This window comes from Dendrobates tinctorius, unplaced genomic scaffold (assembly GCF_039654945.1).
Source record: "Dendrobates tinctorius isolate UK_male_01 unplaced genomic scaffold, ASM3965494v1 ptg000038l, whole genome shotgun sequence".
Classification (NCBI taxonomy): Eukaryota; Metazoa; Chordata; class Amphibia; order Anura; family Dendrobatidae; genus Dendrobates; species Dendrobates tinctorius.
The window spans coordinates 21,953,190-22,097,368 of NW_027361706.1; the positions used below are offsets into that span (position 1 = coordinate 21,953,190).

The 144,179-nt window shown below is 45.7% G+C and overlaps 1 protein-coding gene across 1 annotated transcript; it reads right to left on the reverse strand.

The window, feature by feature from the left end:
• Positions 1–4,018: 4,018 nt before the first annotated feature.
• On the reverse strand, positions 4,019–43,208 carry LOC141088370 (platelet glycoprotein IX-like). Its single transcript, XM_073574392.1, has 3 exons — positions 43,101–43,208; positions 40,462–40,674; positions 4,019–5,374 (listed from the first exon to the last, which is right to left on the reverse strand). The coding sequence occupies exon 3, from the start codon at positions 5,371–5,373 to the stop codon at positions 4,738–4,740; it is 636 nt and encodes a 211-aa protein (XP_073430493.1). The 5' UTR covers position 5,374; positions 40,462–40,674; positions 43,101–43,208; the 3' UTR covers positions 4,019–4,737.
• Between the last annotated feature and the right edge of the window lie 100,971 nt (positions 43,209–144,179).

A 144,179-nucleotide genomic window follows, 5' to 3' on the forward strand; every position in this document is an offset into this window, starting at 1 on the left:
AGAGGGGGGTTGTCACAATTTCTGCTCACTATGTGGTAAGTGCGGCTCTGGACACTCCTCCACACCTCAGTGTATGTGTGAAGCGTGCATGCGCAAAGTAAGCAGTCAATTAATGTGACAGGTAGTGATTACAGCCACGATGACTGCATAGTGTTTGGTGATTGTATCTCTTCTTTACCCCCCTCCCCACTGACTGGAAGCTAGTTTTGTAGGATATACTGTTCCCCCTAGCATGGTGGTTTCACACTACACTACTTGAAAAACCCTTTTCAAATGAAGTAGTCCACCTTTTAAAATAAAAAAAAACAAAAAACATTTATTCACCTCCTGAAAGGGCTCTGTTTCATTGTTGTCAGCGTCAGGAATTTTCGTGGAATTCTTACGCCACGTGAACCCTGCAGCTAATCATTGTCCTCTATTGGTCTCCTGAGCTCTCTCATCTTCCACTTATCCAACATCGTTCTTAGAGAAGTAAGAATGCTGCAGCCAAATAGTGGCCTTTGATTGTCTGCAGCGCTCACATGCCACACAAACCCAGGCAGAGTCGGCAGTGACATGAGTGGAATGCTGGTAGCATGGGAGATGAGTATGGTTTTCTTTTAATCTAAAGGTGATACTATTTAATAATGGAGAATCCCTTTAAACCTAAACACAAAGTGGTCACCTTACTATCACATGGACTATTGAAACACAATTCCTCAAACACATAAATCTGCATAGCCTTACAAAATATAGTGCTAAAAAAGCCAACACTAATTAGGTTTTTGAGGAAGGAAGGAAATATAGGACATAGATAATATATTAATTAAACTTTACAAATTAGCAGAGTATATACTGTGTATTTGTACAGATATATAAAATATACAAGAACAATATAAAATAACAATATAATAATCTTATAAAGATTGGATTTGCAAGTTTTTTGCAAGGCCAGGTCTACTTTTTTTATTGTTGTAACACAACTTGACTGGTTTTCGCCCGGCTCTGCTCAATCTCCTACCTAGATAACTCACCGCTTCCCCTCTCTGACCACAACATTCTCTCCTTTACACTCACAAATCCTCACTCACCCCAGCACCCTCCTACCTACCATTCAGTCAGAAATCTACAAGCCATTAACCCTCATACACTTTCAGACTCCCTACACTCATCATTGTCCCCAATCTCTTCTTTGTCCTGTCCTGATCTGGCTGTACATCACTTCAATGACACTCTTAGAAGCACCCTTGACCAAGTAGCTCCCCTCACCCTCAGAACCTCCAAACACAGAGTGAAACAGCCCTGGCTCACATCGCAAACCCGATTTCTCCAGCGATGCTCTAGGTGTGCTGAACGCTTATGGAGGAAAACACGCACACCAGAAGACTTCATACACTTCAAATTTATGTTAAGGACATATAACTCTGCCCTTCACCTCGCCAAACAGACCTACTTCACCACCCTGATCTCCTCACTATCCAACAACCCCAAGAAACTTTTTGACACCTTTCACTCCCTCCTCAGGCCAAAAGCACAAGCCCCTATCACAGACATTTGCGCTGATGACCTTGCCTCCCACTTTATAGAGAAAATAGACAATATCCGTCAGGAAATCCGCTCCCAATCACCAAATTCAGTGACTCCCATCCCTCCCTGCATTTCCCCTGGCTCACTCTCCACATTCGATCCCATCACAGAAGAAGAAGTCTCCAGGCTCCTCTCCTCTTCTCGTTCGACTACATGCACAACCGACCCCATTCCCTCACATCTCCTCCAGTCTCTCTCCCCAGTCGTCACAACTCACCTAACTACAATCTTTAATCTCTCCCTCTCCTCTGGCATTTTCCCCTCCTCCTTCAAACACTCTATCATTACTCCATTACTAAAGAAACCCACCCTCGACCCATCCTGCACAAACAACTACAGACCAGTCTCCAATCTCCCCTTCATCTCTAAACTCTTGGAGCGCCTGATATACTCACGCCTTACCCGTTACCTCTCCACTCACTCCCTCCTAGACCCTTCACAGTCCGGTTTCCGCCCCCTACATTCGACAGAAACTACACTCATCAAAGTGACCAATGACCTTCTGACAGCAAAACGTAATGGTGACCACTCTCTGCTCATTCTTCTCGACCTTTCTGCAGCTTTCGACACTGTTGACCATCCTCTCCTACTCTCTAGGCTCCAGTCACTAGGCATTAAGGACACTGCTCTTTCCTGGTTCTCCTCCTATCTTTCCGACCGCTCCTTCAGTGTTCTGTTTTCTGGCTCCACTTCATCTCCTCTTCCTCTCACTGTTGGGGTACCTCAGGGCTCAGTCCTTGGCCCCCTTCTCTTCTCTCTCTATACGGCCCCAATTGGACAGACCATCAGCAGATTTGGCTTTCAGTACCATCTTTATGCTGATGACACACAACTGTACACATCATCCCCTGACCTTACCTCCGCTGTACTACAGAACGCCACTGACTGTCTGTCTGCAGTCTCCAACATCATGTCTGCTCTCTATCTGAAACTCAACCTCTCCAAAACTGAACTTCTTCTGCTCCCACCATCTACTAACCTCCCTAAATCTGACATTTCCCTCTCTGTGGGTGGCACCATAATAACACCCCGACAGCAGGCACGCTGTCTGGGTGTTATGTTCGACTCCGATCTCTCCTTCACCTCCCATATACAATCTCTTGCCCGCTCATGCCGCTTACACCTAAAGAACATCTCTAGAATCCGCCCTTTTCTCACCATGGAAACAACAAAAACTCTCACTGTCGCCCTGATCCACTCCCGCCTGGACTACTGTAATGCTCTATTAATTGGCCTCCCTCTCACTCGACTCTCCCCTCTCCAGTCTATCCTTAATGCAGCAGCCAGGGTTGTCCATCTGGCTAATCGTTACTCAGACGCGTCCGCTCTTCGCCAGTCGTTACACTGGCTGCCAATTCATTACAGGGTACAATTCAAAGTACTTGTTCTCACCCACAAAGCTCTCCACAGTGCGGCACCCCCTTACATCTCCTCCCTCATTTCTGTCTATCGGCCTAACCGACCGCTGCGCTCTGCAAATGACTTTCGACTAACCTCTGCCCTAATCCGTACCTCCCACTCCCGACTCCAAGACTTCTCCCGTGCTGCGCCAATCCTCTGGAATGCTCTACCCCAAGATATTAGGATCATCCACAATTTGCATAGTTTTAGGCGCTCGCTCAAAACACATTTGTTCAGAGCGGCCTATCACATTCAGTAATCAAAGTCATGTTATGTTTGTGTGTGTGTAGCCCATTCACTATCTCCATCTAACCCCCACCCCCTGAAGATGGCTGGACCGTCATTGTAAATACATCATTGTAAATACAAACCTATGCTTTGTATCTCCCCCACCTCATTGTAGATTGTAAGCTCCACAAGCAGGGTCGTCTTATTTCGCTTTAATTATTGTATTGTTAACGTTGTTACTTATGACTGTTGTGTTTGAAACTGTTCAACTGTAAAGCGCTGCGGAATATGTTGGCGTTATATAAATAAGGATTATTATTATTATTATTATTGAATGACATTTTCTTTTAGTAACTTGGCAAATAGTCTTAATTAAAAATCATTTTACGTTTACTGCTCTTGTACTGACCTATGTGACGATAAGTAAACCCTGTGTGAGCGCAGATATATATTATCGAGAATTAGTTGACAAATGAAAAGCGGTATGACTACGGAATCAGACTACAAATGCTTTGTAGTCTGTTGCCATGGAGAATCATCATTTTGAATAGAATCTTTAAACACAAACAGTAATAAATTGCTAATGAAGACTATTTGCAAGGAGGTTTGACTATTTATTACAAATCTATTGGACCAATAAAAGTGGATTGAAAGACTTACCTAGCCTTTAAGGTTCCTAAGTAGTGATGAGCAAGTATACTCGTTGCTCGGGTGTCCCCAGAATATTTTGGCATGCTTGAAGATTTAGTTTTCGTCATCTTATCTGAATGATTTGCGACTGCTAGACAGCTTGAATATATGTGTGGAATGCCTGTTTGTTAGGGAATTCCCACATGTATTCAGCCTGTCTACAAGTCGCAAATCCTGCAGATGAGACGACGAAAACGAAATCTCCGAGCACGCCAAAATACTCGAAGGACACCCGAGCATGCACGGGAAAACCCGAGCAACGAGTATACTTGCTCATCACTATTCTTAAGGTATCTTCTAGCATGGTTGTAAAACAATCACAACTGAGTAGTTAGTTATATATACCGTAGTTCGATCGATAGAAATGTCTGATAGATATAAGTGTCACCTATGAAGTGGGACCTACATTTATCATAAATTTATTCCATTTCCTGTAAATATGAGATGGGAATACTCCTTTAGTAGTTGTACTTGGCCGGCTTTAGCCTGGATGTTTCTATCCACAAACCCACGTACTAAGGGTCTCCATACACATTACACTAAAGTCGACCAAACACGCTGAGATCGGTGGATCGGCCAACAGTATGGGGGCCTTCAGCAAATTCCCTGAATGATCCTTATGTTCTCCAGGATTTAAGTTGATGTCAAAGGAGTCCAGGGGTGGCTCTCTCATAGAGAAAACAGGAGTACTTGGCCGAGCCAGCACTACTGTGTACGGGAGAATCGGGAGAGAACGCTGTCGGTGTAACGGTCATTCCTCTGACAGCTATCTAATGTGTATTTGTCAATTTATCTGTAATTCCAAGATTAGTAAATCATCAGATTCTATCCACATCACAGATATGCAAGGAGTTAATACGTTTTTACATTCGGAACAGACCTTCTCTTACGAAAACTCTCTTTAGAAGTCTTAGATGTCCTTAACTCAATGTCATTATCAGTTACTTTGATTTTAAACTTTATCATTTTGAAAGTTTTCAAGCATAAGATCATTAGAAAGAACAAGAGGGAGAGGAGAGCGTAAAGAAATGCATCATTAAATAGAAAGTCTGAACAGAGCCTTGTGTGCCTCGAGCAAGAAGTGATTTCGTTTTCTGTTAACTGGCTGACTGGTTTCCCATACAGCGGAGAGGGATGGACACATTTTATCTCGCTGACTTCGACCATGTTTCCATCAGAGAGCCACATAATTAAGTACCAGATCTTGCAGTCACAATGCAGCGGGTTGGAAGATAAATTCAACTTTTTTAAGTTTATTAAATTATCAAAAGCCCCAGCAGGGACTACTGTTAATAGGTTCTCCTGTAGGTATAACTCTTCTGTTTCCTTAGGTAGTGATGGAAATTTCTTCAAGTTCTGGGAGTTGCAGCTCACTCGTAATGTATTACCAGTCAAATTTATACATTTACATTGTACAGGGCAATCACTTCCATCAGCAACTGTCCGGAACCAGATTCCAAGAAGTATTAGGCTTGGACCAATCAGCATCCTGGAAATGATGATTAAAAGGTTATTCCAATAATCACATTATTTTTCAAGAAGCACATCAAATGCATATGTATTGTTAATATACTATAAATAATTTACTATATTAACCCCTTAACCCCTGGAGGTATTTTCGTTTTTGCGTTTTTTGCTCCCCTTCTTCCCAGAGCCATAACTTTTTTATTTTTCTGTCAATATGGCCATGTGAGGGCTTGTTTTCTTGCGGGACGAGTTGTACTTTTGAACGACACCATTGGTTTTACCATGTCATGTACTAGAAAACGGGAAGAAAATTCCAAGTGCCGTGAAATTGCAAAAAAAGTGCAATCCCACACTTGTTTTTTGTTGTTTTTTTTTATTACGCTCATTAAATGCTAAAACTGACCTGCCATTATGATTCTCCAGGTCATTACGAATTCATAGACACCAAACATGTCTAGGTTCTTTTTTCATCTAAGTGGTGAAAAAAATTCCAAACTTTGTTAAAAAAGAAAATTGCGCCGTTTTCCGATACCCGCAGCGTCTCCATTTTTCGCGATCTCGGGTCGGTTGAGGGTTTATTTTTTACGTGCTGGGCTGACATTTTTAATACCATTTTGATGTAGATACGATCTTTTGATTGCTGTTATTGCATTTTAATTCAATGTCACGGCGACCAAAAAAATGTAATCCTGGCGTTTTGACTTTTTTTTATCGCTACGCTGTTTAGCGATCAGGTTAATCCTTTTTTTATTGATAGATTGGGTGATTCTGAAATCGGCGACACCAATTATGTGTATGTTTGATTTTTTTTATTGTTTTATTTTGAATGGGGCGAAGGGGGAGTGATGTGAACTTTTATACATTTTTTATATTTTTAAACACATTTTTTGTTTACTTTTGGCATGCTTCAATAGTCTCCATGGGAGACTAGAATCTGCCATAATCCGATCGACTCTGCTACATACAGGCAATGATCAGTTCGCCTGTGTGTAATAGAATTACTCACTTGCTATGAGCAAGTCGTCAGTGACAACCATAGAGGTCTCCAGGAGACCAGCAAGCTGGCAGTGACAACCATAGAGGTCTCCAGGAGACCAGCAAGCTGGCAGTGACAACCATAGAGGTCTCCAGTAGACCTCCGGTTGTCATGCCAACCCACCGGTGACTCACGATCACGTGACATGGATCACCGGTGGTCGGATTTCCGGCGCGATTGCTGGAAGCGCTTGTTAAATGCCGCTGTCAGTGTTTGACGGCAACATTTAATGGGTTAATAGCTACGGGTGGATCGCGATTCCACCCATGGCTGTTCCGGGCATATGTCAGCTATTCATGTCTTGGGAAACGTGTGGGCTCACCGCCGGAGCCCACATCAAAAGGAGGGAGTCCGACATCGGCATATTATTACGCCTGATGTCGGAATGGGATTAAATAATAAAAAAAGGCTATACAAGTTTGTTAGTGACATAATAATACTGTCCTGGAAAATCGTGTTGCCAGGTCACTTTACTGACAATGAATGCTATAAAGAGGAAGCTCAAAAAACAATGGAGGAATTCTTTTTTAACTATTTTACCCTACTTGGCATGTTTTTTTCTGTTTGTTTTAGTACATTATGCGGTAAAATGAATTGTGTGATTCAAAACTACAACTCATTCCACAAAAAAACAGCCCTCATATGGCTATGTCAATGGAAAAATAAAAAACATGTATGGCTCTTGGAGGAAGGGAAGGAAGAAAATCTAAATGTAAAATCATAACTAGTTTTGGTCTAAATATGATATAATTGCATAATGCAATCAGAAGTCCATCCTAGTTCTGTGTCTCAAAAGCAGAGGAGCTGTATCGTAAGCACATATACCTCTATCACCTGAGGCTGAGGAGAAGGGCTGTGGCAGGAAAATAAACACATCTTCTCCTCGGCTGACTGCCTGCGCATGGAGGACTGAGGGTGCAGAAAAAGACTCCTTTATGTTCAATTAGCTGAGGAAAGGACTTATTTCTCATGATGTCACAGCCCTTCCCCTCGGCTCACGGACATATGTGCGCTTATGATACAATTCCTCTATCAGTTGAGACAGAAGTCTCAGGAGACGGTTTTCTTCAGACTGCAGCCTGTTCACATACCTCCCTGATTTGAGAAGAAAGGCAGTGAGACCAGAAGAAATAAATGTTCTCCTCAGCTGACTGAGCGCAAAAAAAAACTTTCTCTAACCTCAGTCCTCCTTGTGCAATCAGTCAGCTGAGAAGATTTATTTCTTCTCCTTTCACAGCCCTTCTCTTTGGCTCTTTGTGCTTTCAATACAGCTCCTCTGTCATTGAGATTTAGGTCACTGGAGCTGTGTTTTTTTCAGACTGCAGCCTGTCCTGACACATGACTAGGATGGGCTGCCGTTTGAATTATGTGACGGTGGACATTTTATTACATATAATGTTTACAACCACTATAAAGATTGCTATATTATTACCATTTTTCAACATCACCTAAAGTTCAGGAGCATTATTTAAAAGTACTATAAGTTTACCAGCACTATAAATAATGTTCCTGTGCTACAATTTGCTTGAAGATAGGTAACCCTGCTATTTACTTTTGATATATCCTTCCCAATGGAGAGTAAATTGATAAAAACATAATTATCAGCTGCAGGTCGTGTGGATTGTGACTGATCCTGTAATTAATAAGACATAAAGTTGAAGAGTTACTTTCTCCTTTAAAACTCCGGTGCATTTAACCTTCTCTGACTTACACATGTTTAGCTGTATATTAATTGCCTCCTGCTCTCATTGTAGTCCTCTTACTGAATCTATCAGAGAAATCCAATGACAATGCATTTTAATTGTCACATTTTTTGCTTGTACGTGGCTTTTTTCCAAAAGCCTGTTAAATTATAGGAAGTAAAGATGGAAGTAAAATTTATGAGGCGTGAAATTAAAAGCTTGGAATTTGATAAGGCAAATATAACATAATATATTTAGATTAGAGGTCGGTTTTCTTATTGCTTTTTTTTTCCGTATTGATATGAATATCATTGCAGTTAACGGTATACCAAAATTAAGCATTTAATAAGCAGGACCACATAAACGGTGCAAAAAATTCTTGTAGAGGTTGTCTGATGTGGACACTTTCTGTGAGAGGTACCCTCATTGTGGGAAAACCTGCCTCTGGGACTCCAGTGATCAGCTGTAATCTGTGGGGGAGCTTGTTAACATTTGTTTAAAGGGTTATTCTCAGGTTCTGTAATGGTTAAAATTACAAAGTTCTTGTAAAATCTAGCAATTTTTCATTTTACTCCTTATTCAAAATCCTCTCTGATCTCATTGCCTCGGTGACCGGCCACCTCTACAGTCTCTCAGCGGTGGGTGGTCTCCTAGGCAAGGAGTGCAATACTTACAAGTTCTTAGTTCTGGAACTAATAAGCACTACTCTGATGCTGCCCAGGATAACATGATAACACCAGTAGCTCCCGATTCGGTGAGCTTCAGTGCCAGTGCGCTCCTTGGATGCTACTTCTGTTGGCAGCATCAAAAAAGGCACAGTTCAAGCCAGTTACGCCATATTGCCCCTGGTCCCAGTTGTCAATCATTAGGGATAGCACAACCCTCCAGCAAACAGAAAGCAGAGACATTGGGGAATAGGCATGTGTTCCTCACAAGCAAATTGAAAGAATCCCTTATCACCCCTAAAGTGTAGCTACCAAAACATTAAAAAGGATCTACCACGCACAAAGATGACAATGTTTCTTGCAGAAAAAAAACGTAGTTCTCAGGAAAATACATAATATTCTAAAAATAAAAATATTTGATTAATGAATTATAATTTTGGCCCTTGTTAAACGGTATAAGGGCCCCATACTCTTAGCTATTTACTCAACATAGAACATTTCCTTATCTCACTTTAACACTCTCCCAATAATTATGACCCATAAAACGTATAAACTCAGTCCTTTCATAGACTCTAATGTTCGCAATACAACTTTATCATCAGCCAACAGCTGTCTGTCCCAACTTCTCTGTATATGTAAGGGGGTGAACAGGAATAGTGTCAGCAGACAGAAATATGCTCTGGAGCCGGAACTATCGGGGCCGTCACTGCTGTTGCAGGGGGGTGACTTGCCTGACATGCCTGACTTGACTGGGCGGGAAGAGCGCGAGCACCTGATTGAAGGGGGCGTGGGGGACTTAAAAGGAGCGGAGCGCGGGAAGCGGAGAGACTTGGTGGGAAGGCGACTGCAGAGCAGGACGAAGGTTGACTCCCTCTCCACAACTACCGCCACTGACGCCAGTTCAGACAATTGCCCCATCAAGTACTGTATCCAGTGCCTTCCCACGTACGAGACCCGTAACGGGTAGTGCAGCAGACTTGCCAACCTTTCCTGGACGCTGTGATTCTGTACAAGGCCTTGTCATACCTGCGGCCTGTACGACATCGTGCTCCCGGCGTGTCGTATCACGCTTCAACAAACCACAGCAGGAACTTTATCCCAAGTTCAATGACCCCAAGACCAACGAATCGGGATACTTAGGCACGGTCAGGAGACAGTCCATCTCGTTTTTACACCACAGAGCCAAAGACTTTGTTCATGGACTGCGACGCCGTCGAGAACTGTTCCAACCGTTCTCCAATAAGATCTTCAATCGACAAGTCCTTATCTTCACTTTTATTGTGTTTTATTGTATATTTCACTGCCTGTCTCATCACCTCCCTGCGTGGAAGGTTTCCTTGAACTCATATTCAATAATTGCTTTAGTAAACTTTGTTAACCCCTTCTGTGCCTCCTGCTGTTCACTGCTTCCGACAAACCTTTACATATACATGAATGGTCAGCTGTTTTCAAAGGGGAGAGAGGAGAAACCCAATGAGCCTCTAGCAGTGGCTTACCTCCTTGTCTGAATTAAAAGTGCCAGACCCTCCCTAAAATCTTCTGTTGGGGAACAATTGGGAGGCCCACATGCAGATTAAATGGGTGGCCGATCCTGCTAATAATGGCAGGTTCTTCCAGCTTTAATCTAATGTCATATATGGGGGCCTTAATAGTAGAGAACTGCTGACAAGTTGCACATATGGTATGTCCGCCAACCAGACATCACTGAGTTAATCATTGATACATATTGACATTTATTGATTTTCCTACAAATGGAAGTTGATTCTTCTAGTCCATTGTTACATAGGATACAAAAAAGCCCAAAAAACTCATCTTTAAGACAGCGATACCCACTTTACTTACCGCATAAGACCCCCAAATTACATTCTTGCCCCCAAATCACTTGAATATAAAACATAGGTTAATGCTTTACAAAGCATGTGAAATCAATTTGCTTTTCATTAAAGTGAAAAGCCCCAGATCAGGGCTCAAGAAATCCCAAGGTAGCCCGGGGCCGTGTTTGGAAAACACAGCTTTAATTATAATACCTAACTGCATGGAATCGTATTGATCGTGCTCTACCTGAGTATGAAGACACATGAATGGAAAATTTATTAGGCGTAACTTGTTTTGTGTCATTCCAAAATATATACTGTGGCCCTGTTTCATCAAGACTGCGATGTCCACGCTGGTCTCGCTGGTCTCGATAAGGAGAGGTGCTGGAGTCAGATGCACCTGATTATACAAGATGCTCAAACCTCCTAATAACTCAGGAGCATCTGACGAGTGGTGTTGTGCCTCCTGTGTGCCTCACCAAAAATCATACTTCATTCAGAGAGTGGATCGATATGAATTAGAGAAGTTGTGAATTCATGCCCTGTCCAACCACAGCTTCGCACAATTTGGCATAGCTAGGGCAAAACTGGAATGAAAATTACAAACGTTGCATAATTTTTGCCTAACGCCACGTTGTGCAAAAATTTGACGACTTTTCTAAAAAAATTACATCTGGCGCAATTCTTTGATGAATCGTGGGCTGCAATTTAGGTCCTTGTCAAGGTAAACTAGATTAGGACCTAAAATACGACTTGACCCATCATTGGAGATCAGAATATGTTTCTTAAATCAAATGCAACTCCAGGATCTTCATTGCTTTGTACAAAGAGTCACGGTACTTCCATTTTCTAATAAAGACTGTTACAATTCGGCATTGGTGGTTGATCTCTATCTCCAAAATAGGAGCAAAGGTAGAAAGGAAATGCCTTTTCAAATGTATATGGGCCTACAGCTTTAGAACAAACACTCATCAGCGTAAATAAAATTGGTCTTATGTTGTTCCTGAAAAGTAGAACGAGAGTCATGCGAGTTGTAATGCGAGTGCAATGCCATTTTTCTCACTTATAATCCGCATGACATCTGTATGTAATCCGAATGCAATGGATTTTTAACATGAGCTTTTACATACAGTAATACTCTGTCATTTCAAGCTAGTTTTCTAATTAACCCCTTAACGACCAGGGGTATTTTTGGTTTTGCATTTTCATTTTTCCCTCTCCTTCTTTCCAGAGCCAAAACTTTTTTATTTTTCCATCAATATGGCCATGTGAGGGTTTATTTTTTGCGGGACGAGTTTTACTTTTGAACGACACCATTGGTTTTACCATGTCGTGTACTACAAAACAGGAACAAAATTCCAAGTGCGGTGAAAGTGCAAAAAAAGTGCAGTCCCACACTTGTTTTTTGCTTGGCTTTTTTACTAGGTTCACTAAATGCTAAAACTGACCTGCCATTATGATTCTCCAGGTCATTACGAGTTCATAGACACCAAACATGTCTAGTTTCTTTTTTTTATCTAAATGGTGAAAAAAATTTCCAAAGTTTGTTAAAAAAAAAAAAAATTGCGCCATCTTCCGAGACCCGTAGCGTCTCCATTTTTCGTGATCTGGGGTTGGGTGAGAGCTTATTTTTTAGCTGACATATTTAATGATACTACTTTTGTGCACATATGTTCTTCTGGTCACCCGTTATTACATTTTAATGCAATGTCACGGCGACCAAAAAAACGCAATCCTGGCGTTTTGATTTTTTTTCTCGCTACGCCATTTAACGACCGGGTTAATCCTTTTTTTTATTGATAGATCGGGCGATTCTGAATGCAGCGATACCTAATATGTGTATATTTGATTTTTTTATTGTTTTATTTTGAATGGGGCGAAAGGGGGGTGATTTGAACTTTTATATATTTTTTATTTTTTTCATTTTTAAAAACTTTTTTCTACTTTTGGCATGCTTCAATAGCCTAGAAGTATGCCATACTTGATCGGCTCTGCTACATATAGGCGATGAGCTGATCACCATGTAGCTTAATTACTGCATTTCTATGAGCGCCGATCACCGGGTGGCGCTCATAGCAATCTGGCATCAACAAGGAGGCCACTGGTTGTTATGCCAACGCATCGCTGACCTCTGATCATGTGACGGGGGTCAGCGATGAGCGCATTTCTGGCCATGTGGCTGGGAGCACTGGTTAAATGCCAATGTCAGCATTTGACAGCGGCGTTTAACTAGTTAATAGGCACAGGTGGATCGTGATTCCACCTGGACCTATTGCGGGCACATGTCAGATGTTAAAAACAGCTGACATGTCCCGGCTTTGATGCGGGCTCACCGCCAGAGCCCTCATCAAACGGGAGAGACGGCCAATGACGGACTATTTCTGTCATTGGACGTTAAGGGGTTAAGGAAACAATCTTTTATATAGATAGATCGATAGAAATATCATCATTGCAATGCATGTCTAGGTTACTGTACATGTATCCAGCTAATAATTGGGGTTCCACTTAATTATCTTAACCAGCTGAGAGAAAGCAGACAGCTAGGAGTTGATGTTTATAGTCTGGGAAGGGGGTAATAAACTTGAAGCTTCCCATGCTGCTATTATCAGTCTGTGTAGCATTTACTGGTTATTAACAAGGGGTGATTCCCCCCCAAAATGGTGTGGGGGTCCTCCTATTTTTAATTACCAGCAAAGGCTAGGTAGACAGCGGTGGACTGATATTAATAGCCTAGTAAGGGGTCATGGATATTGGTCACCCTCCCAGACTAAGAACATCAGCCCTCAGCATCCCCAGAAATGGTGTGCATCCTTTAGATGCAATAATTCTGGCATTTAGTTTTGGCTCTTCCCATTTGCTCTGGTGTGGTAGCAAGTGGAGTAATAGTATTGGAGTTGATGTCGGCTTTGTAATGTCAAATGACTTCATTTCCAGGAGTTAGTAATGGAGAGGCATCTATATGACACTCCCATTACTAACACCATTGTCAAATGTATGCCTGCCTAGCCTTTGCTGGTTATTAAACATAGGGGACCCTGCTTCTTTTTTTGGCGGGGGGGGCACCATTTGATAATAACCAGTAAAGGCTATGCAGACATCTGTGAGCTGATATTAATAGCCTGGGAAGCTCCATGTTTATTATTCCCTTCCCAGGCTATAAACATCAGCCCCACCTGTCCACTTTCTCCTAGCTTGTTAAGATAATTAAGTTGGACCCCACAATTTTTTGTTAATTTATTTATTAGCTAAATACATGTAGAGTAAGCTCATACGCACTGCACTAATTATATATCTCAATGACATCTATCTATCTATTTTATCTATATACAGTGGGGCAAAAAAGTATTTAGTCAGTCAGCAATAGTGCAAGTTCCACCACTTAAAAAGATGAGAGGCGTCTGTAATTTACATCATAGGTAGACCTCAACTATGGGAGACAAACTGAGAAAAAAAAATCCAGAAAATCACATTGTCTGTTTTTTTTTCATTTTATTTGCATATTATGGTGGAAAATAAGTATTTGGTCAGAAACAAGCAATCAAGATTTCTGGCTCTCACAGACCTGTAACTTCTTCTTTAAGAGTCTCCTCTTTCCTCCACTCATTACCTGTAGTAATGGCACCTGTTTAAACTTGTTATCAGTATAAAAAGACACCTGTGCACACCCTCAAACAGTCTGACTCCAAACTCCACTATGGTGAAGACCAAAGAGCTGTCAAAGGACACCAGAAACAAAATTGTAGCCCTGCACCAGGCTGGGAAGACTGAATCTGCAATAGCCAACCAGCTTGGAGTGAAGAAATCAACTGTGGGAGCAATAATTAGAAAATGGAAGACATACAAGACCACTGATAATCTCCCTCGATCTGGTGCTCCATGCAAAATCCCACCCCGTGGGGTCAGAATGATCACAAGAACGGTGAGCAAAAATCCCAGAACCACGCGGGGGGACCTAGTGAATGAACTGCAGAGAGCTGGGACCAATGTAACAAGGCCTACCATAAGTAACACACTACGCCACCATGGACTCAGATCCTGCAGTGCCAGACGTGTCCCACTGCTTAAGCCTGTACATGTCCGGGCCCGTCTGAAGTTTGCTAGAGAGCATTTGGATGATCCAGAGGAGTTTTGGGAGAATGTCCTTTGGTCTGATGAAACCAAACTGGAACTGTTTGGTAGAAACACAACTTGTCGTGTTTGGAGGAAAAAGAATACTGAGTTGCATCCATCAAACACCATACCTACTGTAAAGCATGGTGGTGGAAACATCATGCTTTGGGGCTGTTTCTCTGCAAAGGGGCCAGGACGACTGATCCGGGTACATGAAAGAATGAATGGGGCCATGTATCGTGAGATTTTGAGTGCAAACCTCCTTCCATCAGCAAGGGCATTGAAGATGAAACGTGGCTGGGTCTTTCAACATGACAATGATCCAAAGCACACCGCCAGGGCAACGAAGGAGTGGCTTCGTAAGAAGCATTTCAAGGTCCTGGAGTGGCCTAGCCAGTCTCCAGATCTCAACCCTATAGAAAACCTTTGGAGGGAGTTGAAAGTCCGTGTTGCCAAGCGAAAAGCCAAAAACATCACTGCTCTAGAGGAGATCTGCATGGAGAAATGGGCCAACATACCAACAACAGTGTGTGGCAACCTTGTGAAGACTTACAGAAAACGTTTGACCTCTGTCATTGCCAATAAAGGATATATCACAAAGTATTGAGATGAAATTTTGTTTCTGACCAAATACTTATTTTCCACCATAATATGCAAATAAAATGAAAAAAAAACAGACAATGTGATTTTCTGTATTTTTTTTTCTCAGTTTGTCTCCCATAGTTGAGGTCTACCTATGATGTAAATTACAGACGCCTCTCATCTTTTTAAGTGGTGGAACTTGCACTATTGCTGACTGACTAAATACTTTTTTGCCCCACTGTATGTGGGCACTGTAGTTTGATCAGAGCTGAGAAAAAAATTTCCAGCTGAACACAGAATTATTGAGTAATATTAGTCAGATTGCACTCGTCTGAGCTCAGTGATTAGCTGCTGCACTGTGATGTGATGTCATCACTGCAGACAATAGCAGCAGTGGAGACTGAGCTGAAAATGAGGACAGATAGTTTGCAGCTGGGGACACAGGTTTCCTGAAACTTGAAAATTATTTCCATGATATCTAATATACTGTATACTGACTTAAACTGAACCTCAAGTTCAAGAAAACTTTTGATATGTCATAGTGTTTTGTCAAAGGTTTTGATCTGTATCGGTTCAGATGCTGAACGCCCTACACCTTTCGCTGCGTTGTCAAGTCTCACTCGTACGGGTCCAAATAAAAATTTGTAACTTGGCTTCACATAATGTCTTCATTTATCATACAAATTTATTCTTGGGGCTGAAAAACCCTTTGATATGTATATATCACGAGGCTCCAAGAACACTATAATACTACCTTAGGTGACTGATATAGCTGTTAAAAGTGCACAACAACCAACGTGGGAGTCTGTAGGGTTAATATCCTGGCTCTGCCCTACATAATATACCAGTCGTGGTCCTTGGGCAAGGCTACTAACACTATAGTGCCTACCTCAATAAACATGAGAGTGTCATGAACAAAGAGAGTCATGCAGGCTCGGACGTTGCGTGGATTAACAAGGTCCGCGTCAGATGTCGAGGAACCAAGACAATCTGATGATAAATGGGCTATTGGAACAAACCATTAATGGACAAGGCAAGAGAACCTTGATCTGATGAGAAGAGAGGATATATGAAGCGTATGAGGAAACTCTGGATGGATACAAGACCTGCATGTCCACTGACTGAGAAACATCTAGTCACCCAATGTTTCAATATCATAAAGAGAAAGCTATTATCACAGCTTGAGATGGATCAACTGCACACACGCAGATTCACCCCACATGAAGACCCGGAAGAACAACCCCCTGAAGATGCTGATCCAATCCTGCAACTAGATAGCACTGCAGCTGATCTGAAACAGAAGATCTTAGATAAACTAAAGGCCCCGTCACACTAAGCGATATCGCTAGCAATATCGCTGTAACGTCACTGGTTTTGTGACGCAGCAGCGATATTGCTAGCGATATCGCTATGTGTTATACTTACCTCCGACTGGCTCCTCCGCTGTCTGTCACTGATCGTGCGAGAACGGCCTGGGCCATTTCTCGTCATCAGCTTCCTGTTGGGCTTCCTGTGGCGCCGACGAGCGACACGTGGACGCGGGCGGGAGGACATCAGGATCGCCTCGTCTGACAGGTAAGTAACGACCCCCGACCGCTGCTATGTTGCTGGTGAGATCTGCCTGTGTGGCAGCTCACTAACGACCACTTAGCGATGCACCAGCGATCCATAACATTGTCGGGATCGCTGGTGCATCGCTAAGTGTGACAGTACCTTAAATACCATCAATACCAGAGGCCCAGCAAAGAAACACCACCAGACAGTATGCTAGAAGATGCCAATAGAGCACTTGCATCAATACCTACTACCACCATAACTCAAACTAATAAACTGAAATATGCTACTGCCTCAACAATTATGGAAATGCTTGGCTATACAACCAGCAAGAACAACAGGAGTATGTGCCCCCTTGAAAAAGAAGGCTGGGGACAAAAATCAAGGTGACACGAAGGGAAGTCAGCCAACTAACAGAAATACAGAAAGGTGTAAAGATCAAGAATAAGACCAAGCTGGACAAGTACAAAGACTTGACTCCAACTGAAGCCCTAGAGACTGCTAACCAAAGGCTTACAGCACTCGCTGCAAGACTAGGGAGATACATTAGAGAAGCTGAGGCCCAGAAGATAAATGCCCTGTTCTCCAAAGAACCACCCAAGTGTACTCCCAACTACAGAACGACAGCACAAAGACATCAACTCCACCAATAGCAGAGACTGAACAATACTGGAGGGACATATGGGAGAAGGAAAAAACACACATTAGTCCAATGTAGCTGCAAGATCTGAGAATGAAAAAAGCAACCACCTAGAGCAAGAACCAGTCAAAATTACAGAAGCAGGCATCCAACAGCGGGTCAAGAACATGAAGAGCTGGACAGCACCTGGCCAAGACATGATCCACACCTACTGGCTAAAGAAATTAACAGTGGTACATGAACGCATGGCAAAGCAGATGAACCAACTGCTAGAAGGCCACCACCCAGCTTGGCTAACACAAGGTAGAACAGTGCTGATCTTGAAGGATCCTCATAAAGGAGCAGTTCCATCCAACTACCGCCAAATAACCTGCCTTACAACATGAAAACTCCTGTCAGGCATCATAACCACCAAGCTACAGAACCATATGAACCAGTACATGAATCCAGCTCAGAAAGGCATCAGGACCAACACCAGAGGCTCTAAGCACCAGCTCCTAGTAGATAGAGCAGTCGATCAAGACTCAAGATCCAGACAGACCAATCTCAGCACAACCTGGTTTGACTACAGGAAAGCCTATGACTCAATGCCACACACATGGATCTGTGAATTCTTGGCTCTCTACAATGTCAACAGGAAATTAAGAACCTTCCTCAGAAACTCAATGGGGCTATGGAGAACAACATTGTAAGTCAACTCAAGACAACTAGCACAAGTGACCAATAAATGCGGCATATACCAAGGTGATGCACTGTTCCCATTGCTATTCTGCATAGGCTTGAACCCCCTAAGTCAGATAATTACAGTCTGGCTATGGATACAAGATCAAGAGTGGAAGCACCATCAGCCACCTCCTCTACATAGATGACATCAAGCTGTATGCGAAAAACGAACGAGACATCGATTCGTCCATCCACCTGACAAGGATTTACAGCGAAGACATCGGGATGTCCTTCAGACTGGACAGGACCGATGGAGTAGAATTACCAGCAGGGCACGTAGCAGATGTACAGACATGCTACAAATATGCCGAGTCAGGGGCGGGCTGGGTCGAGTGGCAGAGGGGCATATGCCCCCAGGGCCACTCCTCCAGCATCTGTGCAGGGCCAGACCTGCTGCTTCTTCTGCTGGGCCAGCACTGCGCCTTTAAATCTTGTTTGTGTGCTGGCCCCATCACAGCTAGCAGACACAGCCCTGTCTGCTGCAATGATACAATGTAGTGCGCCCTGCACAGCCATCTTCCTGCTGGAGACAGAGGACCTTCAAAGGAGCATGTGGGGCAGAGACAAGTCAGGGAAGGTAAAAACTCCTCTATATGCTGTTTCTGTAAATGTATTTGTCTGTACATATGAATTTTAAAAGATTTTTTGTATCTCAGTCTATAAATATGTATGTGACTGCGTGTGTATACAGTATATCTGTGTATGTGTCTGTGTTTATGTGTGTGTGTCTGCATGAGTGTGTGCGCTTGTCTATGTGTGTATGCATGTGAGCATGTCTGCAAGCATGTTTATGTGCATGTCTGCACGTGAGCGTGTCTATAAGTGTGTCTATGCATGTTGCCAGCGTGTCTGTGGGTGTGCGTATAAGCCTGTCTGCATGCATGCGTGTTTATAAGCATGTCTATAAGCTAGTCTTTAAGCGTGTCTGTGTGCATGTCTGTGCGTGTATATTAGGGGTGCCCATGGTCAGTATTGGCAGCACCCTGGACGCAGCACATGCCTGCTCTGTCCAAAGCGCTGCCGGTTTTTGTACGCGCTGTGATTCTGCATGTGTTCATTGAACCAAGCGGAATCACAACATCCTATCCATAGATGGTGCTATTTATCTTGTGGAGATGGAGCGTCTCTGCGAGATAAATAGACATGCTGCGGTCTAGAAAGACGCGCCGCATGTCCGGTTACAGAGGGACGCCGGAGGCATTCCTGCTCGCATAGTGGAGATGAGATTTCATAAAATCCCCTCCACTATGCTGTAACATCTGGACGCTGCGGATTGGACGCTGTGGCTGTATGCAGCATCCAATCCGCAGCAAATCCTTACAACATACGCTGCGTGCAAAAAAAACCCTGTTTGGGAGAGAACAGACAAATCGCGGCGCCCTAAGTGCGTAAACACAATATTGTAGTCTTTAAAGGGTGCACAATTTTATGTACTCACCTGATAGAAGACTAATATGGCTTTAGATTGTGTCTCCTCAAAAATCCTTCCTTCTGGGATCATTTTCAATAGACAGGGCTTGCAGCTTGCCTCGGGTAGATCCAAGTGAAAGAGCCAGGTTCAGGCTCACACAGCATGACCCGTAGAAGCGAGTAATTGCGAAACGGCCGTTGTCCGGCACCTCCCTCCCCTAGCATTCCTCCACGTCCTGCATGTCCACACATTTGATGGAAATTATGTGAAATAAAGACTCACAGTTTTTCAGCTACATTGGTGAGTGCTGCATATTTCTTCTTTTTTTGCTTCACATTGAAATATTCATGTTTTTTCATGCGAGCACCTCCATTTTTGACTGAATCATATGCCGCAATACTTCAGATAAAGAGCTCCGTCTGGTAATGTGGTGATTTGTGTGCCCTAGTATGCCATTCATCTGTTTGCTCTTTGCTGGGGTAAATCAAGAAAGGCACATCCAGCCCGTGAATGGCAGCGCTTCCCAGGACTCACATCCAAAGATGATATTTCATATTTTTTTATTTGATAGGTTAAAAAAGAGCTCTTTTTTAACCTTTTAAATAAAAAAATATGAAATATCATCTTTGGATGTGAGTCCTGGGAAGCGCTGCCATTCACGGGCTGGATGTGCCTTTCTTGAACATACGCTACGTGGAAACCTACCCTTAGTGTCTCCATGCGAGTCTCTATGCGTGTGTCTGTAAGCATGTCTGCTGTGTGAATATCTATCTGCGTGTCTATGTACTCATCTAAGTGAGTGTGTGCCAGCATCTCTGTGTGCGTGTCTGCATGCATGTGTATGAGCGTGTCTGCGAGCGTATCTATATGTGTGTTTGCTTACATGTCTGTGTGTATGTGTGCGTGTCTGCATGCATGTGTGTCGCGTCCGAAGACTTATTATATTTGATGAGACTATTAAGGGATATGGTGTGAGGAGACATTACTGTATGTGGGGAGAAAAGTGTGAGGAGGCACAGAACAGACTGGGTAGTGTGGAGGGGCTGTATAGAAAAGGGGTAGCATGGGGGGTCAGTATACTGAGGAGGGGGGCATGATGAGGGGGCACAGTATACAAGGGACACAGTGTAAGACGACAGTGTGAAGAGGGGTCCAGTATGGAAATGAGAGGGCAGTGGGGACCGCATGTACCATTAGATGGACAGAGAATAGCATCACATTTTTTGTGACGGGAATACAGTGAGAGGCAACATTTTATTTAGGGGCTCAGCATAAGGCTGGTTTCACACGTCCATTCATTTCCAGTACCAGAAAAAACGGTACTGGAGATATCCGTGTCCGTGTGTGTAATACGTGTGGAACATGTGTGGCAACCATGTGCCGCATCAGTACCACACGGACGACCGCCGGGGAAGAAGCGCTATATTAAGCGCTGTTCCCCAGCGGCAGTTGCTGAAGATGGCTCTCATCATTCTCCCCTGCTCTGCCGGCGATCAGAGCGAGCAGAGGAGAATGATGAGAGTTATAATAAAGTCCGAATGATGACAGTAGGTGGGGGCTTTTGGGACAATTACCCCCATCATCCGACACCTGCTGCCGCTAATAACAGTGACAGTAGGTGCGGATGATGAGGGTATTCCTCAGCCGCCGCCTGCGATCTTATGAAATAAATGAATGAAAAAGTTGACGTGGGTTCCCCTCTATTTTCTTGAACCAACCAGGCGCAAAACTCACAGCTGTGGGCCTCCACCCTCAGCTGTCGGCTTCAGCAAGGCTGGTTATCAAGAATACAGGGGTCCCCAGCATTTTTGACAACCAGCCTTACTAAAGCTCACAGCTGGGGGCTTGTATTCTAAGGCCGGTAAGGGGCCATGGATTTTGACCCCCGCTACCCCAAGCCTAAAAATAGCATTCCGCAACTGCCCAGAAAAGGGACATGTATGAGATGCACCAATTCTGGTGCTTTGCCCAGCTCAGTGCTTACAGTAGCGCTTACTGTAGTGCTTCTTCCCCAGTGCCGATGCATGTCACACAGAAGACATCAATGTGTGTTCTCAGTGTGCACGTGTGTGGGACGTTTTGCCACCCGTGCTGATGGTAAAAAACGGACATGTCAGCGTGTGGGGCAGTCAGACACACGGTCCGTGGAAAAACACTGAACATTTGAATGGATCTACATGTGTTAGTGTCTCCGGTACATGTGAAAACTGTCACCACACGTACCGGAGCCACTGACGTGTGAAAGAGGCATAAGGCAGATATTTTTTATTAAGGAGCATTATCATAATACTGTTATTTTTAAGGGCACACTGTCAGGATGTGCTGCAGGAGACCGGAGTAGAGGAAAGTCTGCAGAAACGAGATGCGAATGTGAGACGTCCTCATGGCTTCTGAACGAAATGGAGAAGAAAATAAAGAGAACAACTCTAATTAGAGAAGATGTCACTTGTAAGGTACCTGGATGTAAATGCTTATTTGTGATACTAATTCTCATCAGTGCTGTGCTTCCTGTATGGTCCACAGTCTGATAATGATTGGTAACAACAACTCCCAGTATCGCATTACCATTGTTAAGGACATACTAGGAGTTGTATGTTTATGCAGTACAAATGTACCGTATTTTTCGGACCATAAGACACACTTTTTTCCCCCAAAATTTTGGGGGAAAGTGGGGGGTGCGTCTTATGGTCGCAATGTTCCTACCTCCAAGGCTGGTGCGGGTGCCGCGGTGCTCTTTAGTGTGGTGGTGGCAGCGGGCTGTGCTCCGGTGCAGGGGTAGCGGCTCTCTGTGCTCCGGTGCAGGGGCGGCGGCTCCGCCGGCATTTTCTCCAAGCCCGGAGGCCCCCCGCACATCCCTTGCTGGCCGCCACCATGTTGTGGTGGCCTCTGGGAGCATGGACACCGGAAAGATGGCCGCCGGTCCGGGGACGGCGCATGCGCAGGTTCAGATCTCGTCCCGAGATCTCGGGGGACGAGGAAATGCCGGCGGAGCCGCCGCCCCTGCACCGGAGCACAGAGAGCCGCCACCCTCACCCCACAGAGCCCACCTGCCCCAGCCCAGCTGCCCCAGCACAGCCCTGCTGCCCCAGCCCAGCTGCCCCAGCACAGCACAGCTGCCCCAGCACAGCCCACCTGCCCCAGCCCCAGCACAGCTGCCCCAGCACAGCACAGCTAGCACAGCACAGCTGCCCCAGCCCAGCTGCCCCAGCACAGCCCACCTGCCCCAGCCCCAGCACAGCTGCCCCAGCACAGCACAGCTGCCCCAGCACAGCTGCCCCAGCCCAGCTGCCCCAGAACAGCCCACTTGCCCCTGCCCCAGCACAGCAAAGCTGCCCCAGCACAGCCCACCTGCCCCAGCACAGCCCTCCTGCCCCAGCACAGAGCCGCCACCGCACGAGCCTGGACCACTGAATGACCCCTGTGACCACTCCTCCACCTGTGCCGGATCCCTTTCCAGGTAAGCTGAATTCGGACTGTAAGACGGACCCCCATTTGACACATTATTATTTTTTTCCCCTATTTTCCGTCTGAAAATTGGGGTGCGTCCTATGGTCCGGTGCGTCTTATAGTCCGAAAAATACGGTATATAGGTCTGACCTGATATTACAATTGATGCACAATATACTGATGGTAGTTGAGGTATTGTATTCATGTATTGATTGATGTCTGCGTACTGTGTGTATATGCGTGTGCGCGCATGCCTGTGTGTGCAAATGTTTGCCTACTGTGTGTGCACATGTCTTTGTATGTTTTTGTGTATCCGGAATTTTTTGTATTTTTGTAAGATGAATGTATGTAATAGTGCATTGTGGTGTGTAAAAATACTAATGTTTCACATGTGTTAAGGAATTCCTTTTATATTTTCAAGTTTAGGAACAGACAAGTGAAATTATTCCCGTTGCGCATCTTGATATAGCTATGTCACCATAAGGATGTCATTGTGTGGAGCAGGTTCAGGAGCTGAGCCTGCTCCATACCAGGCAGATGTTGGAAGCACTACACAGCCGGCGTCTGCCTGTATCTGCAGTGATCAGAGCTCGCCTTGATTGCTGCTGTTTTAAGTATTTAAATGCTCTTGTCAATCACTGACGCGGCATTTAGATGCGATGGCTGATGCTTGTGTGGCGCCCCCCTGGAGCATGGTCACCACAGTGGCATTGCCTTCCTCCAGGGAGGGTGATGTCAAGCTTGGAAGCAATGAAGGGTCTCTCTAGCAGTTAACCATAACATGCAACACAGTTCCCACTCCAGGCCAGCAGAGGGATCTCTGAACCAGAATTGGGGGAGGAGTGCTTTCTGAGGGCCAGGAAGGGAAATGGGGAGTTAGTGTGAGGAGGGCAACGTGTGTAGACGTGGAGAGAGAAGCTGGAGGTTGAGCGGAGAATAGAGAGCTCACTCCTAGTGATAGCGCATGATCTGGAGCCTGGTCTCCAAGGTTGTATGGATACTGACGTTCCTGCAACAGAAACCAGAGGAATAGGAAGCTGTAAATGCTCTATTCCCACATAAGACTCGGAGGCACAACAGCAACAGGTGAGCCAAAAGAAGAGATAGAAGGCTAGAGCTGCCTGCCATACGAGGTAGATCTAAAAGGAAACAAGGAGGAACTTCAGTGTAACACAGTACTGCATGTCCCTCAAGAAAGTGCTAAGAAGGAGACTACACAACCCATCTGCACAGAGAGATTCCTGAGTTGCTTCCAGGCTAGCCAGCTCCTGTACCATCTGTAATCTGGACCCTGGACTGCATTTACCAAGCAAAGTAAAGGTAAAGAAACTGCACCCTGTTGTGTCCTTGCCTCCTTCCTGCAACATCTTCAGCACTGCTACATCCCGGTGCCTAACCCTGCACCCTCTTCCCCAACACCTATCTACACTGCCCTGGGACTACAGCCCTGCCTGTGGAGGGCTACAACATCATTGCTGCACCAAACCATCTGTCCCAGAGGATCTGTTTGCAGCGTCGGCTTAACACCATCCTTGCCAAACACCACAGGTGGCGTCACGAATCATCCACTCACAAACTTTATTCCCATCTCTCAACTCCCTTTTACATGGGCGCCCAGGGCCACCGACCGGGTCACCGCTGCTGTGACACCTCCCTCTGAGAGACCGGCCCGATACCGAGTACCCCACAGCCCTGGGAGGGCGACCCACATGCACTCACCAGCTCCCATCAGCCCACTGTGACACAGTTGCAGGATGCTGATGGGTGGCCATGTGTTGCTGCCATGTCGGTCATTCTATGAAGCCCAGCTTGAGGTTGGGCTCCTTGGAAGACATCACAAAGTGCAGGGATGTTATTACTCACTGTCACTTTGTGGTGAGCAGTGACCACAACTTCTCCTTGCACAGATGCTATGACAGGAAACGAGTGGCAGCAGGGAGAATAAAATTTAATTTTCTCCCTGTAGCTAATGCTTTTCCAGAAAGCGACTAACCAGGCTTAAACCACTCTTACCAGCAGATTGACCCCATATCGGCAGATAAATAGCGTTTTTCAAGATGACAAGGTACCCTTAAAGAGTACAGTTGTAGGATTTCACTCTGCCTCCTAACAGCACATTACACAATATTAAGCCACGTTCACACGTTCAGTATTTGGTCAGTATTTTACATCAATAATTGTAAGGAAAAACCAGGAGTGGAACAATCAGAGGAAAAGTATAATAGAAACACGTCACCACTTCTGTATTTATCACCCACTCCTGGTTTTGGCTTACAGATACTGAGGTAAAAAAATCACCAAATACTCAACATGTGCACATGGTCTGGGGATTCGGCTGTTTTCATGCTCTGAGCTCCTTACATTATGGGTACATATGCTAATTGCATAGAAACTATCACATGCCACCAGCTTTCTCTTCGGCTTCTCTCATTGTTTCAGTTGAGACACACAGAAGGGAAACAGGTTGGCGATTGAGCGCTAATTTGACAAGCGCAAAGGGTGTGAAAACAGCCGATTCCTAACAATTTCCTAAAACTAAATGAGAATATATTTTTTGAGGGATTTTTTTTTTAAGGTGATGGTCTAAAAGACCTCACTATATACTGTACGAAATTGTGTTATATCCCCATTTCTCTATAGTTAGCTTTGTTTTGCTCCTATACCTATGTAGTTAGAGCAGTTCTGGTACTATATCTCTGTTGTAAGCTTGGTTCTGTTCCTGTCTCTGTGCAGTAAGCTTGGCTGTTTCCGTACTTTATGTACTAATCAGTTTTGGTACCATATTTATGCAGTAAGCTTGGTTCTGTCTCGATACCTACAGTACGTAGCAAGTTTGGTTCTGTTGCTGTATCTATGAGGTAAGCGTGGTTCTGCTTCCATATTGACGTACTAAGCTCGGTTCTGTTCTCGTGTAGGAAGTTTGTTTTTGTTCACATATCTGTTTAGTAAACTTGATTCTTCTCCCTTTTCCTGTATTTATGTAGTAATTTTGGTTCTGACACCATATTTATGCAGTAAGCTTGGTTCTGTTCCTGTATCTATGTAGTAGGCGCCTTTCAGTTAACATTTCTATGTACCAGCCACCATTATATTTAAAGCCTTTTACCTCTGCTGATTTAATGCAAAGATAAGCAGGTTGAAAATTAGCCACCGACGCAACTCGAGGGCCACTGCTTTGTGATTGCCCCCCCAAGTCAAAATTTGCCAGCCAGCCCCTGTACTCGGAATCCCACAGGGATACGGTAACCATGATGAGGAGGAAAGGAAAGCAGCAACATCCAAATACCATCAAAGGGTAAGACAGGTTCTGAAGAGCCAGCTCAATGGGAAGAATAAAATCCGCGCCATCAATACATATGCCCTGCCAGTTATCAGATACCCTGCTGGCATGATTAATGTGCTGGCCAAAAGAAGAGATGGAAGCTGCAGATGTGAAGACATGAAAGCTCCTCACAATGCATGGAGGTCTCCACCATAAGTCTAGCACCCAAAGATTGTATACCAACAGAAAGGAGGGTAGTCGAGGCTTGATAAGCATCCAAGCCACCATCACGGATGAAACAAGGAGTATCGAGAAACACATCAGAAGAACAGGATCAAAAGATGAGATGCTGAGAGAAAGCCTAAGGCAGCAACAACAACAGATCTGGAAGGAAGAACTGGAACATGAAGCACCATGGCAAGACAAGCCGCTGCATGGCATGTACCATCGACAGATAATGGAGATGGATGACATAGAGAAATCCTACCAATGGATGGAGAAAGCTAGACTCTGAGACAGCACAGAGGTACTAATCATAGCTGTTCAAGAGCAAATGTGGCGCCCCCAGGTGTATGGTCGCCACAGTAGCATTACCTTCCTCCTAGGGAGTGTGATGTCATGTTTGGAAGCAATAAAGGGTCTCTCTGTCAGGTAAATTCAACACACAGCACGGTTCCCACTCCAGGCCAGCAGAGGGAGCTCTGAACCAAAGCTGGGGAGGAGCTGCTCTCTGGGGGCCAGGAAGGGGAAGTTAGTTAGTTTGTGTGAGGAGGGCAAAGTGTGTGGAAGAGAGGAGAAGAGCTGGAGGATTGAGCAGCGTTCAGGCTCACTTCTAGCGTAGCACATGGTCCGGATTCCGGTCTCCGAGGTTGTATGGGTACTGATGTTTCCTGCAGCAGAAACCGGAGGAATAGGAAGCTGTAAATGCTCTGTTCCCACATAAGACTTGGAGGCACAACAGAAACGCGTGAGCCAGAAGAAGGAGGCTATAGCTGTCTGCCATACGAGAGGGTTCTAAAAGAGAGCAAGCAAGTGGAGCTTCAGTGTAACTCAGTACTGCATGTACCTCAGATAAGCGCTAGAAAGGAGACTACACAACCCATCTGCATAGAGAGATTCTTAAGTTGCTTCCAGGCTGGCCAACTCCTGTTCCATCTGTAATCTGGATCCTGGACTGCACTTGCAAAGCAAAGTAAAGGTAAAGGAAACTGCACACCCTGTTGTGTCATTGTCTTCTTCCTGCAACCCCTTCAGCACTGCTACAGCTCTGTGCCTAACACTGCACCCTCTTCCTCAACACCTATTACTACTGCCCTGGGACTACAGCTCTACCTGTGGGGAGCTATTACATCTTGCTGCCTTATACCATCTGTCCCATTGGATCTGCCTGCAGCGTCAGCTTAACCCCTTCATTGCTGAGCACCACAGGTGGCGTCACGTATCATCCACTTATAAACTTTAATCAACCACGCTTAACCCCTTTTACATGGACGCCCAGGGCCACGGACCGGGTCACCGCTACTGTGACACTTCCCTCTGAGATACCGGCCCGGTACCGAGTACCCCACTGCCCTGGCGGGGGCGATCCACAAGCACCAAGTACCAGATCCATAAAAGCAGGAATCTACCACACAAGACAAGACCCGAGGTGCAGACTATGCAAAGAAGCCTCAGAAACCATCCAACACATAGTGTCAGGATGCAAAATGCAAGCAGGAACAGCATAAACTGAACGTCACAACCAAGTAGCGGGAATTGTATTCAGGAACATCTGCACAGCATATTGGCTAAGTCCTCCTAAGTCCAGGTTGGAAAACACAGAAAAAGTGGTGGAGAATGAAAGTGCTAAAATCCTGTGGGACTTCAAGATCCAGACGGATAAGCAGGTGTTGGCTAACCAACCAGACATTGTCATAGTAGACAAGGATCAGAAGACAGCAATGATGTAGTAGGGGCTGGCCGGGCTAGGGGGGTGGACCACTGCTTACCAGACGAGGCAAAGATGAGATGGAGACAGCTTCCACTTGTAACAGTTCCGGATTTATTTGTCCTCCTGACGACCACCAAACACGCACCGCAGCTTCTTTACACCACTGTATCGCCAGGCCCGGGTACCTATTCTTCAGCTCCAGTCGCAATAACGCACCTCGCGGATCTTTCACTGGGGGCTGTCCTAGACCAATCTACCCCCAGCGCTTCACCTGCCCGAGGTCATCTTCCAATCGGTACCCCCAGGGCCTCGTCTGTTCTGCGGTACGTCGAGTCAGGGTCTCCCCCCTGGCTGCCTCTTCTCCTTGCCTGTCCTGCAGTCCGTCGGGTCAGGGCCACCCCCCTGACTGTCTCTCCTTTCTCCGTCCCCCTGGCCGAGCTCTTCTCACTTTCTCCGTCTTCTTCTGAGCTCCTCCCGGGACTAGACTCTCCTGGAGCCCCGCCTTCTTCTATTTATCCCCTCTCTCACAGGGGAATTTCCCACCCGGACTCCTATCTCCCCGCCCCCCATGACTAAGTGGATTCCTAAGCCCTAAGCTGATGTTAAGTCCTGTACTACTCTCCACTGCCATCTTGTGGTCATTTCACGTTACTGCACTCCCTTTTCTGTCTTTCCCTGCTGTTACCTTTCTAACCTGTCAATCTCTGTCACTAGTGCACAAACCGTCCCCTCCTTCTGCCAGTCACGTCTGTCCGTCAAGTCACCTTCCCCACACTCTCCCACCCTTTGTTCATTGTCGTCCCGACAATCGCACTCCCTACCTATGTCGTTCTGAAGCTTGCCCACAGTCTGTTGTCGGACCGGTCGTTGGGCCACACCCGTCACGGGGACTGAACTAAACCAGGAGCACCATGCTCCAAGCAGCCTACTGCTACCCGCCAGCGCGCATGCCACGTGACAACTTCTTTCGGGTTGGCGAGGTCCACCCGGACTACTCTACGACGTGTACCTCCCACTGCTCTCCCCTTCCACTACCTTCAACCATTTCTTCCTTTTTGGGGTGTCCGTGGTGTCGGGGATCTGACTTGGGACCACTGTCTGGTTCGAAATCTCTCATCTCCTCGTCCTTCATTAAAAGAGTCATGGTCGGCGTCTTCGTCACAACTACCTCGTACCCGGAACCTGTTACATACATTTTTTGTTAAACACACTACTTATTAAATCAACTTTAACATACCGTATATATGATTACCACTATTCTAATAACAATAGGAGTTACTCAACCGGAGTAACCCCCTTTTCTCTCTCTTTTTTTCTCTTTTTTTTTCTTTAACTCCTTCGTTAAACACATTATTTTCAAACATAAAATGGAACTACTTCCCCTCCCTTTAACATTAGCACTTTTTCCCACATCCCCGCTGTATCAGGAGAAAGCAATAAACCTTTTCCTCAACTTTGGACGCATAACTGTCCTCTTTAGGCTTGCACAACGGTGCAACGAAATCCCAACAGTCCGGGCCATCTCCTGACGGCGGATGTTGCGCCAGTCCAGCAGGGGAACCCCACAGCCGTGAGGTTCCCGGGATGTCTCGACTGTTCCCGAGCCCTGAGTGTTCTTTTTGCCCAGGGCTCAGGGGCCATTTCCCTTCTGAGAGATGAGTCAAAAGGGATAGAAGGGGCCGAAAGTGGTTCCACGGCGCGCGTTCCGCGCCAGTTCTCTGCTTGGGAACCGGCAGCCCACCACCGGTGGTGGCGTGGACGCTCTCATTTCTGTCAACGTGGTGGCTTCGCTCCGTCCGGCCCACAGCTCCTACAGCTCCAACCGCAGGTGAGGGACCAGGGTCGTGGACCGATGAGAAGCGGAGCGGCGAAGCTGGGGCCTGCTAGCGTGACTAGCAGACGGCTCTGCAGAGGCGGCAGAGCCCGATGACCCGGCTGAAGCCGCAATCTGGAACAGGGCCAGAGCAGCCACGGCCCTTGATGGGCAGGCCGCAGCCACGGTATGGCGCGCGGCAGAGGCGGGCGCGGACATCGGTGAGCAAGCCGCAGCTGGAACCATGAGCGAGGCAGAAGCGGCCGCGGGTGCTGCCAGGAAGGCCGCAGCCGGCACCGCAAACGTACCAGCGGCGGCCGCAGAATAGGCCGCAGCCAAGACCGAGGATGGAAGAACAGCGGCTGTCAGCAAGGAGGCCGCGGCGACAAACGGCCCAGCCTTTGCGGCGGACTGGAGCACGGTCGTGGCAGCGGCAGGCCGAGACAGGTAGGCCCCTGCCGGGGGGTGAAGTGCGGCAGGGATGGCCGCTAGTCCGCTCCGCGCCGGCAACGCGGGATGGGGCGACGCCGGACGCGGCGGCTCGGGGTCATTGACGAGGGCGTTGGTCGGCCCTGCGGGGGTCGCAGAGTCTCCGGGAGCATGGAGTGGGGGAACGGGACTGCCTGCAGGGCCGCCGGCCAAGCCGGGGGAATGCTCACCTGCCCCGGGGCCGCAGCTCTTTCCAGGCCGTCCCATCGTTCTCCCAGGGATCGGTGTGGGGAGTCGCTGTTCTCTGCGGCTCCCGGTCCCGTCATTGGAGGTCCGCTGTTGTCCTTCATCCCGCCGTCCGGCAGGACCAGCCTCCAGGCCCGATAGCTCCGCAGAGGGGGTCGGTAACAGTTCCCCCAGCGGCAGGCCCGAGTAGTCCAATTCAGCGCCAACCTCCTCCTGCCCTGTGGTCACCAGCGCTGGAGAGGCACAGTGCCTTTTTCGGGTTTTCCTCTGGTGATCCCAAACGCAGCCCCAATTGATATTCCACGCGGGCTCCATCTTGCGAAGCTTCTTTCCCGGTCCGGATCCTCTGATGGCAGCGATGATCCGGAACAAAGTCTCCAATTTATAATCCACAGGTCAACGATTTGTAATCCACAGGTGTTTGTAATCCACAGGCAGTTGTAATCCACAGAGGAACAGTCCAAGTCCTTCTAGGTTTCTTCAAACGCAGGCCTGCCGCGGAAGGTGTCGTATTAGCGGCGGCGATCCTGCCGACTACGCCAAATGTAGTAGGGGCTGGCCGGGCTAGGGGGGTGGACCACTGCTTACCAGACGAGGCAAAGATAAGACGGAGACAGCTTCCACTTGTAACAGTTCCAGATTTATTTGTCCTCCTGACGACCACCAAACACGCACAGCAGCTTCTTTACACCATTGTATCGCCAGGCCCGGGTACCTATTCTTCAGCTCCAGTCGCAGTAACGCACCTCGTGGATCTTTCACTGGGGACTGTCCTAGACCAACCTACCCCCAGCGCTTCACCTGCCCGAGGTCGTCTTCCAATCGGTACCCCCGGGGCCTCGTCTGTTCTGCGGTACGTCGAGTCAGGGTCTCCCCCCTGGCTGCCTCTTCTCCTTGCCTGTCCTGCAGTCCGTCGGGTCAGGGCCACCCCCCTGACTGTCTCTCCTTTGTCCGTCCCCCTGGCTGAGCTCTTCTCACTTTCTTCGTCTTCTTCTGAGCTCCTCCCGGGACTAGACTCTCCTGGAGCCCCGCCTTCTTCTATTTATCCCCTCTCTCACAGGGGAATTTCCCACCCGGGCTCCTATCTCCCCGCCCCCCATGACTAAGCGGATTCCTAAGCCCTAAGCTGATGTTAAGTCCTGTACTACTCTCCACTGCCATCTTGTGGTCATTTCACGTTACTGCACTCCCTTTTCTGTCTTTCCCTGCTGTTACCTTTCTAACCTGTCAATCTCTGTCACTAGTGCACAAACCGTCCCCTCCTTCTGCCAGTCATGTCTGTCCGTCAAGTCACCTTCCCCACACTGATAATAGATGTGGCAGTGCCAAGTGAGAGCAACATCAGAAAGAAGGAATATGAGAAGCTGGAGAAATACCAGGGCCTCAAAGGAGAACTGGAGAAGATGTGGAAGGTGAAGGCAACAGTGATCATTCCAGTGGTGATAGGAGCACTTGGAGCAGTGACCCCAAAGTTGGAAGAATGGCTACAGCAGATCCCAGGAGCAACATCTGAGCTCACTGTCCAGAAAAGTGCTTTGCTGGGAACAACTAAGATCCTGCACAGAACCCGCAAATTCCCAGTGGGGGTGAGAAGGAAGTTTATTTATATATATATATATATATATATATATATACACACACAGTACAGACCAAAAGTTTGGACACACCTCATAAAAAGAGTTTTCTTTGTTTTCAAGACTATGAAAATTGTAGATTCACTCTGAAGGCATCAAAACTATGAATTAACACATGTGGAATTATATAATTAACAAAAAAAGTGTGAAACAACTGAAATTATGTTTTATATTCTAGGTTCTTCAAAGTAGCCACCTTTTGCTTTGATTAATGCTTTGGACACTCTTGGCATTCTCTTGATGAGCTTCAAGAGGTAGTCACCGGAAATGGTCTTCCAACAGTCTTGAAGGAGTTCCCAGAGATGCTTAGCACTTGTTGGCCCTTTTGCCTTCACTCTGCGGTCCAGCTCACCCCAAACCATCTCGATTGGGTTCAGGTCTGGTGACTGTGGAGGCCAGGTCATCTGGCGTTGCACCCTATCATTCTCCTTCTTGGTCAAATAGCCCTTACACAGCCTGGAGGTGTGCTTGGGGTCATTGTCCTGTTGAAAAATAAATGATGGTCCAACTAAACGCAAACCAGATGGAATAGCATGCCGCTGCAAGATGCTGTTGTAGCCATGCTGGTTCAGAATGCCTTCAATTTTTAATAAATCCCCAACAGTGTCACCAGCAAAGCACCCACACCATCACACCTCCTCCTCCATGCTTCACGGTGGGAACCAGGCATGTAGAGTCCACCCGTTCACCTTTTCTGCGTCGCACAAAAACACGGTGGTTGGAACCAAAGATCTCAAATTTGGACTCATCAGACCAAAGCACAGATTTCCACTGGTCTAATGTCCAGTCCTTGTGTTCTTTAGCCCAAACAAGTCTCTTCTGCTTGTTGCCTGTCCTTAGCAGTGGTTTCCTAGCAGCTATTTTACTATGAAGGCCTGCTGCACAAAGTCTCCTCTTAACAGTTGTTGTAGAGATGTGTCTGCTGCTAGAACTCTGTGTGGCATTGACCTGGTCTCTAATCTGAGCTGCTGTTAACCTGCGATTTCTGAGGCTGGTGACTCGAATGAACTTATCCTCCGCAGCAGAGGTGACTCTTGGACGTCCTTTCCTGGGGCGGTCCTCATGTGAGCCAGTTTCTTTGTAGCGCTTGATGGTTTTTGCCACTGCACTTGGGGACACTTTCAAAGTTTTTCCAATTTTTCGGACTGACTGACCTTCATTTCTTAAAGTAATGATGGCCACTTGTTTTTATTTACTTAGCTGATTTTTTCTTGCCATATATGACACAGTATTTTCAGTTGTTTCACACTTTTTGGTTAATTATATAATTCCACATATGTTAATTCATAGTTTTGATGCCTTCAGAGTGAATCTACAATTTTCATAGTCATGAAAATAAGGAAAATTCTTTGAATGAGAAGGTGTGTCCAAACTTTTGGTCTATACTGTGTGTGTGTGTGTGTATATATATATATATATACACACACACAATACCGTTCAAAAGTTTAGAGTCACTTAGAACTTTGCTTATTTTTTAAAGAAAACCACAGTTTTTTCCAATGAAGCTAACATTAAATGATTCAGAAATACACTCTATACATTGTTAATGTGGTAAATGACTATTCTAGCTACAAATGTCTGGTTTGTAATGCAATATCTTCATAGGACCCCCAGAGGAAGGCTTTTTTGGCAAAACGTGCGTTGGGGCTGACACCATCACCCACGGGTGGTAATACCTGCTTGCACCTGTCTTGTTTGCCTATGAACTAGCTGTATGTTGTTTATGTATTAACACCATGTTGTCATGGGGCTCTTGATATTATCATACATATAGCACCAACTAGATGTTAATGGTATGTGCAGCCTCCTTATAGCTTATTTGTGGGTAGTGGTGCCATTTTTGTGGTTTCTCACTTTTTAAGGTCTTGTCTTTTTTAATATTTTTCTATGTGTGTTTACCTAAATAAACTTTACATGTCTTTTTTTGTAAGTTTGGTTTCTGTGTACATTTACTTAACTATTATCTCTACCTCAGGCCAAACTTGTCATTGTTACTTCTTACTGTCACTTCTATATCCCCAGGTAAGAATCAGATTATTCTGGATCTAAAATCACCTAAATCTGACATCGGTATCATTCACCATTGGACCTGGACATACTCAAGTGAGTACCATCTGTCCAGGTATCAGCTTGCTACCTTTTCTATTGGTCAGTACAATCCTAAAAATTCTTACTACTTTATCCAGCAGTTTTTCCTATATCCGGATCACCAAACAGAGTGAAACATCCCTGACATCATGTATCACCTCTGACCTTGGGTTCCTTCTCACACCATTAAGTGAGTATCCGTGTAATCAGATTTTTTTTTTCTCAGTTAGCGCGGTGAATCCTTTTCAACTTTTGGGCTATTACTAGCACTTTTTTCCCATCCAGCTTGTCCTATTGCAAGACGATTGTGAACACCGCAGCAGGGTTTTTATACTTTCCTTCATTAAATAAGATATGATGGGTATATGGGCACGGGCCTATGGGATGATGGATATGTATCTCGTATCTCGTATATCGTATCTCGTATCTCGTATCGTATCGTATCTCGTTTGGTGGGCTGAAATTTTCACATACCCCCAGACCTGAGAACAGACAGGGTGGAGGTGTTGGTTTGCTCCTTTCATCACAATGTGCTTTCCAGGTCATCCCCCCCGGTTCCCTCACTTACATTTCCTTCCTTTGAAGTCCACGCCGTCAGACTCTTTAAGCCCTTCTCCTTACGAGTGGCGGTCGTTTATCGCCCTCCAGGCTCCTCCCGCCAGTTTCTAGACCACTTCACCACCTGGCTTACTCACTTTCTGTCCTGTGACATCCCCACCCTCATCATGGGAGACTTTAACATCCCCATCAATGATCCGCTCTCCCAGTCTGCCTCTCATCTTCTTTCTCTAACTTCTTCATTCGGCCTCTCACAGTTTACTAATTCTCCTACACATGAGGACGGGAATACTCTGGACCTGGTTTTCTCCCATCCCGGCTCGCTGCACGACTTTACTAATTCACCTCTCCCGCTCTCGGACCACAACCTTCTTTCCTTCTCTGTCAAGAATTGTCTCCTCACCCGGGACACCCCCACTTACCACACTTATCGGAATACACGTACCATTAATACCCAACAGCTTAGGGACAATCTCCACACATCTTTAGCCCCCATCTCCACCCTCTCCTGTCCAGACATAGCATTGTCACACTTCAATAATACACTGAAGAATGCCCTAGATGAAGCAGCACCTTCTATACGCAGAAAGACCCGACACAGACAAAGGCAGCCCTGGCACACAACGCAAACACGCTCTCTTCAGCGCTGCTCGAGGTGTGCAGAGCGGCAGTGGAGAAAATCTCTCTTAGCAGAAGACTTCATCCACTATAAGTTCATGCTCAAAACCTATAACTCTGCCCTTCATCTGGCCAAACAATCCTACTTCACCACCCTCATCACCTCACTATCCAACAACCCAAGACGACTTTTTGAAACCTTAAACTCCATCCTGAAACCTAAAGTACAGGCCCCCATCACCAACCTCAGCGGTGAGGATCTGGCCACTTATTTCCTAGAAAAAATCAACCACATCCATCAGGATATCTCAGCCCTATCTCCTCAGTGCCTGGATCCCCTTCCCTGCCGCACCTCAAGCTCACTAGACATCTTTGAGCCTGTTTCAGAAGAAGAAGTTTCCAAGCTCCTCGCTTCTGCTCGGCCTACAACCTGCAACAGTGACCCTATTCCTTCACAGCTCCTGCAGTCTCTCTCACCAGTGGTCACCACTCACCTGACTAAAATATTTAACCTCTCTCTTTCTTCAGGTATATTTCCCTCCTCATTTAAACATGCCATCATAACCCCTTTACTTAAAAAGCCATCCCTGGACCAGAACTGCACTGCTAACTACAGACCTGTCTCTAACCTTCCCTTCATCTCTAAACTCCTGGAACGCCTGGTCCACTCCCGTCTAATCGCTATCTCTCGGATAACTCTCTTCTCGACCCCTTACAATCTGGTTTCCGCTCTTTACACTCTACTGAAACTGCCCTCACTAAAGTCTCTAATGATTTAATAACAGCTAAATCGAAAGGTCATTGCTCCCTGCTGATTCTCCTGGATCTCTCTGCCGCATTTGACACTGTGGATCACCAGCTCCTCCTCACTATGCTCCGCTCTATAGGCCTCAAGGACACAGCCCTCTCCTGGTTCTCCTCCTACCTCTCTGAATGCTCCTTCACTGTATCTTTTTCCGGCTCCTCTTCCTCTCCTCGTCCTCTTACTATCGGGGTCCCGCAGGGCTCAGTCCTAGGCCCCCTCCTCTTCTCTTTATACACTGCCCCTATTGGACAAACAATCAGCAGATTTGGGTTCCAGTATCATCTCTATGCTGATGACACCCAATTATACACTTCTTCCCCTGACATCACCCCTACCCTAATTCAAAATACCAAGGATTGTCTGTCTGCTGTCTCTAGCATCATGTCCTCCCTCTATCTGAAACTAAATCTCTCTAAAACTGAACTTCTTGTGTTTCTCCCCTCTACTAACCTCACTCTACCTAACATCGAAATAACCCTGGAGGGTTCAACCATAACTCCCAAGCAGCATGCCCGCAGTCTTAGGGTCATATTCGACACTGAACTTTCCTTTACTCCGTACATCCGATCACTCAGTCGCTCTTGTCACCTGCATCTTAAAAACATCTCCAGAATCCGACCTTTTCTCACCTTTGAAACTGCTAAGACTCTTACTGTCGCTCTTATTCATTCTCGTCTGGACTACTGCAACTCTCTTCTGATCGGTCTCCCTCTTACCAAACTTTCTCCTCTCCAATCCATCTTGAATGCGGCAGCCAGGGTCATATTTCTGTCCAGCCGCTTCACCGATGCCTCCATCTTGTGCCAGTCATTACACTGGCTACCTATTCGCTACAGGGTCCAGTATAAACTCATCTCTCTCACCCACAAAGCACTCCACTGTTCTGCACCGCCTTATATCTCCTCTCTCATCTCTGTCTATCGCCCTACACGTGCCCTCCGTTCTACAAATGACCTAAGACTAACATCCCCCGTAATCCGAACCTCGCACCTCCGTCTCCAAGACTTCTCTCGTGCTGCTCCAGCTCTCTGGAATGCACTTCCCCAGACGATCAGACTGATACCTAGCCCTGACCTATTCAAGCGCGCTTTGAAAACCCATCTCTTCAAAGAAGCCTATCACATCAACTACTCAGCAAGCTAACTTTGCCCTGTTCCCTCCTTCCAAATATTATTCTGAATCTGCACCCTACTATTCATCTGTCTCCACACCCTTCATGTACATGATAACTGCACTTGATACTTGTCTATTGCACTTAAACACACGGGCTGATGACCGGATCATGCAGCTTTATATGAAAATCCCTATTATAATTGCCTGACCTGAATTAACAAGCATTTCTCACCTACTGTGTCCACCCATTTCCTTGTAGATTGTAAGCTTGCGAGCAGGGACCTCACTCCTAATGTCATTGTTTGAATTGTCTTAACTTGTATTGAATTTATTGTCTGTACATGTCCCCGCTTAATTGTAAAGTGCTGCGGAATATGTTGGCGCTATATAAATAAAAATTATTATTATTATTATTATTATTATTATTATGTATGATGGGTATATGGGCACGGGACTATGGAATGGAGGATAATTATAATTTGCTATAACTAACCACAGTTAGTTACTATGCCTGGGCAGCGCCGGGCTCTTCAGCTGTTATATATATATATATATATATATATATATATATATATATATATATATATATATATATATATATACAGTGGGGCAAAAAAGTATTTAGTCAGTCAGCAATAGTGCAAGTTCCACCACCTAAAAAGATGAGAGGCGTCTGTAATTTACATCATAGGTAGACCTCAACTATGGGAGACAAACTGAGAGAAAAAAATCCAGAAAATCACATTGTCTGTTTTTTTTTCATTTTATTTGCATATTATGGTGGAAAATAAGTATTTGGTCAGAAACAAGCAATCAAGATTTCTGGCTCTCACAGACCTGTAACTTCTTCTTTAAGAGTCTCCTCTTTCCTCCACTCATTACCTGTAGTAATGGCACCTGTTTAAACTTGTTATCAGTATAAAAAGACACCTGTGCACACCCTCAAACAGTCTGACTCCAAACTCCACTATGGTGAAGACCAAAGAGCTGTCAAAGGACACCAGAAACAAAATTGTAGCCCTGCACCAGGCTGGGAAGACTGAATCTGCAATAGCCAACCAGCTTGGAGTGAAGAAATCAACTGTGGGAGCAATAATTAGAAAATGGAAGACATACAAGACCACTGATAATCTCCCTCGATCTGGTGCTCCACGCAAAATCCCACCCCGTGGGGTCAGAATGATCACAAGAACGGTGAGCAAAAATCCCAGAACCACGCGGGGGGACCTAGTGAATGAACTGCAGAGAGCTGGGACCAATGTAACAAGGCCTACCATAAGTAACACACTACGCCACCATGGACTCAGATCCTGCAGTGCCAGACGTGTCCCACTGCTTAAGCCTGTACATGTCCGGGCCCGTCTGAAGTTTGCTAGAGAGCATTTGGATGATCCAGAGGAGTTTTGGGAGAATGTCCTATGGTCTGATGAAACCAAACTGGAACTGTTTGGTAGAAACACAACTTGTCGTGTTTGGAGGAAAAAGAATACTGAGTTGCATCCATCAAACACCATACCTACTGTAAAGCATGGTGGTGGAAACATCATGCTTTGGGGCTGTTTCCCTGCAAAGGGGCCAGGACGACTGATCCGGGTACATGAAAGAATGAATGGGGCCGTGTATCGTGAGATTTTGAGTGCAAACCTCCTTCCATCAGCAAGGGCATTGAAGATGAAACGTGGCTGGGTCTTTCAACATGACAATGATCCAAAGCACACCGCCAGGGCAACGAAGGAGTGGCTTCGTAAGAAGCATTTCAAGGTCCTGGAGTGGCCTAGCCAGTCTCCAGATCTCAACCCTATAGAAAACCTTTGGAGGGAGTTGAAAGTCCGTGTTGCCAAGCGAAAAGCCAAAAACATCACTGCTCTAGAGGAGATCTGCATGGAGGAATGGGCCAACATACCAACAACAGTGTGTGGCAACCTTGTGAAGACTTACAGAAAACGTTTGACCTCTGTCATTGCCAACAAAGGATATATCACAAAGTATTGAGATGAAATTTTGTTTCTGACCAATTACTTATTTTCCACCATAATATGCAAATAAAATGAAAAAAAAACAGACAATGTGATTTTCTGGATTTTTTTTTCTCAGTTTGTCTCCCATAGTTGAGGTCTACCTATGATGTAAATTACAGACGCCTCTCATCTTTTTAAGTGGTGGAACTTGCACTATTGCTGACTGACTAAATACTTTTTTGCCCCACTGTATATATATATATATGCAGCACGGTGGCTCAGTGGTTAGCACTGTTTCTTTGTAGTACTGTGGACCTGGGTTCAAACACCAGCAAAGACAATATCTGCAAGAAGTTTGTATGATCTCCTCATGTTTGCTTGGGTGTCCTCCGGCTTGTGATCCCCAGTGGCGACAGTGATGATGATGTCTGTAAAGTGCTGTGGTATTAAGGGCATCATATAAGCGAGTAAGGCCGGGGTCACACTTGCGAGAAACGTCATACGAGTCTCGCTTCTCAATACCTGGCACTCGAACCAGAGTGTGCGGCTGCACGTATTTCTGTGCAGCTGAGCGCTCTGGTCCCGAGTGACGTCGGCAATGCCGGGTATCGAGACGTGAGACTCGTGTGAGTTTCTCACAAGTGTGACCCCGGCCTAAAACAAATATCGCCTAAAATTCTGACCCTAGTGAACACACTGCTGCTCCTTTAATTGCTGCCTCGCTAGGCTGATGTGTACTAGAGGTTGACGTATGTATAGGAATTAATTAGAAAATAAGGTTTTGCCTAATATTTAGGTTTTTTAGCAATACTTCCGTCTTCAATTACCAAAGAAGAATGAATGCTCAAAGCCCTTTAGGTGTAGAATTACATTAGTGAGACACTTGACATTTTCACGTTTACAATTTGACAAATTAATTTTTTCAAAATCGAAAATTACTTCTTTCTGCAAATACCTAAACGTTCTACTTATAGAAAATCCATAACATCACCTTTAGTCACTGCTTGATCCCAAATAGCGCCATGTCTATACGTCTTCATATTCCCCAACAACGGAGGCGGATGAGTGTGGTTATCCAGTTCTCCTCCCAATGTCAGAGTTGCACACGATGACTGAGAGATAATATTCCAGAGGAGATTCGGCATTAGTGGAGAGAGGCAGCTTTGCATTCATGATGTGTGAGACATCGCTGACGTGGCATGTCCTGTTGTCAGGGATAGATAAGAGGCAGTGGTCAGGGCGAGAGAAAACTCATCAACAAACTAGTGTTCAGGATTGATAAGGAGTGAGCCAGAAAGTATTCACACGGCCAGGAGTGAGGGTTTAAAATGAAATTATTTCTCAAGAATACATCTCAATGCCATTACCAATAGTAAAAACATAATGCATTGCGGAAAGTCCATCTGCAGCGCCATCTTTACTCTCTAACCGTTGACAGTTTTCTACAAAAGAACGGCACTATATTTAACTGTTCATATAATAAAATATTAAAAGCAACCTGTCACCAGTTTCATACCTTATAAACCCTGCCCATCACCTTTTAAAGTATGTAACAAGAGTTCCTGTAGCCCCTTTTTACCCTCACACCTTCGACAAATTCTTTGATTAATGACCCATGCTGCATGTAAATTGCATGATCCATTCCGATGGATGTCTCTAGATTGCAACCAGTGCCGCCCTAGTCCCTTCATATGCTGCCTATTCCACCATGATGGAAGAGGATGAGGTCTCCTGCATCATTCACCCAATGATGTAGATGTCATCCACTTCCATCAAGTCAGGAGAAATAAGTTTGAAAGGACTGGGGCTGCGTGGAGCACAATCTGGATTTGCCCATCAGACCAGACTGCTCAACGAGTAACAGAGATGAGCAATTTGGTTCCCCAGAGTTCCGGCTGGTCTTCCATTGAAGCTGATCTTTATTTTTACCCCCAACATACTTGGTTTGGCATCTTGGTCCCTTTGGCGGTTACTAGACAACAATGTTGTGATGCATGTCATGACGTTCCATTAGGCCAGCAAGAATCAAATTGGTTATCACTAGTGAGTAAAATATCGCACATGGGACTGTGCTATGCTGACACAGCTAAGGCTCCATTTTCATCTGCATCATGACTTCTGCTCATAATGGAAGCCATATCCCACATTCATCGTACAATAGTGCCCGACTGACTGTAATTACTTAGCGATCTCCCATGGTTCTGCAATATCAGAAAAAAGGAAACTGAAGAATGCTCCTTGCTTGGCTACAAGGCTGCATCCACATGTTATTTTTTCAATGTCCAACCTTAAATCTCCTAACTCTAGCGAGCAGCCTGATAGGAATATACGACGATGTAAGTTGGGGTCAGGCGATTGGCGGTCGGCCTTGACCAAACACAGATTCGAATCACGGACCTGTGACTGCACTGTACGGAAGTTTCTATAAAAATATTAAAACAACCAGATCTTCCTTAGCACAGAGATCGGAGAACTAGAGTGTAATGATGAAACTAGTAATCGTAAGGTAGTATGCTCACCTTGTATGGATGTGCAACTGATAGGTGCATACAGGTGTAGTACAGCTCACCTTGGTTGAGGATTTCGATGATTCTCAGTACAGAAATGTCACTTGTGGACAAAGGCTGAATAAGAAATAGAAGACTTTCCAGCTAATTCTTGATCAAAATATTTCAAAAACTTTTATTCCATATTGTAAAAATTTGAAAAATAAATGTTTCAGCTCACCCCTTAGCGTCCTCCGGATAGCAGGATCCGCACCATCACACTGAGCCACCCTGACCTGGCAGATACAAGTCCAAACACACAGTAACCTCCAGCGATCTAAGGCAGGAAGGTGGTTGTAACATGCTCTTTTAATGAAAAGAAATAAAGGAATAATTTTTATAACCACCTTCCTGCCTGAGATCTCTGGAGATCACTATTTGGTTTGATATTGTAAAAACTGGTACTCATAATAAATCCAAGCATGATGTTCCTCCAACATGTTTCAGACTAAAAAAAAGTTCTTAATCATGATTTAGATTAAAAAAGTCCATGGTGAAGGACTTTTTTTTTGGTCTGAAACACGTAGAAAACTACATTATACTTGGATTTGTTGTATTTATTTGTGCTATTTGGAATAATAGTTTTTTAAATATTTTAATCACAAAACATCAGGAAAATCTTTTATTTGTTATGAAAGTGATAGGTACAACACTATCCACAGTGGAGAGTGATTAAAGTTTCAGCTTCTGCGGTCCCCGTAATCTGGCTTGGTTGCCAAATCTCTGGTCAACCAGCATGTACGGTACATATTATATAAAATAAAATGATATGGGAGAATCTAAAAGTGCTGCTGAAACAGTCCAGACAACATAGGATCATGTAACAAATAATTGCATTTCATAAAAGTAGGCTACGCAGGCCGCACAGTCTACCTTTATTAAGTACATTTATATTTTAACGTATCTTACGTTGTCTGGACTGTATCAACAATGCTTTTAGATATTTTTTCATAATATTCTTTATTTTGTATTATTTATACATGTTCCTCCCTTGTGTGGCGGTACAATTGCCCTGGCACCAAAGCCGTTAAGCCAAAAGACTTTCCTCAAGCTATGGTATAGTCAAGAAAAAAAAAAGTCCCACCTCAGTCAATGAGTCCAAACAGCAATGAAGTTAGCGTAGGTAATCCACTGGGGATATGTTCTTTTTTATAGCAAGCCATTCTCAAGCTGGCATGTTAGTGAGAGCTATATCAATGCTGAAACACTTAAGCAAACACACATACACGAATGCATATCCCCGCCCCGATGACCTTATATCCAATAAGTTTGAAGAAAGGAAGAAAAAAACAAACAAGTTTTTGCACAATCACCTTAACTCTTTCTCCACCAGACTTCTGTAAGGCCACTTTCACACTGCAATACTGTAATCAGCAGAACTTGTGATCCAGCAGTGGAAAATAAGCCGAATTGAAACTATAACTTATATTTTGGCCCCTTCTGTGCATGCATTTCTATGCAGATGAACGCTCTGATCCGAGTGCCGGCGGCAGTGCGGGGTATTGACGTGCGAGACTCGTCCACAAACCCTGCCGGGACGCCCATTTTCATTTAGACTTCCAGGGCATGGCAGATGAGTACCTTACCCACGGCTACTGCCCTGCGCCGCGTTACAGTTCATGGCCTGATTATTAAAGTATGTAGTGTCTGAAACACTGGAGCGTCTCAGAGAAAGATATACCTGGCTGTAATTGAAAACCTCAAAAAGAGGAAAAAAATCCTCCAAAAAATTCAGATACAAACCAGACAGGCCCAAATACTTCTGCACTAATACAAGGTGCTGTGGACCCAAGGAAAATGGCAACTGCAAAGGTGCATAAATACCAAATGAAACAGCCAGCCTACAATCAGGGATTGGCCGTGTGGTACCCCAGTGCAGAAGAAATAATCCGCATGTGGCAGTGTTCACACAGGGAATGCAGGGCTTCTGGCTCACAACCTCTTAGTAACACCATACATGCCATTTTACTTGGATCCGCTGCACCCTGTATTAGTGCAGATGCATTTAGGCCTGTCTGGCTGTAATTGAGCAGCAAGGCTCTGATTGATGCTGCCCGTGGTTTGGGCAGTTTGAATCATAGGACAGGTCCCCTTTAATGTTCTAGCTATAAGATGCTTTATTGCTTTTACTATAATTCTAGCAGCCACCACTAGGGGATGCTCACCGCTAGTAATTTCCTTAGTGTAAACTGTATAAATCAATATAGATACCATAGACCCCTTCTAAAAGGCCCAATGCATTTGGGTGACTTTGTCTATGTAATCTAATGCTGCACAAATTCCAGAGATTACCCGTTGACTAAAGGTACTGTCACACTTACCAATGTACCAGCGATCCCGACCAGCGATATGACGCGGTCAGGATCGCTGGTGCATCGCTAAGTGGTGGCTAGTGAGCTGCCACACAGGCAGATCTCACCAGTGACATCGCTGGGGACGGGGGTCGCTACTTACCTGTCACACCAGGCGATCCTGCGTCCTCCCGCCCGGCTCCACGCGTCGCTCGTCTCTCCACAGGAAGCGCCGCAGGAAGCTGACGACGAGAAACGGTCCAGGATGTTCTCGCGCGATCAGCGATAACCAGCGGGGGAGCGGGTCGTAGGTAAGTATCAGACATAGCGATATCGCTTAGTGTGACAGTACCTTTACTATAATAGATTTACTATCTTTCATCAGACTAGGAGACACATTTTCACTGATTCACAGTCCTATGTATCTAGGTTTCTACATCTCCCCTATGACATCACACAAACTGCACACCAACAAGATATGTTTTCCTAATATCTCCCAACTTTGAAAGATAAGAAAGAAGGACACATACTGCACAGCACGACATGCAGTTTTTATTTTCCACAAAGCCACTTCCCAAGTATCGCCCAGTCGTTTAGATCTTTATAGACGCCCACACAGAAGTATTACTCCTAGAGAAGCCCATTAGCATTCCCACATAGTACAATACCCCTTCTATGGCTCCTCACACAGTATGAGACCACTAACTTTCCTTCACTCTCACAGTATGATACTCCCATAGACCCCCACACACAGTATGATGCCCCCAAAGCGCGCCCACGTACTTACAATTGCTCATTTTGCCTTTCTACCCAGATAATTCTTCTCTTTTCTCTGCACTGTGTAGAAACAAGAAGTCTCTTTTCCCTGCATGAGTCATCCCCCTTGTCAACTACTGACCCATTTGCACTGTTTCTCCCTCCTGTCAGGGACTTTGCAGTGATATTGGATTGTAGTTCTAATGATGACTCATAAAGGGAAAAGAGAGACTCCCTGTTTCTACATAGAGCTTAGAAGGATTCAGCTGGTCAGTTATTAATCACGTGATGTCAAAGACCTAATGGGAAAAAGAATAATTAACTGGGTAGAAAGGCAAAGTGAGCAATTGTAAGAACACAGTGCTGTATAATATGGTGACTGCTATGTATGTAGAGGATTCAAATTTTGATGCGAGTGCTTCTTTAAGGTAATTCCCAGGTTCCAGAGCTCGAACCGTGGGATCGTGGGTTTTCCCAGTGGTCGAATCCCCAGCAATCAGTAAGTTATTTCCTAATCTATGGATAGGAGTTAATGCAATATTTTAGGATGATTAACCCTTTAATGGGTAAACCGCTTTTCCACAATTCTTCATAGCTCAATTTCCAAAACTGCTTCAAAAATATATAACTTAATGAAATTGTTACTGATGACCTCAAATTTCTGTCATGGATTCTAGAACAAGTACCCTTCGGATTTTTAATAATTTGTATTTACTCTGTGTTAAAATATACTTAGGCATACAGTATATATCTACTGTACATCAATGTCATAAAGGCACAGAGGCTGCAACGTGAATTTTCAAAAAAAAAGGTCAAAGATTGTTTTTTTAAAAAAAAAAAAAAAAAAAATCTGTCTATGGATAATGGGAAATCTAACAATCCAGCCGTTTTTACCACTAGATGGCACACTTGAAACATTTCAAAAAAATCCTTGCATCACTGAGCAAAAACCCCCCAAAATCTGATAGTGAGAGCGTTGCTCATGACAAAGAATATTTTTTTTAAAAAACTACGTTTTTATCCAAAATTAGATGAAATCTGGTTATTAACCCACCGAGAAAGTTCCTTTTTCCTTAAACTAGGGTTACCTCTAAATCATATAGCAAATCCTCAATTTCATGATAAACCAAGTCTGAACTAAACCCTGCACCTCTGCCCTGTGTCTCCATCGCCACTTACAAATCTGGAGAGGTAGAATGTCTGCACATAAATTTAGGCACATTTTCTCTACCAACATCTGAGTACCTGAATAGCTCTGTGATAAGATGCGTGCGGTAATATATGTGCCGCAGGTTCAGGTCTAATGGTTTATTGATCTAGTGATTTATTACATCATATGTTAACATTCAGCAAGCCTGACATCTGCAGTAAATATCTTGTAGCTATACTGATATATGCAAAAGGATAATGGCGCAATATAGAATTTCAATAATGAATCGCAGCATCGTGGAAGATGATTAATCTAGAAGCAGAATGCAGATATTCATATGTGAAAAATCACATAATATACAGCTGGCATATCAGATAAATTATCAGTGAATATTAAGCTGCAGTGGAATGAGAATGCCATATATTGCCTCATCACATGCCATAAATACAGTAAAGCAAAACCAAAAAAATGAGCCGGAGCATAAGTTGGTATGCATGTAATATGTAAGAGCTCGTTCAGACCGTTGCCAATTAACAGAAAAAAAACCTAAAATCTACGATAAAAAAATGAGCATATACCCTGTGTGACAGGGTCAATGGCACTGTATGTGAAGGGAGATATACGTCATCAAGCTTGCTTTCTTCCGTGATCTGATACCCATAAGTTTCTCTCCAGCATGCTATGTGCTGAAGAGGATAACCAGCCGCTATTAGGCACTGGGTTTTTGTGAGTAGGTGATAGATACGGGTGAACACACCTACTCACTAAATCTCCACCTCAAGGGTGTGGCTGGGGAGATAAAAATTCAGCCACTGTTTTTTGTCTCTGTTTTGTGTTTGGAGAGGAAAGTCTCCCGAGGTGGCTCCAGGAGGAGCTGAGGACTTTGAATGCTCCCTGCAGGTGAATCTTGCAGGAAAAAGGACTCTATTGCTCATTGTCTTTGGTTTTTTTTTGCCATTAGACCAGGAAGGCCATGTTTACTTTGTTCAGCCCTGCTATGGTTTATGCTGTGCGCTAATAAACCAGCAGGAGACTTAGGGTCCCGTTTCACTTAGCGACACACCAGCGATCCCGACAACGATGCGACCTGGCAGGGATCACTGGTGCGTCGCTAAATGATCACTAGTAGGCTTCCAAACAGGCAGATCTCTTCAGCGATGCGCGCTGGCCAGTGGGACGCCTACGCCGAAAAAATGACCCAGGACATTCCTGCACGATCAGCGATATCCAGTAGGGGGGCCGGTCGCTGCTGCGTGTCACATGTAGCGAGATCGCAGGCAAGGTCACTGTTGCGTCACAAAATTGGTGATTAGCGCTCTCGCTATGTGAGACAAGGACTTTACACAAGAAGCATTCCTGTGTCTACCTCTGCAAGCAGCCGAGTGAGACAACCCCTCACACCTGTAATAAGTAAGTGAATAGCAATCGTACATGTAAATAACATAGGGAGCTTGGTTAAAATTATTTCAATCAAGAAAGCATAAAAGCCATCTCACCGCAACAAGGTGTACCCAGTCTAGACAGTCCTATCCTCTACTCGTCTACTATTAAAACTTCACCCTGGGTCAGCCAACCTCAATGTAGATGGGGCAGAGAAAGACAGGTAAATACAGTAAAGTGAAAAAGTTTTAGGCAGGTATGGAAAAATGAATCCCAATATTTGGCCAAAAATAAATAAAGGCACTTCTACATAACAACAAAACCTATAGACAAAAGAAGCGAACGCCCAATAAACAGTTTATACCTTTATTAATTTATAAAAAAGACAACACACAAATATATTAAAACGAGAATAAACGCAGAGTTATGTCATTCAGGGAATAGTACACATTTTAAAGGTTATAATATCAATAAAATTCCCTGGTGCAATATAAATCAAAAATTGAGCACAGCGAGAGGTCAGAAAAACCAAAGAACACTGTGTATAAGGCCGGGGTCAAACTTGCGAGAAAACTCACACGAGTCTCGTGCCTCAATACCCGGTACTGCTGCCGGTACTCATGACTGGAGTGTGTGGCTGCATGTATTTCTATGGTTCCTCTGAATATAAAAAAGACCTAGTGCCTAGGCTAGTGGTCATAATTAGAAAGTGCAGTGCAATCACAAAATAGCTTGTCATTCCTCTATAATAAAAAGACCGAGTGGCTACACATAATAAATGCGCTAATAACAAGCCATGTTAAATATCATATCATGCACAAACAGAGGAACCAAAGTAATAGAAACTTGAAAGATCAAAAAAGTAAATGAGGTAGACCTTTATGACAATAGTGTGAAACCCCAACGCGCGTTTCGCATTTAGCTTCTTCCTGAGGGAGATTCTTCCTAGGTATGGAAATATACTGCAAAGTCAGAATGATTCAAAAACAGAAGTGTTCATAGTTTATTGTCATCAACTAACAAAATGCAACGTGAATGAACAAAAGAGAAATCTAAATCACATCAATATTTGGTGTGACTGCCCTTCGCCTTCAAGACATCCTCAATTCTCTCGATACACTAATACATAGTTTTTGAAGGAATTTGGCAGAGAGGTTCTTCCAAACATCTTGCAGAAATAACCACAGATTTGTGGATGGCGCTTGTGCAAATCCTTCTGTCTCCTCATGTAATCCCAGACAAAATGGATGATGTTGGGATCAGGGCTCTGTGGGGCCATATAATCACTTCCAGGACTACTTGTTGTTCTTTATGCTGTAGATCAGGGGTCCCGTACCTGTGGCTTGGGAGTCACATGTTGCTCGCGGGCCCATGATGTGTGGTTCGCGGCTGTCTGCCAGTTTGGTGCTTTAACACCAAGTCCAGAAAACAGCTATGAAGAGTAGGTCTTCAGATGGTGATTGTTCTCAGTAGCCCTGCACAAGAAAGCACATCTGGGTGCATAAGTACTGGCCATGGCAATGGAGAAATAAACATAGTAAACTGGAGAAAGGATGAGGAGTGCTTGAAGCAATAGTGTAGTGGGAGTGTTTGATGTGTACACTATGTGGCGGTAATAAATTCACTTTTTTCTCTGTTGCTGTTGTCTTTTTCATATTTTTGGATTACTTTCATGGAGTTGTTCCACCCGTATGGCAATGTGCGCAAGGCATTCTTGTTGATAGCAGGTGATAGGGAGTTCAGCCTCCATTATATGATTTTATTTCAACACCTGGATGTAAGTAGTATGCTGCCTATAAGGCAGGGAGAACAAGGTCTGTGTGTGATTGTCAGGGAGAAACTTTGGCAGTCATTATAATGGTAATGGGGGTCTCTCAGTATAGCTATTAACAGAACTCTGCAAAGGAATACGTGGATTTCGTCCGCGCTGCCCAAATGATGAAATTCCAGAACGTTAATAAGGTTTGACAGTGGTTTATTCTACGCGTTTCAAGGTTTTTTGCAACCTCTTCTTCAGGAAATACCACCTGGAAACAGTATTTAAAGGCTTCCACTGACTGGTGTCCGGTGGTTGGGACCCGGTCCTTGTCTGCTTGTCTGCCCTTATTCACACAGACGTCAACTTTGACACATGATAAGGTTATTAATACTAGACAGTGTAGGACCGCCCCGACCGCAGAGTCACCTTGTCGATGGTGGGACGGCTTTTATGCTATGTTTGATCAAATACAGTATTACTAAGAACTCTGTATGATTTAAATGCACTTTTGCTTTTCACTTATTTAACCCCTTTCCTACAATGGACGTACTATTCCATCCATGTGACCTGGGACCTAAGTCCCAAGGACGGGATAGTACGTCTAGTGCGATCAGCGGCGCCCACGTGGTGAGCGCCGCTGATCGCAGCCGGGTGTCAGCTGATTATCACAGCTGACACCCGGCACAATGTGTCAGGGGCGGTCACGGACCTCCCCCAACACGTTAACCCCTTGCACACCGCGATCATACACGATCGCGGTGTTTCGGGGGTTAAGGGGAAGCATCGGCAGGGAGGGGGCTCCCTCCGTGCTTCCCTGAGCCCCCCACGGCAGCGCAATGTGCAGCGCTGCTGCGGGGGTCTCTTTCCCTACAGGCCCCCGAATCCAATATGGCGGCGGGGACCTCCAGGGGCCTGCAGGAAGCTGGCTTCCTCACTGCCCGCAGAGCGCAGGCATGAGGAAGTCTGCAGCAGTGCCTGTGACAGATCGCTGATCTGTCACAGCGATCTGTGATGTGACAGATCAGCGATCTGTCACATGACAGTTATGTCCCCCCTGGGACATTGTAATAAGGTAAAAAAAAAAAAAAGTGTAAAAATAATTTAAAAAAAAATCGCTAAATAAATTAAAAAAAAAATATTCCCCAATAAATTCATTTTTTGGAAATAAAAAAAAAACAATAAAAGTACACATATTTGGTATCGCCGCGTTCGTAACAACCCACCCTATAAAACTGTCCCATAAGTTAACCCCTTAAGCGAACCCCTTAAACAATAAAAATAAAAAACGAAGCAAAAAATAGTGATTTATTATCATACCGCCGAACAAAAAGTGCAATAACGCGCGATCAAAAAGACGCATATAAATATCCATGGTACCACTGAAAACATCATCTTGTCCCGCAAAAAGGAGCCATCATACAGCATCATCAGCGAAAAAATAAAAAAGTTATAGCTCGCAGAATAAAGCGATGCAAAAATAATTATTTTTTATATAAAATTGTTTTCATTGCATAAAAGCGCCAAAACATAAAAAAATGACATAAATGAGGTATCGCTGTAACCGTACTGACCCGAAGAATAAAACCGCTTCATCAATTTTATCGCACGCGGAACGGCGTAAGCGCACCACCCAAAAGAAATTCATGAAACGCTGGTTTTTGTAAATTCTGCGTCCCAAAAAACGAAATAAAAAGCGATCAAAAAATGTCACATGCCCGAACATGGTACCAATAAAAACATCAACTTGTCCCGCAAAAAATAAGACCTCACATGACTCGGTGGGTCAAAGTATGGAAAAATTATAGCTCTCAATATGTGGTGATGCAAAAACTATTTTTACAATAAAAATTGTCTTTTAGCGTGTGACAGCTGCCAAATATAAAAACCGCCATAAATAGTAAATCAAACCCCCCGTTATCACCCCCTTAGTTAGGGAAAAATAATCAAATTAAAAGAAAATGTATTTATTTCCATTTTCCCACTAGGGTTAGGGCTAGGGTTAGGGCTAAGGTTAGGGTTAGGGCTAGGGTTAGGGTTAGGGGTGTGTTGGGGTTAGGGTTGGAGTTATAATTGGGGGTTTCCACTATTTGCGCACATCAGGTGCTCTCCAAACGCAACATGGCGTCTGATCTCAATTCCAGCCAATTCTGCGTTGAAAAAGTCAAATGGAGCTCCTTCCAAGCTCTGCCATGCACCCAAACGGTGTTTTACACCCTCATATGGGGTATCAGCGTACTCAGGACAATTTGCAAAACAACTTTTGGGGTCCTATTTCTCCTGTTGCCCTTAGGAAAATAAAAAATTGGGGGCAAAAATTTCATTTTTGTGGAAAAAAAATATGATTTTTTTATTTTCACGCCTGGGCGTTATAAACTTCTGTGAAGCACTTGGGGGTTCAAAGTTCTCACCACACATCTAGATAAGTTCCTTGGGGGGTCTAGTTTCCAAAATGGGGTCACTTGTGGGGGGTTTCCACTGTTTAGGTACATCAGGGGCTCTCCAAACGTGACATGGCGTCCGATCTGAATTCCAGCCAATTTTGCATTGTAAAAGTCAAACGGCGCTCCTTCCCTTCTGAGCGCTGCCATGCGCCAAAACAGTGGTTCCCCCCCCCACATATCAGGTATCAGCGTACTCAGGACAAATTGCACAATAATTTTTACAGTCCAATTTCTCCTGTTACCCTTGGTAAAATAAAAAAAATTGAACCTGAAGTATTTTTTTTGTGAAAAAAAGTTAAATGTTCATTTTTTTTTAAATATTCAAAAAATTCCTGTGAAGCACCTGAAGGGTTAATAAACTCCTTGAATGTGGTTTTGAGCACCTAAAGGGGTGCAGTTTTTAAAATGGTGTCACTTTTGGGTATTTTCTCTCATATAGACCCTTCAAAGTGACTTCAAATGTGATGTGGTCCGTAAAAATAAAATGGTGTTGCAAAAATGAGAAATCGCTGGTCAACTTTTAAACCTTATAACTTCCTAACAAAAAAAAAATTTGGTTCCAAAATTGTGCTGATGTAAAGTAAACATGTGGGAAATGTTACTTACTTAGTTTTTTGTGTGCCATATCTCTGTGATTTAAGGGCATAAAAATTCAAAGTTGGAAAATTGCGAAAATTTTCAACATTTTCGCCAAATTTCCGTTTTTTTCATAAATAAACGCAAGTTATATGAATGAAATTTTACCACTAACATGAAGTACAATATGTCACGAGAAAACAATGTCAGAATCACCAGGATCCATGGAAGCGTTCCAGAGTTATGGCCTCATAAAAGGACAGTGGTCAGAATTGTAAAAATTGGCCCGGGAGTTAACGTGCAAACCACCCTTGGTAGTGAAGGGGTTAATTATAGCAGGGTTTTTTCATTTTGTCTTTTCTAGCTTTTGTATGTTTTTTGGCCATGTGAACATGCATTTATATGCTGCATGTGTACCAACTCAAACCAAGCTCAATTTTTGTGTTTTTTCTTTGTATTTTTGCATTCTGTGCAAGCTGGGGTGTGGCCTCCCTCTCTTGAGCAGGAGATTGTATTTAAAGGCTTCCCCTGACTGGTGTCCGGTGGTTGGGACCCGGTCCGTGTCTGCCCTTATTCACACAGACGTCAACTTTGACACATGATAAGGTTATTAATACTAGACAGTGTAGGACCGCCGCGACCGCAGAGTCACCTTGTCGATGGTGGGACGGCTTTTATGCTATGTTTGATCAAATACAGTATTACTAAGAACTCTGTATGATTTAAATGCACTTTTGCTTTTTACTTATTTAATTATAGCAGGGTTTTTTTCATTTTGTCTTTTGTAGATTTTTTCTGTATCTAAGTCTACCATAAAGAGAAGAATTCATAAGAGCAAGTGTAGGTACGTGTGCCGACCGGGGGGTGGTCCCTTTTTTGCCACCGAGAACAGAACTGAGACATAGACTGATGTGCGTTCAACAGGTCCTCTTTATTGGCCATCCTCTCGACGACCGCAGCACCACACAGCAGCTGCACGCAGCACCACACAGCAGCTGCACGACACCTTCCACGCACAGGCCCAGGTACCTCTCACCTTTCATCTCTTTCCTTTTACAGTGACTTCACTCGCGGTTCTTTCACTGTGGCTGCCATTAGGCCCACGGCCATAGCGCTTCCCCTGCCCGAGTCCGTCAGTCTGGTACCCCCGGGGCTTCCTCTGTCTGCGGCTCACCTGTCAGGGTCACCCGCCCTGACCATCTTTCTCCCCAGTCTCTTCAGGAGCTTCCTCTTCTGTCCGTCTCTCCCTTCCGTCTCTTCTTCTCCTGAGCTCCTCCTCCTGGACTGGCCTGCTTCTGGAACTCTCTACCACTATTTATTTCCCTCCCCGGGAATTCCCCTCTAGAGCTCCTGTAACTCCACCCCCCATGGCTCTGCAGTTTCGTAGCCTTAAGCCAGGGGTGGGGAATCTTTTTTCAGCCAAGGGCCATTTGGATATTTATTACATACTTCTGGGGCCGTACAAACTCCACCCATAAAGTACATCCTGACTCTGGAACTGGTTTCATGATGACTTAATCTTTCATTGCATGCCCTTCAATGTTCAGTAGTGAACACTGGGTGTGTGCAATCAGTGCAAGGAGGAATTAATGAGATTATGGCAATCAAAATACAGCTCCCTGCCCAAGAATGCGGTCCCTGAGAATCTGCTCGGGGGCCTGATAAAAGGTCATCGAGGGCCGTAAATGGCCCTGGGGCCTGAGGTTCCCCACCCCTGCCTTAAGCTGTTGGTAAGCCCTTTCCTCACTGCTCCCTGCTTCCATCTTGTGGCCAAACTACAGTACTACACAGTCTTCTTTTCCTGCTGTTCTTGGTTTCCCCTTAGTGGCCAAACCCAGTATCTTACCATCCTCTACTGTCTCCAGCTGTCTCCCCACATACATATACAGCAGTCCACGTCAAGCACTTTTATGGCACATTGTACATTTACCTTCCTGCTACAGACAGGTCTATAGGTCTCTCCACTTCCCTACACAAACACATAGGGTTCAGCACAAGGTGCAAACCATCAATCAGACAGAAGCAGCTGGATGAATTCTGAGGTGTACAGGGCGATAATTTGTGCTCAGATTCAACCAAATGCAACAAGGTTGAGTGGACGACACTTCACAGTACAGATAGACAATGACCCAAAAGATACTGGGAAAGCAACAGAGGAGTTTAAGGCAAAGAAGTGGAATATTCTGCAATGGCCGGGTCATCACCAGATCTCAGCCCCATCGAGCAGCATTTCACATGATTAAGGCAAAACTTAAAGCAGAAAGACCCATAAACAAGCAACAACTGAAGTCAGCTGCAGGAAAGGCTTGGCAAAGTATCACAAAAGGAGGAAACCCAGAATTTGGTGACATCCATGGCTTCCAGACATGGCAGTCATTACCTGCAAAGGATTCTCTACAAAGTATTAACAATGAACATTTTATTTATGGTAAAGATAATTTGTCCAATTACTTTTGAGTCCCTGAAATAATTGTAGAAAAATCGTTGTAATTCCTTAACGTTTCATATGATATCTTTGTTCAACCCCCTTTAATAAAATCTGAAAGTCTCCACTTTACTAATATCTCAGTTGCTTCATTTTAAATAAAAAATAGTGTCCTGCAGAGCTGAAATCACCAAGATTCAGTCACTGTCCAAATATTTCTGGACCTAACTATATTTGCCAGCGGGCCTCAATATAGACGGGATCAGAGGTGCACAGCCCACAGTGGAGTTCCCCAAATGTACCAGGTGCAGGAATTTATAGAAAAAACTAAAATCTGGGCCAGCATTCCTGTTAAATTCAAAGTAATATGTAGGTGCACAGTCACACTATACAGTCTGGCTAAGTTCTTATGAGGATTAAATGTAAATACTTATGTCCCCAAAAAATTGAGAAAAGTATTCAAGGAGTGATACCTTTATTGGCTAACCAGAGAAATTATATTCGCAAGCTTTCAAGGCTCAGAAGGCCCCTTCATCAGGCGTTTTCTGTAATCAGTATATGCCTGATGAAGGGGCCTTGAAAGCTTGCGAATATAATTTCTCTGGTTAGCCAATAAAGGTATCACTCCTTGAATACTTTTCTCAATTTTTTGGGGACATAAGTATTTACATCTATTTTTCTGGCTAACACGGTACCACAATATTATTTTGTATTGTACAACATATGAGGATTAAAAAAATGTAAAATTGTGATAAAGAGGTTTTCAAAATCTATAAAGACCACAAGACTCAATTCCTCTTCTTTTGACCGAGTTAACCCCTTTCCTACATTAGACGTACTATTCCGTCCATGTGACCTGGGACCTAAGTCCCAAGGACGGAATAGTATGTCTAATGCGATCAGCTGCACTCACGGGGGGGAGGGGGGGGAGCGCAGCTGATCGTGGCCAGCTGTCAGCTGATTATCACAGCTGACACCTGGCACAATGTGTCAGGGGTGGTCACGGACCGCCCCCGACATGTTAACCCCTGGCACATCGCGATCAAACATGATCGCGGTGTACCGCGGGTTAAAGGAAGCATCGGCAGGGAGGGGGCTCCCTCCGTGCTTCCCTGCGACCCCCACAGCAGAGCGATGTGCAGCGCTGCTGCGGGGGGTCGCCTTCCCTGCAGGACCCCGGATTCAATATGGCGACGGGGACCTTCGGGGGCCTGCAGGGAGCTGGCTTCCTCACTGCCCGCAGAGCGCAGGCATGAGGAAGCCTGCAGCAGTGCCTGTGACAGATCGCTGATTATAATAAAGTAAAAAAAAAAGTGTAAAAATAATTTAAAAAAAATCGCTAAATAAATTAAAAAAAATATTCCCTAATAAATTCATTTTTTGAAAATAAAAAAACAAAAAAAGAATAAAAGTACACATATTTGGTATCGCCGCATCCATAATGACCCACCCTATAAAACTGTCCCATTAGTTAACCCCTTTAGTTAACCCCTTAAAAAATAAAAATAAAAAATGAAGCAAAAATAATGATTTATTTTCATACCGCCGAACAAAAAGCGCAAGAACTCGCGATCAAAAAGGTGCACATAAATATCTGTGGTACCACTGAAAACGTCATCTTGTCCCACAAAAAACGAGCCACCACACGTTGTCATCAGCGAAAAAATAAAAAAGTTATAGCTCGCAGAATAAAGCGATGCAAAAATAATTATTTTTTACATAAAATTGTTTTCATTGCATAAAAGCGCCAAAACATAAAAAAAGACATAAATGAGGTATCGCTGTAACCATACTGACCTGAAGAATAAAACCGCTTTGTCAATTTTACCGCACGCGGAACGGTGTAAACGCACCCCCCAAAAGAAATTCATGAAACGCTGGTTTTTGTTCAGTCTGCGTCCCAAAAATCGGAATAAAAAGCGATCAAAAAATGTCACATGCCCGAAAATGGTACCAATAAAAACGTCAACTTGTCCCGCAAAAAATAAGACCTCACATGACTCGGTGGGTCAAAATACGGAAAAATTATAGCTCTCAATATGTGATGATGCAAAAACTATTTTTACAATAAAAAGCGTCTTTTAGCGTGTGACAGCTGCCAAACATAAAAACCGCCATAAATAGTAAATCAAACCCCCCGTTATCACCCCCTTAGTTAGGGAAAAATAATAAAATAATTTTTTTTTATTTATTTCCATTTTCCCATTAGGACTGGGGTTAGGGCTAGGGTTAGGGCTAGGGTTTGGGCTAGGGTTAGTGTTAGGGTTGGAGTTAGAATTGGGGGGTTTCTACTGTTTTGGTACATCAGGGGTTTTCCAAACGCGACATGGCGTCCGATCTCAATTCCAGCCAAAAAAGTCAAATGGTGCTTCTTCCCTTCCGAGCTCTGCCATGTGCCAAAATAGTGGTTTACCCCCATATATGGGGTATCAGCGTACTCAGGACAAATTGCACAATAACTTTTAGGGTCCTGTTACTCTTGGGAAAATAAAAATTGGGGGTGAAAAGATCATTTTTGTGGAAAAAATATGATTTTTTTAATTGTACCGCTGTACGTTATAAACTTCTGTGAATCCCTTGGGGGTTCAAAGTTCTCACCACATATCTAGATAAGTTCCTTGGGGGGTCTAGTTTCCTAAATGGGGTCACTTGTGGGGGGTTTCCACTGTTTAGGTACATCAGGGGCTTTCCAAATGTGACATGGCGTCCGATCTGAATTCCAGCCAATTTTGCATTGAAAAAATCAAATGGCGCTCCTTGCCTTCTGAGCTCTGCCATGCGCCATAACAGTGGTTCCCCCACATATCAGGTATCAGCGTACTCAGGACAAATTGCACAATAACTTTTCCAGTCCAATTTCTCCTGTTACCCTTGGTAAAATAAAAAAATTGAACCTGAAGTAATTTTTTTTGTGAAAAAAAGTTAAATGTTCATTTTTTTTTTAAACATTCAAAAAATTCCTGTGAAGCACCTGAAGGGTTAATTAACTTCTTGAATGTGGTTTTGAGCACCTTGAGGGGTGTAGTTTTTAGAATGGTGTCACTTTTGGGTATTTTCTATCATATAGACCCCTCAAAGTGACTTCAAATGTGATGTGGTCCGTAAAAATAAAAGGGTGTTGCAAAAATGAGAAATCGCTGGTCAACTTTTAACCCTTATAACTTCCTAACAAAAAAAAATTTTGGTTCCCCAAATTGTGCTGATGTAAAGTAAACATGTGGGAAATGTTACTTATTAAGTTTTTTGTGTGCCGTATCTCTGTGATTTAAGAGCATAAAAATTCAAATTTGGAAAATTGCAAAATTTTCAAAATTTTCGCCAAATTTCCATTTTTTTCACAAATAAACGCAAGTTATATGAATGAAATTTTACCACTAACATGAAGTACAATATGTCACGAGAAAACAATGTCAGAATCACCGGGATCCATGGAAGCGTTCCAGAGTTATTACCTCATAAAGGGACAGTTGTCAGAATTGTAAAAATTGGCCTGGTCATTAATGTGCAAACCACCCTTGAGGGTAAGGCTACTTTCACACATCAGGTTTTCGGCAAATGTTTTGTAAAACCTGAAGTGCCGGATCCGGTTTTCTGCCGGATCCGTCTTGTTCTTGACAGACAAAACCGGATCCGTCTCATCCGGTTCATCCGTTTTTCTATCCGTTTTTCTATCCGTTTTTCGACGGATTACGCCGGATCCGGTTTTTAAAATTGACCCTTGTGGCCTTCCGAGCGGGATTGGCTACTGGAAAACTAGATATAGCATGTTCCTACAGCCCTTCTTTGACAGGTTGTAGAGAAGAAAGTGCAGGTTGGAGAGAAGAGCAAGTTACTGGCGAAGATGGATGTTGTCATTGGAAATATTACCACTAGAAGTTCTGTGACGGTTTCAGGGACAATTTTCCACTATACTTTATGTCACCTCAAGGCAGAGTACACTGGGATGACAGAGTGTGAGAGATTTTTGCCCTAAACTTGTGTACCTTCTGGACCAACAGTATATACCTTTGCCAACCAAAGTTGGCTATCTTGTCATGGTCTTACTATTTTTACCTTTAGGCCACAGGTGTGTACCTGGTTGTGTTTTATGCAAAGTATTTCAACTTTTAACAAAAGTTGTGTACATTGGTAGGAAATCACCAACAATAAACACAACTTTTTAGGTGAAATACTTTGCTTCAAACACAACCAGGAACACAACTGTGGCAAAAAGCTAAAATTTACCCACAGTTATATACCTGGTTTTGAATACCTTTTTACCTTTGAAATACCCTGTATTTAACCTTTTTTTAAAACATAGTTCGCCGCAGAAAGAAATGACAGACAACCATTGTGAAACGATAATTTAACTTTTATTTAAATTTTTTTTTTTTTATGTTTTTAAAGTGCAAAAAACTTTTTTAATAAAGGTTTTAAACCCAATGGGCATTTTTATTACACAAAAAAAAATTACAAATCTGTGTACTGTGGGGTGGAAATACTGCTGGAGGGGCTGCGGGACACTTCGACACTGGGTGTGTGGAGAGAGGACTGGGATCGTGGTGGGGAAGGAACAGTTAGAGGTGAAGGTGTGGAAAAAGCTACAGAATGGGTGGACATGTGGGAGGCAGAAGAGGTGGTGGGCGGTGGAGTGGAGGGTTGGGCAGGGACTGTAGGAGCAGATGATGTTGATGGAAAGTTGTATGGGGAAGGAGTTTGGTACGGGGAAGGAGTTTGGTACGGGGCAGGTTGCTGGAAGTGGGGAGATGTCTGGTACTGGTGAGGTTGCTGGTATGTAATAGGAGGGGGAGGATGGAAAGTGGCTGGAGGGGGTGCAGATGTAATAGGAGGGGGAGGATGGAAAGTGGCTGGAGGGGGTGCAGGTGGAGGAACTACTGTGGTGGGAGGAGGAGGAGGTTGGGAGGTAACCTGCTGTAGAGCACCGTGGCACGAATGCATTACATGCATCTGCTGGGTAGGAGATAGTGTTGCCATGCGCTCCACAACAGACCTGAAAAAGGTGTGGTTTGGCGAAGATCTTGCTTCTGAATGCATGGTTTGCAGAAGTGTCTTCACCTCCAGAATGCTGGAGTTGATCTGCTGAAAGCCTGCGGAGATTTGCTCTGACAAGACTTTGAGACAGTTCTGGAAAGATGCATTCAGATGCAAGAACTCTTGCGCATAACTCTTTTCCTGACCCCTCTGCCGCTGCCGCCCAGTACCCGCAGGTGTACTAGAGGTGGCAGGGGCAGAAGGGTGGGGTAAAGGGAAAGCGATCTCCTCACCAGCAGCTTCATGTAATGTAGGCGGCCACGATGCTCCTGTGCTGGTGGATGGGACAGATGGGTCGAATGTGTGGGAAGGCTGGGAAGGTGCAGATGTACCGGGGCGGTCGAAGTGTCCCTCGGTGCCGGTCTCCTCAGGGATCGCCTCAGAAGGGTCCAATCGTGCAGGCTCCCGAGTGCTGCTCACCGTGCTGTGGAATAAAGAAAAAAAAAAACAATTAAAATACTGACATGGTATGGCCCTGGCTGAAAAAAAAAAGTTACATCTAACATTTTTTTCACATGTGGTGTGTAATATTTACCTTCTAGTGACCATTGTTTCCCGGAGGAACGACAGGGCTTGTGCGTACTTGTACTTGCTCCTGCGTCCTCCAGATCCACTCGGGGCCCGCATCTCTTTATTGAACTCCTTCTTGAAACGATCCCTCACAGACCGCCACCGATTCACAATTCTGTTCCCTGAAACGAGAAAGGAGTGGTTAGTATACAACATCAGTGTTTCACAAACTCCAGTCCTCATGGTCCCCAGGGGTCATGTTTTCAGGATTTCCATAGTAAATAGAAATCCTGAACACATGATCCGTGGGGACCACGAGGACTGGAGTTCGGGAAACACTGGTTTACATCAAGCAACCGGTACTGTATATATTTACGCTCTTTAATCTGGGCCCGAGCATCGAGGTCCTCCCAGCGGCCCACAAGGAGCGAACAGATTTCCTCCCAGAGTCGTCGGGTAACGATCAGGTCAGCGTGGCGGCGGTCAGCCATATTCCAGAGCGGCTCCCTTTCTCTGACGAGATCGATGAGGTGGTCCACATCGAGTCCTCCATCCTCACCGTCAGAGTCGGGAGCACGCTGTGAAGGCTGTTAAAGAAAAAGACAAAAATAACATAATTAGCCTCCACAAAAGAAATGAAATAAAAAGTGCAAAAAAAAAAAAGCAAAAATATTTATACTTACACGCTGGTGACCGCCGCGTTGCTGTCGCCGACGACCCTGGGAGGCACTGCGAGGACCTCTTGGCCGAGCACCAGATTGGGAAGACTAGAGAAGAAAACAAAAAATGTTATGTCTTTGGATGTAGGCATTTGTTTGCTGTGTGTGGTCTGCAGAACATTGTTTTCTATGTGTTGTGTGTAGTGTGATGTTGTGTTTCTGCGTTTGATGCAAAAAACTTACCAATTGTGAGCCCACTCCAGGTGTCTGTCCACCCCTTCCTTCTTCTTCTGGGAGCTCCTCTTCATCTTGTGATTCCTGTTTTGAAATAAAAGGCAATGAATAGACATATATTACAGAGATGATGGATTTTGGAAATAAAAACTTACCGTCAAACGCTGACGATGCGAGGGAGGGCTCCCAGAAGAAGATGTGCTGTCCTGTTGATGGCCAGACTCCATGGCTGTGGGTATTGCTGCTGCCAGTGATGCCATTTCTGCTGCTGCTGCTGCATCTCTTTGGCGGCTGTTGAATAAAGAGAAACAAAGGGCCAATGAATATCTTGATATTCCATGGCCCTAGTTTGGAGGAATGGGGGATTTGATAATTACCGTCTCTCATCTGCTGCTGGCCTCCCCTCCTCAGCATGTTCTATTTGCTGCTCCATTTGGGGTGGTGGTGGTGCTGATGGTGCTGCAGTGGTCTCCTGCCTTCTCCTGCTTCGCTTGGTTGCTTTCTTGGGTGGCATGTTGGGTGTGGCTGTGGGTCCCACTGTCTTGCTTTTATATATGTCTTGTGGGCAGAGCTACTGAGCATGCTCAGACCAAAAAACCGGATCCGGCCGCCGGATCCGGCTTTCGCCGGATCCGGCGCATTGCGGCGCTCATAGGCTTTCATTGTGTGAAAAAGCTGGACGCGCCAGATCCGGCGTGTCCGGCTTTTTCGCCGGAGACAAAAAACGTCACAGTAGACGTTTTTTCCAGACGCCGGATCGCGACACATTGCGACACATTGCCTGATCCGGCGAAAACCGGATGAAACGCATGGCCATCCGGCGCGATCCGGCGCAAATGCAAGTCAATGGGGGGGAAAACGGATCCGGCATTGCATTTCGCCGGATCCGGTTTCTGTGAAAAGCGCCGGATCGCGCCTGACGGCGAAAACCTGATGTGTGAAAGAGGCCTTAAAGGGGTTAAAGATGAAGAAATAACAAAATCAGCATATTTGTCATTACTGCTTCTTGAAATGTCCTATCTATTAAAATATAAAACTGTTTCACCCGTACGGCAAATGTCACTGAGAAAAAATCACAAGTGACAGAATTGCTGTTTTTTTTGGTCACAAAAAAATATAATAAACAGTGACGGAAATATGTAAAAAAACAAGCTTTCAGGCGACATGTGAAAATCTGACATGTGTTCGTTTTTTGCGTCCGTAGGCGTCCCATTTTTTAAGGCCTTAGACTTAGACTTAGACTTCCATTGAGGAGAAAAAAAAAGTTAGGGGTCTCGGGAAAATGGTGACACTAACCATTTTTTTTTACAAATTTCTGAAACTTTTAGGCCACTAAAATAATCAAAAAATCTTATTAGTTTGGCATCACCACAATCATACCAATGAGATTAATATGGTGATGGAGGAAAAAATAAAAAAAAATTGAAAAGTGAAAACTGGCTGTATCTTTAAAAGGAATCTGTCATAAAATTGTAGCCACTTAATCTGAGAATAGCATAACATAGAGACAGAGACCCTGATTCCAGTGATGAGTCACATACTGGGCTCTTTGCTGTAGTTTTGATAAAATCACTGTTTTATCAGCAGGAGATTATCACTGGAGGACTAGCAAATCTACTGCCATTTATTCGTCCATATTCATGAGCTTTGTATAACCTTTCCCACACCAGTGATTGACAGTTTTCTCCCTATGCACAGTGTACACTGAAAGCTGCCGATTAGTAGTGTGGGGGTGGGGTTATACAGGGCTCAGCATTCAGAGAACTGCTAGATCTGCGGCAGATGAAACATTGATTTCATCAACACTACTGCAAGCGGCCCAGCAAGTGATACATCACTGGAATCAGGGTCTCTGCCCCTACATCAAGCTGATTCCAGATTGAGTAGTAACATTCCCTTTAAAGCGTTAATGACTGCTATTATGATATAACTGCTATGCCTTTTATTGGGCAGAGCAGTATAGAAGTGAATGGGACCATACTGTGCTTCTAAATTATCACGGAAGTCGTGCAGATATTTTTTGTTGCTCAGAGTCGGCATAAATCCAACATATAAAAAAATAGTATTTTTCACTTGAAGAATTTTTTGGCAACAAGCATGTAGTTGAATGTTTCCCTGTAGAACGGAATTGTTGATTTTTTTTTTCAATAATGGCCTGAAATTGTGCAGTATTTTACCGCCAGTCATTACACAGCAATTCACAAAGTTATTTTACTTTTGTCGATGCGAAATGAATTTCTATCTGAATAATAAATGTTTCTTTCCAGCCTGAGCCGCGAGGAGCAGGGGCAGAATGTAAATGACATTAGTAATACTGACGTCGGCAGCGCCGCTTTCCCATTCTCCCCGGTTACAATAGCAAGAATGGGCTGTGAGTAGTGAGATCTTCTCCCCAGCTGTGTGGGTGTATTTGTATAAATGGCTTTTGTGCTATATCCTAGGTGTGACCACCGTGTAATATCACGCTGCGCGGTCTGTCATCTATTAAGCTCCAGACGTGAGGGGTTTGTCAATTTATTCGGATACACTCCCCTGATCTCTGTGTCCAGGTATCGTGCAGAGATTCGGGGCTCTTGTTTCTTTCCATTAACTTGTAAATTACAACAAATACTTGTATACTGAAGCGACGAGACAAAAATATCGTATAATTAGCATGTGAATACCGGCACAAATAAACCGATACAGCGGTGCATTACGGTAATTATCCGATGGAAGAAGAAGAAACTAGCCCTCTACATGCTCCGGCATGGGGAAGTGCCTCGGTGGGGTTTCCACGTGTCCTGCATTGCTGATCATACTTAAGGGCCGAGGCTGGTAATTGAATGTACGGAAGCAAGGACCAAACTGAAATCCCATAAGATATTCCTTAGGGCTTCACATAATTAACTCAGCAGTGTACAGTCCTTAGATACAATACCTATGTTTTCCCGACGCCGCAGGCCTATATAGACAATCATTTCACTAGTTTTATTATAACGTTCCAGACAGTTATTATTTTCAGATGCTCAAGGAAGAAGGATTTATTGCTCAATGGGGTCTTAATTGGGTTAATAAAACTCAGAGAATCCAGGGTTCTACTACGGTCATTATTTGTAAGTATAAGTATGTGTTTTGTATATAAACTATATAGACAAAAGAATTGGGAATGGTGTCACCTGGATATGGGTGTTTATAACGCCCAACCTCCTTTTGGAAGTTGCGGGTGATATTACCATTTGCATTTCCCTGTTGAGGCCTGGAACTGTAGCAGTCGGCTATCGTCCTCTTTGGAGTTTGGAGGACGTTGGTGTTTCTCTCTGAGTCTACTCAACTAAGTGTTTCCCTTGTTTCGTTTGTCTATCCCAGTTGTCTTTAGAGGTAAAGGGGATTGACTAATGCTCATCCTGTCCTTCCGGATGCAGGGTTTATCACCAGGGTCAGGCAGGGATTGGGTATCCTGCTCGGCGATAGGTGCAGAACCTATATAGGGACGATAGGGCAGACAGGGTGATGTTAGATCTGTCTAGGAGTCTCCACTCCCAGTTCCCTAGTGTTTGGTTCCCTTTCCCTTATCCCTTCGTGTTGCACTTGGCCTTTCCTATATGTTGCATGGCAGTCAGACCCTGATGTTGGATAACAGGTTCTGTGCTCTAATTCATCCCAAAAGTATTGGATAAGGAGATATACCCTTTTTTCTATTTTAGCTCCAAGTATTTTTATGGTCCAAGAAAGTTTCCTCTTAGGAAGTGTAGTCCTTCCCGTTTAGGACACTGCCTAATCGAAGCTTAGCGGCATGTGAAACTGGTTGAACAGCGTGATCTTGTGAGAATCAACCTGTTCTCAATGTGACTTACCAGTTTAGTCTTCTTACAGGGTGGTCTCTCAAGAACAGGGAGATCTTGCAAGATCATGCTGTTCAACCAGTTTTCAACTCTTCTGAGCGGCAATTGGGCTATGTCTTAGAGGGGGAAGACTTCACGCCCCAAGAGAAAACTTTCTAAAATGCCCTCTTGGATTGCAAGTATTCTTGGAGCCGAAATAAAAAAATAGAAAAACTGTTTGGGGGACAAAAGCGCACACAAAGAGTAGTATCCGCTTGGTAAGGAAAGTAAAAGGCGGGAGAGTATGCGCTCACCTGGCGGTGTTGTGTGAAGGCACACCACCTGTAGAAACACCTAACTGCTGCTGCGGCCCCGTGGCTGGAGGAGAAAAACTTCTTCCAGATGAAGTAGTGAAGGACGATGTCACGTTGAATGGCTGTGCTCCAATAAATTAAAAGCCTTTGATTTATAAAATGGTTCTTTATTGTCCTAACATGTTTCGGCTCCGGATCGGCTCCTTTCTCAAGGTAAAAAAAAATGCCTAACTATAATGATATACTTTTTTTTTTACCTTGAGAAAGGTGCCGGTCTGGTCCAGTCCCAAAATGCGATGGAAAAATAAAGAACCATTTTTGAAAAAAAAAAGGGCTTATTATTTACTGCACAGCTGTTCAACGTCATATCGTCCTCCCTGACTAGAAATAAAAAAGGGCATGTCTTCTCAATGGAGTAATAAAATTAAAAATGGAAAGCAACAGCAGATTCAGACCAGGGAAGAGATTTTGGCCAGGTAATAAACTCATCTTTTGGGGACACCTAAGAGGTCCTCTTTAAGGATGGAATATGAAATGTCAGCCTTGATAAAGCTCCCTCAATATCTTTATCTATAGATCTGGGTCGCCCTCCCAGGGCTGTGGGATACTCGGTACCGGGCCGGTATCAGAGGGATGTGTCACAGCAGCAGTGACCCGGACCGTGGCCCTGGGTGCCCAAGTAATGGGAAAATGTGAATGGTGGAATGTAGTTAGATGAATAGTTCGTGACGCCACCCGTGGTGCTCGGCAAGGGAGGTGTTAACCCGACGCTGCATGCAGATCCTCTGGGACAGATGGTATGGTGCAGCAAAGATGTAAAAGCTCCCCACAGGTGAAGCTGTAGCCCCAGGGCAGTGTAGATGTGGTTGGCACGGGGATGTAGCGGTGCCGGAAAGGTAGGAAGCAGACAAGACACAGCGGGGTGCAATTTCTGTACCTTTACTTGGTAAATGCAGTCCAGGGTCCTGATTACAGATGGTATCGGAGCAGGCTAGCCTGGAAGCAGCTCAGGGATTCTCTCTCAGCAGATGGGCTGTGCAGTCTCCTTCCTAGCGCTTACTTGAGGGATCTCCAGTACTGAGTTACACTGGCGTTCCTCCTGTCAGATGTTCCCAAGAACTCTACTTGTACGGCAGACAACTGTAGCCTGTTCCAGGGACTCCTCACTCCTAAGTCCCGGCTCACTATCCGTGTTGCTGTTGTGCCCTCAAGTCTTAGATGGGAGTAGTGCATTTACAGCCTTCTACTCCTCTGGAGTCTGCTGTAGGACCATCAGTGTCCATACAGCCGTGGAGACCAGGCTCCAGTTCATGTGATCTTACGGGAGATGAGCTCTTCCTCTCAGCTCTATCTCAGCTCTCCTTCCACACGTCTGCACACTTCACCCTCCGCAGACTAACTAACTACTCCTTCCTCTTGGCCCTCAGAGAGCTCCTACCCTTAATTCCGGTACAGAGCTCCCCCTGCTGGCCTGGAGTGGAACTGTGTTGCATGCATAGATTGACTGCGAGAGATACCCGTCATTGCCTCCAAGCCTGACATTACCCTCCCTGGAGGAAGGCAAAGCCACTGTGTCGGCCATACTCCTGGGGGCGCCACAGATCCGTTCCAGCAGAGCACACACGATCCAGAAATAGCTTTATTATGATGGATTATTCTGTTTCCAAACATTTCCACATCTTTATATACAGGGCCAGATGAAGGTTGGTTGTGGCCCTGATCCAGTAGCAGTGACTTATATGCTTGACTAACTAGAGCTTGACCTGTACATTACAGATGACAGTCTAGGGTGTATGAGTTGACCAACTCTCCCCTCGGATCTGCTGTCAAGGATAAAGGTTTGTCATTTTAAATATTAATATAGACATTTTTTTCTTCAACCAGAAGGCAAGCAATGTCAATAATATAGGAAAACTCCTCATCCCTCTCTCCCTATAGCCATAACCATGCATGCATGACAGCCAGATTTCTTAAAGTAAGCAGTCACATAGAAGTAGCATCCAAATGGGTAATAGTGAGAAAAAATATGTATTTATTATGCAAAATTCAGTGCTTTGCATAAATGAGTACCCAACCTCTGAAAAGTAAGATTTTAATCTTACTTTTACTTTACTTGAATTTCCAGAATTTTGACAAGACTGAATTCCATAGGATGATTTTTTAATACATAACATGAACGTAAGATTAATAATAAAACTTTCATTACAAAGTCTTCAGTTTTACTCAAATTAGCTGATGGAAAAATAAATACACCCCATTAGTGATGAGCGAATGTGCTTGGATATCAAAACCTACAAGCTTGATGAAGACAAAACCCAAGAAAAAACAAAATGAGAATATACCCTATAGTAAGTAAATAATTAAATAATAACTGTACATGTAAATAATATGGAGTACCTAGTTAACGCGTTTTTTGATTTAAAAAAAAAAAAGCATAAAAGCCATGCCACCGCGACAAGGTGAACCCATTAGAGACTTTCCTAACCTGTATTAAAACCTCACCTTGTGTCAGCCGACTTCAGTGTGAACTAGAGAAGAGCAGGACATGGGCCAACCGTGTAGACACCCAGAGGTGTATCTAGGCTTTCTGGCACCAGGGGCAGGAATTTGGTTTGGTGTCCCCCCCCCAAAGCACACATGGGATTTGCACACTTAATCATGTACCGATGAGCTGCTCTTCCTAATGCTCCCAATGTTCAGTGAAGCATGAAAAGAAGCTCATTGTCACGGGACCATAAGTATGAAAATCGCATATGAGTGAAGTGTCCATGTGATGACTACTGGAACCTGCAGAGCTGAATCCTGACATTGCAGCTTCTGAATTCTCACAACGAATGCACTGCACACTTTTAGGATTCTCCCGTACTGGTGGCAAGAGTACACGGTCATGTCAGCACAAGCATGTGATTTATATACTTCTGGCCACATTCCGACTAGACGTGCCCATCCTCGCTCCGTTCATTTTCATTGAGTGAGGCCACACGTCTAGTCAGTATGTGACCGCATGTATTTAAATATTTAAATTACCGACACAGCGAATCCTAACAGCGTTCAGTGATCACTGTGAGAATTCAGAAGTCTGCAGTCACAAGGAATGACTGCAGACTCAGCACAAACCTGGACAACCCCTTTAATGCTCCTAACATAAATAAAAACATGAGAATAAGTCTGTTTCACTACTAATATTTACATCCAGGTACCTTATAGATGACATTGTCTCTGGAGTCATTCTCCTTCTTTTATTCCTCTTGTCCAGACCCCATGATGAGTTTTCTCATCCACATCTCGTCTCTACAGACTTCTATCTTCTCCGGTCTTCTGCAGCAAATGTCCACACGATCCCCTTAAAGATAGAAGTGTCATTATAATGCTCTTAAATAAAAATATCTGCAATATACTGTCGCCTCACACTATTCCCCTCCCTCCTCATACTGTCTCTTCTAACATCCCACCTGTTCACCATACTGTCTCCTCATATTTATCCCCTCACTCTCTATACTGTCTGCTCACACATACCCGACTCCCCATACTGTATCTGCACACATCCCATCACCCTCACTCCCCATACTGTGTCCACATACAGTTTTCCCATCGCTACTCATACTGTGTCCACATACATTTACCCGTTCGCTCCCCATACTGTCTGCATCCATCTCCCCACTCACCCCCCATACTGTTTCCTCATACATACATAGTCTTCATTTTGTGTCCTCAAATCTCCCCACACATATACTGTCTGCGCACACATACCCGACTCCCCATACTGTATCTGCACACATCCCATCACCCTCACGCCCCATACTGTGTCCACATACATTTTTCCCATCACTAATCATACTGTGTCCACATACATTTACCCGTTCACTCCCCATACTGTCTGCATACATCTCCCCACTCACCCCCCACACTGTTTCCTCATACATACAAAGTCTTAATTTTGCTTCCTCAAATCTCCCCACACATTAAATCCCCCCATCCCCACTCCAAATCACCCCATCCTCACTCTAAATCCCCCAATCCCCACTCAAAATACTCCCACACACATTAAATCCCCCCATCCCCACTCCAAATCCCCCCACACACATTAAATCCCCCATCCCCACTCCAAACCCTCCACACATTAAATTCTCCCGTCCCCATGCCAAATCCCCCAACACATTAAATAACTCCCCATCCCAACTCCAAATCCCCCCACACATTAAGTATCCCCACTCCAAATCTCCCCACACATTAAGTACCCCACATCCCCATGCCAGTTTCTCCCACTCATTAAATAATTCACCATCCCCACTCTAAATCCCCCACACATTAAATAACCCCCATCCCCACTCCAAATGCCACACACATTAAATAACCCCCCATCCCCACTCCAAATTCCCCACACATTAAATAACCCCCCATCCCCTCTCCAAATCTCTCCACACATTAAATACCCCCCTTCCCTACTCTAAATCACCACCACACATAAAGTGCCCCAAACTCCCCTACACTTTATGTATCCCCCCTTAATCTTCGATGGTTCTTCAGCTCCAGAGTGGAGCACACTTACCACCATTGTCCTGGGCGCCGGCGAGTGACGTCAGCAGCGTGATCACATGACCTGATCACGCTGCTGGCGTCGCTCTGACTCGGCGGTCAGAGCTTCAGTTGTACTGGCGTCTGTACAGACGCCAGTACTATTGCTTCCTGGGAGCCGGTGCATCGCAGCTTCTCTGCGCCGGCTGTCAGCTTAACAGCCGACACAGAGAACGGCCGACTCCCAGGCCGGGGGGCGGCAGAATGCCACCACCAGGGGAGACACTGGGGACCGCCGCATTAGGCAGCCTGACTGCGCCCCACTGCCGGCTGCACCCGGGTCACATGCCCTGGCTCCCCCCTGGATACGCCTCTGCAGACACCTGCCCATGGAGGCTATCGAGATGAACTACCTAGCTCAGAAAGGGGACAGTGCTCCTGTTTGTACATAGCACAAGAAACTACAGCAAAACCAAAGAAATGAGCTGGAGCTCATGGCTTTTATGCTTTTTTTTATATCAAAACAGTGTTAGCTAAATAGCCTATGTTATTTACATGTACTATTACTTTTTGCTTATTGACTTACTATAGAATATATGGTCATTTTGTTTTTTATTGGATTTTGTCAAGGAAATGGCAACAGTGTGAACGTGGTCTTACACATTGCACACATACCAACTTCTGTTCCAGCTTATTTCTTTGGTTAAGTTTAATAAAGATATGTAATTAGTCGAAACGTAGGTGTGATGTATGTGGCATAATAAATACGTTTTTTTCCTTCTACAACCACCCATTTGGATGCTGTCTACTTCTACATGACCGTGGATTTTTTACAAGGTGGGATCCCTTGGCTTTTTGTACTTTGTGTCCAGGTGATTTAGGAGTGTTGCTGAAACTGTTACATAATCACCTTTCCTGATTGATTGATGGAAGCATGCATTCATTTTGAAGGGAGTCTGTTGGCAGAAAATGACTATTCAAACCAAGCACAGGTGCTGTAAGTGTCACATGGACAACGGTGTTCTGTTGCGGCCCTTGACGCTAGTGAAATGGGTTCCTCATGGTGTGTGCAATGTCAGTCTATTCATGAGTTTCTCACTGTGGTTGCATATTATGAAATGAAATAGGAACACCAGGTTTATGGTATTGAAAGGGAAGGATTCTGTTCAGATTATGAAAATAAAGTGACTCTTACTTGCATACATTTGGTAGCATATACATAACACATAAGTCTAATCTTCTGCATTTAACCCCTTTACCACCAAGGGTGGTTTGCATGTTAACGCCCGGGGCCAATTTTTACAATTCTGACCACTGTCCCTTTATGAGGTAATAACTCTGGAACGCTTCCATGGATCCCGGTGATTCTGACATTGTTTTCTCGTGACATATTGTACTTCATGTTAGTGGTAAAATGTAATCCATATATCTTGCGTTTATTCGTGAAAAAGCGTAAATTTGGCGAAAATTTTGAAAATTTTGCAATTTTCCAACTTTGAATTTTTATGCTCTTAAATCACAGAGATACGGCACTCAAAAAACTTAATAAGTAACATTTCCCACATGTTTACTTTACATCAGCACAATTTGGGAACCAAAATTTTTTTTTGTTAGGAAGTTATAAGGGTTAAAAGTTGACCAGCGATTTCTCATTTTTACAACACCATTTTATTCTTAGGGACCACATCACATTTGAAGTCACTTTGCGGGGTCTATATGATAGAAAATACCCAAAAGTGACACCATTCTAAAAACTGCACCCCTCAAGGTGCTCAAAACCACATTCAAGAAGTTTATTAACCCTTCAGGTGCTTCACAGGAATATTTTGAATGTTTATAAAAAAATGAACATTTAACTTTTTTTCACAAAAAAAATACTTCAGGTTCAATTTTTTTATTTTACCAAGAGTACCAGGAGAAATTGGACTGCAAAAGTTATTGTGCAATTTGTCCTGAGTACGCTGATACCTGATATGTGGGGGGGAACCACTGTTTGGGCACATGGCAGAGCTCGGAAGGGAAGGAGCGCCGTTTGACTATTTCACTGCAAAATTGGCTGGAATTCAGATCGGATGCCATGTCAAGTTTGGAGAGCTCCTGACGTGCCTAAACAGTGGAAACCCCCCACAAGTGACCCGATTTTGGAAACTAGACACCCAAGGAACTTATCTAGATATGTGGTGAGCACTGTGAACCCCCAAGGGCTTCACAGAAGTTTGTAACGTACAGTCGTACAATTAAAAATTCATATTTTTTCCACAAAAATGATCTTTTCACCCCCAATTTTTATTTTCCCAAGGGTAATAGGACCCCAAAAGTTATTGTGCAATTTTTTCCCTAGCTAAGGGGGTGATAACGGGGGGTTTGATTTACTATTTATGGCGTTTGTTTTTTTTTGGCAGCTATCACACGCTAAAAGACGCTTTTTATTGTAAAAATAGTTTTTGCATCACCACATATTGAGAGCTATAATTTTTCCATATTTTTACCCACCGAGTCATGTGAGGTCTTATTTATTGTGGGACGAGTTGACGTTTTTATTGGTACCATTTTTGGGCACGTGACATTTTTGATCGCTTTTTATTCCGATGTTTGGGACGCAGAATGAACAAAAACCAGCGTTTAATGAATTTCTTTTGGGGGGTGCGCTTACACCGTTCCGCCTGTGGTAAAATTGATAAAGCGGTTTTATTCTTCGGGTCAGTACGATAACAGCGATACCTCATTTATGTCGTTTTTTATGTTTTGGCGCTTTTACTCAATGAAAACAATTTTATATAAAAAATAAATAACTTTGCATCGCTTTATTCTGCGAGCTATAACTTTTTAATTTTTTCGCTGATGATGCTATGTGGCGGCTCGTTTTTTGGGGGACAAGATGACGTTTTCAGCGGTACCATAGCTATTTATATCTGTCTTTTTGATCGCGCGTTATTGCACTTTTTTTTCGGCGGTATGATGATAAAGCAAAGGTTTTTTTTAACTTGTTTTTTTTATATTCAGTATTCACTAAAGGGACTAACTAGTGTGACAATTTTAAGTTTGTTAGGGGGCCGTTTATTCCGGGCACTGCGATGCCAATTAGGTGTACTCTTTTTTGTTTACTTATTTTATTTTGAATAATAGTACAAATATGTGGGTACAATATATTTTTATTATTATTATGTGACTTTTTTTCTTAATTTTTTTTTTACTTTATTTTACTTTTTTACTTAGTCCCTCTCTGGAACTTCCCCTTTTATCACTCTGATCGCTGTTATTAAGCATTGCAATGATTTACAACTGTCAGGTCTGCACTGACACACAAGCTTGTTGGACCATGTGCTGAGCATAGTGTAAGGCTGGTGTCACATTAGCGTTTTTGCGCGCAGTGCATCGAGCGCTATCGGGCGCATGCGCCCCTATGTTTAACATGTAGGGCGCATGCGATTTCGTGCGCATGCGCTTTTTGCAGGTGTGCGCCTAGACGCGCTAGATGCTACATGTTGAATTTTTTGTTCCGCCCAACCTCGTAAAAAAAACGCATGTGATCGCGTGCGCATGGAATGCGCCAAAAAAAATTACAGTCTATGGGGTCGCAGGCGTGCGCACGGACATGCGCCTGTCTGCGCTTTTGAGCGCATGCAATTTTTGAGTAAACAATGTCTAGACACTTGTTTAAACCACCCCCTACACAAGAAACATTGTTTGGGGGGTAGTGTAGAATAAAGAAGGTGTTTGCACTGGCAGACCACTATCAACCGAAAGCCTGGAAGAGAGAAGAGCATACAAAAATCTTTAGAGAAGCAGCAACTTCAAGAATGTGAGTATTCTAACCTAATGCCTGCCTGTCATTTTTAAAATTTAGTATGTACTAACGTATTTATTCTTTTATTGCAGCGTGTCTTCTGGAGAGGATTACACACTGGCCCAGGGTGAACTGGACCAAGCAGAGCGTGAAGTGAGTATCTTCCTGCCCTACATTTTGGGCAAGTATTCGCTGCTGCATCTACACATGTGGCAAATTAATTTTTGTTCTTTTTCAGACCTCATCAGCCACGGCAAGTGAGGACGAACAGCAGGAGCAGCCAAGCGAAGTGCTGGCGGGGAGCAGGCCTGTAAGTATACACTGACTGTGAATGTCCCTTTTTCTTTTTTTCTTTTTTTTTTCCCTTGCCTTTTTTTCTGTCCTTCTTTTTATCTTCCATCTTTTGTCTTTTCTGTTTCTTTCTCTATCTTTTTCATTTCCTAATCTTTCAAAGATTCTAATGCTTTTCTTTTTTTTCTAGGCTCCCCAACGGGACGAAGAAATCGCCCTGGACAACGATGCCCTCATCCACGTAGTCCAGGAGCGAGTCCCGTTGTGGGACAGCCGTGATCCGCAGCACGCGGACAAGGTGATGACCCGGCAGCTCTGGAATAAGGTGGCCGCAGCGCTGATGGATGGCTGGGACAATGCCTATCAAAGGGTCCGCAAGGATTTTCTTAAGTATTTCAATGCTCTGTGATGTGGCAGTGACTCTTGTCCATGATCACACAGGTGTGTGTCATGCAAGATATATTCTAGCATGATACACATTTGTGTTATCATGGTCAAGAATGAGTGCATTGTCTATTGTATTGTTTTGTGATGCCTCAGTTACTTTGGCCGTGATAACACAGGTGTGTGTCATGATAGATATATTCTAGCATGATATACATTTGTGTTATCATGGTCAAGAATGAGTGCTTTGTCTATTGTATTGTTTTGTGATGCCTCAGTTACCTTGGCCGTGATAACACAGGTGTGTGTCATGCTAGATATATTCTAGCATGATACACATTTGTGTTATCATGGTCAAGAATGAGTGTATTGTCTATTGTATTGTTTTGTGATGCCTCAGTTACCTTGGCCGTGATTACACAGGTGTGTGCCATGCTAGATATATTCTAGCATGATACACATTTGTGTTATCATGGTCAAGAATGAGTGCATTGTCTATTGTATTGTTTTGTGATGCCACAGTCACCTTGGCCGTGATGACACAGGTGTGTGTCATGCTAGATATATTCTAGCATGATACACATTTGTGTTATCATGGTCAAGAATTAGTGCATTGTCTATTGTATTGTTGTGTGATGCTGCAGTGACTCTTGGCTGTGCTCACACAGGTGTGTGTGATTCTAGAGATTTGGCCATCAATGCATTGTATAATTTTTTTTCTTTCTTTTTCCCACAGTGAACAAAGTCAGAACTCATTGGCGCTCAATGAAGGACCGCTTCAACAGGGATGCTCGTAATGAGGGCCAGGTTCGCAGTGGTTCAGCGGCAAGGAGCAGAACAAAATACCATTATCATCGGGAGTTGGCGTTCCTAAGACCGGTCCTTGCCACCAGAACGTAAGTATTTCTGTGTATTGTATTGTTTTTTAATCTGTGCTTTTCTATTACACAGGATTTGGCGCTTGTAAATGCAAGATACTAATGTTTTTATTTTATTTTCACTGCACCTGGAGCAGCACCCTGCAACCTGTCCCTGGAGCGGTCCTTCATCGAACGACCTCGGACCCGTCCCAGCCATCCGACAGCCAGGAAGCATCTTGCAGGTCAGCAACACAGATAACTGAAGACCAGGAAGCTGGTATGTCAGGTCTTCCCCTGTCCCAGTTGATTATTGTATTGAAGTGTATAAAAACCGAGTGCACTTGGTACAGGGATCAAAACAGGTTTTTATTAATAACATACACACAAGAAAACATTTTTACACCATTTGATCTTGCCATTCCACACATCCTACATCAGAGATAAAGTAGGCCGCAAACTGGTCCCTCATTTGGACAACTTCAACTAATGACCTGAGAGGGTGCTGAGTGAATTCAGGCAATGGGTTTGCAGCTGATTCTTCGAGTTCAAAGTTAGGGTGCTCTTTAGCCATAACATTAATATGAAGAACCACAAACGCCTTCACCACCTCATCCACTGTTTCCAGCTTTAGAGTAATGGCTGTGCCGAGAATGCGCCATCTGGAGACAAGAATACCAAAAGCACACTCTACAGTTCTTCGGGCCCTGGTCAGTCTGTAATTAAAGATTTTTTTGGTGTGGTCCAAGTCACGACTGGAGTAGGGTTTCAGCAGGTTTTGGCACATTTGAAAGGCCTTATCCCCAACCATTACAAATGGCTGTGGCGGACCTTCGGTGTGGGGAAGAGGCCGTGGCATGGGGAAATTAAAATGGTTGCCATACAACCTCTGGTCAGAGTTCTTAAAAGCCGGTGAGTCATTCCACTGCAACAAACAGACAGTCTGCATCTGCAATGGCCATGCGTACTGTAGAAAAGTACTTTTTATAGTTATAGTACTCAGAGCCAGTTCTTTTGGGTTTTATTATCCGGATGTGTTTCCCATCCACCGCTCCCAAACAGTTGGGGAAATTGCAGACTGTCTAGAATCTTTCACCGCTTTCAATCCACTTTTCCACGGTGGGCAGGGGCATAAATTCTGGACAGAGAACGTCCCACAAATCCCGGCAGGTGTCCGCAACTATTCCCGACAAGATGGATATTCCAATCCGGTACTGGAAGTGGAGTGAATATAGGATCTCTCCAGTAGCCAGGAATCTGCGAAACAGAGAAAGAACAAAAATTAATATTTAGGTCTAGGTTTTTTAAAACAATAACATAAAAAAGGATTAGTACCTGGCATAACAATAATTCAGCAGGCTTTTGTTTAATACATGGCAGAACTAAAACAATTATGCAGGCATTGGTTTGTAAATATTACGCACTGTAATGTCACCAGGAGCCGTTCCTCAGGAGAAATCGCACGACGGAGCTGTGTGTCCTTTCTCGGATGGCTTCTTGAACACGAGCAAGCAAATCCATGAAGCTTTCTTGGGACATCCGGGTATAGTCAGTAAATTTCGCCGGGTTTCCCTGGAGCTCGCTGTAGAGGGTGTGGTACGCTCCACGGCTCTCCCGGAGTTCAATATCGGATGTATCCTCAAACGCAGCAGCTGCCGTCTTCGCTGTCTCTCTCTCCTTTTGTTGCTGGCAAGCATATGCAAAAGCCTGAGCCAGTGCGATGTCTTAATCCAAGTTAAAGTGAAAACTCTTCCAATGCAGATCCATGTTCACAAAGGAAAAAGCAACAAAATGTGAAGAATTCAGCTGTAAACAGGGTCTATATAAAGAATTCCCAGGACATACACCCACTGGTGTCCCATTGGTGGAGTATGTTTCAAGAATTTTTCCAGGATTTTCCTCCTGTGAAATGTGACATCTAGACAACGCATGCGCATAAAAACCGCAAACGCATGAAATCGCATACAAACACTGCGTTTTTTTGTCATCATGCGCACACTGATGCGTCAAAAAAATCGCTGCGTTTACATGTGTTTGCAAGCGTTTTTTCATTGGGTTTCAAGTGCACACGAAACGCTGCGCAAAAAGGCGAAAATGTGACACTAGCTTAACAAACTTGCTAGCCTGGTGACACGGGTCACCATGGCAATGATCAGGACCTCAAAGGCGCCGATCAGAGGGGAGAGAGAGCTTCCCTTCCTTTCCCTGCCCTCTATATGTAACGTTCGATATCACGTGCAGCATTTAGGGAGTTAAATTGCTGAGGTCAGTGCGGGCACCGCTCCTGGCAGTGAGAGCTGGGTGTCAGCTTTCATGTTAGCTGAATACCTGGTGGCGATCGCACAAAATCACCATGACATACCCCGTGTTACGTGCTACAGAACCACTCAGCACACAGAATATGTTGTGCAGTTATATGTATGTATAATAGGTTCTATGTGAGATGCATGTCCCTAATGCATCAGCCCACAGACTGCGCCCCTGGGCAAAGGGGACACGATATTCTCCTTTTGTCCGCCCTCCCCCACCTTTGTCATTCCCACAGTAAACATCGGCAGGCTCCGGCCACCTGCGGCTTTGGTAATGCATGTCTGGCCTGCCGCTTTTCTATTTGCCTGCCCTCTGTATCTGTGTGATATATTCTGTGTCCTGTGAGTAAAGTGTTGTCAGACTGGAAATACGTGGAGAAGCAGTGATCTTTTATATGCGCCCATGTAACCAAGGAATTCCAGCCAGCGTCATTCATTCAGACTCCAGACAACGCAGAGTGGACTTCCGAAAACACGGGGTGGTACTGAAAGAGGTACCCCAGCCTGGGTAGACCCCGTTACACTGGTGGCAGACAGCGGGATTTGATACCCCTTCTACAGGAGGAAAGGAATGAATGGAAAATAACTACCAGAAGTTAAAGAGGACTACATTAAAAGATCTGGTGGAAGCCCGAGGGTTGATCGCCAGCAACAAAACAAAAGCGGATTTGATAGCAGCCATCATGAAACATGACAGTGCGGCGCCCCCCAATGTGAATGTGGAGGAGACCGAATTCCAGAGGGAGGTAAAGAACAGACTGGCGTTCTATGGCCTAAACCCTGCAGTAGAGATCATACGAGAGGTGATGGCTGATGTGCGTACTGATCTAAAGGAAAAGATGGCCGAGCGGACCAGGATAGAGCTAGCCAAGATGGAGATGGCAGAGCGGACCAAAGTGGAGCTGGCCAAGATGGAGATGGCAGAGCGGAGAGAGGAGAGCCAGCGAGCAGGGGGAGCTCTGGCCTTCGACCAGGTATCTTCAACAGTAAGCCACAAAAAGATCCAGTATAATGCCTTCCGACAGTTGGGGGGAGGCAGAGGAAGACATTGATGGCTTTCTGCAGGACTTTGAGCGGCAGTGTGCCCTTCATCAAGTGAAGCCGGAGGAACGGGTTCAGATTTTGGCCAGCAAGCTGACAGGCCAGGCAGCGGACACCTATCGCACGGTACCTGATGAGGACTGTATGGACTATGAGCGGATCAAAGAAGTGATCTTGGCCCGGTATGCGCTGACACCAGAGGCCTACCGACAAAAGTTCTGCGGACTTATAAAACGCGTAACCGATACCCACGCTGAATGGGCCTGTAAATTACGGCGATCACTGCTACAGTGGGTACAAGGGAGCCAAGCAACCACTAAGGAGGACGTCCTCCAGCTCTTCCTGTTAGAACGATTCTTTAATGGACTAAACCCCGAGACACAGGAATGGCTTCGGGACAGGCGGCCAATGACTCTTGAGGAAGCCGCTCGTCTGGCCGATGAACATCATGACGCCAGGAGGCCGCAGTTGTCCGGATCAAAGGTGGCCACTAGGGGCCCGCCCATGGACCTGGAGGGCCCCAAACCACCGAAGATTGTAGGGGGACCAGCTAGAAACCCGGCCTACCACAGTCCCCCTGGGGCGCGATGCCACACCTGTCGTCAGCTGGGCCACCTGCAAAGACAATGTCCCAACCGGACTCAGCATACCCAGTGGCCAAAGGCGGGAACAGCTACCTTCAGCCGGGCTGCTGTACACTGCTACCAAGGCGAAGCTGACCCGGCATTGGGGGCTACGACTAACCAAGGGGTGGAAGAGATGGAGGAAGAGCTGCATGAAGTAGACCCCGTGCAGGCAGCCCGGGCAGATAATCGACAACAGCATCGACAGGTCGTGTGGGTTAATGGGAAACGTATGCAGGGACTAAGAGATTCTGGGGCAACTTTGACCCTTGTGAAGCCTCATCTCGTCTGGGACCAAGAGAAGACGGACCGGACAGTGGCAGTCCGTGTAGCAGGGGGAGCTATACATCGACTGCCCACTGCCAGGATTCACCTGAACTGGGGAGTCGGGGATGGCCTTGTTGAGGTCGGCTTGATGGAGGATTTGCCTGCAGACGTCTTGCTGGAAAATGACTTGGGGCCCATGTTGTCTGCATTCTCGGTGGCCCCTCTGGCTGAGACCTATCCTGTGACCACCCGGAGACAAGCTCGAGCTGCGGAGGCGGAATCACACTCAGAGGAGGCTCAGGTAAGACATCCCAGCCCTACACGTATTCCCACAGCCAGACACATTTCTTGGGCCACCCCAGATGAATTTAAGAGGGAGTTACTTGAGGATCCTTCATTAGAGGGATATCGTGGGAAGGCACAGGAGGGGAGAGGAGTACTGGAAGGGGAACAGTTTGTATAGAAGCAGGGACTCCTCTACCGGATCACAGAGCAGCACCACACAGGGACGAGACCCACTATAAAACAACAGCTGGTAGTTCCCAAGAAGTATAGGCAGGAGTTATTGCGAATATCTCATGATATACCCTTGGCCGGGCACTTCGGTGTCAGTCTCACCAGGCATTGTCTGACACAAATCTTCTTTTGGCCGGGAGTAACCTATGATGTTCGTCAGTACTGCCAGACCTGTGACAGTTGTCAGCGCATTGGCAAGAGGGGGGATTGATGTAAGGCCAAATTACGCCTCCTCCCCATTGTGGAGGAACCATTTAGCCGAGTAGTGGTCGATCTGATTGGGCCGTTAGCCAAACCCAGTCCGTCCGGGAAAAGGTATATATTGACAGTGGTAGATTATGCCACACGGTATCCAGAGGCGGTTGCGTTACCTAACATACTGGCAGAGACGGTGGCGGCCGCCCTGCTCCAGGTTTTCTCACGGGTTGAATTTCCCCGGGAGATTATCTCGGACCAGGGTACCCAGTTTACAGCAGAGGTGACCAACCAACTGTGGAAGCTGTGCGGCGTAAAGTCCATTAGAAGCGCCCCGTACCACCGGCAAACCAATGGGTTGTGTGAACGCTTTAACGGGACATTAAAACAGCTCATTGGGACTTTTACCAGGACCTACAGGGACTGGGAGAAATTCTTGCCCACCTCCTGTTTGCCTATCGGGAGGTGCCCCAAGAATCCACGGGGTTCTCCCCGTTCGAGCTGGTATACGGGAGGCGGGTAAGGGGACCCCTAGACTTAGTGCTGGAACACTGGGAGGGGGAAGACCTCATAGAAGGGGTACCTATTGTGCCCTACGTGCTGGAATTCCGGGACCGCCTACAGGAGCTGACCCAGGTTGTACGTGAGAACCTGCAGGCGACCCAGCGGCGCCAGCACTTATGGTACGATCGGAGGGCCAGAGAGCGCACTTTGGAAATAGGACAGAAGTTCCTGGTGTTAGAGCCCACTAAGCAGAATAAGTTTCAAGCTGCATGGCAGGGGCCCTACCAGGTAGTGGGGAAAACAGCCGACACAACCTATAATGTCGCCAAATGTGATGACCCCAGGGTTATCCGCATGTTCCACGTGAATATGCTGAAGCCCTACCGGGAGCGCCCTGAAGAGGTAGTGGCCATCTGTGCACCTGAAGCAGAGGATTTAGCCGGACTTCCCTTGCCGGATGTCTTAGGGGAAAGGACTCAGTCTAAAACATGGGACCAGGTACACTTGGGTGAAAACCTAGGCCCCCGGGAGAGACAGCAGGCGGAGGCGTTGTTGAGGCTGCGACAGAGGATGTTTTCAGAGAGACCGGGGTACACTCGCCTGGCACAACACAAGGTTGAGACCCAGGATCAGACCCCCCTACGACAAAACCCCTTCCGCGTCCCTGAGTCTGTACGAGAGGGGATGTGACAAGAGATACAAGAGATACTGCGTTTAGGGGTCATTGAAGAGTCAGTCCCTGGGCATCCCCCGTAGTGTTAGTGCTCAAGAAGGATGGGACTACACGGTTTTGTGTAGACTATCGTAAGCTCAATGAGAAAACAGTGACGGATGCATACCCCATGCCGTGTGTGGATGAGTTGTTAGACCGGCTGGCGGGGGCAAAGTATTTGACCACCATCGATCTATGCAAAGGCTACTGGCAGATTCCCCTTAGTCCTGACGCTATTCCCAAGTCGGCATTTCTCACCCCGTTCGGCTTATTCCAGTTTCGAGTTATGCCATTCGGGATGAAGAATGCCCCGGCGACCTTCCAAAGGCTGGCTGACCGGCTTCTGGATGGTCTCCGGGACTATGCTTGTGCCTACCTGGACGACATCGCCATCTACAGTGCGACATGGGAAGAGCATCTAAATCACCTAGAGACAGTATTGGACAGGATCCACCAGGCCAGAATCACCCTGAACCCAAACAAGTGTCACGTGGGCAAAGCACAGGTTCAGTATTTAGGGCATTGGGTGGGAAGTGGGAAACAGCGACCAGAACCAGCCAAGATTGAGGCCATAGCCAAATGGCCCATCCCACGCACTAAAACCCAGGTCATGGCATTTCTAGGGACAGCGGGGTATTACAGGAAATTTGTTCCCAATTACAGCAGCGTAGCCAAGCCCCTCACTGATCTGACCCGTAAGAACCAACCCCGCCAGGTAACCTGGACCTCTGAGTGTGAGGAAGCCTTCCGCCAACTAAAGGACGCCCTCACCAATACCCCTGTATTGGCCGCACCCGATCCAACTAAACGTTTCCTAGTTCACACAGACGCTTCTATGTTTGGATTGGGGGCAGTACTGAGCCAAGTCGGGCCGGACGGCCGAGAACACCCGGTAGCTTACCTGAGTCGGAAACTACTGCCCCGTGAAGTAAGCTATGCGGCCAGAGAGAAGGAGTGCCTGGCGGTAGTATGGGCACTCAAGAAGTTGCAACCATATTTGTATGGATGACAGTTTTCCCTCCTAACGGACCATAATCCCCTAGTCTGGCTTAATCGGGTCTCCGGAGACAACGCCAGATTGCTGCGGTGGAGTTTAGCCCTACAACCTCTGGACTTCACCATCCACCACAGACCCGGCAAACAAAACGGTAACGCCGATGGACTAAGTCGACAAATGGAACTTGTACCAACCCCATAAACTTCGGTCATCCCCAAACCGATCCATTGAGGATCAGACTGTGTATGCCGATCGCGTCGCTGAAAAGGGGGAGCCGTGTTACGTGCTACAGAACCACTCAGCACCCAGAATATGTTGTGCAGTTATATGTATTGTGGTACAGTAAAGGGTGTTTTACTGGATGGAAGATATGTTTCTCCTAGCAGATTAATGTTTGGCCGGGTTTTTCCTTAAAGACGGGACCTGCGATGATGTCAGGGTCACGTGATCAGCCCATGTGATGTCTACCTCACTGGTGGGAGGGGTTAGGCCTATGTAATGGAGGTTGGCAAATGCCACAGTGTGTGTGTGTTTCTGGAAACTACAGGGACTTGTGTAGACGCAGCCTGCAACTTGTATATAGGATTCCCGTGCTGCAGGACTGTTGCAGCAAGACTCGGAAGAACCACGGGAATGGCACCTGGCAGATGCCGCAGGACCTGGCAGCCGCTTAGTTACGCCCGTCCCGTCCAAGGGGTGAGTCTGAGACCAGTGGTTCTCCAAGCTGGAGTATGTGTTTTATTTCCCTCATGTTTTGTTAAGCTGCTGGTTACTGAGTGACATTAAAACCACTGAAATTGGACTTTATGCCTGTGTGTTGCCTCGTTACTGCCGCCCAGCTATTGCCTACCAGAGCGAATCCCTACAATTGGTGGACTGAATGCGGGCACAAGCAGTGAGGCCAGGCTATTTTTATTTTTGATTTGCACCCCAGCCTATGTCCTGGGTGAAACGAGTGGCAGAGACCCAGTCGGGGAACTTTCCAGAAATGGAGGCCCCGGTAAAAACGCTCATAGAGGCCATGCGACAGCAGCAGCAGGCTATGCAGCAGCAGGCTACACAGCAGCAGCAGGCTATGCAGCAGCAACAGGAGGCCATGCTGCAGCAGCAACAGGAGGCCATGCGACAGCAGGCTATGCAGCAGCAGGTATGCAGCAGCAGCAGGAAGCCAATCAGCTGTTGATACAGCATATCACGGCAGCGCAGACCAAAGGAGCTGACCGGTGAATCCATGAGGTCCAGAAAGCAGTTCGTATAGCGATTCCCAAGATGGAGAAATCGAACGAGGTGGAGGCATATCTGGAGATGTTCGAAGGAATCGCTGAGAGAGAGAAGCTATTCCGGGACCATTGGGGGGATGTCCTCGCTCCGTTTCTGACCCCAGGACCTTTGAAGGCGTATCAGGACCTACCCACCGAGCAAAGGGCGGACTTCACGGTCATCAAGGGTGAGATACTGGCTCGTCTTGGGGTAAATGTGTTAGTGCGGGCCCAGCGGGTACACCAGTGGTAGTTTACCCCTTCCAAGCCGGCCCGGTCCCAGTATTACGACCTGTTGCACCTGTTACAAAAGTGGTTGCAGCCTGAGGTGTTGTCCCCCACAGCCATGCTGGACCGCATAGTGACTGATAAATTTTGGAGGGCTTTGCCCCACTCCCTCCAGACATGGGTCGGTCAGGCATCCCCTACCAATGCCATGCAGACGATAGACCTCATAGAAAGGTATGGGGCTACCAAAGAGTTACAGGAGGGACCCCTCGAAAGGTAATCGGAAGGTTCCCTAAGTCCCCGCCCCTGGTTCGGCGAGCGGAGCCCAGGAAGGCCACTCAGGACTTATCTGGGGAAGTAAGGAGCCCAATAATCTGCTGGCGGTGCCAGGACCAGGTCATATGAGAGCTGATTGCCCCCACCTGACTGAGCCCATGGAAACCAATTTTGGGTACCGCCAGTCCCATTATGCCGAACCAATGTGAGCAGTGGGCACCCCGAAAGGCCCCAATATGGAACATTTGTGTCGGGTGGAAGTGGAGGGCACCCGACTGTGGCCCTATTGGACTCAGGGAGTCTTGTAACCCTGGTACGAGCCAGCTGGATACACACCAGCGAGTATACGGGTCGGAAAATTGGGGTGTTGTGTATACATGGAGACTTAAAAGACTATCCCACCTCACTAGTGGTAATCAGCACGCCAGCAGGGAGGTGGTGCCACGAGGTGGGGTTGGTGACTAATTTACATTATGAAGTGATAATTGGAAGAGACTTTCCGTTGTTTTCTATGCTGTGGCCGTCGGTTGTCCCGTCCACTGAGCAACTGCCGGCACCAGAGGCAACCCGGTTACATTCTCCAGAAGGGGGGCATGAGCCTGGTGGCCCGGAGGAAGAAGTGCTGGCGGTAGGTATAACCTTCCCTTCGGTGGAGGAGGGGGAGAGTTCTCCCATAGAAGTATTGGCTGGAGAGGTGGAAGACTTGCCGCTGGGACCCGAGTTGTCAGACTTGAATGTATCAGGTGATAATTTTGGTACAGCGCAACTCCGAGACCTCACTTTAGCCAGGGCCAGAGAAAATGTACTGTTTGTCAATGGGGAACCCCAACAACCTGGGGCAGATACGGTGTTTCCACGCTTTGAGTTGAATCAGGATTTGTTGTACCGAGTGGAGAAAATACGTGGGGAAATGGTAGAACAGTTACTGGTACCTCAGACATATCGAAGGCTGGTAATGGATTTAGCGCATGCGCATGTACTTGGGGGGCATTTGGGCCAAAAGAAGACCCTCGACCGAATTCTGCAGCGATTTTACTGGCCAGGGGTTCATGAAGAAGTTAAACGGTACTGTAGCTCCTGTCCAGTATGCCAGGTAACCAGTCCCCAGCCTCACTTTCGGAGCCCTTTGGTGCCTTTGCCAATTATAGAGGTACCATTTGAGAGAGTGGCCATGGACCTGGTGGGGCCTCTCAATAAGTCGGCAAGGGGACACCAACACATTCTTGTAGTTCTAGACTATGCTACCCGATATCCTGAGGCCATTCCTCTGCGCCACACATCAGCTAAGCTTATAGCAAAGGAACTCATGGGTATGTTTTCACGGGTGGGAATTCCGCAAGAGATTTTAACAGACCAGGGAACCCCCTTTATGTCAAAAATTATGAAGGAACTCTGACGGTTGTTAAATGTTAAACAGTTGCGTACCTCGGTCTATCATCCCCAAACAGATGGTCTGGTAGAAAGATTCAATAAGACACTGAAGAGCATGTTAAAAAAGGCAGTTTCCAAAGATGGGAAGGACTGGGATCTGTTATTGCCATATTTGTTATTTGCAGTGCGGGAGGTACCTCAGGCATCTACGGGGTTCTCGCCCTTTGAACTATTGTACGGCAGACATCTACGGGGCTTACTAGATATAGCCAAAGAGGCCTGGGAGAACCAATCTACTTCCCACAAAAGTGTGATAGAACATGTTGCAAAAATGCAAGAGCGAATGGAGACAGTCCTACCTTTGGTCCGGGAACATATGGAGGCAGCACAACGGTCACAGAGTCGGGTCTATAACCGGGAGGCTAGGGTAAGAACCTTTAGCCCTGGGGATCGAGTTTTGGTGCTTGTACCTACCGTAGATAGCAAATTTCTCGCAAGGTGCCAGGGACCCTACGAGATCATGGAGAAGGTGGGACCAGTAGACTACAAGATACACCAACCAGGTCGGAGAAAGCCAGAACAGGTTTACCATATTAATTTTCTTAAACCCTGGAAAGATAGAGAGCACCTTGGTGGGGATAGTCCGCTGCCAGCGTTTCAGATGGAAAAGGCTCCATTACCTCGGGGCGAGGCAGGAGAAGCCCAACCCACGGTCAAAATTGCAGATACTTTGTCTCCTAAACAGGTTCAGGAGGTCCGGGAGTTCATCAGCCGAAATACAGATGTTTTTTCGGAGCTCCCTGGACGCACCTCCCTAATCCATCATGACATTGTCGCAGAGCCACAGGCCACGGTCCGATTAAAGCCATATCGAGTGCCTGAGGCCCGGCGACAAGCCATCTCAGAAGAGGTAAAAATGTTGCTACAGTTAGGGGTCATAGAAGAGTCTCAGAGTGAGTGGGCCAGCCCAATAGTTCTAATACCCAAGCCTGATGGGTCTCTAAGATTCTGTAATGATTTTAGAAAACTCAATGACATTTCAAAGTTTGACGCCTACCCCATGCCCCGGGTTGACGAGTTGATAGAGCGCTTTGGGCAAGCACGGTATTTTACAACTCTGGACCTCACAAACGGTTATTGGCAGTGACCCCTAACAGAGGCGGCGAAGGGAAAGATGGCGTTTATAACACCTAAGGGGCTGTTCCAGTATAAGGTTTTACCCTTTGGGTTGCGTGGCGCTCCAGCAACGTTCCAGCGGTTAATGGATATTGTTCTCCGTCCCCATCGCCGCTATGCCTCAGCCTATCTAGATGATATTATTGTGTTCAGCACCGATTGGGAAAGCCACTTAGCAAAAGTACAGGCAGTGGTAGACTCCCTGCGACAAGCAGGACTAACTGCCAACCCAAAGAAGTGTTTTATAGGGTTGGAGGAAGCCCGGTACTTGGGTTATGTCATTGGGAGGGGAGTTCTCAAGCCCCAAGTGAACAAGGTCGAGGCAATTCAGAACTGGCCCCGTCCCCTCACAACAAAGCAGGTAAAGGCCTTTTTGGGTTTGGTGGGATATTACAGGCGATTCATTCCCAACTTTGCAACCCTGTCCGCGCCTTTAACAGATTGTTTAAAAGGAAAAAAATCTGTGAGGGTCCACTGGAATGATCAGTTAGAGGAGGCCTTTACAAAATTAAAAGGGGTACTCTGTGGTACACCAATCCTGATGACTCCAAATTTCAAAAAAGAGTTTGTGGTGCAGACTGATGGCTCTGAGATAGGCCTCGGTGCCGTGCTGTCTCAGGAAGTTAACGGGGAAGAGCATCCCGTTAGTTTCCTAAGCCGGAAGCTTACCCCAGCTGAAACCCAGTACAGTATTGTGGAGAGACAGTGCCTGGCCATCAAGTGAGCACTGGAATCGTTGCGCTACTATTTGCTGGGGAGAACATTTCGGTTAGTGACAGATCATTCCCCTCTTACGTGGAGTCAAACTAAGGAGAGGAATGCCCTAGTCACCTGTCCCTGTAAAACTTTAAGTTTTCAGTAGAACATCGCACAGGCAGACTACAGGGGAATGCAGATGCTCTGTCCAGAGTTCACTGTATGTCATGTGTCCACCCCTCTAGGGTTGAACATAGGGGGGAGGTATGTGGTACAGTAAAGGGTGTTTTACTGGATGGAAGATATGTTTCTCCTAGCAGATTAATGTTTGGCCGGGTTTTTCCTTAAAGACGGGACCTGCGATGATGTCAGGGTCACGTGATCAGCCCATGTGATGTCTACCTCACTGGTGGGAGGGGTTAGGCCTATGTAATGGAGGTTGGTAAATGCCACAGTGTGTGTGTTTCTGGAAACTACAGGGACTTGTGTGGATGCAGCCTGCAACGTGTATATAGGATTCCCGTGCTGCAGGACTGTTGCAGCAAGACTCGGAAGAACCCCGGGAATGGCACCTGGCGGATGCCGCAGGACCTGGCAGCCGCTTAGTTATGCCCGTCCCGTGCAAGGGGTGAGTCTGAGACCAGTGGTTCTCCAAGCTGGAGTATGTGTTTTATTTCCCTCATGTTTTGTTAAGCTGCTGGTTACTGAGTGACATTAAAACCACTAAAATTGGACTTTATGCCTGTGTGTTGCCTCGTTACTGCCGCCCAGCTATTGCCTACCAGAGCGAATCCCTACAGTATGTATAATAGGTTCTATGTGAGATGCATGTAACTAATGCATCAGCCCACAGACTGCGCCCCTGGGCAGAGGGGACACGATATTCTCCTTTTGTCCGCCCTCCCCCCACCTTTGTAATTCCCACAGTAAATATCGGCAAGCTCCGGCCACCTGTGGCTTTTGTAATGCATGTCTGGCCTGCCGCTTTTCTATTGGCTTGCCCTCTGTATCTGTGTGATATATTCTGTGTCCTGTGAGTAAAGTGTTGTCAGACTGGAAATACGTGGAGAAGCAGTGATCTTTTATATGCGCCCATGTAACCAAGGAATTCCAGCCAGCGTCATTCATTCAGACTCCAGCCAACGCAGAGCGGACCTCTGAAAACACGGGGTGGTACTGAAAGAGGTACCCCAGCCTGGGTAGACCCCATTACACCCCGTACATCCAAATGGGAAGGCGATAAATCTGTGAATTTGTTTTTTTTTTACATTTGATATTTATCACTTTGCCTTCAGTGTGTCAAATCATAGCCAACCTGGCCTTGTCCTGGTCTAAAAACAGGTGTGTGTTAGCACCGCTCCCCGCTCCCCGGCTGTACTCACCGCTCCCGCTCCTGGTCCGGCTTCCTCCTCAGTCTCTGCCTTGACGCGCGCCCCCGCTCTGCGCGCTTTCCGGCAGCTGGTCTCCCGACGTCCTCCTCCACTCCCCTCGGCCGCGCGCATGGTACCTCTGCGCACGCGCCGGAGGGGTAGATCGTGCGCCTATGGCAGTCTGTCGGCGTGACCTGCTAGGATCCCCGCCCGACCTATCAGCGTCCTCCACTAGGTATTTCAGGCCGCCCTCCCCTAGGGGAGGCGCCTGACTATTGAGTTATTTCCTCTTGTGTCTAGGCCGTGCTTGCTGCAGTAGCAGCCGCTTTCCTGTTTACCCTTTGTGCTGCCTGCCTTTGGGCTCCCTGTCCCTTTGCTCCCTGTCTCCGTGCTTCCAGCTGTGCCATCGTGTTATCGCTGTGTCTCCTGCTCCTGTCCGCTGTTTAACCCTCTGTGTCCTCTCTCCTTTTAGTGTTGCTCCCTTTCCTGCCTCCTGCTGGTCCCGCCGTTCCATCCTCCACTCCTTCCGCCTACGGATCCCGGTGTACCCGTCTCCTCCCCGGATCTCCCACTACTCCTCTTCATCGCTCACCCTCTTGAGCCGACCCCTGGTCCTGGCTGCCGTGGCGCTTGAACTCCCCGAGTCTGTTCCCTAACGATCCCTGTATAGGGGTCGGTCCACTTGGTGCGCTCACTCGGGGAGGGTTCGGCGTCACGGCCCAGTGGGTCCACTCTCGCTTCCGGCACCCGAAGTGTAACAGAATAGTCAGGCCATGGACCCCGCCGGGGCTGCGACCCAAAAGGAGTTGGTATTCCTGAGGGAGAACCAGACTCGAATTATGTCTTTTATGAAGACCATGGATTCCCGCCTGTCGGCCTTACAGGCCGCTGACCCTGGCAACGCCTCCCAACTGGCCAGCCTCCAGCTGGAGCTGGTTCAACAGCGAGACACCCAATCCCACATCCTCTCTTACATGGCCTCGGTCGACGACCGGTTGCTGTCCCTGCAGTCGGCTGCCGCACGCAATCCGTCCCACGGTTCCGATTCCGTACCTACCCCGTCACCCAGGCTGGGTAAACCGCCCCGGTATGGCGGCGACCCAAAGTTGTGCAGGGGCTTCCTAAATCAATGCAGGTTGCATTTCGAACTATTGCCCCAACAGTATCCCACAGATCGGGCCAAGGTGGCCTTTATTGTGTCCCATTTGGAGGGAGAGGCCCTCTCCTGGGTGAATCCTCTGTGGGAGCGGGACGACCCCGTAGTCTCTAGTGTCCAGAACTTCATGGACACTTTCCGTAGAGTCTTTGACGAGCCCGGTCGGGTAGCCTCCGCCACGGAGTCCCTTTTCTGCCTCACTCAGGGTACCCTTACGGTCGGACAATATGCCATCCGGTTCCGTACCTTGGCCTCTGAGTTGGGGTGGAATAACGAGGCGTTGGTCGGGGCCTTCTGGCGTGGTCTCTCCGGCAAAATCAAAGACGAACTGGCAGGGCGTGATACCCCGACCACCCTGGAGGATCTTATTTCTCTGGCCACACGAGTCGACCTCCGGTTCCAGGAACGCGCTAGAGAGGCTGCGAGAGAGAGGCGTCCGCTCAGACCATCTGCTTCTTTTCACAGGCCGTCCAGTCCCCGTCCTCCTGGTCCGTCCTCCAGTCTGGCACCGGAGCCGATGCAGGTGGATCGAGTCAAGTTGGCTGAACAGCGCCGTAAGGAGAGACTGATGGAGGGTTTATGCCTGTATTGTGGCAGCGCATCCCACTTCCTGCGTTCTTGTCCTGAGAGGCCGGGAAACTCCTCCACCTAGGGCAGGTAAGAGAGGCCGACCTAGGTGTATCTCACTCCTCTCATCCCCTTACCCTTTCGGTTCAGCTGGTTTTTGGTCAGAGACGTGGCTCGGAGGTGGCCTATGTGGACTCGGGCGCGGCGGGGAACTTCATGAGATTGAAGGAGGTGAGGAAGTACCGGATTCCCGTTATTACCCTAAAAACTCAGCGTGTTATCGCCTCCATAGATGGAAGACCCCTACAGGAGTCCGTGTCCCTGGTTACTGAGGAGGTATGTCTGCAAATCGGGGCCTTGCACCGGGAGCGGATCGCATTCTACGTTCTTCCCGACTTAGGCCATGCCTTGCTACTTGGCCTACCCTGGCTTCGAACACACGAACCCGTCCTGAATTGGCGTTCCGGGGAGGTCCTCCGCTGGGGACATCCCTGCCAGGAGAGATGCCTGAGGTCTGTGCGTCCAGTCAATTCTCCTCCAGTCCCCTCGGGCCCTGGAGGCTTACCAGCCGCATACTGGTCGTTCTCTGACGTGTTTGATAAGAAGGAGGCGGAGATCCTCCCTCCGCATCGCCCCTATGATTGCCCTATCGAGCTACGACCCGGGACCATTCCGCCTCGTGGGCGAATTTATCCCTTGTCCCCAGCTGAGACTGCGGCCATGTCTGAGTACATTCGTGAGAATTTAGCCAGAGGATTCATACGGAAGTCTTCTTCGCCTGCCGGAGCTGGGTTTTTCTTTGTGAAGAAGAAAGACGGTTCTCTCCGTCCTTGCATCGATTTCCGGGGTTTGAACGACATTACTGTAAAAAACAAGTATCCCTTGCCTCTCATCCCAGAACTCTTTGATCGGCTGCGTGGGGCCCGCATCTTCTCGAAGTTGGATTTACGCGGGGCCTACAACCTCGTCCGCATCCGTCCGGGTGACGAGTGGAAGACCGCCTTCAACACCCGGGACGGGCATTACGAATATCTGGTCATGCCCTTCGGTCTCTGCAACGCTCCCGCGGTGTTCCAGGAATTCGTCAACGATATCTTCCGAGATCTACTATACTCCTGCGTGGTGGTGTATCTGGACGACATCCTTATTTTTTCCTCGGATCTGGCTTCTCACAGGAAGAGCGTCCGACTGGTTCTACAACGCCTACGGGAGAATCACCTCTACGCGAAGCTGGAGAAGTGTCTCTTTGAGCAGTCTTCCTTACCCTTTTTGGGGTACATTGTTTCTGATTCTGGTCTGGAGATGGATCCTGGAAAGCTGTCGGCAATTCTTCAGTGGCCCCGGCCGGTGGGAGTCAAGGCGATTCAAAGGTTCCTCGGCTTCGCCAATTATTATCGCCAATTTGTGCCACATTTTTCATCCGTCTTCAGACCTATCTCCAGTCTCACTCGCAAAAACGTCAGTCCCTCGTCCTGGTCTCCGGAGGCTGAAGAGGCCTTCTCCTGTCTGAAACAAGCCTTTGCAACGGCACCTGTTTTACACCGACCCGAGGCTACCAAGCCATTCATTTTGGAGGTGGATGCCTCTTCCATCGGAGCAGGTGCAGTGCTTTCTCAGAGATCCCCGTCTGGCCGACTGGTTACCTGCGGGTTCTTTTCAAAAACCTTCTCTCCAGCAGAGTGTAACTACTCCATCGGGGATCGTGAACTGCTGGCCATAAAATTGGCGTTGGAGGAGTGGCGCTACCTCCTTGAGGGGTCGGTCCACCCGTTTACCATCTTTACCGACCACAAGAACCTGGCATATCTCCAGTCGGCCCAGAGACTTAATCCTCGACAAGCCAGATGGTCTCTATTCTTCGCTCGGTTCGATTTTAAGCTGCATTTCCGCCCCGGGCCAAAGAACTTCAAGGCGGATGCCTTGTCCCGGTCTCTGCAGTCTTCTGATTTGGTGGAGGAACCGACTCACATCATTGATCCTGCCAAGATCATCACGGTGGCCCCGGTGAGACTGATTACTCCTCCCCCAGGCAAGACCTACGTGCCCGAGGCAGACAGGAGAAAGGTACTGCATTGGGGACATTCCTCTAAAGTTTCTGGACATGTCGGAGTCAAAAAGACGATGGAGCTCATTGCTCGTTTTTACTGGTGGCCCTCTCTCCACCAGGACGTGTCTGACTTCACGGCATCCTGTTCCTCTTGTGCCAAGGTCAAGGTTCCTAGGCGATCACCCTCCGGCCTTCTGCTTCCCCTGCCGATCCCCTCAGTCCCTTGGCAACATATCGCTTTGGATTTCATTACGGATCTACCTGACTCTTCCGGATATACTACTATCCTGGTAACTGTCGACCGCTTCTCCAAGATGGCCCATTTCACGCCTCTTCCAGCCTTGCCCTCCGCCCCAGAGTTGGCGAAGACTTTTATCCAGCACATCTTTCGCCTCCACGGCTTTCCGAAGCATATTGTGTCTGATCGAGGCGTACAATTCACCTCGCGATTCTGGAGGGCCTTATGTAAACTTCTGGAAGTAAGGTTGGACTTTTCCTCCGCGTACCATCCTCAGTCCAATGGCCAAGTGGAACGCATTAATCAGGTACTAGCGACATATTTACGGCAGTTCACCAACGCTCATCAGGATAACTGGGTCCATCTCCTCCCCTGGGCAGAGTTCTCCTACAATAATCACCCCAGCGAGTCTTCAGCCAAATCTCCATTCTTCGTTGTGTTTGGGATGCATCCTGGTATCCCGCTACCTATTTCCACTACCTCTGGTGTGCCTTCAGCGGATTCTCTGACCCTGGAGTTCTCTAAAATCTGGTCTGAGACCAAGGAGGCTCTCGAAAAGTCTGGGGAGCGCATGAAAAGACACGCAGACAAAAGACGCTTGGACTCTCCGATCTACCTCCCGGGTCAACAAGTTTGGCTTTCGGCCAAGTACATTAGGCTAAAGCTCCCTTCTTACAAACTGGGACCTCGCTACATTGGACCTTTCAAGATTCTCAAACGCATAAACAACGTGTCTTACAAATTGGAGTTGCCCGTCTCGCTTCGGGTCCCCAACTCCTTCCACGTCTCTCTCCTTAAACCAGTTGTCTTGAATCGGTTCCACCCGGCTCCCAACCCTTCTCCTCTACCTGTCTGTTCTGATGATATCTTTGAGGTAAGAGACATTTTGGCCTCGAAAAAAGTCAGGGGTAAAACTCTTTTCCTAATTGATTGGAAGGGTTTCGGTCCCGAGGAAAGATCTTGGGAGCCACGGGAGAACATCAATGCTCCACGCATTCTTAAGAGGTTTTTAGCCAGACGCAGTGGAGGGGAGGGTAAGAGAGGGGGTACTGTTAGCACCGCTCCCCGCTCCCCGGCTGTACTTACCGCTCCCGCTCCTGGTCCGGCTTCCTCCTCAGTCTCTGCCTTGACGCGCGCCCCCGCTCTGCGCGCTTTCCGGCAGCTGGTCTCCCGACGTCCTCCTCCACTCCCCTCGGCCGCGCGCATGGTACCTCTGCGCACGCGCCGGAGGGGTAGATCGTGCGCCTATGGCAGTCTGTCGGCGTGACCTGCTAGGATCCCCGCCCGACCTATCAGCGTCCTCCACTAGGTATTTCAGGCCGCCCTCCCCTAGGGGAGGTGCCTGACTATTGAGTTATTTCCTCTTGTGTCTAGGCCGTGCTTGCTGCAGTAGCAGCCGCTTTCCTGTTTACCCTTTGTGCTGCCTGCCTTTGGGCTCCCTGTCCCTTTGCTCCCTGTCTCCGTGCTTCCAGCTGTGCCATCGTGTTATCGCTGTGTCTCCTGCTCCTGTCCGCTGTTTAACCCTCTGTGTCCTCTCTCCTTTTAGTGTTGCTCCCTTTCCTGCCTCCTGCTGGTCCCGCCGTTCCATCCTCCACTCCTTCCGCCTACGGATCCCGGTGTACCCGTCTCCTCCCCGGATCTCCCACTACTCCTCTTCATCGCTCACCCTCTTGAGCCGACCCCTGGTCCTGGCTGCCGTGGCGCTTGAACTCCCCGAGTCTGTTCCCTAACGATCCCTGTATAGGGGTCGGTCCACTTGGTGCGCTCACTCGGGGAGGGTTCGGCGTCGCGGCCCAGTGGGTCCACTCTCGCTTCCGGCACCCGAAGTGTAACAGTGTGGATTACATACCCACTCAAAAGTAGGCGTCCTGTGCAGTTTCTTGTATTTTCGGGGGCAGGACCTGAACATTCCTATTGTAGACACTGAGATGTGGGGAAGTATGCTTGACGAGAAACGGAAAACTTACATTATCCATTGAGATCACTAGAAATGTGGAGAATTTGTGTACTTTTGTGATGAGAGTAGACTGGACGGTCACATCCTGGGATAGTTATTATGGGTTACTGCTGAACCTGGAGCCGCAGACATATCACCCAGTTCCCATAATATTCTCATTGCCATGTACAGTACATGCAGGGCCAGCGCATTGAACTATACCAGCGTCATAGATGCCGGTACAGTTCACAGCAATGATGGAGGAGAGAGCGTCAGCTGACGCTCCCTCTCCCATCATTCCCCGCTCTGCCTCTGAAACAGCGGGTGCGTAATGACTTCATCACGCACTCACTATGTGCCAGGCAGAGCAGGCTGAGACAGGAGATGGGAGCAGCGCAGGCTGAAAGAGAAGGTGAGGAGAGAGTTTGTTTTTTTCATCAGTGTGAGTACTAGACTGTGGGGCCATTCTCGGGGGCTGTATACCAAGCTGGGCTGTACACCATACCATGCTGGGCTGGGCTGTATACCATGGTAGGCTCTATACCATGCTGGGCTCTATACCATGGTGGACTATGTACCATGGTGGGCTGGTCTGTATACCATGGTAGGCTGTATACCATGCTGGGCTGTATACGATGGTGGGCTGTATATCATGGTGGGCTGGGCTGTATACCATCCATGCTGGGCTGTATACCATGCTGGGCTGGGCTGTATACCATGGTGGGCTGTATACCATGCTGGGCTCTATACCATGCTGGACTGTACACCATGGTGGGCTGTATATCATGCTGGGCTATATACCGTGCTGGGCTGTATACCATGCTGGGCTGTATACCATGGTGGGCTGTATACCATGCTGGGCTGTATACCATGGTGGGCTGTATACCATGCTGGGCTATACACCATGTGGTACTGTGCTATATACCATGTGGTACTGTGCTATATACCATGGTGGGCTGTGCTATATACCATGTGGGGCTGTGCTATATACCATGTAGGACTGTGCTATATACTGTGTGGGGCTGTGCTATATACCATGTGGGGCTGTGCTATATTCCATGGGGGGTAAATTTTACATTATATTCTATGGGGGAGGCTGTGTTATAATATGGGGGGCTACATTATATTCTATGGAGAGGTGGGCTGTATTATATTCTATTTGGGGCTACATTATATTCTAAGGGGGCTGTATTATATTTATTATATTGTATGGGGGCGTGTTGTGAACTCATTTTCTGGTCTACCAGTTGTGAGTTCTCCTTCCGGGCTCCCTCTGGTGGTAACAGGAGGTAGTGAGGTTGATTTAATTAGTAGACATCTGCCACCTGATGATGAGGATAACGATTGGATCTCTGGAATCTCAGACTGGATTTAAGACAGTCGACGCCCTATTCTGGTGCTGGTGTTCCTTCTGGCTTTTCAGGTCTTGGTTTTCAGCTCTGTTCCAGTCATCTCAAGCTAAGTGTTTCTGCTAAAGTTCACACTTGATTTTGTTGGTCTATTCAGTTTTTTGTGTGGTCAGCCAGCCCCGGCTGGGGCTGTGCTGAATTTCCACTCTTATTTATCTGTATTTGCCAATTTGCTTTTTGTCCCTTATTAGATTGGCCTCTTTTTGCTCTGTCTCAGAATATTTCAGAGTGCTGATATAGTGGGAGAAGTCTAGTGACTTCAGGGTTAATTTTGTTATCAGAAGTGTTGGACATTATTTTTGTAGGGTTTTTGGGCAGATTGCAGACAGTGTCTTTCCTTTCCTGTCCTTTCTAGTTAGTTTGGGCCCCATCATTTGCTCTGCCTATTTTCCTGCCTGTGTTTGTGTTTTCATCATGTTTCACCGTCAATACATGTGTGGGGGCTGTCTATTCCTTTGGGGTCTGCTCTGGGGCAGTTAATTTTCCCCTTTTCTTGCTTTAGGCTTATTTAGTCCTCCTGCTGTGACGAGGCGTCTAGATTCATTGTGGAACGCTCCACGGCTGCTGCTAGTTGTGTGGTTAGGATCAGGGGTCTGCAAACTGCATAGTTACCAACCTCTCTGGTTTTCTGTGACTTAGCTTGTTTAGTTTTCCTCCTCGGTGACCCATTCATATCAGGGGTGATTGCATCATACTCTATGAGGGGGCTACATTATACTATATGAGGAGGCTACATTGTATTCTATGGGGGCTGCATTATATTCTATGGGGGGGCTACATTATATTGTATGGGGGCTTCATTATGCTATAAGGGGGCTACATTATATTCTATGGAGGTTGCATCATACTATATGAGGAGGGCTACTGCTGCAGAGAGATCTAAGAGAATTAGCATGGAGTAATGACCATTTGATTTAGCTGTTAGCAGATCATTAGAGACTTTAGTGAGAGCAGTTTCAGTGGAGTGTAAAGAGCGGAAACCGGATTGGAGAGGGTCGAGAAGAGAGTTTTCTGAGAGAAAGCGGATAAGACGGGAATGGACCAGGCGTTCCAGGAGTTTAGAGATGAAGGGAAGATTAGAGAAAGGTCTATAGTTAGCGGCACAGTTTTGGTCGAGGGATGTTTTTTAAGTAGTGGATGTATGATGGCATGCTTAAATGAGGAGGGAAAAATACCAGAAGAGAGAGAGAGGTTAAATATTTTAGTTAGGTGAGGGGTGACAGCAGGGGAAAGGGACTGGAGGAGATGTGACAGAAATGGGTCACTGGTGCAAGTGGTTGGGCGAGAAGATGCAAGGAGCCTGCTTACTTCTTCTTCTGTGACTGGTTCAAAATCAGAGAGTGAGCTAGATGCAGTGGGGGAGGGAGGACAGTGCATGGTATCAGGTGATTGGGAGATAATTTCCTGTCGAATCTGGTCAATTTTTTCTTTGAAGTAATTGGCCAGATCGTCAGCTTGGAGCTCCGTAGTTGGGGCCTGTACTCTTGGGTTGAATAGAGAATGAAAAGTGTCAAAGAGACGTTTCGGGTTATTGGACAGTGAGGTGATGAGGGTGTTGAAATAGGCTTGTTTGGAGAGGTGAAGGGCAGTGTTGTATGTTCTAAGCATAAACTTAAAATGGATGAAATCTCAATGTTCCTGAGCGTAAGCTATTTCACATGGTTGGGAAAATGTTTGTATATTGGTGCGCTAATACCTCAATGAAATGAAATATAGAGATGCAGACCAGTGATCAAAAAAATGCGGACAGAAAAAGAAGAAAAGCAAGACCACTAATCGGAATGCACACTGCCAATGTGGATTATATAAGAAATGACTTTATTGATAACAACCCATTAAAAACATTATAAAAACACACACAATGCAAACCACATGAGTCCTGCATACCCAATGAACCTCATAATAATAATGATAACAGCAGCTTTGTAAGAAAATCAGATCATAAATTTGATCAAATACCATAGGATCATAAGTTGATCCATACCATAATACAACTATTCATTTACATCCAAATAGACAATAATAGTCACCAATTGTATAGCTGCATAATCAATCCCCCATGGAAAAGTAACCCACCATAACACATAAAATGACTGCAGGCATGAGTGAGCCAAAAAATGAAAATATGCACCATGCCCTATGCTGCCAATAAATCAATCTAATGTTGTAAACAACTCTTGCTGAAAAGTGATGAAAGGTGGCCAATCAAAGATGTTAGAAAAAGCAGCCACAGGAGGAAGGGCAAGGGCACAAGGCCTGCATAAAGAAAGTGGCCCCCAGAGGATCAAAGAGGATCTGTTCGTATGCATACCCAAGATGGAGCAATGGGAGATCAAGGAATGTGAGCAGCACACAGAGGCGGGAACTCAACTCGTGTCGCCGTTACATGGACGGCTTCGTCAGGGGTAGTGCACAATGTTATCCTCATAGCCATTAACCCCTTCACGACCTTTGACGCCATGTAGGCGTCATGAAAAGTCGTGCCAGAACGACCCATGACGCCTATGTGGCGTTATGACTTTAAAGCCCCCCTGCGGGTCGGGTGACCTAGGTCACTGAAAGGTCACCCGACCCGCAGATACAGGGGGCTTTGTTCTTCGCCACAGGGGGCGTGGCTTCGCCCCCACGTGGCTACGATCGCTCTGATTGGCTGTTAAAAGTGAAACAGCCAATCAGAGCGATAGTAATATTTCATCAATGAAAATTGATGAAATATTACAATCCAGCCATGGCCGATGCTGCAGTAGCATCGGACATGGCTGGAGACACCGATTCCACCCCCCCACACCGGCGATCGCCCCCCCGCAGCTGAATGACAGCGGCGATCTGCCGCCGCTGTCATCATCTGCCCCCCTCCCATTCCCTCTGCTCCCCGCCAGCTTCCGATAACCCCCTCACCCCCTCTCACCTCCCCCGGCACCTTCTAAGTCCCCCTGTCGCTCCCGGTGTCCGGCGGGTCCGGTTCATGGGCGCCGCCATTTTGGAAAATGGCGGGCGCATGCGCAGTGCGCCCGCCCGAATCTGCCAGCTGCAGATTCCATTCTTTCATTTTGATCACTCTCACAGTGATCAAAATGAAAGAAAAAGTAAATAAACCCCCCGATTATCACCCCCATAGGTAGGCACAACTAATAAAGTAAAGAAAATATTTTTATTTTTATTTTTCCATTAGGGTTAGGGTTATGGTTGAAAAGAGGGTTAGGGTTAGGGTTGAAAAGAGGGTTAGGGTTAGGGTTGGAAAGAGGGTTAGGGTTAGGGTTGGAAAGAGGGTTAGGGTTGGAAAGAGGGTTAGGGTTGGAAAGAGGGTTAGGGTTAGGATTGGAAAGAGGGTTAGGGTTGGAAAGAGGGTTAGGGTTGAATTAGGGTTAGGGTTGGAATTAGGGTTAGGGTTGGAATTAGGGTTAGAATTAGGGTTAGGGTTGGAATTAGGGTTAGCGTTGGAATTAGGGTTAGGCTTGTGGTTAGGGATGTGTTAGGGTTAGGGCTGTAGTTAGGGGTGTGTTGGGGTTAGGGTTGGAGTTAGAATTGAGGGGTTTCCACTGTTTAGGCACATCAGGGGGTCTCCAAACGCAACATGGTGCAACCATTGATTCCAGCCAATTTTGCGTTCAAAAAGTCAAACGGTGCTCCTTCCCTTTCAAGCCCTGACATGTGCCCAAACAGTGGTTTACCCCAACATATGGGGTATCAGCGTACTCAGGAAAAATTGCACAACAACTTTTGGGGACTAATTTCTCGTGTTACCTTTGGGAAAATAAAAAATTGGGGGCTAAAAAATTATTTTTGTGGAAAAAAATGATTTTTTCATTTTCACGTCTCTGCATTATAAACTTCTGTGAAGCACTTGGGGGTTCAAAGTGCTCACAACACATCTTACATACATTCCCTGGAAGGTCTAGTTTCCAAAATGGGGTCACTTGTGGGGGGTTTCCACTGTTTAGGCACATCAGGGGCTCTGCAAATGTAATGACGAACGCAGACTATTCCATCAAAGTCTGCATTTCAAAACGTCACTACATCCATTCCGAGCCCTGACGTGTGCCCAAACAATGGTTCCCCCCCACATATGGGGTATCAGCGTACTCAGAACAAACTGGACAACAACTTTTGGGGTCCAATTTCTCCTGTTACCCTTGTGAAAATAAAAAATTGCGAGCTAAAAAATCATTTTTTGAGGAAAAAAAAATTATTTTTTATTTTCAAGGCTCTGCGTTATAATCTTCTGTGAAGCACTTGGGGGTTCAGTGTGCTCACTACACATCTAGGCAACTTCTTTATGGGGTCTAGTTTCCAAAATGGGGTCACTTGTGGGGGGTTTCCACAGTTTAGGTACACAAGGGCTCTGCAAATGTAACATGACGCCCTCAGACCATGCCATCAAAGTCAGCATTTCATAGTGCCACTACTTCCCTTCCGAGCCACGACGTGTGCCCAAACAGTGGTTCCCCCCCACATAAGGGGTACCAGCGTACTCAGGACAAACTGTACAACAACTTTTGGGGTCCAATTCATCCTGTTACACTTGTGAAAAAAAATTGCGGGCTAAAAATCTTTTTTTTTTTTTGAGGAAAAAAATGATTTTTTATTTTCACGGCTCTGCGTTATAAACTTCTGTGAAGCACTTGGGGGTTCAAGGTGCTCACCACACATCTAGATAAGTTCCTTGGGGGGTCTAGTTTCCAAAATGAGGTCACATGCGGGGGGTTTCTACTGTTTAGGCACACAGGGGCTCTGCAAATGTAACATGACACCCTCAGACCATGCCATCAAAGTCAGCATTTCAAAATGTCACTACCTCCCTGCTGAGCCCCGACGTGTGCCCAAACAGTGGTCCCCCCCCACATATCGGGTACCAGTGTACTCAGGACTAACTGTACAACAACTTTTGGGGTCCAATTTATCCTGGTACCCCTGTGAAAATAAAATATTGCGGACTAAAAATATTTTTTTTAAGAAAAAAAAATATTTTTTATTTTCACGGCTCTACGTTATAAACTTCTGTGAAGCACCTGGGGGTTCAAAGTGCTCACTATGCATCTAGATAAGTTCCTTAGGGGGTCTAGTTTCCATAATGGGGTCACATGCGGGGGGTTTCTACTGTTTAGGCACACAGGGGCTCTGCAAATGTAACATGACACCCTCAGACCATGCCATCAAAGTCAGCATTTCAAAATGTCACTACCTCCCTGCTGAGTCCCGACGTGTGCCCAAACAGTGGTCCCCCCCCCCACATATGGGGTACCAGTGTACTCAGGACTAACTGTACAACAACTTTTGGGATCCAATTTATCCTGGTACCCCTGTGAAAATAAAAAATTGCGGACTAAAAATATTTTTTTTAAGAAAAAAAAATATTTTTTATTTTCACGGCTCTACGTTATAAACTTCTGTGAAGCACCTGGGGGTTCAAAGTGCTCACTATGCATCTAGATAAGTTCCTTACGGGGTCTAGTTTCCATAATGGGGTCATTTGTGGGGGAGCTCCAAAGTTTAGGCACACAGGGGCTCTCCAAACACGACATGCTGTCCGCTAACGATTGGAGCTAATTTTCATTTCAAAAAGTCAAATGGCACTCCTTCCCTTCTGAGCCATGCCGTGCGCACAAACAGTGGTTCCCCCCACATATGGGGTACCAGCGTACTCAGGACAAACTGGACAACAACTTTTGTGGTCCAATTTCACCTGTTACCCTTGTGAAAATAAAAAATAGCGTGCTAAAAAATCATTTTTGAGGAAAAAAAAATGATTTTTTATTTTCACTGCTCTACGTTATAAACTTTTGTGAAGCGCTTGGGGGTTCAAAGTGCTCCCTACACATCTAGATAAGTTCCTTAAGGGGTCTAGTTTCCAAAATGGTGTCACTTGTGGGGGAGCTCCAATGTTTAGGCACACAGGGGCTCTCCAAACGCGACATGGTGTCCGATAACGATTGGAGCGAATTTTCCATTCAAAAAGTCAAATGGTGCTCCTTCCCTTCTGGCCCCTGCCGTGCGCTAAAACAGTGGTTTATGACCACATATGAGGTATTGGAGTACTTAGGAGAAATTGTCCAACAAATTTAAGGATCCATTTTATCCTGTTGCCCACGTAAAAATGAAAAAACTGAGGCTAAAAGATAATTTTTGTGAAAAAAAGTACTTTTTTTTTACAGATCATTTTGTGAAGCACCTGGGGGTTCAAAGTGATCACTATGCATCTAGATAAGTTCCTTGGGGGGGTCTAGTTTCCAAAATGGGGTCACTTTTGGGGAAGCTCCAGTGCTTAGGCGCACAGCGACTCTCCAAACGCGACATGGCAAGCGCTAAATATTCCAGCATATTTTCCATTCAAAAAGTCAAATGTGCTCCTTCCCTTCCGAGCCCTGCCGTGCACCCAAACAGTGGTTTATGACCACATATGAGGTATCGGTGTACTCAGGAGAAATTGCCCAACAAATTTTAGGATCCATTTTATCCTGTAGCCCATGTGAAAATGAAAAAAAATTAATGATAAAAGAAAATTTGTGGTGCAAAAAATAAAATGTCCATTTTTTCCTTCCACGTTGCTTTAGTTCCTGTGAAGCACCTGAAGGGTTAATAATCTCCTAGAATGTAGTTTTGAGTAGCTTGAGGGGTGCAGTTTTTAGAATGGTGTAACTTTTGGGTATTTTCTGCCATATAGACCCCTCAAAGTGACTTCAAATGTGAGGTGGTCCCTAAAAAAAATGGTTTTGTAAATATTGTTGTAAAAATGAGAAATCGCTGGTCAACTTTTAACCCTTATAACTTCCTAACAAAAAAAAAAATTGTTTCCAAAATTGTGCTGATGTAAAGTAGACATGTGGGAAATGCTATTTAGTAACTATTTTGTGTCACATCACTCTCTGGTTTAACAGAATAAAAATTCAAAATTGGCCGCGTAGAGGTCACTGATGCGGCTGCCTTGTCGCCTCGATACTCCGGGATGAAACTGGGCTCGACAGGCTCTGAAGAAACGATGCCGGTGGGGGGCAACAGGCCCTGAAGAAACGATGCCGGTGGGGCGCAACAGGCCCTGAAGAAACGGTGTCGGTGGGGTGCAACAGACCCTGAAGAAGCGATGCCGGTGGGGCACAACAGGCCCTGATGAAACGGTGTCAGTGGGGCGCAACAGGCCCTGAAGAAGCGATGCCGTTGGGGTGCAACAGGCCCTGAAGAAGCAATGCCGGTGGGGGACAACAGGCCCTGAAGAAATGGTGCTGATGGGGTGCGGTGATGACGCAGTCTCTAAATATAACCGCTCACCAACCTCTGCTCAGGGTCCCTTAGCAAACCGGACGGGGGCCTCTACTACCGCCTGTAGCGAGGTGGCGCCCCCTGGGGCCGGTGATGACAGGGCCGCAGCTGTGGGAGAAGGCAGGGGGGCAGTGTCCTGACCGCTGTAAAGGAATGGTCTGTTGTCGTAGCGGTCGCCCGAGGTAGCCGCCTTGTCACAACAGGGTGGGAAACAGCGGGAGTCGCTGTATGGGACCGTATGCGGGGAGCGGCCGCCAGTGCAAGTCTCTCACGTGTCACTAGTCGGTGAGTCCACAGCTTTCCTTTCACAGGCCCCTGTCGGTCTCTCCACAACACACCATCTGCTCCCTCGGTCCTCTCGGTCTCACACGGCTTCCTGTCTGTTGTCCTGCTCTCTGTCAACTGCCACTTCAGCGCGCCCCCTGCTCCTTTTAAGCTTGCCCCACCCCCTGTTTCCCTGACAACTTCAAGTCTCTCCCTTTATTGTCCTCCCAGTATCGTTCCCTCAGGAACCTGATGGTGGTCCCCTGGGTACCTGTCCTTTCACTGTCTGGGAGTCCTCCTCCCCACAAGATCACAAATCAAGGACAGGCCAATGAAGCATGAAAAAATGAAGTCTTTTTTGTTCAACTAAATGAGCAAGCCATGTTGAAAAATTGACGATGCTGACAAATAGCACAAAGTGCTAAACATCAGGAGTTCACAAATGGAGAATTCCCAGATAGAAATGGAAAAAATATGTAGAATATGAGAACAAACCCCAAAAAGGGGTCCGACATGATGGACCAATTGAGAAAATCATGTATAATATAATTATTGTAAAGAAACATACACTCACTGGCCACTTTATTAGGTACACCATGCTAGTAACGGGTTGGACCCCCTTTTGCCTTCAGAACTGCCTCAATTCTTCGTGGCAGAGATTCAACAAGGTGCTGGAAGCATTCCTCAGAGATTTTGGACCATATTGACATGATGGCATCACACAGTTGGCGCAGATTTGTCGGCTGCACATCCCTGATGCGAATCTCCCGTTCCACCACATCCCAAAGATGCTCTATTGGATTGAGATCTGGTGACTGAGGAGGCCATTTGAGTACAGTGAACTCATTGTCATGTTCAAGAAACCAATCTGAGATGATTCGAGCTTTATGACATGGCGCATTATCCTGCTGAAAGTAGCCATCAGATGTTGGGTACATTGTGGTCATAAAGGGATGGACATGGTCAGCAACAATACTCAGGTAGGCTGTGGCGTTGCAACGATGCTCAATTGGTACCAAGGGGCCCAAAGAGTGCCCAGAAAAAATTCCCCACACCATGACACCACCACCACCAGCCTGAACCGTTGATACAAGGCTGGATGGATCCATGCTTTCATGTTGTTTACGCCAAATTCTGACCCTACCATCCGAATGTCGCAGCAGAAATCGAGACTCATCAGACCAGGCAACGTTTTTCCAATCTTCTACTGTCCAATTTCGATGAGCTTGTGCAAATTGTAGCCTCAGTTTCCTGTTCTTAGCTGAGAGGAGTGGTACCCAGTGTGGTCTTCTGCTGCTGTAGCCCATCTGCCTCAAAGTTCGACGCACTGTGCGTTCAGAGATGCTCTTCTGCCTACCTTGGTTGTAACGGGTGGCAATTTGAGTCACTGTTGCCTTTCTATCAGCTCGAACCAGTCTGCCCATTCTCCTCTGATTTCTGGCATCAACAAGGCATTTCCGGCCACAGAACTGCCGCTCACTGGATTTTTTTTCTTTTTCGGACCATTCTCTGTAAACCCTAGAGATGGTTGTGCGTGAAAATCCCAGTAGATCAGCAGTTTCTGAAATACTCAGACCAGCCCTTCTGGCACCAACAATCATGCCACGTTCAAAGGCACTCAAATCACCTTTCTTCCCCATACTGATGCTCGGTTTGAACTGCAGGAGATTGTCTTGACCATGTCTACATGCCTAAATGCACTGAGTTGCCGCCATGTGATTGGCTGATTAGAAATTAAGTCTTAACACACAGTTGGACAGGTGTACCTAATAAAGTGGCCAGTGAGTGTATATACACATACAATACATAAAGCAAAAAACAAAGCAAAAAAACAATACACTGTGCCTGGTGAATAGCACAGATTGATTTAAACAAAGCAAAAATGTGTAAATGCACATATATATATATATATGCACACACAAGTGTGTGCATACATATATGCCCGCATAAAGCAGACCCTGTAACCCCAGAAAAATACATCAAAATACTGGAACCTCTGCAAAAATCTGTTGTCCAATCGTCCAATAGAAAGATGTAATGGATCCAAAATAGAACCCAACAAAATATATATGTGTATGAACATAGCCCTCACATTCCTTGATCTCCCATGGCTCCATCTTGGGTATGCATATGAGCAGATCCTCTTTGATCCTCTGGGGGCCACTTTCTTTATGCAGGCCTTGTGCCCTTGCCCTTCCTCCTGTGGCTGCTTTTTCTAACATCTTTGATTGGCCACCTTTCATCACTTTTCAGCAAGAGTTGTTTACAACATTAGATTGATTTATTGGCAGCATAGGGCATGGTGCATATTTTCATTTTTTGGCTCACTCATACCTGCAGTCATTTTATGTGTTATGGTGGGTTACTTTTCCATGGGGGATTGATTATGCAGCTATACAATTGGTGACTATTATTGTCTATTTGTATGTAAATGAATTGTTGTATTATGGTATGGATCAACTTATGATCCTATGGTATTTGATCAAATTTATGATCTGATTTTCTTACAAAGATGCTGTTATCGTTACTATTATGAGGTTCATTGGGTATGCAGGACTCATGCGGTTTGCACTGTGTGTGTTTTTATAATGTTTTTAATGGTTTGTTATCAATAAAGTCATTTCCTGTAGAATCCACATTGGCAGTGTGCACTCTGATTAGTGGTCTTGCTTTTCTTCTTTTTTCATTTCACATGGTTGAGCGCACTTGGGATCTGCCCCCAAGGCCCTGCCCATGCCCAATGTTTGGTCCGTAGACCGCGGCTAGGAGTTAGTCCCGCTTTTGTGTCCAGCAGTGATGGTGGATCTGCTGGGCTTCAGGGCGCTAGATGTTGAGGTTTACTGTCTTTCAGATTGTTTTAGGGCAGAAACAACCTGAAAATACTTGCGCAGCCCTGGATAATCGACGCCGGCAGGATGATAAGATCCGGCGGAGGCGGGAACCTATGAGAAGAGAAGTAAATATAATGTAAGTGATGGGACTCCATATAACATGATACTACTGTGCGGTCACTGTGGCCGGACGTCAGAGGAATCTTATCACACAGAGGTCAGGGATCATTGTCAGCCATCATACATGTGACAATCCCATCAATGACAGATGTCATCTCACCCACATGAATTATTCTCACTGACTGACAGCACACAACATAGAGCTGATTCTCACACTTACGTCGTCTCTTTCCCTTTTGTTCTTCATTTTTTGAGCTTTGTTGCTCCATACTCAGATTTTTTTCCTCCTCAGCTGGAAATTCTGGTCAGAAAGTAAAAACATACTCAGTAACAATATATTCTTATAGGATTTGCTTTGTATCTATACTGTAAGTAAAGGGACTCGATGTTACATGATACTACTGTGCTGTCACTGTGGTCGGACGTCAGAGAAATCTTATACAGAGGTCAGGGATCATTGTCAGCCATCATACATATCCCATCACTGACAGATAACATCTGCTCCTCATGAATTATTCTCACTGACTGACATCATATAACATGGAGCTGATTATCACACTTACCTTGTCTCTTTTCCAACTTTTCTTCTTTTTTTGAGCTTTGTTGCTCCATACTCAGATTTTTTTCATCCTGAGCTGGAAATTCTGGTCAGAAAGTAAAAAAAAAACTCAGTAACAATATATTCTTATAGGATTTTCTTTGTATCTATACTGTAAGTAAAGGGATTCAATGTTACATGATACTATTGTGCAGTCACGGTGGCCGGACGTCAGCGGAATCTTATACAGAGGTCAGGGATCATTGTCAGCCATCATACATGTCCCATCACTGACAGATAACATCTGGTCCTCATGAATTATTCGCACTGCCTGACATCACATAACATGGTGCTGATCCTCACACCTACCTTGTCTCTTTTCCTCCATTTCTAGCTCTATACTGGAATATATTGATTTTCTTTCCTCGTCAGTTTCATTTTCTATTCAGAAAGTAAAAAATAAAACACCTCTTAGTATCAGAATATTCATTTAGGATCTGCTTTGTATCTGCTTACAGCATAAGTGTGCAAAACAAAAATTTTGTCAGGTGCCAAGGTTTTTTTAATAGATTTATGGTATTTCGAGGGTGTTGAAATAAAAAATCTCATGGCATTACATAACTTACTCCCAATACCTATACAGCGCATAAAATAATACAACTATGACACATTGACTTAGTAGCTAAAAATTGGCCACCAAAGAATTTTGTAACTTATCATACTCAAAAACTTGAACCAATCACCGCAGCTTGGCCAAAAGGCTCAAGGCCGTTTATTCCAGTGACTGAATGACTAACCCTAATGCCGTGAGAAAATGAATGGTGGGGCAACACTTCTAGGAGAATGCCAGAGGTCAGACAGGGACCCGTGCCGCTACCCTCTTTTATCCCACTCTCCTTCTTTACTAATACACTAATCAGGGACCGTTCACAGGAAAGGAAACCTATCCTTCCCCCTGCTACGATCCACTGACTGGCCAACCACCTGGAAAGCACTTGTGAGTATGTACCATGGCAAAAACAGAGGGAAATATTTTTTCCCACTTTGTAATCCCTTCAGGACTGGGATATATAGCAAATAGGGCAATGCCAGGTGTTCCCCTCCTGAAGGTCCATTGATCACCATTACTTTTGCTGAATTGGTTCTAGTTTTTGAGGTAATTGTCACAAGTGTGTCACGTCCTCCTGAGATATCGGGGGTTAGAAGATCACTACGTATTGTGAATCGTAAATCTTCCATTTAATCTTTGTGTTCGTGTCCAATATTCAATGGATTTAGTTTCATCAATGAAAATAATGATTTCTCCCAAGGCGACTTGTGTGCGATAACCAATGCAATAGCTTTTGGTGTTTGGGTCGCTCTGTCGACTCTAACAGCATCTCAGGTAATGAAATATCCTATATAATTATTTTGTATTTCAGTTTGTAGGCTTACAGTGCCATAAAAGCGACTTTTTGAGGCCAGAATTCTATTGTGATTAATTAATTAACTATTAAATATTTCAGAAACTAGGGAGAATCTGGAAAAACCCAAGTAATATTTATAATCAGCACCATAAACTTAATATAAAACCGTTCAGACATTGTTGGTACCAAAATCACTGTTTACCAGTGCAATGTAAGTAATGGGACGCCATATTACATGATACTACTGTGCGCGAACGGCAGAGGAATCTTATCATATAGAAGTCAGCGATCATTGTCAGCCATCATACATGTGACAATCTCATCACTGACAGATAACATCTGCTCCACATGAATGATCTGGTAATCTTGTAAAACTGTACAAAATTAATGAAATGTATGGGCCTATGGGAGATATGGAGATATTGGAGACTTTAAGTCAACATTCTCATGTTTTGTCCTGTAGACTTGTACATACCTGGCAATGGGGACGAGGATGGCAAATTGGTAATAACATCGTCATTAATAGATACAGGAAAAGATTCTTTCTGCCTGTTTGGAAGAAGAAAAACATGTAAATCACAAGCAAATGCAGTATGAAAGGGGTTGTCTCACTAGATTAACACCAACTATAAGGCCTATTAGGACATATGAGAGCAATAGTGTGGAAAATAGAGCAAAAAGCAAACTAAAAAATGGCTGGCATGTAGTAGTACATCTCTCCTACAGTGTGGGTAACACAAAGTGCATAAATGGCTGCAATTATGGGATGTTACCATCAGCAGTTTCTGAAGCCAAAAGAACAATGATTGCTAATCATGGGGCAATGGATGCTGTGTTTGATATTATGGTATTTATGTCCTATATTTGGGCTTGTGCACATATATTAGCATAGAGCTCCAAGTAATGACCCTGTAATCTACTCACATTTCTGAGAGGTCTGTGTTGGATTCTGGGGTACACTCTGGAGGGGACTCGGGATTCTCCTTGTTCATCCTCCTGGTAGTGTTGGAACAGAGCTAAATGCAGAAAACAAAAATATATGAAATACATTTTTTTACTTTTAGAGGTATTTTTTGTACTTTTTTATCTATTGTTCTCATACTTACTTTAGAAAGCCATTCAGAAGAAGATGAAAAATTTGGGCAGTTAAAGCTCTCATTGTCCTCCTCATCCTCTAAGAACAGATGTTCGTGATCTACGTGATCTACAAGACATAGGTAATGAAATATTTTTAGAGGCTGTCAATAAAGCACAGTAACCATTTATCTGTTATATTAATGACAACCAATTGTCTCAAAATATGGTAGATGAGACAAACAGCTGCTTAGTCTAGATGACGTCTCCTTCTACTTACTGTTAGATAGGCTTGTGCCCACTTTTTCAAATCAGATAATTTTTTATTAAACATAAGAGCATTGAAAACAAATATCACATGTCACAAAACATCGCTAATTTTACAATTTTTTCCCCCAGTATCTTACCCCTCCCCCTCACCCTCAAGGAGACCATTCCAGAAACAAACAACAGATCCCATACTGTCAGATATGGAACTGTTCAGTTCACCATAAATTTAACACAGCATTCCTGTGTACTGGTGTACCATTAATAAAGTCTGTCCAACCACGGCTGCCATATTTTGTGAAAAAGTTCCAGTTTATTTCTCTTGGTGTTTATACTTTTTCCAGTTTTATTATATAGTCCGCTTGAGCCATAAATTCACGTCTGGGTGGAGGCTCCACTCTGATCCAATTTTTAGTAATCAATTTCCTTGCAATAAACAATATTCTTGCTATTACAATTTTGGTCGTACTCTCAGTTACTAACTCCTCCACATACCCCAGTATACATATCAGCGGGTCCCTAAGGAATGCACACCCATACACCACTCCAATACAGTTCAGCACAACAATCGAAAAGGCTGACAGTCTGGGACAGTGACAGAGCATATGCAGTATACCTGCCTGAGATTGTGAGCTCTTCGGGCAGTCAGAGTTAGACTTCAACCCAGTCTTGAATAACCTATCAGGGGTTTTATAGACCCTATGGATCAAGTACAATTGTGACAGTCTCCCAGGTTCACTCATAGATATCTTAGGTACATACTCCAGAATAGATTCCCAACTAGCTCCCATTTCCTTTTAGCTTTAATAGGGTGATCTCCCAAGAACGCATGTAAAAAGTCCCTATATACTTCCGTTATTGCCCCCCTTGTTCCACTATTTTTAAGAATAAAATCTAATGTGAGATCTGTTTGAATCACTATGGGCCCTCCTCTACACTGAGACTGAAACGCGTGTTGAACCCGTCTATACTGATAGAGATTTAACCCTGAAAACTGAAATTCCTCTCGTATCACTTTGAATGATTTAAGTTTCCTCCGGTAAATCAAATGATCTATCAAACTAATCCCTACCTCTTTCCACTCCTCAAATCCCTTCATATGGCCGAACTCCTGGAAATAACTGTTATCTCAGATAGGTGAGAACCTAGTAAACCCAGTGACCCCCCTATCTGTTTGGTTTTCTGCCATACCTTATGGATAAACATAAGATTAATAGTCTGGTACCAAAATCCCAATTTTTTTGAAAAGTCCCGCCTCCAGACCCATACTTAACACCAAGGTCTTAAGTACCTCAAACATCCAGGTATCTGACCCTTCCCTAACATGTCCCCCCATTCCTTTAAGGTGCTGGCATTGTTCAGATACAAAATATATCCTAAGGAGGTTTACTCTGCCCACCACTGATTGATGTATATTATTCCACACTGAAACTTTGGTATGTGTACTTTGCAGTAACGGGCACAAGTTGAGTTCCTCAAACTTCATCAGTGGAAGCACCATATGGATCCCCAAGTACTTAAATTGCTGAACTGCTTTTAATTTAGTACCTGCCTCCACCTCCCCAGTACAATTGTCATCTCCATCAATCGGCAAAACACACGACTTATCCCAGTTAATCTTCAATCCCAAAATCAGACCAAAACCTTCAATTAATATCATTACCTTTCTTAGGGACTCCCCGGAATCTGCCAAGAAAAGCAGCAAATCGTCGCCATAGAGAGCGATCTGCGCCCACTTTTGCCGCAAGCTGAGGAATGTACATCGGCTTCTGACTTAGAAGGTTGTTAAAGTCTAAGTCTCTCAGGAATGGATGATTCTTGATCTCAAATGCTCCTGCTGGAAAAGACAAAACCAAAGTGTTGCAGATATTGTCAGAGACTGTTCCATTTCTGAACTGTTTAACTTAATCTGAACTAATGAAATTTCTGAGCAAACATGAAGGAAAATTACTGAAAGTCATATTGTGAAGAATTAGAAATGTATGAGCTGATAAAGTGTTGATTCTCATGGACATGGGCGATATGTCCATTGTGTAATAACCAAGTTGTTACCTGTCCCAAGTCTTTGTTCTGGATTTTTTCTGAGCAGTCCTGTGATGAGGCACTGAGCATCAAAGGGAGGAACGGGATCACAATCCCAACGTATGTCTCCTATTATATAGAAAATTACAGAAAATAAAACATCTTTATTGGACTGTAAGCTAAAGCAAAGGAAATAAGTAAAACAATGTAACCAATCAAAGCAAATGATCGGATTATTCCACTTACCATTGACAATATTATTAATAATTTCAGTTTTGGATTTCCCATAAAATGGTACACTTCCCACAAGAAATTGATATAGTATGATCCCCATTGACCACCAGTCCACAGGTCTTCCATAGCATTTTTTCAGGATGACCTCGGGGGCCATATAACATGGGGTGCCCCGGACCTAGAAACCAACAGAAGAAGGAGATGAGATTGATGATACCATTATTATGACAAGTTCTCACATAAAAACACAATGACAGAAGATAAAATATCAGTGGAAAAGTTCTCTAGAAATGAAGAATGCAGAGAAGAAACAACAGTGTGATGAGATTAGTAAGAATAAGTCGCGTTTCTGTAAGTGATGCCGACCTCATGGTCCCGGAACTCTCTGCTGAAGTCTTCTGCTAATCGCTTGTAGGTGTTGGTTTTTGGTGTCATGACACCAACTTTTGAAACCCCAAAATCGGCAACTTTAATGTGTCCGGCAGATGTTATCAGGAGGCTGTGAAAGAAAAGATGGTTTTAACCTTGCAGACTATATGATAATAAATGATAACTTCCATTATGATACTACAGGGGGCACTTACTTCGCTGGCTTCAGGTCTCTGTGCACCACCCCATGGCTGTGCAAGTATTCTACAGCAACAACCGCTTCTGCAAAGTACAAGCGGGCCAAGGGGACAGGTAAACGACCCATGGTGTCTAATAGGGTCTGACAGTCTCCACCTGTAGAAAAAAGGAAATATGACCGGTGAGGGGTTTATAAAGCAGACCACCGTGATGTGTAATGAGACGTGAGCAGAGATATTTGTCAGGAAAGACTGTGTACAGTTATAATGAATAGTGCACATAATATTAGACATAACATTAGACTAAAGTAGTGGTGAAGTGTGCTCCATGTAACTAATAACATAAAGTGATATCACGTCTTGTCTACAGCTGAGGAAACTGGAGATACTGGCTTGCTCAGTGTGGACATACAAGGGAGATCACACAGACAGTGGCGAACATAAAAATCACAGGGACCCATAGAAAAAGTTCTAATTAGGCCCCTAAAAATAATATCTATCGAAGCCCCTTTGTGTTCTCACCAGCAATACACTCTTTATGGCCATTTCAAAGTATGATGCCCTCAAGCGTGCCCCCACCCACAAACACGGAGTATGGTATCCCCACAGTGAATCCTCCCGCCTACCGTATCACCCCACATATACAGTGTCAGTATGATGCCCCCACTTACTATAGTGGCGCCCAAAGTGCCTATACTCAGTATAACGTCCCACACAGACACTCACACAATATAATGGTCCCAACACGTCTCCACTCAGTATGATGGCCCCTCACAGCCCCTCACACATAAATTTGGACCCTAACACAAAATGAGGACCCCCACACAGAATAAAGACCCCCACAGCATACCACTCAGTATGAAGTCTGCACCCAGTATAGGGGCATTCACAGCCGGCAAATCAGTATCGTGGTATTAGCAGGCTCCCATAGCCTCTCACACAGTACTATGTCCCCCACAGCCACCCAATCAGTATTATCACCCCTACAAATGCTAACATTAAAAAAGCACTATTCCCCTGGCCCCATTCCCACGGCACGCTGCTCTGGTCAGTACAGTGTGAGTACTGAGACTCCACACTACAGGCGGGATGCTGTGACTACTTTACACCTCCAGTGTACGGAGTCTCAGACCACAGTCTCACAACCATGGGCTGAATGGTAGATCGGGGGGCTTTTGGCTTCCTGATGCACCATTCTGTTCCTCAGTATTCTCATTCTGAGGATGCGGCTGCTCTGAAGTTGTGATGATAGGAGGAGTGATGTGGCCCAATGCCGAGTGGTGCCAAGCCTCCTCTGACTCATGGGCCCCATAGTTCCCTTGCACACTGATCAATGGATTTCCGTGCAGCTAGGTAATATACAACCTATAGTAAATGCTCTGTGGTGATGGAACCAACCACCTGGACACATCCTAATTATATGTGCGGTGATAAGATGTGAGCAGACATGGAGTGACTGTAATATAATGCATATGTGTCCTACCTTCCACATACTCCATGACCATACAGAGGTGATGTTTAGTTGGAAAGGAGCAGAGCATGGAGACCACAAAGGGACAATCAGCGAATGTTAAGATGTCCCTCTCCATATAAGCCAATTCCACCTTTGTTGGAGTATTCAGGTTCCGCTTGGCCATTGTCTTCATTGCAAAGACCTGCTGCAAGTCTTTATGGCGCGCTAAGTAGACGGACCTGGAGAAAAGGACAATCCATGGTTAGTAATCAATCCTTAATAACAGTCCAGCTATAGAAATCATTATACGATCTTCTGTACTAATTCTCGAAGTCTGTCCGTCACTGGAAATAAATTTCTAGAAATTAATAAAATAGCCCTACATAGATCAACTATGGAGCTGTGCACAATGCCATGTCACACAAGTCACATTAGAGAGGAGAGAATCTTCTTGGGCAGATTCTCTATAATTGACCACAAGATACGATTCTGTCCAGGTAAAATTTAGTCCGAGGCTCCCACCTGTCCATCACTGCAGGTCTCTATCCTCTGTGCCAGTCTTTGGTTGTTCTGGCGCCCCCTTCTGGTGCTGAGGCCAGTGATTGGACTCACGTGGTCATGGTGGAGGGTGTTGGGTGCAGATGTCATTGACGTCAGTATCGTGTCAGTCCTCACGTGACCATGTGTAGCCAATTACCCTTATCTGCTCCATAATGGCGCCCCCAAAAAACCAAAGTCCACTGAGGAGGAAGCTCTGGTGGAGGCGGCAACATGAGAACAGATGGGGTCTAGGACAGGTGAGTGGGATATATTACTTTAATCCCTTTCCATAAGGGGATGTGCCCATATTAAGTATTTGCAGCAGAAATTTTTACACCATATCTGCATTTCTAAGTAGAAAAACGATGCGCAGAATAGACGCATTTTTGTCGCGTTTTTGATACTTTTTTTCCTGCGTTTTTGTCGCAGATTTCCCCCTCATTATTATATGTGACATCTGCAGAATAAATGCTGAAAGAACTGACATGTGCAGATTTAAATGGAAAGATCAGCATCGTGTGCATGAGACTCCAGGAATCTCAGTCACTTTTCTGGCATCATGAAATCCCTCAGGTTTTGTAACAAATCTGAGCAGAAAAGACACAAAAAAGCGACAAGTCTGCAATGTGTGCACAGGTCCTTCCAGTGTCACCTGTTATGGGTCAGAATGCTCCGCTGTCTATAAATGAGCTGAATAGTGAGAATTAGATGTGGACAGTGATGTGGACTCCGATTATTTCCCTATGATAACACTGAATGGCAGAGCACAGAGGCAGAAGTGTTGTCATAGGGAACCCTGAGAAATGTGGATTATACCAACAGAAATCTCACCCAAAAGCTCCAGCGCCGATCAGTTTGGATGCTTTGAAGTCGCTTATACGCGGCTTTCTCGCTGGGATCAATGATTCGATCGCTCCCTATAAGAAAATAAGAAATGATATTCAGATAAAAAAGCTGCAAGAAAAAAGCTCCAGATACAAAAACGTCTCCCTCCAATATTATGTCCCAGCTGATATACAGCGATTGGATGTAGGGGCCGATACAAGCAGAACGCTCCGCAGACACGGATGTCATTTAACCCCTTAACGACCCGGGGTATTTCCGTCCTTGCGTCTCCGTTTATTGCTCCCCTTCCTCCCAGAGCCATAACTTTGTTACTTTTCGGTCACTATGGCCATGTGAGGGCTTGTTTTTCGCGGGACAATTTGTAGTTTTGAACGACACCATTGGTTTTACCATAACCTGTACTGAAAAACGGGATAACTATCTAAGTGCAGTGAAATTGCAGAAAAGTGCAATTCCACAATTGTTTTTTTTTACCACATTCACTAAATGCTTAAATGCTACAACTGTCCTGCCATTATGCTTCTCCAGGTCACTACAAGTTCCTAGATACCAAACATGTCTAGGTTCTTTCTTATTTAAGTGGTGAAAATAAAACATCGAAAGTTTTGTATAAAAAAATGGCTCTGTATTCCGAGACCCGTAGCTTATCCATTTTTTTGTGATCTGGGTCTGGGTGAGGGCTTATTTTTTGAGTACCGAGTTGATATTTTTTATTGATACCATTATTAGATAGATACGATGTTTTTATTGCAATGTTGCAGCGACTAAAAAAGTGTAATTCCGGCATTTTGATTTTTTTCTCATTGCGCCATTTACAGATCGGATTTCTTCGTGTTAGACGTTGATAGATCGGGTGTTTCTGAATGCGGCGATATCGAATAGGTGTATTTTTTTAATTGTTTTGAATGGGGAAAAAGGGGGGTAATTTGAACTTTTATATTTTTAGCAATCCTTTTTTACTACTTTTCACTTGCTTCAATATTCTCCATGGGAGACTAGATGCTGCAATCATCCGATCGCTTGTGTTACACAAAGCAAATATGCTCATCTGCTCTGAGCGTCGACCGCTGGGCGGAACCAATAGCAGTTTGGCAATGACAACCAAAGGGGTCTTCTGCAGACCTCGGATTGTCATGGAAACCCATTGGCGACCCGTGGTCATATTACACGGGCACCAGTGGGCGGAGCTAAGATGTGCTTCCGTAGCAGCCATTTAAAGGGAATATGTCACCCCTTTTTTGAGATATCATATAATGATATCATTCAGTTGTGTGTCACATGCGTAGAGCAAGACAGCGAGGGGGGGAGCAGGTGAATAAGCCCCGCCCATTGGACCGGACCGTGGCAGTTTACATACATCTGAACCGATATAAACAAGGTATTTATGCATGAAAGGTGCGGGGTCAGGGGGAAGCAAAAGTACTAAGAGAATCCTTATGTGACACACAATTGAATGATGTCATTATATGATATCTCAAAAAAGGGGTGACAGATTCCCTTTAAATATGCCGATGTCAGAGTTTGACAGCGGCATTGAACATGTTAATAGCAGCGGGTGGATCGCGATTCCACCCATGACCGTTAGGAGCACATGACAACTAATCAGATGAGCTGTCGTGCTGGAAAAGATGGGAGAGGTCACAGGAAAAGCACGTCATAGGTCGTTACGTGGTTAAGGAGGATCCTCCATACACCGGAATCATTGTACAGTGCTGATTAATATGGGAGATCACAGATGAAAACTTAAAGGGAATCTGTCAGCAGGTTTTTATATGTAATCTAAGAACAGCATGATGCAGGGGCTAAAATCCTGATTCCAGTGATGTGTCACTTACTAGGCTGTGTGTCGTTTTATTAAAATCAGTGTTTAATCAGCAAGAGATTATCGCTATAGGACTAGTCTTGTGTCATGTAGTCCTATTGCTTTATGTAACCCTGCTCCCACCACTGATTAGCGGATTTCTGCCTATTCACAGTGTACTGTACACAGACAGCGGCCAGCCAATGGTGTGGGCGGAGTTATAAATGGCTCAGGATTCAGAGCTCTGCTAGATCTGCAGCAGAGAAAAGTGTGATTTTAACATAACTGCTGCACCCAGTAAGGAAGGTGACATTGTTGGAATCAGGGTCTCTGCCCCTAAATCATGCTGCTCTCAGATGGGTAGCAGAAACCTGGTGCCAGATTCTGTTTAGTATAAGTGCTATTTTCTAACACAATAGCGTCATCTACATTTAGAACAGAGATCTCCCATGGTTATATGGGGGATAATACTGGACGTGTCATTCACACCCCATGATCTGGTGATGTACAGACATCCCCTTCTATGATACTCACAGCGTCAGGTTCTTGGATCTCCGGGATCTCATGGATTCCACTATCAGGAATCGCCAGCACAGTTGGATCTATAATAGTGATGAAGAGATGAAGAAATAAAATGTATTAGACAACATCAATCCTCCATACACAATACAGCAATATAACGGAGAAATGGCGGGACGTCTGTAAATGGGATTATTACTAATTATATGGGGATTCTAAATATGAGGCAGTCATCGCCCTCACTGTACATGTGAGTGATGGGAAGAGAGAGCTCAAGCAGAGAAGCCATATGCATATTAGCCTGTAAGTGCACTAGGGGCGTGTCACTGCACTCAGACGCTTTCTTCCACGCCCCAGTGCACTTCCACCCAGGTTTGTGTATGGCTTCTACGTTAGATTTCTCCTGACTGAGATTTTCATTAGAGGGTAATGGGCTGTACAGTCAGACCGGCACTTCATATGTAACAGGCTGACAGGTTCCCTGTACACAGAGTACAGTAAATCCACCATTATCCCCTGTTCTCTATAATATCTGGAGATTCCTTCTAGAAGGTCGGGTGATCGGCTTACCTGTGGTCAGATCGCTGGTCAGTTCCCGCTGACTCGCATTAGGGTCAGGGGTCATTCCCGGGTGTAGATTTTGCCCATCTTCGGTGTCGCCTTCTGATGTTTCCTAATAGTTATAATATATAGATTTAATATGTGGAAGATTTCACTAAATCACCAAATCCATAAATCAGGAAGAACTAAACCTGCATTTACAGATGCAGCAATTGTAACTATACAGATAACGCGCCGTGTTGAGAACTTTCCTCATTCTCTCATTTAGGTGGATTAAGATAAATTAAGATTGAAAAATCAAACGTTCAGTGTAAACTTTGACTTCTCTGCCCTGTGACCCCAGAGCCGTGTTACCTGCGCTCCTTATATCAGGGGTACTTCATTCATTACAGTATTAGGGGGAATTGCTTTACACTGCAGCTCCTCTCCACAAGTCCAGATTAATATACTTTATAAGAGACTTGTATGCAGAACATTTCTGTAATATTATCTCAGCTGCAGCATTTACAATCAGGAAGATAATAGCGCTAGACAGAGGCGGAAATACAGACGTCCTGCCACTGAGCTGTGACTACAGAATACAGACTGCCATCACAGGGGAGGCAGCAGCAGAGACTAGCGGCCATAAATATGCTGTGCCTGCCAGGAGCTGACAGGGAGGCCTGTAAGATCTAACACCAGATCTTCTGATCTCTGACTGGTGATCTGGAGAAGATCAGAAAACAAGGACGTGTGATAGCGAAGAAGACGGCTCCTTACCAGGCGTTCCGATGAGCGGGCCGGACGTTCCAGTGCAGACAGGACTTTTTGGGCGAGTTCCTTAATTAAAGACAAATCGCCATGTTGAAATCTTTCTTCAGCCTATAAAAAAGAAAAGAAATAAAAATGAAAATCCTGAGATGAGAAAGGTCACAATGGAGGCGGCCATTTTATGTGACATGTGCTCCACTGTCTGCAGATAAAATGGCGCCATATCTGGGGATTCGTCTTGTTTGGTATAGGAGAAAAAAAGAAACTTCTATCCCGCCATTATTATCTATTATTATGGAGAAGATTTGTGCGGAGCGTCCGCCACTTACCTGCTGCAATAACATCCTGATGTTCTGAGGTAAATCACTCAGATACTCTGAGGTTAGGTGACCTTTGTAGTGTTTGGTCAGGCAGTCATTTACCAGCCCCATCACCAGCCGGTGAGTGAAGCTGAGGACGCCATCGGGTGGTAGAAGCGCAGTGTCGGGGTTATTGTCAAAAATAATCTCCCATAGTGCGTCTACCTGAGCGTTATCTAGAAGATAGTCAGCCATAGCGAGTAAGTGCAAGTGCGCACAGTCCACTAGCTATAGAACCAAAAAATGGCACCAGTGACACTGTGTACATTGTATAAGTAGAGCCTGGGTTCCGTGATGTCATAATAGCCAACATCATGAGTGATGTCATAATGGCCAACATCATGTGTGATGTCATAATGGAATCTGGGGATAGAATCTTCATGGGCGGCTCTGTAGGAATAGATGCTGCCTAGTAATTCTGAAAGTGGAAAACCATGGAATGAATTATGTCTCCATGTTATTACGGCCGTTCTATGTTATTTCCAAATAGAACACAACCATCCTGGCTATGTTCACATGTTGCATTTTTGCAGGATTTTATTCTACCCCTAAAACCAGAGCGGTAGCAGGAAAATCGCTGGGTACAATCCTCGTGTTTTTGCAGCGTTTTTAATTGTTTCATTTTTTCATTCGTTCATTCATTTGAATGGGTGAAAGACGCTGCAAAACTGAAAGAATTGACAAGCTTCAGATCAAAAATGGAGAAAAAGAAATGCAACGTGTGACTGAGAGTTTAGAAATCTCATGGCAACATAGGACCCAACAAACTTAAATACTCTATAATAAATAAATGAGACATCCAGACATATGTGGAGAAAAGTGCCCATGTAAACTTTATTAAGGGTTACTGAAATCCATGGGAAAAACCAAAATCCACCAAATAATTAATTCTTTAATAAAAATTCCATAAATAATTCCTATATTAATCCGATAACCAAAATTCGCTCATTGAAAAGAGCAATTGTACCCAACTCTAATAAAGTTTTCATGACGGAAAAAGAGAGAATTGCATAAAATTGGGGAGGGCGGGCGGGCATCTTCTTAACTTCAAAGTTGAAAAGTGATGAAATCACCTCAGGTTCCAGTATATATAGTCCTTTACTCCCGCCGAAAAGGCAGACCAATCAAAGCCCGTTACCGGGTCAATTCACACAACTCGATTTCTTATTGGTTAATAACTAGCCAATTAATAAAACAATTCCTCAGAACCTGAAAGAAGAAACTTAGAGACAGCATTAACCCTTAAACTACCCAACCCAAATAAAAACAGGTCCATGTTGCCATGTAACCATCGGACAAGGGTCCACTGCTTTGACATGGCAACATAGGACCCAACAAACTTAAATACTCTATAATAAATAAATGAGACATCCAGACATATGTGGAGAAAAGTGGCCATGTAAACTTTATTAAGGGTTACTGAAATCCATGGGAAAAACCAAAATCCACCAAATAATTCTTTAATAAAAATTCCATAAATAATTCCTATATTAATCCGATAACCAAAATTCGCTCATTGAAAAGAGCAATCGTACCCAAACGGGCAGACATCACGAATGGCTGACCACCCCCAAAACAACCAGCCACTACTCCACAACCGTCTGGAGGCCCAAATTAAAGATATCGAGGCCTATGTCCCCCAGATGAACACCATCCGGACGATATAGGCCGGGCAAAAAGCCTTCCAAATCCAAATGGCGAAAAGAGAAAAAACCTAGACTAGACATGAATCTTTCCATCCTCCTGTTAATCCTCTTCCTGATACCGTTCACAAAACCTAACGGGCCACCATTCCAGATCAAACGGGGAACGACTTCGGAAAAGACTAGAAAAGTCCCGGGAAACATAGAACGGAGTAAATTCATATCCCTCTGCATTAACCAAAACAAATCCCAAGTCCGGATCTTACCCAAGTCGTTCCCCGAGAGATGAACAATCAACAGATCGGGAAGAGGACAGGAGGATGAGAGCTCTCTAATAAGCTGGCACAGATCTCCCCAGCGCAAGCCACGAACGCCATGCCAAAAAATACGGACGGTAGCCGAATCGAAAGACAAATTGTTTGTATAAGGCCGAAAACTTGCTCTACGATAAGCCCAATGAACGTAAGAATGTCCTACTATCCATATAGTCCTTGGACCTATAACAAAAGAACAAAAATTAAACCGTGAATGCCAGGTCAGGACGAATATACAATTCTGCTCTATTAGATTCCCACCTTCCCAGACGTTTAATCCTGTCTTCTGACAGCCCAAGACGGGCCGCTTCAGTTGCGGCCCCGATCCTAAAAGAATGTGGGGTAACTCTTAGTTGTCCCAGACCCAAAAATAGCAAACATTTCTTAAGTAAAACACCAAATTGGAATTTCGTGACCGGCTCCAAAGAGCCGTGCAAAAATAATGGGCCATTGACTTTAGGGCGGAAAGAAAACCAACGTAACAAGTTTGCCTTAGGGCAAAGCGGAGAATCTGGAACGGCCCCAAGCCGAATCAATACGCCTTTACCCAGTTGATCTGTTTTGGAACGACGGAGCCGAATAATGACCGACGAAAAATAAACGGAAACGTCAGAGACCTGTAAACCTGACGGCGAAACCTTGTTCAAGGCGACCAGCTCGCAAACCCGAAACGCGCAAAAAATGCAAAAACGAAGCACGTCCGGAATAAGCAAGTTTCGAATGAATCGAAACAGACCTTGGGCAAAGTGTCCCATAACCGCACTGGTCCACTGATATAGGCCGTCTACAGTCCGGACGAAAATTCGCTTTCCTTAAACCCTTTAGAAATTGGCGCACTGGAAAAAGCCCATGTAAAGACGTCCGACCGTAAAGTTGCATGAAAAAGGAGATCCCAGCCAAAATCCGATGGAGACCGGAAGAACTGACACCAAACTTTACCTTTTCTTGCAAGAAGGCTAGGGTTAAACTAGCGTCGTAGGACAAACAATGACAATTATGTACTGAACAGAACATCTTCCAATCAGACCAAGATGCTGAATAAGGACACCAAGTCGAAGGAGCCAGAGAATTACGTATCAGTGACTGGATGATATCCCCATCACACCCCACAAGGATTGCGGGCAAGGGACACTTTCTCGCTCCATCCTTGGATGTTGACACAGAAAGTCTTCCAAACGCTGTCGTGAGACAAAACCACAAAAAAATTGACCTTGCTCCTGATGCAAAGAAGTCTTTAACCAAATGTTATGCAAAAGACAGGTCAAAACCAACTCCCTCAAAACCTTAGCCATGAAACTGCATTTAGTAGCCAAAGTGTTAATCGCAAAGACCGAACCAACCAACTCCAGCCTCACCCGGACACGTTTATTAGCTAAACATTCACCCCACCGCGTCAACAATACCAATACTGCGAACACTTCCAGAAGAGCAGAGCCAGAAACAATCCCAGAAGACACCCATTCCGGCGGCCACGACCATGAATCCCACGTGGAACAAAAACAGATCACAAAACCAGAGGAAGGAAAAGAACGAATAAAAACCGACAATGCGTCGGAGTCCACAAAATCCTCCTGCATTACACTAATCCCATTAAAGGACACAAGGAAATTCCTCCAAACACCAAGATCCGAACGAAGCTCCGCTGTTAACCGAATATGATCGCCTGCACCATGGACTCCCTTAATACTGTCATACAGCCAACGGGAAAATGCTCTAGCCATTGGCAAGATCCTCAGGGCAAAATTCAAAGATCCCAAAAGAGATTGGAATTCTCTCAAAGTAGCTTTTTTCCTAAGCAGCAAGGAATCAATCAGGGAAACCAGTTTTTGAACTTTGACCTGAGGAAGCCTCAATTCCATCGCGGAAGAATCTAGAATCACACCTAAGAATTCCAGACACGTACAAGGACCAACTGTTTTCTCAGGCGCCAGAGGAACACCAAAAAACTCCATTAAACGCTGAAAAGTATCCAGCAGTTTAAAGCAATCTCCCGAAAACTCCGTACCGAAAAACAAAAAATCATCCAAATAATGTAAAATAAACCCGCAATTCGCTTCTTCAAAAGTCGCCCATTCCAAAAACGTCGAAAAAGATTCAAAGTAAAAACAAGAGAGCGAGAATCCCATCGGGAGGCATTTATCAAAATAAAACAAATTGTCAAACGAAAAACCCAGCGAATTAAAACCCTCTGGACTGACCGGAAGAAGACGAAAAGCCGACTTGATGTCCGCCTTAGCCAAAAGAGTGAAACGGCTAAACCGACGCAGAGCGTCCACTGCTACATCAAACGGCGTGTATGAAACAGGAAACTCCAACGGATCGACTTGATCATTTAATGACGATCCTTTTGGATAAGAAAGATGATGAATCACTCTTACCGCATGCGAATCCCTTTTGGGTACGGCACCCAAAGGGGATACCCGAAAACCCGAAAACGGAGGTTCTAAAAACGGCCCAGCGATCCGATCCAAAGACAACTCCTTTACAATATGAGCACGAACCTCAGAGGAAAACGAACGCACTGAAGACAAATTACCTGCGACCGTACAACCAATACCAGAAAAACCAGGTACAAAAAAAACAAACAAAAAACCATTACTGATTAACTCGGCCTTCTTGCGGTCGGGGTAACGGTCCAAACACGGGACCATATTTAGTACCTTCACAGGCGTCCGAGCTCTTGAAAATTGAGTCCCTCCCACCACCTTGTGGCTGCTGAGACAGCTGATTTGCCTTCTTAAAACATTTTGCGGCGGGGTGACTGCCGCCGCAAAAGGAGCACTCATGGCGAAATCGACAGTTTGCCTGCCACTTACACATAGAGTCATTAAAAGCGAAGCAGAAACCTTTTTTCAAAGGCAAGCTGCTTTGCTGTTTAGGTCCTGCGGACCTCTGAGGCAGCATAAGGTTGAGCCAAAGGCCCACATCCTTAGTACCCCACGCCAGCGAGGGGTGCACGGCCATTTTCTGACGAAACGCTTTGTCATAATGAAGCCATGCGACCCCTCCAAAGCTTTTGTAAGCCTCCAAGATAGAATCTGAGAGCTGAAACAGCCCACTGCATAGCGAGGGATGTTTTTCCCCTAAAACAGCGGCAAAAATATTGAAGGCCTGAAACCACATATGAAAAGATTTAAAAGTTTTCTTCTTCTCATCGCCGTCTGCTTCTTTCCTCTCAAGCCGAGAACTATAATCCTTCCCACCAGGCAGTAATGAGAAAATGTCAACATAATCCTTATTCCATATTTTATCTTTGACTGTCTGACTGAGATGGAAGCCCAAAGGGGAGACATCGCAGGTCATAGCCTCGCGGTAAAGGGATTCATCCACTCCCACAGCTCCGACAGCTGAGGGTTACATCTGAGAATTAACCCCCATTGAACTTCTAACTTCCGCCACAACCATATTAACTAAGTCCTGAACAAAAGCAGGAGAAGCCCTATCTGCATTAAGAGAAGAAAAAGCGTCAATCTCACCACCAGCAGCAGGTCGTTCCATGTTCGGTTCCTGTGAAGTCGAAGAGGTCCGGCACCTAGGTGGAGGCTGAACCTCGGCCTGAAGATCATGAGGCATCCACACCGCAGCCAGATCCGGGGCTTCTGATCCTCTGGCAGCCCCAGTCTGCCCTTGGCTAGAATGAGCTCGGGCGTAGCGACAATCAACTCCAACATCTCCTCTTCCCGCGGGTACTTGTAGAACCTGGGCTTGTGCTTCAGACTGTGGCAGAACACAATCATGTCTTCTCCTCTCAATAAACCTCTCCTGAGGTTGCAATTCCTTGGCCGAACACAAAATGGCGCCAGAGTCCCGTGATAGAGAACGAGATCCTCTCCTGCTGTCAATACTGCTTCTAGATGGGGCCCTGGCCCGCTGAGCCTCCACAGGGGACCTCCTCACTGCAGAACGGTGTCTGCGAGGGGTAGGGGGCGGTGGGGAATAAGCTTCTCTTGGCCTCCGCCTCCTGGATCCACTCCTGCTTTCACCACTCTCCATGGCTTCAGCTGCAGGAACAATAACATCGGGGGCATTCTCCACAGAAACCCTCGCAGCTGCTGAAGTATGAGATAACACAGGCTGAGATAAGCAGTCCCGTAACCATGACTCCCCTCCTTCTTCCCTCACACGAGATAACAGCTGTGCTAGCAGAGCGTCCATCTTCTTAACTTCAAAGTTGAAAAGTGATGAAATCACCTCAGGTTCCAGTATATATAGTCCTTTACTCCCGCCGAAAAGGCAGACCAATCAAAGCCCGTTACCGGGTCAATTCACACAACTCGATTTCTTATTGGTTAATAACCAGCCAATTAATAAAACAATTCCTCAGAACCTGAAAGAAGAAACTTAGAGACAGCATTAACCCTTAAACTACCCAACCCAAATAAAAACAGGTCCATGTTGCCATGTAACCATCGGACAAGGGTCCACTGCTTTGACATTCTCTAAGCTGGTACTGTAAAATGCGAGGAAAAAAAGAAGTTACATCAAAATTATGATCCAAAAAATATCTTGTGCCAAGCACAATATATAAATCCCGTCTGTTTCACCAGTTTCTCAACTGCATGAGAAAAGTGACCAGAAAAAGCACAAAGTAGAAATGTTTTCAAAATCAAATAAATTGCAATTTTGTTAAATATACAAGAATAGTAATGAAACAATTAATGATAATAAACAAATGCCTAAGATGTGAAGGACGCTAATGGCTGGAGACACCTTTACACACACTTTGCCAGCATTAATATGTGGAAATTGAAGATAAACAAATATCTCAAATGTGAAAGAAGAGGGGTACAGCCGCCTATAAATAATCTCCCGGGAGTAGGATTAGAACATCATTAAAGTGCCTGTGCTGAGGTAGGAAAATGGCTGCCTAAGTCCAGCATCATATAAGGAACACCCGCATGCTCAATTAAGCTATAATGGGATTCCCTTATTGTAAAGGACAATAAGACGCCAAAAGGATCCTATTTAGGATTCCATTACTGCATTTTCATTCATACAAATAAAAGTGCAGGCTGGCATACCCTTAAAGCCATGATTCCAACTGTCTGGTGTCAGTGCCGCAGCCTGATATTTTCACAAATAGATGCAAGTAATATTGAACATATTTTACCACTGTTATGAAGTGCAATACACAGTATGACCCCCATATAGTCTCTCTATACAGTGTGATCCCCCCATATCTTCTCTCTCTACAGTATGAATCCCCACAGCCTCTCTATTAGTGATGAGCGAGCGTGCTCGACACAGCATGATACTCGATCGACTATCGGGGTGCTCGGGCACGCTCGTTACTCGATCGATTATCGCGGGTGCACGAGCGCCATGCTCAAGTCCACAGCCATGAAGGAAATACTGTATATAATCAATAAGGGAAAATCATACCAGCAGTAGAGTTACATTTAGGCGACAAAAGGGTGAAACTGAATATACCAGTATTGTAAGCACAAAGGGGCTTTTGCTGGAGGTGTCAAACCTGGCCCCTTAGCTCTTGGATTTTGAGCTTCAAGGGGTTAACAAATGGTCTGTACTAAGCAGAATATTTCCTATTGTCTGTATAGGGGGAGACGGGAGATTTCAATTGCCACATCCTTAGCCATTCGTCCACTTACAAACACCATCCGTTAAAATGGCAAGTTCGGTTCATCCTGGAAATATGAGCCTATGATCAGGACTATAGAAAGCTGGGTGATACAAAGAGAAGTGTTCACATGTGAGGGCAGCCCGTGCCCCATGATTCACTTCTCCCTACGATAACTGTATATGGAAACATTTAGTTATTTCTGTCATTTCTCCCTTTTTATTTTATAACGGTTTTGCATGTTTGTGTGTCGTATTATTTTTACCTTCTTTATATATTTATTGCTAGCATTGTATATTTTTATATTAATTTATATTAAAGCTTGCAAATATTCTCTTCAGAGAGGAACAGGACTGGAACTCTAGTGGCTAGAGATGAGCGACTTTGCCTTTTTTCGGGTCGAGTCGGGTTTCGGACCACCCGACTTTCACAAAAGTCGAGTCGAACAAAATCAGCCGACTATCAGGAAAAGTCGAAGGTCCGACTGAAAAACGAAACCCAGTGCAAGTCAATGGGGAAGAAAAGCTGGCAGGGAGTGGAGGACTGTAAACACAACTAAAGTGCCCATTGCAATGCCAACGACATCAATTCTTATTACTTAAGCTTGTCAACCTTAATTTACTTTATGATAATAGTTACGCATTGAAAACTGTGGGTTATTGGACTAAAGATGTTGGGGGGTAGGGCTGGCTCCAGGTTTTCGTGGGCCCCGGGCCAAAGAGTCTCAGTGGGCCCCTTTAACACATACCACAATTCATTATACTCCGATATGGCAGAGAAATATAGGTATAGTACAATCAAAAATACTTTACTTCTTTCATTACATGAGTGATATCTATTTTAAATTCTACAATAGCTCAAAAACCGGACAGTATATTCCTCCATACAGTATTATGGCCACCACATGCGCCATACAGAATAATGAGCCCCATATATTGCTCCATAAATAATTTGTCCCATATAATGTTCCATACAGTACATGAGGAGCTCCACATAATACTACAGTATATGATGGTCCCCATGGATGATGCTCCAGTGTATGATGGGCCTATATAATGGGCCCCATATGATGCTCCAGTGTATAATGGGCCCTGTATATGATGCTCCAGTGTATGATGGGCCCCATTTATGATGCTCCAGTGTATAATGGGCCCCGTATATGAAGCTCCAGTGTATGATGGGCCCCATTAATAATGCTCCAGGGTATGATGGTCCCAATGGATGATGCTCCAGTGTATGATGGGCCTATATAATGCTCCATATATAATGGGCCCAATATGATGCTCCAGTGCATAATGGGCCCCGTATATGATGCTCCAGTGTATGATGGGCCCCATTTATAATGCTCCAGTGTATAATGGGCCCCGTATGTGATGCTCCAGTGTATGATGGGCCCCATTAATAATGCTCCAGGGTATGATGGTCCCCATGGATGATGCTCCAGTGTATGATGGGCCTATGTTATGAATTCATTTTCCCCTTCACCATTGAGGTCTGATGAACTCCCTCTTCTGGTGAAGGAAGGTAGTGAGGCTGATTACAGAGCACCTGGGCTGGTGGAGGATGACTGGGTGCTGGGAGTCTCTGACTGGATATAAGGCAGCCGACGCCCTTCTGCCTCGCTGGTGATTTCTCTGAGGGATTCTAGGAGACCAGTCTGATTCCTGCTCCTCTGAAGCTAAGTTTTCTGCTTTGCCTTTTTGCATTTATGTTTTGGTTTTGTTTTGCCTTGCTTTTCTGGATTCTGCCATTCCCTGCTGGGGTGAGCCGAATTCCCATTTGTCTGTTTGCTCTGTCTTCAGAAAATACCTTAGTGCTGACATAGTCTTTTTGAAGCCTAGCGTTTTCAGGGCCTTTTTCCTCTGTCAGTCTGTTGGCTCTTGTTTTGATAGGGTTTTGGCGGATTACAGACAGCAGCTTTCCTATCCTGTCCTATCTAGTTAGCTTGGGCCCCATCATTTGCTCAGTCTATCTTTCTTTCTGTGTTGGTGTTTTTTCTTCTTACTTCACCATCATTATATGTTGGGGGCTGCCTATTGCTTTGGGGTCTGCTCTGGGGCAGTTTAGATTTCCTTTTCTGTCTTTAAGCTATTTAGCTCTCCGGCTGTGATTGAGGGGTCTAGGGCACCGTAGGAACTCCCCACAGCTAATGCTAGTTGTTGTTGATAGGTTCAGGGGTCTGTAATCCGATAGCTGCCAACTTCTCTGGTTTTCTGGAATTAGCTAGCATTTCTGTTTTTGCCTCCTACGGTGACTCATTCATAACAGAATCACCAGCCATACCGCAGATCCTAGGGTACTCAATAGCAGGAAAGAATTGTAAAAAAAAAAAGTGTATATTTTTTCCTCTATATCTCTGAGGCCGTAGGGGGATTTTTTTTTTCTCTCAATGGAGATAAAGCAATTGTCTGATCGTGTGGAGCAGCTCGCTGCGGAAGTGCGGGGAATTTCCACCTACCTTGCTCATTCACATGCTGCTGAACCAAAGATCCCTACTCCTGATGTGTTTTTTGGGGATCGTTCTAAATTTTTGAATTTCAAAAATAATTGTAAATTATTTTTTGCCTTGAAGCCTAACTCGTCAGGGAGCTCCGCACAGCAGGTTAAAATTGTCATCTCTTTGCTGCGTGGCGATCCCCAGGATTGGGCGTTTTCTTTGAAACCAGATGATCCTATTCTGACTAATGTGAACGCATTTTTTCAAGCCTTGGGGTTGTTGTATGACGAACCTAATGCTATTGATCAGGCTGAAAAGACCCTGTTGGCAGTGAGCCAGGGTCGACATTCTGCAGAATTGTACTGTCAAAAATTCCGAAAGTGGGCGGTCCTTACTACCTGGAATGATAATGCCTTGGCAGCTCTCTTTCGGAAGGGTTTGTCAGAAGCCGTAAAAGATACTATGGTGGGATTTCCTGTTCCCTCTGGTCTTGACGATTCTATGTTATTAGCCATTCAAGTTGATCGGCGTTTACGTGAAAGCAGGACTGCACGAGAGGTGTTGCCACCTGTTGAACAAGTGTCTGAACCTATGCAATGTGTCCAGTTTTGTCCAGGGAGCAACGTCAGGAGTTCAGAACGCGTAATAAGTAGAGTTGAGCGACTTTTGTTTTTTTAGGGTCGCGTTTCGTTTCGTGAAACCCGACTTTTCTAAAAGTCGGGTCGAGCAAGATCGTCCGATTATAGGGAAAAGTCGGGGTCGTCCCGAAACACGAAACCCAATGTAAGTCAATGGGGAATAAAAGTCGGCAGTGAGAGGAGGACAGGAAACACACCTACAGTGCCCATTTGAATGCCAAAAGCATCAATTCTTCTTACTTAAGCTTGTCAACCTTAATTAACTTCATAATACAAGTTACGCACTGAAAAATGGGGGTTATTTGGCTAAAGTTGTGGGGGGGGAGGGCTGGCTGCAGGTTTTCATGTGCCCTGGGCGAAAGAGCGCCCCTTTAACACATACCACAACTCATCATGCTCCAATACGGCAGAGAAATAGCGGTATAGTACAATGAAAAATACCTCACTTTTTACATCTCATGACGAGGCCCATCTATTTCTCCATACAGAATCATTGGTCCCATATAATGTTTGAAACAGTATATGATGAGCTCCACATAATGCTACAGTATATGTTGGTCCCCATGGATGAAGCTCCACTGTCTTATGGGCCCAAATAATGCTCCAAACATAATGGGCCCCATTTCTAATGCTCTAGTGTATAATGGGCCCTGTAAATGCTGCTCCAGTGTCTGATGTCCACCTTTGGAATGTTCCAGTGTATGGTGGGCCCCATCTATCATTCTCCAGAGTATAGTGCTCCCCAAAAATTGCTGTCCCAACATTGAAAACAATCAAATAAGTCTCCTCGCTAGGGAATCCCTGTACTTGTCTGGATTCCTTGTCGTCCCCATCTTCCATCTCACTGCACAGTATTTCAACTTTGCAAGTGCTGTGATCCTGGGCAAGCAGGGGGGGCCCACTCGTTGGCGACGGCACTGGCACAGGGCCCCTGATAGTACGGTGGTGTGTCTGATGGCGGGTGGGCCGAACCTGCACTTTCATCTGCAGCTTCCTCTTTGTCACCGTGTAAGATGGAACTGTATATGGGAAGGGTAACCTGAGTTTCATCAGGGTCAGATTCAGGTCGTGTAGCGTGCGAGGGGAATGTAGTGGTCTGGGTCAATGTACCAGCAGATTCATCGAGCAGTGGCTGGGCATCAGTGCACTTGTGTCGCCCCCAGGAGTACGGTCGCCACAGTGGCATTACCTTCTTCCTAGGGAGTGTGATGTCATGCTTGGGAGCAACGAAGGATCTCTCTAGCAGGTTAACTGATTGGGCGGCGTTATTCCCACGAGTCATGACCCTCCAAACAGCGTTCATGAAGGCAAAGTGTTTGTTTTACGTGGGCAGTATGGTTGCAAAGCTGAACCTTAAAGGAATGTCCAGAAGGGCACCACCAGGAGTGGAGCCTACGGTTAAATTCGACTCCACCTGGGAAACCTCAACCATGCCAGCTACAGAACAGATGCACACATTGCAAGCTTAATTCCGAGCGAGACTCCGTCATGCCCCGCGGTCCGAGTCCGGCTTACTAGAGGGACACGTGAGGCTCTGGCACATGAGATTGGCCAATAACTGGTGTGTCATGCCCTTACATGTCCGTGGCTGCATGTGCGCTACACTGAAAAGGCCAGCGTTTGTCGCTTACGGGTGCAGATAACCCGCTGAACAACGTTAGTGATGGGGATCACTGATTACAATTATTACCCGCGAACGATGATTTCCCAGTAAGAGCAGGTCAACCGCAGTTCCGGAATTAGGCCTAACCGTCATTCCTGAAAAAATTAAAAACTTACGTGTGCAAACCACAGGTGCTGTAGCTTGCTTAACAGCTCGCCAGCCGTTCTCACGCCCAGTATGGATTACACGTGATTGCACAAAGGTGAGAAAGGGTACCGTATCCCCAGATAACATGTATGGATAGCGTACACATTCAAAATATATGTCTATACATCAGGAGGCAGGCTCAGACGGTGTTAGGCCCAGTATGGATTGCACGTGATTGCACAAAGGTTAGAAAGGGTACCGTATCCCAGGATAACATGTATGGATAGCGTACACATTCAAAATATATGTCTCAGGAGGCAGGCTCAGACGGTGTTAGGCCCAGTATGGATTGCACGTGATTACACAAAGGTTAGAAAGGGTACCGTATCCCCAGATAACATGTATGGATAGCGTACACATTCAAAATATATGTCTCAGGAGGCAGGCTCAGACGGTGTTAGGCCCAGTATGGATTGCACGTGATTGCACAAAGGTTAGAAAGGGTACCGTATCCCCGGCTAACATGTATGGATAGCGTACACATTCAAAATATATGTCTCAGGAGGCAGGCTCAGACGGTGTTAGGCCCAGTATGGATTGCACGTGATTGCACAAAGGTTAGAAAGGGTACCGTATCCCCGGATAACATGTATGGATAGCGTACACATTCAAAATGTATGTCTCAGGAGGCAGGCTCAGACGGTGTCAGGCCCAGTATGGATTGCACGTGATTGCACAAAGGTTAGAAAGGGTACCGTATCCCCGGATAACATGTATGGATAGCGTACACATTCAAAATATATGTCTCAGGAGGCAGGCTCAGACGGTGTTAGGCCCAGTATGGATTGCACGTGATTGCACAAAGGTTAGAAAGGGTACCGTATCCCCGGATAACATGTATGGATAGCGTACACATTCAAAATATATGTCTCAGGAGGCAGGCTCAGACGGTGTCAGGCCCAGTATGGATTGCACGTGATTGCACAAAGGTTAGAAAGGGTACCGTATCCCCGGATAACATGTATGGATAGCGTACACATTCAAAATATATGTCTCAGGAGGCAGGCTCAGACGGTGTTAGGCCCAGTATGGATTGCACGTGATTGCACAAAGGTTAGAAAGGGTACCGTATCCCCGGATAACATGTATGGATAGCATACACATTCAAAATATATGTCTCAGGAGGCAGGCTCAGACGGTGTTAGGCCCAGTATGGATTGCACGTGATTGCACAAAGGTTAGAAAGGGTACCGTATCCCCGGATAACATGTATGGATAGCGTACACATTCAAAATATATGTCTCAGGAGGCAGGCTCAGACGGTGTTAGGCCCAGTATGGATTGCACGTGATTGCACAAAGGTTAGAAAGGGTACCGTATCCCCAGATAACATGCATGGATAGCGTACACATTCAAAATATATGTCTATACATCAGGAGGCAGGCTCAGACAGTGTCAGGCCCAGTATGGATTGCACGTGATTGCACAAAGGTTAGAAAGGGTACCGTATCCCCAGATAACATGTATGGATAGCGTACACATTCAAAATATATGTCTCAGGAGGCAGGCTCAGACGGTGTTAGGCCCAGTATGGATTGCACGTGATTGCACAAAGGTTAGAAAGGGTACCGTATCCCCAGATAACATGTATGGATAGCGTACACATTCAAAATATATGTCTCAGGAGGCAGGCTCAGACGGTGTCAGGTCCAGTATGGATTGCACGTGATTGCACAAAGGTTAGAAAGGGTACCGTATCCCCAGATAACATGTATGGATAGCGTACACATTCAAAATATATGTCTCAGGAGGCAGGCTCAGATGGTGTTAGGCCCAGTATGGATTGCACGTGATTGCACAAAGGTTAGAAAGGGTACCGTATCCCCAGATAACATGTATGGATAGCGTACACATTCAAAATATATGTCTCAGGAGGCAGGATCAGACGGTGTTAGGCCCAGTATGGATTGCACGTGATTGCACAAAGGTTAGAAAGGGTACCGTATCCCCGGATAACATGTATGGATAGCGTACACATTCAAAATATATGTCTCAGGAGGCAGGCTCAGACGGTGTCAGGCCCAGTATGGATTGCACGTGATTGCACAAAGGTTAGAAAGGGTACCGTATCCAGGATTACATGTATGGATAGCGTACACATTCAAAATATATGTCTCAGGAGGCAGGCTCAGACGGTGTTAGGCCCAGTATGGATTGCACGTGATTGCACAAAGGTTAGAAAGGGTACCGTATCCCCGGATAACATGTATGTATAGCGTACACATTCAAATATATGTCTCACGAGGCAGGCTCAGACGGTGTCAGGCCCAGTATGGATTGCACGTGATTGCACAAAGGTTAGAAAGGGTACCTTATCCCCGGATAACATGTATGGATAGCGTACACATTCAAAATATATGTCTCAGGAGGCAGGCTCAGACGGTGTCAGGCACAGTATGGATTTGACGGCCCAGATTACACAGCAGAGGAGCAGGGAGAGGTAAAGATTGCAAATGCTGGGGCCCTGCCCAAGCAAGGGGGGCCCACTCGTGGGCGTCGGTACTGGCACTGGGCCCCTCATAGAAGAGCGGTGTGTCTGACGGCGGGTGTGCACCACCACCGTCAGAGACACTTGATTGCACTATGAGGGACCCTGTGCCAGTGCCCACGCCCAAGAGTCGGCCTACCCACCTGTCCAGGGCAACGGCACTCGCACGGTGTCGTGCGCTAGGTGGTGACCCCGGCCATGGGGGGGGAGGCAGCACAGTTAGGGAGTTTTAGAAAGTGGCATATGTTGATGTTGGACATTCAGCTGATGCAAAAGGCGAAATAGGTGAAGTCCCAGGAAGAGGTGGACCAAAGCAAGCCATTTTTCTGTCACCCTATGTGTCATCAGGGGAAGGTGGGACAAAATCCTTGGAAACCCATGCATGGTTCATTTTAATGAAGGTTAGATCATCCACATTTTGGGTTGACAGACGGGTCCTTTTTTCTGTCAGGATTGATCCAGCTGCACTGAAGACTCTTTCCGATAGCACACTTGCAGCTGGGCAAGCGAGCTCCTGTAAGGCATAATTGGCCAATTCAGGCCAGGTGTCCAGTTTAGCGGCCCAATAGTCAAAGGGGAATGACCTGTGTGGGAGAACATCGATATGGGAGGAAAAGTAGTTTGTAACCATAGTTGACAACTGCTGTCTCCTGTCACTTTCCATCGATGCAGTATTACCAGTTGTGTGAGCGGTATTTGAAAAATCAGTCCACAACATTGTCATGAAACCCCTGTCTCCAACGCCACTTCTGCTGTGTGCACCACGAACACCTCTGCCAAGCTGCCCCCGGCCCGTACGGCTCGTGTGAGAACCATCACCGCTGCTGTGTGCTGGGAATGCCTCAAGCAACAGATTTACCATAGTTGCTTGTTTATTAGCCAACATTAGGTCAAGGTCCTCCTGTGGCATGATGTTTTGTAATTTGCCTTTATAGCGTGGATCCAGGATGCTGGCCAACCAGTAGTCGTCATCGTTCATCATTTTGGCAATGCGGGGGTCCCTTTTTAGGATCTGCAAGGCATAATCTGACATGTGGGCCAATGTTCCCGGTGTCAATGATGCACTGCGAGTGCTGGGTGGAGGAGCACTTTCTGGCAAATCCACATCCCTCCAGTCATGCACAAACCCTGTACCAGACCTTGCCACGCCAACATTTTCACTTGCCCCACGAGATGCATCCTCCTCCCCTAAGTAATCATCCCCATCATCATCCTCCTCCTCCTCTTCTTCCTCCACCTCGTCCAGGAGAGGTCCCTGAGCAGACAATGGCTGAATGTCATCAAGGATTCCCTCCTCCTCTTCCTCCTCATCAACATTGGCTGCAGACGCCTGCTCCTTAAGGTGCGTCAAAGTTTGCATGAGCAGACGCATAAGTGGGATGCTCATGCTTAGGATGGCGTCGTCTGCGCTTACCAGCCATGTGCATTCCTCAAAACACTGAAGGACTTTACAGAGGTCTTTCAGCTTCGACCACTGCACACCTGTCAATTCCATGTCTGCTCTCAAAGTGCCAGGCCGTGTATCCTCCCACAAATGCATTATGGCCTGCCTCTGTTCGCACAGCCGCTCCACCATGTGCAGGGTGGAGTTCCACCTTGTTGCAATGTCGATAATGAGGCGGTGGTGGGGAAGGTGGAGCAATCGCTGCAGCTTCTGCATACGAACGGAGTGTACAGGCGACCGGCGGATGTGCACGCACAGTCTTCGCACCTTCTGGAGCAGGGCTGTTAACTCCGGATAATTTTTGAGGAAGCACTGCACCACCAGGTTCAAGGTGTGAGCCAAGCAAGGTATGTGGCTGAGTTTTGAAAGGGCTATGGCTGCCACAAAATTTAGGCCGTTATCACTAACTACCTTGCCTGCCTCAAGATGTACACTGCCCAGCCATGACTCAGTTTGTCGCTTCAAGTACTCGGCCAGCACCTCGGCGGTGTGTCTGTCGCCCAAACACATCATCTGCAACACAGCCTGCTGACGCTTTCCACTAGCTGCTCGATAGGGGGACACATCGTGTGCAACAGTGGCAGCTGCAGATGGAGTGCTCGTACGACTGCGCTCTGTGGACGAGCTTTCGCTTCTGGAGGAGGAGGAGGAGGGTCGAACGCCTACAGCCAACTGTTTCCTATACCGTGGGCTAGGCAGCACTGTCCCACCACCGCTGTCCCCTGTGGACCCTGCATCCACCACATTAACCCAGTGCGCAGTGATGGACACGTAACGGCCCTGGCCATGCCGACTGGACCATGCATCAGTTGTGAGGTGCACCTTTCCGCTCACTGACTGCTTGAGTGCATGGACAATGCGGTCTTTCACATGATGGTGGAGGTCTGGGATGGCTTTGCGAGAGAAGAAGTGGCGACTGGGTAGGTCATAGCGTGGTACTGCATAGGCCATGAGTTCGCGGAAAGCTGTGCTTTCCACCAACCGAAAGGGCATCATCTCAAACGAGATTAGTTTGGCAATGTGGGCGTTCAAACCCAGTGTACGCGGATGAGAGACTGAGTACTTTCTTGACCTACTCATAGTGTCTGGGAGGGTGAGCTGGACTTGAGAGCTGCATATGGTGGAAGTAGCGGTGGACAGGGCGGACTGAGAGAGGGTTGATGATGGTGATGGAGTTGGTGTTCTTTCTGATGGCCTAGAATCAGTCTTTCGTTGATATAACAGTGGGATTCCCTGACTGCTGTGGCCTTGCAACGACACCTCAACATTTGCTGCTGTGCTAACCGGTGGGCTTACAGTGGGGGAAACAATGTAGCGTTGCTGACTACCTTCGTTGTGATCAGTTGCACATGTGGCACTTGAGGTTTGGTGTTTTGTCCACGCTTGCAAGTGCATGCTGGTTAAATGTCTAAGCATGCAACTGGTATTCAAATTTTTCAGATTTTTCCCTCGGCTAAAGGTCTTTGCGCACTTCTTACAGATAACCTTGGCCTGATCATGAGGATTTTGTTCAAAAAAGTGCCACACTGCACTCTTCCTACTTTGGCAGACATTTTGCGGCCTAGCACGCTGTGATCTTTTGACCCTCTGGACAAGCTGTCCAGCAACTCTTTTTATGTTTGGAACCTGTCTTTGGAGTGCTACGGGCCTGCCAGATAACAGCTGTTGCGATGTCGATGTCTGCTGTGGATGCTCCTCATCTGAGCTATTGGAAGCAGCACCCTCTTCCCCCAATGGATGCCAATCTGGGTCAACAACTGGGTCATCCATCACCTCCTCTTCTATGTCATGTGCACCTTCCTCTGTGTCACCGTGTATGGTGGTATAGTGTGCGGGAAGGGGCACCTGAGTCTCATCAGGGTCAGAATCTGGCTCTGTACACTGCAAGGACAATGTAGTGCTCTGAGTGAATGTACCAGCAGAATCATCCATCAGCGGCTGTGCATCAGTGCACTCCATGTCAGATTCATCTTGGCCTGGGTAATTCACCATTTGACTTGATAATCCAGGCATGGTATGTGAAAACAGCTCCATGGAGTAATCAGTAGTATGGCCTGCGTCATCCTTCAATCTTGGTTGGGGTGAAGGACACAAGGAAAGGTGTGGTTCATGAACATGAGCCTCCAATGACGACTCAGTGCTTTTACTTTTTACAACTTCAGAAGAGGAGGCGATAGAGCTGGAGGCTGAGTCAGCAATGTAAGACAAAACTTTTTCCTGATGCTCTGGCTTTAAAAGCGGTTTGCCAACTCCTAGAAAACTAAGCCTTCGAAGCCTTATGGAGCCAGACGATGACGCAGGCTCAACACCTCCTGCATTCGGTCCTATTTTGCTCTTGCCACTACCATCAGATCCACCACCAACACCATCATTACCAGCTGCCAACCCCCGCCCAATTCCACGGCCTCTTCCACCAGCCTTCCTCATTTTTGGTAGAAATGTAGACAAAATCCAACAAACTATATAGTAATGTAAAACAAGGTACAAGGTGTCTATAGGACAGGGGAGATTTTGAATTTCTGCAGACACTTGTGGACACTGGACACTTGTGGATTGTGTGAGGCCCAATGAATATCTGAGCGCTATGTGACAGGCTCGATGGCACAGCTGTGACCAAAGTGACGAGAGGATAAGGGAGATTTTGAATCTCTGCGCACACTTTTGGACACTGGACACTTGTGGATTGTGTGAGGCCCAATGAATATCTGAGCGCTATGTGACAGGCTCGATGGCACAGCTGTGACCAAAGTGACGAGAGGATAAGGGAGATTTTGAATCTCTGCGCACACTTTTGGACACTGGACACTTGTGGATTGTGTGAGGCCCAATGAATATCTGAGCGCTATGTGACAGGCTCGATGGCACAGCTGTGACCAAAGTGACGAGAGGATAAGGGAGATTTTGAATCTCTGCACACACTTTTGGACACTGGACACTTGTGGATTGTGTGAGGCCCAATGAATATCTGAGCGCTATGTGACTGGCTCGATGGCACAGCTGTGACCAAAGTGACGAGAGGATAAGGGAGATTTTGAATCTCTGCGCACACTTTTGGACACTTGTGGATTGTGTGAGGCCCAATGAATATCTGAGCGCTATGTGACAGGCTCAATGGCACAGCTGTGACCAAAGTGACGAGAGGATAAGGGAGATTTTGAATCTCTGCGCACACTTTTGGACACTGGACACTTGTGGATTGTGTGAGGCCCAATGAATATCTGAGCGCTATGTGACAGGCTCGATGGCACAGCTGTGACCAAAGTGACGAGAGGATAAGGGAGATTTTGAATCTCTGCACACACTTTTGGACACTGGACACTTGTGGATTGTGTGAGGCCCAATGAATATCTGAGCGCTATGTGACAGGCTCGATGGCACAGCTGTGACCAAAGTGACGAGAGGATAAGGGAGATTTTGAATCTCTGCTCACACTTTTGGACACTTGTGGATTGTGTGAGGCCCAATGAATATCTGAGCGCTATGTGACAGGCTCGATGGCACAGCTGTGACCAAAGTGACGAGAGGATAAGGGAGATTTTGAATCTCTGCGCACACTTTTGGACACTGGACACTTGTGGATTGTGTGAGGCCCAATGAATATCTGAGCGCTATGTGACAGGCTCGATGGCACAGCTGTGACCAAAGTGACGAGAGGATAAGGGAGATTTTGAATCTCTGCGCACACTTTTGGACACTGGACACTTGTGGATTGTGTGAGGCCCAATGAATATCTGAGCGCTATGTGACAGGCTCGATGGCACAGCTGTGACCAAAGTGACGAGAGGATAAGGGAGATTTTGAATCTCTGCGCACACTTTTGGACACTGGACACTTGTGGATTGTGTGAGGCCCAATGAATATCTGAGCGCTATGTGACAGGCTCGATGGCACAGCTGTGACCAAAGTGACGAGAGGATAAGGGAGATTTTGAATCTCTGCACACACTTTTGGACACTGGACACTTGTGGATTGTGTGAGGCCCAATGAATATCTGAGCGCTATGTGACAGGCTCGATGGCACAGCTGTGACCAAAGTGACGAGAGGATAAGGGAGATTTTGAATCTCTGCGCACACTTTTGGACACTGGACACTTGTGGATTGTGTGAGGCCCAATGAATATCTGAGCGCTATGTGACAGGCTCGATGGCACAGCTGTGACCAAAGTGACGAGAGGATAAGGGAGATTTTGAATCTCTGCGCACACTTTTGGACACTGGACACTTGTGGATTGTGTGAGGCCCAATGAATATCTGAGCGCTATGTGACTGGCTCGATGGCACAGCTGTGACCAAAGTGACGAGAGGATAAGGGAGATTTTGAATCTCTGCGCACACTTTTGGACACTGGACACTTGTGGATTGTGTGAGGCCCAATGAATATCTGAGCGCTATGTGACAGGCTCGATAGCACAGCTGTGACCAAAGTGACGAGAGTATAAGGGAGATTTTGAATCTCTGCACACACTTTTGGACACTGGACACTTGTGGATTGTGTGAGGCCCAATGAATATCTGAGCGCTATGTGACAGGCTCGATGGCACAGCTGTGACCAAGGTGACGAGAGGATAAGGGAGATTTTGAATCTCTGCACACACTTTTGGACACTGGACACTTGTGGATTGTGTGAGGCCCAATGAATATCTGAGCGCTATGTGACAGGCTCGATGGCACAGCTGTGACCAAAGTGACGAGAGGATAAGGGAGATTTTGAATCTCTGCGCACACTTTTGGATACTGGACACTTGTGGATTGTGTGAGGCCCAATGAATATCTGAGCGCTATGTGACAGGCTCGATGGCACAGCTGTGACCAAAGTGACGAGAGGATAAGGGAGATTTTGAATGTCTGCACACACTTTTGGACACTGGACACTTGTGGATTGTGTGAGGCCCAATGAATATCTGAGCACTATGTGACAGGCTCGATGGCACAGCTGTGACCAAAGTGACGAGAGGATAAGGGAGATTTTGAATCTCTGCGCACACTTTTGGACACTGGACACTTGTGGATTGTGTGAGGCCCAATGAATATCTGAGCGCTATGTGACAGGCTCGATTGCACAGCTGTGACCAAAGTGACTACAGGATAAGGGAGATTGGATTGCTTTTAAAAAAGCAGTTTGCGGAGCAGTGGGTAAACAGCAATGCCAGCCTGTCAGGAAGCCTTAAAAGGCAGCCCAACAACCAACACCACTGATACACCACAATATAGCCTCCCCTTGCACTGCACACACAGTGACTTGTGTGTTGTGCAGGCCAAATTGCTAGCAGCAGAAGCAGTTTTTTTTTCTTCTCAGCAGGACAAAAAAAAAAAATTGGGATTGCTTTTAAAAAAGCAGTTTGCGGAGCAGTGGGTAAACAGCAATGCCAGCCTGTCAGGAAGCCTTAAAAGGCAGCCCAACAACCAACACCACTGATACACCACAATATAGCCTCCCCTTGCACTGCACACACAGTGACTTGTGTGTTGTGCAGGCCAAATCGCTAGCAGCAGAAGCAGTTTTTTTGTCTTCTTCCCTGCCTAACGCTCTCCCTACAGAATCAGCAGCAACCTCTCCCTATACTGAGATCGGCAGAAGTAAGATGGCGGTCGGCGTGCACGCCCTTTTATACCCCCTGTGACGCCCACCAAAGCAAGCCAATCACTTGCATGCCCTTCTGAAAGATGGTGGTGACCCCTGCCTATGTCATCACGTTGCCCACAGTGTCCGTGGATCCTGATTGGCTGTAAAAGAGCGCAAAACAAACTTTTGAAACGCGACTTTGGCGCGTAAGTCGCCAACCTCGTGGCCGACCTCATCCTAGGGTCGGGTTTCGTTTCATGAAACCCGACTTTGCCAAAAGTCGGCGACTTTTGAAATTTTTCGACCTGTTTCGCTCAACTCTAGTAATAAGCTGTGTTTTTTTTCTGGTGATGCCTCGCATATTATTTCTGTCTGTCCTAAACGAGAGAAACGTTTTGCACACACGTTTTCTGTGGGTGGTGTTCAACCTAAGTTTCTTCTGGCAATTACTCTGATCTGCTCCCTGTCCACATTTTCCACCAAGGCTTTTGTGGATTCGGGAGCAGCCCTGAACCTAATGGACTTGGATTTTGCTAAACATTGTGGATTTCCTATGACACCTCTGCGGACGCCTATCCCTTTGAGGGGGATTGATGCTACTCCTTTGGTGAAAAATAAACCTCAGTTTTGGACCCAGGTGGTAATGCGGGTCGCCTCAGACCATCATGAAAATTGCAGATTTTTGGTGTTGCATAATTTGCATGATACCATTGTTCTGGGGTTTCCCTGGTTGCAAATTCATAATCCAGTTTTGGATTGGAAATCTGTGTCTATGGTGAGTTGGGGTTGTCGGTGTGCCCTTAGTGAGACTCCGTTTTTTTCCACCTCTCCTCAGTCGCATGAGGTTCCTGACTATTTGGCGGACTTTTATGATGTATTTAGTGAGAATGAGTCTGCGTCTTTGCCTCCTCATAGGAGTTATGACTGTGCAATTGAACTGAGCCCGGGGTGTAAATTTCCCAAGAGTCGGCTCTTCAATTTATCTGTACCCGAGCACGAGGCTATGCGATCCTATATTAAGGAGGCATTGGAGAAGGGTCATATTAGACCATCCTCTTCACCATTAGGTGCTGGGTTTTTTTTTTGTGGCCAAAAAGGATGATTCATTAAGGCCTTGTATTGATTATCGTGCCCTCAACAAAATTACTATTAAATATCAGTATCCGTTACCCCTGATTTCGGATCTATTCTCCAGAGTTAAAGGTGCTTGCTGGTTTACTAAGCTTGACCTCAGGGGGGCGTATAATCTTATCCGCATTAAGCATGGGGATGAATGGAAGATGGCGTTTAATACTCCAGAGGGACATTTTGAGTACCTGGTGATGTCTTTTGAGCTCACTAATGCCCCTTCTGTCTTCCAGTGCTTCATGAATGACATTTTCCGAGACTTTGTGGATAAATTTTTGATTATCTATCTGGATGATATTTTGATCTTCTCCAAGGATTGGGATTCTCATGTGGAACATGTTCGGACGGTGTTCCGGATCTTGAGGGAGAACTCCCTGTATGTCAAAGGATCGAAATGCCTTTTTGGGGTACAGAGGATTTCATTTTTGGGATTTATTTTGTCTCCGTCAACTATTGAAATGGACCCGGCCAAGGTACAGGCCAATTAGGATTGGGTTCAGCCCACTTCTTTGAAGGCCCTTCAGAAGTTTTTGGGTTTTGCTAATTTTTATCGGAAATTTATAGCAAAATTTTCTAGTATTGCCAAGCCATTGACTGATCTGACTAAGAGGGTGCTGATGTGTTGAATTGGTCTCCGAAGGCTGTTTCTTCCTTTCAGGAGCTGAAGCGAAGATTCACTTCTGCCCCGGTTTTGCGGCAACCTGATGTCTCACTCCCGTTCCAGGTAGAGGTGGACGCTTCTGAGATTGGTGCAGGAGCTGTTTTGTCCCAAAAGGATCCTGTAACATCTAAAATGAATCCCTGTGCTTTCTTTTCCCGAAAGTTCTCCCCATCTGAATGTAACTATGATGTGGGGAATCGGGAACTATTGGCCATGAAATGGGCATTTGAGGAGTGGAGACATTGGTTGGAGGGAGCTAAACATCAAGTCGTGGTCCTCATTGACCACAAGAATTTGATTTACCTGGAGTCGGCCAAGCACTTGAACCCTAGACAGGCTAGATGGGCCTTGTTTTTTACACGTTTTGATTTTGTGGTCTCTTTTCTTCCTGGCACTAAGAATGTCAAGGCTGACGCTCTTTCTAGGAGCTTCTTTGCTGATTCTCCTGTGGTGACCAAGCCTGCTACCATCTTAGGTGAAGGGGTAGTTCTTTCTGCCATCTTGCCCCATTTGAGACGTGCTCTGGAAGAGTTCCAGGAGGACAAACCTGAGCGTTGTCCCAGTGGAAAGTTGTATGTTCCTGACCAGTGGAAGAAGAGAGTGATGTCTGAAGTTCATTGCTCTGCATTGGCTGGTCATCCAGGTATTTTTGGTACTAGAGATCTGGTGAGTCGGTCTTTTTGGTGGCCCACCTTGTCTCGTGATGTCAGGAATTTTGTGCAGTCCTGTGGGACTTGCTCCCGGTCTAAACCTTGTTCTCGCTCTAGTGGGTTGTTGATGCCTTTGCCGGTCCCCAGGAGGCCATGGACCCATATTTCAATGGATTTCATCTCTGATATGCCTGTCACTCAGAGAATGACTGTTATTTGGGTGATTTGTGATAGGTTCTCGAAGATGGTTCATCTTGTACCACTCCCTAAGTTGCCATCTTCTTCTGAGTTGGTGCCCCTCTTTTTGCAACAGGTGGTTCGCTTGCATGGGATTCCTGAGAACATTGTATC

Coding starts and splice junctions, on each gene's coding strand:
- LOC141088370 (XM_073574392.1), bottom strand. CDS start 5,373: ATGCTGATTGGTCCAAGCCTAATACTTCTTGGAATCTGGTTCCGGACA.